Below are 144,179 nucleotides of genomic sequence, written 5' to 3' on the forward strand. Positions count from 1 at the left end.
AACGGCTTCCAATAAGAGATGTGGACTGAAGTGAACTCCTAGTAGAAATCCCAGGTATAGACGGGGTAGGCTTGTAGAAGAGCTCCACTAACAACATGATCTCATTAAGAGCAATGTCATTGTCAATATCCATGATGCATTGGACCACTTGCATGAACTCCTTGCCTAATTTTTACACAAATCCACCTATGACCTCCTTCTCCTCAATGTTAGGCACAAAGAAGGAAAGATACCAATATTCCTCAGCATACTTAGGAAATGAATCCACATGCAATAATGGCATGCATTTTTCCCTAAAGCTCCATTGCTCTTGAGTAGCCACAAAGTTTTGTACCACTTCATAGACTAAATTTACCCAATCCCATTTGTACTCATGCATTACTTGTAGCCACCATTGTCTAGCTTTGCCTCCAAATTTGCATGTCACTTACTTCACTTTGTCTCCCTCATTGCATGGAAATTTGTGAATCCATTCCTTGAGCTGTATACAAGTGACTCCTTCCCCATCAAAAGAGAGCAAAGCTTCTACAAATGATTCACCATGCTTGAACCATAAGCTTCCAATAGGAGTAGAAATCATATGATCCACAAATTCATCCTTTGTCAAGGACTTTGGTAACTTGGAGTGTATGACCTCATCATACAACGGTGCATACCTATCTTTGTCATCTTCATTGGAAATTATGGCTATTTCCTTTTGTTTTGACTCCATCAAATCTTGCCTATCCTTTTCTACCTTTCTATAGGGCTTTGAAAATGGTGATTCAACATGAGAAACATCTTTTGGATTCTCTTGAAGTGCTCTCTTCATACTTTGAGTGTTCCCATTTGAAGTTCCCACCTCAATTTCAACATTTCCATGCCAACTAAGCCCACAAGATGATGGATTTGCAAGTGACCTTTATGGTTGTGACCAGCCTCTTTTCCTATCAAGAGAAGTGTTAATCTTTTCCACACACCTTTGCACTTCATTTATCCCATCACCAAGCTTCTTGAAGCCCTCATTTATAGCATTGAACATTTGCTCCATGAGAGCAAATATCCCTTTGTGCATCCTTCATAGCTTCGGTGTGATAGTAACCTTTGTTGAGAGATGTAATCTTTGGTGTATGTGTGTATGTGGGAAAGCACCCTAGAGGTGCAAGATATTGTGGCAAAATAAGAATGCCACATGTAATATTGTATGGTGTGTGAGTGTTGACCAAAAGAGTGGAAAAGGGAGTGCCACATGGATGATGATGTGTGGGATAAGGCTAGAAAGCCTATATCATTGTATGGTTCATTGTGATAGTGTAATAGAATTGAGTGTTGAGTGTGCAATCTCTCTCTCTCTCTCGTATGGAGTTCTTAGTGTGGTTTAATCCACCTTAATTATGCTGCTTAATAATCTATGTCTATCACCATGATCAATCCCATTTTAGGATTGGTTAACATGGTATCAGAGTTTGGGTGGGCTCTTGGTCATGGTGATTATTTATGTATTATGAGTTATTTGATTAAGCATGTTATTATGGTTCATTTTAAAAAAATCATGCACACTCTATTATTGTTCTCTATTTGCACTTGAGAGAAGAGTTCTGAAAGCATGAATGCCTCAAGTAGTAGCAACAATAAGAAAAGAGAGTCGCAGGAAGAAACAGCATGGCAAGGAGTTGAGAGAAGCTAAAGATCTGTGCATGCAAGTAGCAAGCTAAAGAACCCAAGGGTAGTAGCTCAAGTCAGAGGAACATGGCAGTTTCAGGCAATTTAAAAATTCTCCTAGAAGAGAAGATGTAGAGGCAGCAGGCCACCATCGCTTAGCTGAGTAGTAAAGGAAGGCGACGACCTCTGGAGCACATAGGTGATAGCATAGAGAAGCTTGCATCGCTTAGCTAAGTAGTAAAGGAAGGCGACGACCTCTGGAGCACATAGGTGATAGCATAGAGAAGCTTGCATCAGCAGAGTAAAGCTCTGGATATGGTGATGCACAGAGCCACAAGCAGCATGAAGAGGCAGCATGAGATGAAGGGCTTGAAGCTCAGCAAGGCAGAAGCAGTGCTGGTAGAAGGTCGCCATGGAAGGTCGGCACCGCAGGCAGCTCACGAAGGCGAAGACCCAAGTGGGGTCCGTATATGCAAAAAGAGAAGCTAGTAGAGGCCAGGTCTGATAGTAGATGATAGCATTAATGGAGTGTGGCTGGCATCTCTACATACCTGCATTGCACTCTTGAAGAAGAGGGGCCCGTGTGGCGTGTATTGCATTGCACGTTGCACGTTTAAAAAATAAAAAAAATAAAAAAATTACTTGACCTTCATTAAACCTTGGGTTTGTTCCCATGCTTGGAAAAAAAATCATTATCAAAGAGATTTTCACACACAATTGAATTTTTCCAACATTTTAAGAAGATGTTCACACACACATGAGGGTCCGGTGCCCGGCTTTGGCCAAAAGGCATTGTATTTGTTTCACCCATGATTATGAGGGTAACCGTACCTGAGCTTGCGTGCTCAAAACGAGATATGTATTTTTTTGTTCTCACCCATTGGTATGAGGGTTGCCCTACCCGAGCTCACCAAGAAGCTCAAAATGGTTATTGTGATGTGTGCATGAGCGATGCACGTGTGAGGTGCATGCGCATGGGTTGGTTCCCACCTGAACTTCCATGTTCAAATCGGACTCAGTGGTTCCGCTGTGAGCGAGTCGGCTCAAAATGGACTAGGTGTCTAAGATGTTAGACACGTGCAAACATGTTCATTTGATGGACACTCTAATGTATCATTGAGGGGGAGTGTTGAGAGGTAGCGATTGCGGTTGTGCAATGCTACATTGATGGATGATGGGTGAGTTGTGGAACACCTCGATTAAGAGGGGGTGTTGAGAGATATAATCTTCGGTGTATGTGTGTATGTGGGAAAGCACCCTAGAGATGCAAGATATTGTGGCAAAATAAGAATGCCACATGTAATATTATATGGTGTGTGAGTGTTGACCAAAAGAGTGGAAAACGGAGTGCCACATGGATGATGATGTGTAAAGTGGGATAAGGCTAGAAAGCCTATATCATTCTATGGTTCATTGTGATAGTGCAATAGAATTGAGTGTTGAGTGTGCAATCTCTCTCTCTCTCGCATGGTTTAATTATTAGTGCAATAGAATTGAGTGTTGAGTGTGCAATCTCTCTCGTATGGAGTTCTTAGTGTGGTTTAATCCACCTTAATTATGTTGCTTAATCTATGTCTATCACCATGATCAATCCCATTTTAGGATTGGTTAACATTTTTTTTTAAATGAAAAGGTACTCAACCAAATACATACTAGGGTTCTCTATAGTGTGAACCCAACTAAATGAGCTAGCGCTATAACTATGCCAGTCTCTAGAATGGCTATCACACAGCCTGTCATCCCACTGGCCGCATATCACCCATGATCTCACCAACCATGCCAGTGGTGTAGGTGTGGGGCCTATCCCCCACCCACAGGCGGGTCATCAGTGTCCACCACCTCACTAGATGAGCTCGATATCTCAACACTTGATTTCTATTCTATATTGCACTATCACAATGAACCATACAATGATATAGGCTTTCTAGCCTTATCCCACTTTACACATCATCATCCATGTGGCACTCTCTTTTCCACTCTTTTGGTCAACACACACACCATACAATATTACATGTGGCATTCTTATTTTGTCACAATATCTTGCACCTCTAGGGTGCTTTCCCACATACACACATACACCGAAGATTACATCTCTCAACACCCCCTCTTAATCGAGGTGTTCCACAACTCACCCATCATCCATCAATGTAGCATTGCACAACCGCAATCGCTACCTCTCAACAACCTTTAGCACATCCAAAGTAATGTGCTCCAAAGAAACTTGTGCACTTCCACTTGTGTGCCCTGACATGCCCTCATTCACCATGTGTTCACTCTTGTCATGTAAAGGCATTCCCTCTTGTTTACGGTCACCCATGGTATCAAATTAGGGTTTTTGCTGCTACCGATGTGTCAGAATTGAAAGATCAAAGGCTTGCCACGTTTGTCTCGATGAGAGGAACACTTCTATCACCTTGGATCACCACTTTGAGCACCCCTATACCTCTCTGTTTTGACTTTTAGCTATAGTCGAGCGTTGACCATCCAAACGGTCACGGAATTGGGAACTTGTTGGCTCTTTATAGTAGTGTTCTTAAGCTATATAAACACCTTCAATTCAGTCCATCCCATTTTTTTACTGAATTAGAGTTTTTAACGTGACAAAACTGTCCACTTTGTACCCTGAGATGGTGTCCGAATCAATGCCTTAAGACAACCTTTTAAGACTTCCAAAGACCCTTGAGAGATCTTGAGCAGATTGGGACTGAATTGCACTTCTTTACCCACTGCAGAGTGCAAGAAAATCACAAAAATTTTACCATAGTCTCCCCGCAATTTGGCCCAAATCTCAATCAAAATGCAAAAGCACTTGCCCAATATCCACTCATGATATAACGCCCCAAATGATCATCATCAAAAGCATATACTTGCTCATGTAACCCTTATGCTTCGACCACTATCAAACATCCATGGCATGCCCAATCAAGTGACAATTGGCTTCCATAGCCTTGACATGCTTGCAATATAGTCGAGTGTGTGTCGAAGAAGAGCTTTATGCTTACCGATCTCCTGGCAAAGCCTTCCCACCCTCGTACCTAGTCCGATTATAGGCACAAGTTGGGGCCAAGTCTTCACACATCCAAGTACCTAATCCCCCTCCTTGCCACTTTACCAAAAGCACTCACGACGACAAGGAGAGTTCATGCCATGCTCCCCTGGGCCTCTCCTCCAATGCCCGAGGTACCCTCACAAGTATACTAGATACTATGAATTGAAGTGGGATACAAGTGAAGTGTATGTGGATGTAGCTTCAAAAGGATAAGGTAGGAGCACTTACAATGTTTTTAGCATGACTCATGCTATTTCATTTCATCATTACAAAGAGCATGTACTCATGCTTTCCCCATTAATCCAAAGTGGCTCCGTCACATCAATCACCACAAAACAACATCCACATAGCATCCAACATCATGTGATTCACAAGCACAACTCATTGATTTGCATCACTTCAACCCCTTTTAGCTTTACTCCATGGCCCTTATTAATGAACCAAACAATCAATCAAATGGCAAGTAGACTCCAATTGGTTCAATGAACACCAAAGGAGTGATGCTTGCTTAATGCTTAAGCAAATCAAGGGCTCATGTGATGCATTCCAAAATCCTTTCAATGGTGGATGTAATGGCCATGCAAAAGCTTCTAAGTCTCATGAGCATTCCCACCCTTCCAATTAGCATGTAAGTAGGCAAACTAATGGCATTCCAAGCACTTAAAATGCAGCCACCATAAGCATCCCATATACCACAATAATGATGCTTCTTTTTAGCAATGGCATTCAAACATTTAAAATGTAGCCTTACTCCATGATGATTGCTTGATTGTTGAAGCCTTGAAGACTCGAGAAGACTTGAGATAACTTAAGAAGACTTGAGGTGGTTGAAACTTTAAGGACTTGAGGAAGATGATCACAAAATCTTGAAAACTTGAGGAAGATGATTCTGACCGTGTGAAATCGCACCCTAAAATGCCTTCCTTCACGGCCTCTTAACACGTCCACACACAGCAGAAAATGACACTTTGTTGGAAGTGTTGTTGCCAAGCTTAAGCTTGGCTACCTTATGCCAAGCTTAGGCTTGCTCCTCCACGACAGCAAAAATAGCGCGAATCGACTGCTATTGCTCTGAGAAACGTGCGCTAACAGGGCTGCGAGCCTCCATGGAAGAAAACACAAAAATGCCAAATTGAGATGTCATTTGAAAGATCAAGAAATGCTCCTTCAAAACCCTAAGTCAATGCTGCTCAATGGCAAGAAGATGAAACCCTATTTTCCCTCAAAATCAAGCATGTGGAGAAGAAGGGAATATCAAAAACGTTTTTGGATTAAGGCCTTAATCATGATTAGTTCAAATTTCTCCCAAATTTGGTCCTGTCCCTCAAATTTTGGAGCGATTGCCCTAATTTTTGGTCCACAGTGACCTGTAGCCCCCTAAAACATTAATCAAAATCTAAAAGAATTAATCAAATAAAAAATCTAAAAGAATTCCAGCATCCCACACTCCCCATGCCCCATTTCTTGATCAAGAAATGAATCAAAATCAAGAAAATCAAGAAAATTCTCAAGAAGCTCCAAGAAAATCAAGAAAATGCAGAAATTATAAAAATTTTCAGGAATCTTGGATCAAAGACAAGGCTCTGATACCACCGTAATGATGGGGAAAAGAAAGAAAGAAAGATTGCACTCATAATAGAGTACCATGAGATGAAGTACCACATGCACTCAAGATGGAGTACCACATGTACTCAAGGGAGTACCACCATAGCCATAGAAGCATGGAGCTCCAAGAAGTATGAATTCATTAGTCAAAAGTGTGTTATGCCCCCAGTTACAATATTCACTTATATACTTGCTCACCTTTTCACACTCATTAATGTTGGGCCTCCATACTTGCCCAGTCATATCCATGCCCATGGGCTATCTTTGAGTCTAATTCCAAGCCCCCTTCATTACAATGTGGTCCAAATGTTGGCACCCCCATCGATGACGTGACACAACATGCATAAGTAGAATTAGCATGATAAACTTGAACCTCTTTAAACTTACAAGAAGTCTCTAGAGGAAGCACTTGAATAGTGTGCACCTGCTTTTCTTTACTTGATAAGAAGTCTCTAGAGGAAGCACTTGAATAGTGTGCACTTGCTTTTCTTTACTTGATCGTGCTGATTTTTCTCATTTCTTTTAGCTTGGGACATTGTAGTTTACTATGATCCTTTTCCATGCAGTGAAAACATAGATTTTCTTTTTAGCTCTTTCAAAATCTTCATGCTTTAGAAACTTTTATGGTCCTTTAGACTTCTTAGATTGGTCATTCTTTTAGTTAGGTCCCTTTCATTTATTTTGACCTTGATGCTTGGAACCCTTGGACACATTAGATGTTTGTTATGCATTCTGCACACGCTTTTTCTTTCCGATAGTGTCGTCGAAAATTTGAGCAAACTTAATTGCTTCTTCTAAAGTTTTCGACTCATTTTGTTTAACTTGATTCTTATAGTCTGAATCTAATCCATAAATTTTTTAAAAGTCATCCATACCTTTCAACTTGATAATAATTTCTCGATAATTGGAGATATACTAAGTCAATGTGAGATTTCTCATCTCATAATTGTCCCATGCTTCCCAATTACTATCCATCTCATTCTCTAGAAGAAATTCTTTCATGAATGCACTTTCAAATTCAGCCCACGTAGTAGGCCAATTTCTGGACTCCAAGCTCATCTACCACTTGTATTCTTTACCTCTCCTAGAGTTAAGCTCACTTCAAGCATGCGTATCTCCTCTTGAGTGTGATGCAATCGATGCAAGTCCTGCCACTTTTGTAAGAAAGTGTTGACCCCATCCTTATTGTGTTTCTTCTCCTCCCCATTAAAGGTCAGAGGTTTCAAATATTTTAGAATAGCAACAGCATCTCTAGAGTGAGATGTACCGACATTCATGTTGCTTCCTTGGACGGGAGCCACTGGCATCCCTCCCACTGAAGCATTTACAGTGGTAGAATCTTGCATGTTATCTTTTAACTCCTGAAGAAAGAGGAGTATCTTATCATACTTGGCCTCAATGTCCCAAGTACTAGACTCTAGAGCCTTAAACTGTTTAGTGCTAACCAAATTATCATCAAGTAGATCGTTCGTCGGTCATCGCGACATCAGGATCGGGCATTGCCTTCTCCGTGTCTGACAAATGACTAGGATCTCCACTTTACGGACTCATTAGGGTTATTGTCCATGTGAACCCTCTAAATTTGATGCAAAAGAATAACATAAGCACCAACCTCAAGTCCAAGCTCTAGGAAGGCAGCCGGATTGTTAGCTCGAAGCGAAATCACCGGTGCGATATGAAAAGTTGAGAGTTGTTGTGGCGAGACACCTCTTGATCGTCGTAAAAACATCTTCAAAGCCTCACTTGGTAATTCCTCCATGGGAACTCATTGTAGAATACCTCCCAATCTCCATGGGAACAAGCTCTTGGAAATGGGAAAAAGCTCTTGGAGACAAAGGTTTAAACCTTTGGCTGCATGGGAACAGCCTTTTATCTCCAAAGGTTTAAAAACCTTTGAATTTTCTCTTTTGAAATTCCTTTTTTTTTTAAAAAAAACAGAGAAATCTTTGAATATGTCGTGGCGTTTCCCGCTTCCCTGTAGGACGGCGTCCTATAAGATGCTTTGAGACTCGCCGATGACCTTGTTCTCTACCCAAAGTCGGCTGGCGCTGGCAAAGTTGGCTAGCTGTCGGTTGTGGGCATCCTGGCTGTTAAGCTGCAAAGTGAAGGCCACTGTAGTTACGATGACGTTGGATGCGCTTATGTGTATGCTAGCCAAATTTTAAATCTTGGCTATGCTTGGAGGGTTGGGCCACAATACAGGCTATGGGAGTCGCCTACTTAACAGCTTCAGCGATGGAAATCGATATGCTCTGATACCAGTGTTGAGGCAGCCTACAACTACACTTCTTCTTCTTCACCTCAAGGGGTGCTAAGAGCTCTCTACTCCACCCACAACCACAGCCAAAAGAGACACCTCCAAGATTGGACCCCTAACTCTTTTAATAGCATATTGCCCTTCACACGTGCCCGGCCACTCTCAATAGTGTCCGACCACTCTTGGGTTCGCTCTTGGTCTTTTTGGCTCCCCTAAACCCTACCCGTACCTTGCCCGTCAGAGCTCTCTAGGCTTCCACTAATCCCATTGTCATGATAATTAGTCAATATGTCCAAGGTTTGTTCATTTAGGGGTTGCAAAGGGTTGGTTCCTAGCCCTTCTAAAGGTTGCAAAGGGTTGGTTCCTAGCCCTTCTAAAGGTTTAGGTCTTGTGGTAGTGCTAGGCAAGGGACCAAATCTCGGAGAGATTGATATGAAAGGGGATGTAAAACTCGATGACATGCTTGTTATCAGCATGGCAAATGGTAATGGGAGGTGCATTTGGGGCATGGATCTCAGTGGCTCGAAAATTTCAACCATTGGGTTTAGTCTGGGTGTGAGTTCACATAATCCCTTTATTGTTGCCATATCTTGACATTGTCAATTGTCCTTAATGAGCAAGTACACGTGTTTTTTTTTTTGCTTTTTAGGTTTTCTTATAGCCCGTTACAGCCTCAGGAGGCCTATCGCACCCTTCTCTGGGAGTCAAATGAGTGTCTGTTTACCTTGATTTACTTAGGCGCTAAGCACACATGAACGACCTTAGAGATGTTTTTCCAAAAAAAGTGCATGTCACTAGTGTCCTAGATGCAAGCCAAGGTCTCAAAAGCGCATGTGAACACCCTTAGGATGAACTTTTCCAAAAAAAAGTGCATGCCAGTAGCATTATAGATAGAAGAGGAGGTCTCAAAACCTATTTCCATCACTGTCCTCAAGATGATTTTTTTCCCCGATGCTTTTTCGTGTTTGCAGCCCATTTTTTAATGTGTTCCAAAAGGAATTTGAAAAACTTTGTACGAGAGAGTTGTAGTATTTTTAGAGTACAACTTTATTTCTTTGAATTTTTCGTGATTTCGTCATTAAGATACTCAAAAAGTAGCCCCAATATGGTATGCAATCTTTTTCGGGGCTATTTTGGGTGATTTTTAGTGCTTTAAGGCTTGTTTTTTTGCCTCGATTTTTAGGTCGAATTTTGAGGCTGTTGGTTCGTCGTAGGCCAAAACGATGGATTTTTCCCTCGGACGCTCAAGACCAATTTCGAATAGCTCGATGTAGGCTTTCTGATAAGCACTAGAGTGTGTTCCATCGGATTCACGGTTTAGAAGATATGAGTCTCCAAACAAGGCTATTTTTCAGACACTTTTTGTTTTGTCCCACGGACCCATTTCACATTTGTGAAATAGAGGGCTTCACGAACGTGAGGGATTTAATTAAATTTATTTATTTTTTGGCACGTGAACCGCTAATCCATGAACCGCTAATTCGTGAACCGACTTTTTTTTTCTGCGCAGAGGTCTGTTTCATGACGTGAACTAGCAGGATTCAGTTCACGATGTGAAATGGAGTTTCACGTTTTTTATATATTTTTAGTCTAGTGGAAAATTCGAGTTTCCTTATGTGGAGGGAATTTTTTCCAAATTTAAAATTAGGGAGATATGGGCATTTTTCCAAAAAGGTAAGTGAGAATAAAAAAGTCAATACTTTTATGACATCCCCTTACACTCTTCATAAATGACTCCCAAAATGGACAATTTGACAACTCATTGGTATCTTTTCATTCAATGCTCATTAGCCTTAATGAGTTATGGAAAAAGTGCTTAAGAGTTAATTAAATATTAATCTTTTCACTAATCTTTTTCTCTTTTGGACTAATCAAGGACTCTAATTAACCACTAATCTCACTAATTAATTCACACCATTGAGTATATCATTGGATAGAGCATGAAATTGCTAAGCTATGTGTATCAACTAATGTGTAAATTAATCTATAATTAGATATTAATTAAACTCTTAATTTTAGTCTCTTCTCTTTATGCAAAATTAAGCAAAAGATAGGAAAATTCCTCCAATTGATGTAATTGTAATTTTGATGCATCTAGATGCTCTCAAAACACTCAAAAACACTAATTTTTTTGACTTCTTATATGATCAATTTTAACCCCGAAAAACACATTTTCTAGTTTTTTGCCTCTTGAATTGGATTAATCACCCTTAATGATAAAAAGCAGTCAATTAAAAAAGAGTAGTCGATTTTAAAAGTTTTTAAAACGATTAAGCTACTCCTAATACTTGCTAACACTATAATGTATACAAATCAAACAAAAACCACACAAATCAAACAAAAAATAATGATTCTAGCTTTATGTTAACTCTAAAGAGAGCTAAAAATCACTAAAAATTGCATTGTATTGCATTTTTTGATGTAATGGAAGCAAACAAAGCCTAATACACTCTATGTGAAAAGCCCTAGGAACATTCAAAACCAAATTAACAACAACAACCAAAACAACGATTTCAGCTAAAAATTAGCAAAAAAGCATTCTTTATAAAACAAAAGAGAGCTATTTCTCACAAAATCACACACAAATCTCCATCAAAACCACATCTTTTTCATGGTAAACCACTAACCAAGACAATGGGCTATGGGTATACGTAGATTAGAGAGCAAACAATGGAAAAAGCCAAGGGATGGCTCAACACATCAAACAAGAAGATTAGCTGGTGAATTGTAACTGTCGTGAGGATCTTTCTAATGGCCGAGCTCGTAACCCTTCAGGTCTCCAAGCTCTACAACTCCTTGGGAAACAATTCCACTATGCCTCCCGCTAGTGTTGTCACACCATCGTGTTGCACTACTGTGTATACTCCTCCCTCCTCTCACCTCACTTCACACACACACACACTCACTAGCAAGCATTAGCGAGAGATTAGCAAGAGGAGTAGCAAGAGAAACACTCTATTGCACAATGGGTGAGTTTCTCGTATTATGAGAGATACACTTATATACATGGCCATAAGTGTTCACACTCACTCAAACTATGACTAACCAGGCACTTTAGGCTCATAAGAGGCCTAATGCTATTACAATGACTACTCTCGTAATATATCCATAACGTACATCACTTGGGACTTCATCCTAACTTATTACCACATGCTCTTGAAGTGGGAATCGCCATAAGTATTCCATAGGATCATTACAAGCACCCATCAAAGTTGTAGATTTGGACACCATTGCTTCATATCTTAAATGTATGACCTTTTGGTGTATCTACCTTGACTCCTTGATATAAGATAATGGCGGTAGCTCTTATTTACCTTAGGAATGGGTTAACAAGTAGACTTCCAATTGTTGTATTAGATGCATCCACCATGAATACATGGAACGTCTTATCCCATTCTAGAGGTTGGATGATCGGTGCACTAGCAAGCATGCTTTCCAGATTTTGGAAGGCATCCTTGCGCTTTTCTATCTAGAGGAATTCTGTCCCCTTCTTTGTGAGGCTGTACAATGGTTATGCCACATCAGCAACGTACCTGAGGAATCGGTTGTGCCATTTGTTTTGGCTCAAGAATCTGCTGAGCTCCTTCAGGTTTTGCAATGGATTTAGCTTGCTTATTATCTTGACCTTGGCCAGATCAATAGCAATCCTGTCTTTGGACACTCTGTGTCCAAGAAATGTTCCGCCTCTCACAAGCGAATGAGCACTTCATTGGGTTCAGCTTTAGCTTCGTTTGTTTACACCTTTCCAAGCATAGGTGTAGCTGGTGCAAATTCTCCACACGCCTTCGAAAGACACTGAAGTCATCTACAAACACACATATGAATTCAGTTAGGTAATCCATAGAGAATTTCTTATACCATGCATTGGAATGTTGTCGGGTGCATTCCGGAGTCTAAAGGTCACGACGTTTGATATGTGAATGCTTCCCACTCCGTGAACGAATACGGTCTTATTGATGTCTTCAAGTGCCATTCTAACCAAGTTGTATCCATTGAATCCATCCAGGAAAAAATACATTTTGTGGCTTTCCACAACATCCGGCATAGAGTCTGTGATGGCAAAGGAAACGGGTCCAGTATGGTTTCTGCATTCAAATTCTTGTAATCCACACAGGCTCTGAGCTTGCCATTCTTTTCTGGCACAATAACAATGGGGCTTGGCCATGTTGCTTTTTCTATTGGTTGGATGAATCCTACTAGCAGCAGTTTGTTGATTTCCTCTTTGACTTGCTTGGCGTAGTTGGAGTTCATCTTGTACCATTGTTGCCTGATCGGAACTACATCTTCCTTTAGGTTTGTTTTGTGTTCATAGAAGCTTGGGTCTTGATGCTGGGCATATATGTGTAGCTCCAGGCAAAGACATCTTTATATTGCATCAACAGATCTTAGAGTTTCTTTTGCATTGCTTCTCCAATTTTGTGTTAATTTTTTTTTGTCTACGATTACTCCTCTATCCCCAGATATTGAGCTCCATGAGCTCCTCTTCTTGTACTTGGATGGATTGTTTTACTGCTCCTCCTTGTCTTTGCAGTGTATTGCTTCCATCCATTCCTTTAGCCCCTTGGGGCTGATAAGCCTTGTTATGTATTCCCTAAGGCTCTAGCTTATGTTGTTTGCTTTTTTGACACTGCTTCTGTGTCATTTGCAGCTTCTTTTTTTGAAGATTCAGCTTCTCTTGTCTGATCCTCTGATGCTGATTCTATGTCAGTTCTTCTGTTGTTGACCATTCAGTACTTCTGCTGAAAATCTGGACACAATCTTTTCTATGTCTGGCTCGAATAAGAATATAAGATGTGGGTTTTCTCTGTGGATTCTTTTCTCCTCATCCTCTTTGATTCCTTCTAGCATGTTCAGCCCTTCTGCATATAGCGGCATGACAGCGAGATTGACTTCCCTCTTAGGATTTAGACTTCCCTCTTATAATTTGTGGAGATCTTCACCTTCTTTTTCCCTTTTCTAATTGTGATTTGTTCCTTATGCCAATCGAGTTTGATCTCACCTTGTCAGAGGCATGGTCTTCCCAAACAACATCAGGTACGATACCTCATTTTCCATTCGGAGAACACGAAAAATAATAGGAAAATCATATCTATAGCAATCTGAATGTGTTCCCCTTGGAGTAATCCTAGGGATTAGACTCAGTGTTGATCTGCCATCTTCATAGCAAAAGGAGCATGGTCATAGTTTGTGAGGCCCATTTCATTTGTTGTGGATTCTGGTAGCATGTTTACTCCTAAGCCTCCATCTAGTATTGCTATATGGATCTACTTCCCTTTCAATGTTACTGTTATCTGGGGTATATAATTGTTTGTTATTGTTATTTTTATTGTTTTGACTGACTTGCAGTCGGCTTCTGAGTCACTACTAGAGGAATCCAACAAGCTGATGTGTTCTTCCTTGGAACCTAGTAGATTGCTTAGCACTTACTCCTATTTAGGCACTAAGGACAGGAGTTGATCAAGGGGTATGTCCAATTTTAACCCCTTCAAATCCTCCCATATGTCATATTGTTCAGCCTTTTCCTGTGGCGTGCTATTTTATGGAGGGACTTGTTTTGTTGCCTGCTACTGTCTTCTTTCGCAGCAAGCCTGACGATTCCGCCTCACTGTTGCTTCTTATTGCTGCTTGAGCTCTTTCTGTGGACTTTCCCACCCCAAATCCATTTTGCTGATCTTGTGCAGGTTGTGCCTGCTTCATGAGCACATTGTCTTTTGTTAACGATGGCTGCCTGAGCTCTTCTTCCTTTGGTTCTTTAGCTTGTTCATGTACCTTGCAAGGCTTACCTTCTGGTAGCTTCCCTAGTTCTTCCATCCTGGCCATCATGCGGGGATTATTCTCCCACGTCACTTCTTTGTCTGACCCTTTGTGAGGCTTATCTTCTTGTAGCTTTTGTTCTTTTGCCTCGTCCAGGCTTCCCTCTGTTCCTCTTGGAAGTTGTCCGATCTGAAGGGTTTTCTTCCATTTTCATTTCTATGCTTCTTGCACCTCCTTTGTTTTGCAGAGTCTCTGACTTGTTTTTGTTTTTCCCAATCCACATTGTTTTTCTTCTGACTGGCAGGTTCATCACATCCAACTTCTCTTTTCCCTTTTAGGATCTAGTGATGACTGCCATAGTTGAATGCACACCTTCTAGCTCTTTGATGTCAATGATGTTTATGGGCATTGGTGATGCATCCTCCCCTCCTACCTTTTCGTGCAGCTCTTGTTCGTGCTTCTAAAGTAGATGACCGTCATTCTACCAGTGTCAGGTTTCTAATAGTAATAACATTGGAACCTGTTTGACTACCCAATGCCACCTCTTCCTCTACCTTGCCCTTGTCCACAGTAAGGTCTATAAGGTGCTGGTGCAACAGCTATGGTTGATGTTATTACTGCACAGCTGTTTTTGACATTGTATCTACAGTTGGATGTTAGGTGTGCGAATGTCAGATGGCACATGTCGGCTGTATCTTGCATTCCTCTTTTAGATGTCCTTTATTTTTGCAAGTCGGGCAGAAGACACATGTTCTATAGTTAGAGGTCTTACCAGATTGCATAGCGAGCTTCTCCGCCACCTTCTTGGCCAGGACATCCAACTCATCCTTTTTGCCTTTGCCTTTGCTCTTCTTGGTGCGTCTGATTTCCTCCTCAACGTCTTAGATTCTGAGTCTTCCAATTCTAACTTGCTTCTAGAGTCACTGTTTGAAGAGTTATACTTCTTGCTTTTCTTTTTCTTTAGCTTCTTTTCCAATCCCATGTTGCGTTCTGCTCGTTTAGCAACTTCCACAAGCCCATCAAACCCTTTTTTGTTGATGTCGGTGGGGCTGCCACCCTCAATTTGAGTTTTTTTGTTGATGCCATGTAGGAACCAGTCTGCAAGAACTGTTTCAAATGGTTTGTCAAAGCTAGAGAAAGTCTTGCACGTAGAGTGCAAAACTTGGCTACATAATCTTCTACTGGTAGCATCTTCTATTTCAAACTTCACAACTTGTCTTGTAGTTTAGAGTTAGTTTTAATAGTTCTTCTTAATCTTTTGAGGAATGCTTCTTTTAGAGCATGGAAGGTGTGGAAGTGTTTCGAGTCATACTGGGATACCCATTCAATTGGTGTATCCCTGAATGTGACCTAGAACTGGTCCCGCTTCCTTTCATCAAGAACATTGGCATGAGTGTGATTTACCTTCCACACATCCTCAAAATTCGTGACGTGTGTCAGGGTCTTCAAACTTCTTACCCTTGTAGGTTAGGTATTTGGTGTTCCCGCCTTAGTGAGCCATTTGATGTAGACAAATTGTGGGGAGTGTGGAGCATTGGCCTAACCGATCGGGGCGTGCTGTTGGTGCAGTTGACTCTGCACGGACTAGGTAATGAGTTGTCTTGCTATTGCTTTTGTAAGAAGTTCCTCTCCCCTTTTGGAGTGTTGCGCTAAAATGTTGCCTTTGTGAGAGAAATGGTGAGATTGAAAGCAACAGGATCACCAAAGTGTCAGTGGTTAATCTGACGGGCAAGACAGTACCTCTGGTTAGAAGTAATTATGTCAATGCCTAAGCCCAATGGGTTCAGAACTCACGGGTCGTCAGCCAAAATAACGAATGCACATAGAACTACAAAGCTCAATCTGTCAATCACACACTCACTTAGACAATACACAATGAACTAATGCTCAAGGGCTCTATATTACTGTTAAACTTGTACAATGCTATTTTGATCTAAACTAACTCTGTCTATTGTTCTCTTCTATCCCTTTATATATCTATCTCCTAACTGCTAAACTACTTCCTTCTTTGCTATCTTGGAAGGACCTTCTTCTTATCCCATCCAACCATTGTCCTACTATTACAAGACTCATTCTGTTATTAAACTGTTACAATAACGTACATATGATTACAACAGGCACACATGTCCTCTGCCATCTATGCACAATTGTTAGTGTGCTGGCCTTTTACTGTTGGCATGTGTCCTTTAGCTAGTTCTTCAGGTCTCACCAATCAACTCATGTCATATGCTCAACAGACCAATCCTTGAAAATAATCTTGAAAATAGGGAAGACTCAACCATGGGTCAAGGCATTCTCACCAATGAGTCAGACACAACCACTTGAACCACTTCAATTGATATTTGCAGAGCATGCAACACAGAAGCTCACACCACGTCGATTGACATATGTAGAATTTGTAATAAGATGTTGGATGGTGAAGATGCCGACCCTGAGGACTTGATTCACGTTCTTATAAACCATGGATACTCTTCTATAGAAGCTTGGGACACGGCTTGCATGATTCGACGATGTCAAAATCTTATCCATGTTCATGCTTGCAATGTATTCAAGGTAAATCCAACAATAGAATTGGCACACATTGAGTTAGTGTTGCCTAAAAAATTCCACCTAGTTGCATGACCCACCTTGGTTGACATTAGGGCTAGCCACAACGTATTATCCTAGGAGACATGGACCTCATTAGGCCACCCACCCCTCGCACTATCTAAAGCAAACCATTACCACAATAAATAATGTATAACCATCGCTTGTTTTTAAGCAAAGTTTCTAATTGGATTTAAACTTGCATCATGCAAGTTTTATAAGACTCTGACAGAGGTACATTGAAAGAGAGCATCATCCTCATAAGGGGAAAAATTATAATGCTCGAGCTCCCCTTTGGAATGGCCATACCTCTCATGGTAAAGGGCACCCTATTTTCATCAACATTCCAACCCTCGCCTCCACTTACGAGAGCCACCACCTCAGGTAACCCACTCAACTTTCCTCTTGCCTCACTGCATCTGCCACCCCCTCAAACCATTTTGGAGATCCTAAACCTTGTCACACAAAGCGGCAAAGACAAAGACCACCTCCCAAACCTCAATCTCAGCAACCTTTCAGGGAGGTCACCAAGAAAGAATGGGTACCAAAGAGTACCATAGCTAGCTGGGACAAGTATGACACCCATGCAAGGGCCTAGCAACAACCACCATTTGGCCCAAAACCCAACCACGAGTAGAGATTTGCCAAAGAAGGCACCCTAAGCAAAAGTGCTCTACCCAAACCGTGAGCCCTGCTAGATCCCCATTAAGCCCAAGGCTTTTACAAAGGGAATCCATCCATTTGGGTTCCAAAAACCTTGCCATTTGCATGATCCTAAATGCTAAATATATCCAAGAAATGGCCTTAGTACCCCAGTACACCCAAGAAGTCTATGCTTCCTTGGATCTCAATAAAATTGTTAGATGTACAAGGATTCTAAGAAGAGAACCTCCACATCTAGGTGTTGAGATCAAAGAAAACCATGCCCTACCCTCACAAATGCACCCTCAAACATCAAATCCAACCGGGTTGTTGTGGAGACCTAAAGCCATGCCTCTGATGCTAATCTAAAGCTTAAGCAGGAATGGAAGCATAGTGGTGGCTTCCACCTTGACTCGTATGCCTTTAGAAAATTCAAAAGAGATCATGTTACCCCCCACACACACACGAGCATGTATACACATTCACCCGTGTGTACATACCGCCCCCGTTCCTGCTCAAGGTGCACACTCCATTTCTTCACTTTGCCAATCAAATCTCTACTTTGAATAACTCTATAGAAACATAAGGTGAGTTCGACACGTTATATATAGTGACCATGCTGGCATGGCACTTCAGTCAAATTGGTGGTCTCTCAAAAGTTCACTCGCCCAATTTATAAAGTTAAAATGATGAGTCAAAGGCAACAATCATAGGATGAATTGCAATTTAAGAAGTAGGATTGATGATTGTAGAAGTAGGATCAAAGATTAAAGATGTGAGATCAGTGATATCCACAGTAGGATCCAAGATGAAAGATGTGAGATCGGTTAGGTTGGATCATGATTGTAAGTGAGATCAATGATTCAAGATGTGTGATTGGTGAGGTCGGATCATGATCATAAGTGAGATCAACAATTCAAAATGTGGGATCTATGAGGTCAAATTGTGATTTAAGAAGTGAGATCGACGATTCAAGATGTTGAATCATCTAGAATCATTTAGGAGTCAAATCATTGTGCAACCTACATGTAGAGAGAAAAAGAGCGGGGCCAACCAAGTCTATGTGTAGAGAGAGAAGGGGTAGGGCTAGCTGGGTTTTCATGTAGAGAGAGAATGGGTGGGGCTAGCGAGGTCTACGTGAAGAGAGAGAAGGGGCAGGGCATCCAAGTCTACATGTAGAGAGAGCAGGGCCGGGGCCAGCTAGGTCTTCTTGCAAGCAGAACAACCAGAGAGCGGAGGAGAGAAACGAGCTACTTTCTTGGCTAGCAGGCAAAGGGAGTGAAGGGAAAGGGATCTTGCCCTTGGCCCACCAATGAGGAAGGGGAAAAGGGTCGCACGTGAGAAGGAAAATGCAAGCCCTTGGCCACCATCGAGCAAAGAAATAAAAAAAAGGGGCCTTATGCCCTTAGCCAGAGCCCTATGTAGAGAGGAGAAAGATGGCTACCTGTGAATCCTCAGATCTATCATGATCAGCTCCACTAGCCCTTTAAGTCCTCTTTAAAGGGCCAAGGCTGGCAACATGATCAGAATCATCGTCCTCGCCAACCCTACTTGCATAACCCTACTTGCATACAAGCAAATCCAAAGCTACAATATTATTGATACTCATAGTTAAAAGCCTATTATCATCATCACCATGTTCTCCTTTGTCCTCACAGAAAGTATCAATTTCATTTGATCTACAACAAATATACCATCATGTAAGCTCTCACCATTCACTTCAATCCTTATGGTGGCCTTTAAACCAAATTCATAGCTTTTGGAGTTTTCCAGCCATGAAATAGATACAGATGTTTAGATCGAGGGTTTCTTGTAATGGACAAGATGACATGTTGTCGAGCTTGGCTGTACGAGAGGAAGATAGGGGGCCACCTCCATCATTTGATCTTTATCCAATGCCACCTTTCTTGTCCCCGTCACACGAGAGAACCACCACCATTGTTGTCACCGCTAGTAGAGCTTGGCTTTGCTAGTACCAATAAAGGAAGAGAGTGTTGGGCCACCAAAAAGTATTAAGATGTGTGACATGCTTCATAAACCTCGGTCTCTCCACCAACCACACCACGCAAACCGCTAGCTCATTCCAACCACATGCCACAAAAAAGCACCAAGGCTAGACCACCATGGTGTGCACAAAGTTATCGACACACAAATTCTCTCATTTGGTCACTACCAATGTGCCAGCAAGTAACGATTAATATGCAACACCGACATCTTCCACATCTTCCTCACAACCTAGTAAGTATAGGTAGCCCCTTCACCCTCCTTTTATTGCTTTTATTAGCTCCCCATTGAGTGGGTAAAGCGCTCCCCGCCACAAAGGGTAGAGCTGGTATAGCTGGGATTGTTTGCATGTACATGATGCAAATAGCCCAATTGTTGAACCACCCACACGTCTCACAAAAAACCCGCTAAGACTAAACCCAAACCTACTTCCACTTATAACCAAGCTTTGTAAGTTTTTGGTGTACGGGTCTCACCCACATCTTATCAAGGCACTTTGGACACACCGGCGGATCCCATTCTTGCACATATTATCCATGCCCTATGCCAACACTTTGCATAGATGCCTTTGATCATGTTGTCTTAAATTCTTCATTAAGTCTTGCTCTTCTTAGTCTAGCCTTCTTTCCATCCATGAAGCACAATTCCGGCGTGTGCATACTCACAAGGGCTACTAGCTTTCCATTCATACCTGGCATGCTAGGACTTTGTGAAGATGCCACCAGAGAATCCTCTATCTTGTCCAATCACATCCCAATCAGGGTCCCTAGAGCCATTTCCCGCCGATAGTCCAAAATTTCACCCCCAAGCCATGGACATGCCACTCTATTAATTCTTCCCTTCTGCTCTCTGTCATCACCATCCTTTAAGTAAGCGAGCCAAATAGCATCAACACTTTAAAAAGAGGCTAAAAAAGTGCCCAAATCCATTCAACCATGTCTAAGTTCATTGTTTATCCATGTTCCTACTATATTGGGTGTCCTAAATTCTTCTGTTTGCATGGATAACCAATCTCATTCCCACTCCTCTTATCAGCCAGCCTCATTACACATCAACTATCAATTTCCTATCTCAAACCATGTGTAAGAGTCAAAGAATGCAGAATGAAAATTGTTAAAGAAAGCAATGTGTTGTAGTTTTCACCAGACAAAGCTTCTTCATGGGCGTGCCTTTTGCCCAATGTCCATGCACGTCACCTGGAATATCCATAGGCTCTATATGTAATACACATAGGCACTATTCTTCTCCTCATTATCCACAGGCTCTATATGTAATACACATAGGCACTATTCTTCTCCTCATTATCCACAGGCTCTATATGTAATACACATAGGCACTATTCTTCACGAACCTCCATTAGCACAAGCCTAGCCCATGGAATGACCCATCGCCTGAACCTTCCTACAATCAACAAGAACCCGCTGATGTTGCCTCATCTTCGATCAGTCCTCTAATTGGATCGACACCACCTAAAGTGCTCAACAATAGCAAAATCCTTTAAGCCACATATAGGCTACCCAACTCTATTGTAATTGTGGACATAACCATGCATAAGTCCACTACCAAATCCCCCAACAATGTAATAATCTTGACTCCCCAAGAATAGAGCTATCAAGTAAATGTCGAAGAAAGCAACAAAGAGAATTAAAAAAAGCAGTTATATTGGAAAAGTGCACCCACACAGACACATATTTCACCCATTTCCCATGCATGTCGTGGATATTTCGTTATGAGTATCACAATTTTTTTCACTTCACATCTCACGTCACCCATTAACACATGCACCTACAACTAACCTCATCAATGCCAACCCTCCAAGTATATGGGGGACTATGGTGGAGTGCAAGCTTGGCCCATGGTATGACCCATCACCTGGAGAACCCTCAACCTTGTAGGTACCTCCAACAAGCTTCCATGCATATATCCTTTGCTTGGACTCTAATTCAATACCAACACAACCTTGGAGCCAGGGCCGACATATTTATCCCAGTAAAAGCCCTCGGGGGGTGCACTTCTAAAAAATCATATGTATCACGTGCGTTCAAGGGGCATTTAAAAAACCCCTTAACTAATATTTTCCCCCCAATAAAACCACCCCTCTTTACTTATGAACTAACGGAATTTTTTTTTGAAGTTGAATTAAAATACCCCTCCTATTATTATAATCCTATTAAAATTTTTCTAAAATTTGAATTAAAATACCCCTCTTATTGATCACACGTGGTACACTAAATTTTTTTGAGGTGAGCCCCCCCCCTCCCCCCCCGAGTAAATGCCCAATCCCTAGGCATCCTAATATGAGATTCAAACGTCTTACCTTGTTGTACCAAGATGTCTCGGACCTCCATCTACTGACCACTACCTCATGTTGAAGGGTCCACACCACTTCCACAACAACTGGAGCCCCATCATAAAGAACCTTTACATCACCTATATCACTTTCCATGCTGCCTCGACAAGTTACATGCCACATTAAGGCTGCCCAAAGCTTCCCATCACCTTACCCTACACGTGGTTGTGGGATTAGTCCTGAACTATACCACTTAGCATGTGCCACCACAACTCTTTCGCATATCTTGGACCATCCACACCATCCACTTCCTGGCACACAAGCCTCACCACCAACTTGGGTGACGCGAGGACATGGTCCCTTTAGGAAGAGGGGCATGTTAACCACTCCATTGGATTAACATTGTTTTGGCCACTTGTTAACCCAATTATAGGGTTAACAAGATATACCACCATTATCTTAGATCAAGGAGTCACGATAGATACACCAAAGGGTTATACATTCAAGATATGAAGCCATAGTGTCCAAACCTACAACTTGGACGGGCGCCCGTAATGCTGTGATTGGAGTATTTATGGCAATTTCTTTGGTCCCTTACCTAACATTCTCGCAAATCCTATAAGTACCAACCCTTTCCTAGATGCCCACACCTTGGACATAGTAACTAGGAAGGGGGGTAGCCCAAGGACTTAATGAGTCTCTCCCACAACAAGAGCACTCACATACGGCCTAAGTGACTCATACAGAAATACGACCATACAAATTTTCAAAATTATGGGCAAATACAATGGAACAGCAGACTCTCTTCAATTCATTCAAATGTTTGAAAAGAGATGTGAAGCCTTTGGAAATCCCAACTGTCCTACCAAGGTACATGCGTTGAATCTATACTTAGAGGGAAAAGCTATTCCATGGTTCATCACATTGATGCCTGCGAGACCAACTTCAAAACCTTGAAATCAGCCTTTATACATGGCTTTCCAGACAAGGTGATTGGTGGAGTGCAGCAACAACAGAACTCTATTCAATTGAGCATCAACCTAATGAATCCATTAGAGATTTTATCCTTCGGATAAAACTCTTGGACTCACGATGTGAGTCATGGGAAAAATTAAACGATGTTCAATTGAAGAGATGTTTCATGATGGGCTTACAAAATAATAGTGGTACTTTAGTAAACAGTCTCTCAAAACCTCATTTGGAGGAATGCTCTTCTCTCATGTGGGTGAAGCCAGCATAGCATCCACATTTGCACCTTTAAGGGCTCAACTTGAGTTATACCAAGACATAAAGAACTCCATAGAATAGGATTGTGAGGATTCGCAAGTTTCCAAATAGACCTCATTAAGAATTGTCAGAGGGCCAAGTGTGCCTGTGTACACATTACGTACTCTTGAAAAAGCTGAGAGCCAAAATGAGGATGAAAGTGAATGGGAATATGAAACAGAAGCGGGATCTGAGCTGAAACAAAAATTGAAACATCCATGGTTTGGAAGATTCTACCATGGTATGGTTGGATTTCCCTATACATGCAATGATGTTAAGCACACACACACATTAATTAGCCCTCGCGCTAGTCATAACATCATGACAATAGCAACCTAAACTCATCCCTATAGACAATAGTCTTGCAAGAGGAGCCAATGGACAAAACATTGAATTTCCAGGTTACTTTAGATACACTACTCAAATAATCGATATGGAATTTACATTCCATGTTACCCTAGATTCCCTTGAGTATGATGTCATCCTTGGTGGAACTTGGATAGATGAATCGTTGTATTCAATAGAGGAATCCATGCAAACAGTCACATTAAACGATTCATCTATTATCATGGGAGGAAGAGACCTTGGAGGAGCTGGAACTTCCAACATATCTTACTGAAAAGATATCTTACTAAAAAGATCCCTAGGATTTTGGTTGGATTCGAAATTTCCTATAAAATCACCACAGCTCAAGCACAGCTTTATCCAATACGAGAACACAATCTCATGACCCTCGAGCTATGGGATTTATAAGGTCAACCAACACTCATGGCACATCCTAAAAGAATTCCCTTTACACCAAACTTGAACATGCCATGTTTGGGGTACTTTGAACATACAATGTGTATTGAAACTAACCCCCTTACTTGCAAGTTTTTTGTGGTTATGTGTTGGAAGTAGATTTGATCTTAGGGCATGAATGGACTATTGCTGTGCGCCCAAGCACCACTATGCTTTGCTAGCGATAGAGTCATCATGGTGGTCAACGACAAAAAGTTGACAATACCATACTGCAAGGAAGAGGATCCAACTTTAATGGATTTCTATGATGCTGAACACAAAAGGTTACAAGCCTCTTCCACAAAAGCCCCTCTACACAATGGCCTACCATCTACATCAACAACCGACTCCGTTAGAGCATCTACTCATTCGAACCCATCCTCACCCTATAAAGTTCGATGCCAAAACCTTGCAATCAACAGCTATTCCTGAAGAAGTTCCCACAGCCCAACTATCTAACTCTAATAAGAAACTCAAAGGAAAAGCCCCAGATCCTATACATCTTCATCAACAAACCTCACCCCAACAAAGGAGACAACCACATGCTCGAAGGCCTCATCATCGACAGCCAATACATAAGAGACTCTAGCCTCATCATCATTAAAAATGCCCATGAGTCTCAAACCTATAGCCTCAACGCCACCTAAAGTCCAGAAGGGCACCAAACCTCCCACATCAACCCAAAAGAAAACTCCACAAAGACGACCACAATCAAGGTATCTTAATAGTATCAAGATGTGGGTGGCAAAGCAGCTACTTGTAGCTCAAGGCTACTATGAAGGTGGCTCGACAGTCAAACCCTCTTCCCCTCAATGCAACACTCAAAGGCCAAGAGAAAAGAAAAGTATTCCACAACACCGTCCACAAAAGCCTATGTGAGTTCCTTAAAGAACTCCACCAAGTCAACAAGTGTGGGTATACCAAAAAGATTACTACAAGCACAAGGGTACTACCAAAATACCAAACCTTGGATCCCTAAGCACATCACAAAGTCCCCTAATCTTGCACAAAGAAGGAAGCCTCAGCACCAAGCACATCCGCCACTTGTTTATAATTTTCATCAAAGATAGGTGTCTGTGCATGTGCTTCAACAACAAGGATACTATGATGGTAATCCCATCATATGGTTTCCAAAATCGAATAATGTGAAGAAAGCCTCACCCCACCGACTTCAACCTTAACAGCTTCACCTAAAGTTCGACAAGAATGGAGGCCCAAGCAACAACAAGCAAATCACTCAACCACTCTCGTGCATTCAGCACCTACACAAGAGCTTGTGTGTTCAAACAAACAACCAGCAGTCTTACCTACTGCCTCGACAACATTTGAGCAACAAATTCAAGAATCAATACCCACGTCTGCAACGGAGACTTATGAGCACATTAAGGACAAAATAACAATGCTCTTGTCACCCCTTTGGATGTGAGAAATAAGTGCACAAGAACCTATTGCTTTGCAAGTCATGACCTAGCTACCCATAAAATCAATTAAAATAAAAAAACCATCAAGGTCAAAACCTACAACTTCACAGGGTAAAGACTTGCAATTTCACCATCTCATGCAATTACCCTTCATGGAATTCCATCTAACGAAATTACCTCTCAGACACAGTTCTAGTTCACGGCTTGCACTTTCACAGAATTCCATCTCACGGAATTACCTCTGACGGAATTCTTGTTCACGGCCTGCACTTTCATGGAATTCCATCTCACGGAATTCCTTTTCATGGAATCACCTCTCACGGAATTCCAATTCACGGCCTGCACTTTCACAGAAACACCAGTTCACGGGATTAACTTTCACGGGTTTAGGCCATTTCATGGAATATCCCTTCACGGCCAAAAACCTGCAATCTCATGGGATTAGACCGTTTCACGGAATACCCCTTCTCACGGCCAAAAAACCAGCAATCTCACGAGTTCAAGTTTCTCACAAATTACAGTCTCACGGCTTAAGAACCTGCACTTTCACGATGTAATCCTCATCACTCATGGATTAAGCCATCTCACGATTAACACTTTCTCAACGATCTTCAATAGCCATTATATATTTGTTAAGGTTATTGCTTACTATTCTTTTGGCTGAATTAATGTAGCAACTGCTCCATAAGTACATATCCATACTCATGCATAAGAGAATATTTGCACCAAAGCCTCACCATCACCAACTTTTAGGTACATCTCTGGATGGGGGGGCCATGGTGGGCGAAAGCCTGGTCAATGGTACAACCCATCGCCTGGAATTTTCCTTTAAATTACAACCCTCTCTCCAAATGACACTACCATCTTCACAAATAAATGATCTTCAATCCTTAGTGAAGATATCTATATTAGCCTCGCAAGTCGATGTAATTCTTTCAATCCTCGCCAAAACAAGTGGCTACTTCACAACATAGCAGTTCAATAAGAGTCTCTATGACTTAAGTTTTGTACTCCATGTATCTTTGCTTCATAAGAGTACTTAAATATACCTAAAAACATAAAAAGCACGTGGGCAGAAGAAGACAGGAAAAGGTCATCCTCAACAACATTTGACAAGAATCCTGCCACACAAAGGGACATCATCGAAGGCCAATTTCTTCAAATGAGGAACTGAGAATCACCATCTCGTTCTGATGATTAAGTCTACGTTCCTTCGGATCCTTCTCTCTCTTCTCTCCCATTATTAACATCTCTTAGTGTCCCCACTAACAAAAATCACATATCACCTTGCTGATGATTGCGAAAAATAAACTGAGCCAAAAAAAAAGAGGCTCACACAAACATGAAAATGCAATCATTTGCAAAAACCACTAACCTCTTCATTCACTAACTAGCTTTTCTTATTCCCTTTTCGAAGGAACAAAGACCATTGAACATCACTCAACTCAAAGCCATCGACAAAGCTTGTTCATTCTCCCCACACAAAGGTCTTCAACGCGATCACAAGGACGCGATCGCCATCAGGAAGAGGGGGATGTTAACCCAATTCTAGGGTTAACAAGAGCTACCGCCATTATCTTACATCAAGGAGTCACGATAGATACACCAATGGGTCATACATTCAAGATATGAAGCAATAGTGTTCGAAGCTACAGCCTGTACGAGCACTCGTAATGGTGTGATGGAGTATTTATGGTGATTCCCACTTCAAGAACGTGTGGTAGCAAGTTAGGATGAAGTCCTAAGTGATGTACTTCATGGATATATTATGAGAGTAATCATTGTAATAGCATTAAGCCTCTTATGAGCCTAAAGTACTCGGCCGGCTATGAACACTTATGGCCATGTATATAACTAAATATCTCTCACTCATAATACAACATACTCTCCCATTGTGCAATTGAGTCTTGCTCTTGCTAATCTCTCTCCCTAATGCATGCTAGTGAGTGTGTGTGAGTGAAGTGAGGTGAGAGGAGGCATGAGTACCCATAGTGCAACACGACAGTGTGACAACGCTCGCAAGAGGCACGGTGGAATTGCTTCTCAAGGAGTTGTAGAGCTTGGAGACCTCAAGGGTTACGAGCTCAGCCATTGGAAAGATCCTCACATGACAGTTACGGTTCACTAGCAGGTAATCTATTTTTAGATGTGCTTCAAGGAGGGTTAGGGTGAGCCATAACACCACCTTGACCTCCCATAAGGTGCTTTGCCATCTTACCTATTCAAACGAGAACTTAACCTTTGTAAGACGGTGCTTGAACATATATAGCGGCCTTACTCTCTATGCTTAATGTCGAAGAGGGAAAGTCTACGGACTTAGTGTACCTAGTTACTTAACTGGACTATTTTTAAGTTTGGTCAGCCTAGTGTGAGAACTAGTCACTTGTATATAAGTCATTTTTTATGATAAGCAATACACAGTCATTACCTTGCAATAGTTTAGTTATGTTATGAGATCTCTTTCTTCCCTCTTCTTGCTTGCTTGAATGATTTTGAATCTTGCTTGGTTAATGGATGTATGCTAAATAGGTTTGATTGTAGGTTTTATTATTGGATTAGTTTCCTCTTCTTCCCCCGCCTTTTGTGAGAGATAAATATTGCAAAGATGGATGTCTTATTGCCTCCATCTAGGCATTGAGAGCTCTCCTTTCACCCCTTTGGCAAGGAGTATTCTGGTGTGACAACACGGAGTGAGGACGCCAAGACGGATGAGCTAGCACACCTAGATGGGAAGTTGTAGATTGGGACTCTAAGGTAAGACCCGATGACACATGCTTCAACAAAGGCTAAGGTAAGCTCTTGACTTGAACAATCCAAAAATACATAAGTGTATAGCTTCACTTGTGTTTACACAAGTGAGTGTCCTCATTTATTGGTGGTTAATTTTTAATCCCATTTATACTTGTGTGAAGCTTGTAAATGGGCAAAGCTTCTATGCAAGATAGAGTAAACATATTGCTTTTCTTGTGACAGGAACACTGAGCTAGAAAAAGTGCAAGACTTCAAGCTTCTAGTGTCTCCAATGATCGAGCAGCTTGGAAGTCTCTATAGTGAGAGGCACGGTGGAAAACATATTATCTACCTATAGTAATTCAAGAAATAACTTGCTTGAATACTTTGGAATTGTATCTAATCTCTATTTATAAACCATTTTCTTAAATACACAAATTGAATCATGAAGTCCAACATGAACTAAAATAATGTATTGTTTGATTAAAGATGTGCACAGAGAATATCCCATAGACTCCTCGATGATGAAGCTTAGGAATAAAAGGAAAGGGAGCACATACATATTACATGCATAGTGTATTCTAACCTAGTAATGCTAGTCCACAAACCTCTTACACAAACTCTTTACGAGGAAGATCACATGTCTATAAATAATGACTAAATGACAAACTCAGAAAATGTACATGATGCAAATATGATTACCTAATAGACACCCTCACACATAACATCCACTATGAACAACAAATTGCTAATGGGAATGATATCTAATTTATGTTGCTCGATCCAAAGGGTTCACACAAATGAGTTTATGTTGCTCTATCCAAAGAGTTTACACATATGAGTTTTCAAAAGATACAATTTTATCTTCCCTTCTTTATTTTATGGAGAACAAGGGTGCAACTCTTCCAAGTTATATTAAGAAATAGTAAAATGGTAACTCATTAACTAAGATAGAACATTTGCTCCAAATAATGAAAACGTATTTTATAAAAACATAAAGATCACGATACAAAAATTCTCATCCTCAATTTTGATTAAATTGCATAAATCTTAACTTCATGATTGACAGCTCCAAGAAAAAGATGTTGTGACAAACTCTAACATTGAAAGCATCATGAAATCCAGTTGTGATACTGTGACTTTAAATGCCCAAAATTATCTCTAAAATATAAAGAAAATCTAAAAGCTAATATCTTCTCTATGATTTGACAATTAGGAGCTTTCCATCTATTTTATAATACTATCTTTAGTTTAGAAACAATGAATTAACCTCACATAGTTCATTGTGTGAAAACTTAATCAGCATATATGTGAACAACAAGCTACCCTCACAAATTTCCTATTAACTTTGAAGAGGACTACATTTTGGACCTTGTTACGAATACATGTTAGTGTGTTTGCGAATTCAAAGCTTTTAAAAAATGAATAATTAAAGTGTAGCAAGTTCTTAGAAATTTAAAGACCAATTCTTTGTCATTAAATTTAAAGTAGTTGAAGCCAACATTGTCATGGGCTATTGTGGATAAATTATACCCCTACACATGGGCTAAAATCAAACAAAATGATATCATTCATTAGACACAACGTTTCTTTCAATTCAAGCACATTAATTAGGATCTACATCATAATACTATTGGAGTGGAGACCAAGGTAGCAACACATACATAGATGTAGCAAGTAAGGAGAGATAGAGAGAAGCACAACACTCAAAGTAAATCGACAAGAATAAGTAAAGTACAAGTGAAGTGACATGATAAGGTCACTTACACACACACACACACACACACACACACACACACACGCTCAAGGGAGTAAGGAGGGAAAAAGAGCCTTGACCCATTATTAGCCTATGTCCACACATCACTACCATATAAATGGCTATAAATCTCCCCTGTAGTGATGATGTGAACATGTATATGGATCATTGGGCTGATCAATCCCCAAATGACAACAATAAGTCCAAAGGTTTGCGAAAAGCTTCGAACTAGGGATTCTTCATGAAATATCCCCCACATTATTGGGTGTAGAGATATAAGCGAGGCTAATCTCTCCTACAATGAGTCTCTCCATGTCATAATGATAATACACCTTAATGTGCTTTGTGGTGTGAGCATGAAACACTGGGTTTCTTGTGACTCTGGCTATCAGTGAAGATGGATGTGGTGGACTATTGTCTAACACCAAGATTTTCCAAAATGTGTATGAGCCATACACACTCCACAATCACTATTAAAGCTACCATCTACTTAGCTTCATAGCTTGAAGTGGCCCACTGCCGCGATGACTGCTTCTTACTGATCTATGATAACATGAATCACTAAGATGAAAGCAAAAGCCATTAGTGGACACTCGCATGTCATAAAATCTAGCCTAATCAAAGTCACTAAAAGCATGCAGTTGAATATCACCCCTCTGAGCATAGAATATCACCCCTCTCAGCATAGAATATCACCCCTCTCAGCATAGAATATCCCAAGGGACTGAGTGCCTTGTAAGTATTGGAATACTCGCTTGGGAGACTGCCACAATAACGACGCTTACTTTCGGGACTGTGCATAATCTCTCCTATAATGAGTCTCTCCATGTCATAATGATAATACACCTTAATGTGCTTTGTGGTGTGAGCATGAAACACTGGGTTTCTTGTGACTCTGGCTATCAGTGAAGATGGATGTGGTGGACTATTGTCTAATACCGAGATTTGCCAAAATGTGTACGAGCCATACACACTCCACAATCACTATTAAAGCTACCATCTACTTAGCTTCATAGCTTGAAGTGGCCCACTGCCTGCTTCTTACTGATCTATGATAACACGAATCACTAAGATGAAAGCAAAAGCCACTAGTGGACACTCGCATGTCATAAAATCTAGCCTAATCAGAGTCACTAAAAGCATACAGTTGAATATCACCTCTCTCAGCATAGAATATCCCAAGGGACTGAGTGCCTTGTAAGTATTGGAATACTCGCTTGGCAGACTGCCACAATAACGACGCTTACTTTCGGGACTGTGCATAAACTTTCTCAACTTGGAGACCCCAAATTGAATGTTTGATCTCATATTGCATAGATACATGAGGCACAAAGTGATGCATCAAATGGTTCACCTACATCTTGGAGACTGAGCCTAGCACTTGTCTCTAATGTAGTAACAAGGTTATAGGCTTCAAGATCAAAACATGTAAGCACTCTATACTATGTACTTTGACTGCAACATCACAATACCATCATCATGCTACATAAAGTGTATGCTCAAATAATAATCCAATGAGCCCAAATCTATTATCTCAAATGACACATTTAATTAAGTGTTAAAGGCTAAAATCTTATCCTGATTAGGGCTTGTGAGTAGCGTGTCATCAACATATAAACTGATGATGACTAAAAAACAATCTTTACTCCTCTTTACATCGAGGGTACTCTCAGTTAGAATATTGTAAAAACCATTTGCAACCAAGTGTGCATTTATCTTCTCATACCATGCTCTGGGAGACTGATTAAGGCCATATAAAGCTTTTCTTAACTTGCATACTTTAGATCTTGTGCCTCCTCAACAAAACCATGAGGTAATGTCGATATCCAATTGATGTACATTCTAACCATGATGCATTGCCAATGCAATAATACACCTAATTGTAGCTACTCATACGAGACGTGGGTGCAAAGGTCTCATCATAATATATCCTTGTCCTGAGCATAACCCTTTACAACAAGCCATGTCTTGTAGCGACAACGTTACCACCATCAGTTTATGCTTAAGCTTATAAACCCACTTTGTACCAAAAAATTTACCAAATACCAAGTGTAATTTTTGAGGATTGAGTCATGCTCATCTTGCATGGCCTGTATCCAATGATCATTTTCCTGTGTTTCCTCAAAGGAAACAGGTTCCTCTTCATTGTATACACTGGCAATGAGAACACGATACATAAAATAATAAGATAGATGTTGAAAACTTGCATGTGTTATGCTAGGTAAAGGAGTAGCTAAGTTGCAATTCCACAATGTTTGCACTAGCCATTTTGGCATTCTTTTGGATGCTTGTATGGCTGCCCTTTCCTCATCTACTTCACCATCCACAATTGCCTCATCTCAATAGGTTGATCTGTGGGATGATATTCGAGGTGATTTTCAGCCGATATGGGCTGATTTGCAACACCTTGTTGAGCATTCATTTTTTCCACATATGCTTGCCCGGAATTATACAAAGGTAGGAGTGTATCAAAGATGTCTTGTGAGCAAGAAGAATTACACTTAAAGGAGGATCCAGATGTTAATGAGCTTTGCTATGGTAACATCCACAAACATAGGCACCATAGATGGTTTGGTGAATGGAGCTCATGGAATATTTCAAAAACAACATTCACTATCAAAGGCTCACATGTAGTAGTGGTAGGCAAACGAGATATCAAGAAGTAAGACTATATACAAACACGACACGATGAGGAGTGGAAACCAAAACATTCGACATCTCCAAAAGAAACCAAACACCCTTACCAACAGGGATAGCACTTGTTGGCAAAAGGATCATCCCCAAGAACAAGAACAATACATCATTTGGAGGGGCTTTAGTCTTCTCACAAAGGCCAAAAATAAAGGCTAGCACTTGTGTGAACAAACACATCATTTGCAAGGGCTTTAGTCACACCTTAGGCCAAAACTAATATAAATATAGAAATATCGCATCATTTTCGAAATTGGGATAAGCTTCAAGCACAGAGAGATGGACGTTTTCAGGAACTCATACGCGGTCACGACGGCTACTACTACTGCTGCTAATCTCCGTGTTGATGCAGCAGCTGCTCCTCTTTACATTCATCGTGGGTTGCCATCCCGTCTCACTTCGTCGAGAGCCTCGCCGTCCCTTCGAATTAGCTGCGTCGGATGGGTGCGTATAACATATTTTGGGTTATTGCACAATTATCATAATTTGGGTTGTTGCACAATTAACATATGAATGATCGTAACCAATCCATGTCTTAGCGTCAGATTTGCAGCTTTGCCGTACACAGTGGTTTCATCTTAGGTCTACTTAGCAACAGAATGCTGATGAATTTGCTGGTTGCTAGACTCCACAACATACCCTTGCCAATCACATGCATTGCATCGTGTATCATGTGTATTGAGTCTCGTCTTCTTTATTAGATGCAAGCATTACTAATTTAGACAATTTTGTTTTGGATTTCTTTATTTTGATATCACCATATAAAGTGCTAATCCTATTAGTGTCTTTATTTTTATTTTTTGCAGGACCCTGAAGGGTTGCTTGGCCGTCCAACAGGTGGACATATTGCCAGACGATCTTTTGAAAAGACCTTGGAGAAAGACAAGGAAGCAAGGGAGGCTTTTGAGAAGCAAGTTCGCAGAGAAAAAGAGGCACGAAGCGCAGCTCGTCAGGTGAGCCCGTTGTGATAAACAACCCTAACGTGCATGAACACAAGTTTGTAGAACGATCATACGAGGTCATTTACGTAGTGGTGGCTGTCCCATGACTAGTCTTGACAACGAAAAGGATTTTCAACAGTAGTTGAATTTGTTTGGAATTTTTATACAAGTTCAAAAGCATATTGACGTACAAACACATTAAGGTTGAAGATAATTGCAAATTGCCATTTTTCAAACCTTCTATTAGTGGTTTCATCCATGGCTGTGGCCCTTTTTTTCAAATGTTATCAACAGGATTGTCATTTGGTGCATGCTCAGGACTCAAGTAGAATTTATTGCCACCAAAATCAATAGGCTAGACTAGTAAATAACAGTTGGCATCATAGTCACAAGAAATGTTTTGAGGTTTGTTTTGTTTCAAGGTTTTTAGGCTTTTGTTTTGAAAGGTTTTGTCCCTCATCTTAGTGCGAGGTTTCAAAAAATACATTTTTAAAACAAATTATGTACATTGAAAAATTTTGTAGAAAACATATTGCAGTGATGAAAAAACACATAAATCATGAAGATATCTCAAACCATTGAAAGTGAAAGCTTATAGGATATTTCACGCCATGAACCATTGACTCATGACTCATGAGTATTGTGGCATACCATAGGTTTCCACGATATTTGATTTTGGTGGATGGTATAGTTTAAAACTGAAAATGCATGTCATGATTCATGAATCAAATGTCATCAAAAGTTACCTAGAGAGCATGAGTCACACCATAGATTAATAGAGTTTAATGTCAACAATGAAATAGCTAAAGCCTAGATCATAGAGTCTGCATGCAAGAAGGATAGGAACTAATGCTCTTCGGGCTCTCCCTCTCTGAATCATCAATGCTAGTACTAGTAGAATGAGAAGCCTTTGGCTCTCCCTTGTCAAATGGTATTCTCTCTCTCTCGGAAGAAGTGAATCACCGCTATGATCTTTGCGACTATGGCTATGGTCACAAGTAGTATCTCCATGTCGGTGGGCATTGGAGGATGATCCACATGTCAAGGTGAAGAGAAGTCATTTAAACATGATGCGTGCTTGGGCCTGGGTCATGCGTCTAAAGCAGGCCTCATCCTCACAAAGGAATTCATATGCTAAATCCTCGATGACCTCATTGTCAATCTCCTCCTCACTTGATACTTTCATCATTGCCTTTGGGCTTCTGAAGCAAAAGAAGGCTTGCTTGTATGTTGCACCTAGGTTTGCTGCTGCTAGACTATCGAGGGTAGAACTCCATAGTGGAGTGTGCAGAACGATAGAGAGAAGAGAACACAATGCTCAAGTATTTGCACGACTCAATGTGTATTAGATTGCTTGATATGATTTGAACTACACCAAGAACATACTTTTATAGGTTGCAAACCTTATCTTTAGACTCACATAAATCACACACACATGGGAACATGACACATGGCACATATCTTATCCAGATAAGAAGGTGTTCACACACTTATAGGTACACTTACACATACGTGAGGTATTCACACCTATACAAACACATATTATGTCACCATTTGGCCACCCAATCGGTCCACCCGTGCTTTCTTATCATATATGTACATTGGACTGGTGTCCATGGCAGTTGTTTATGTCGAGGATTGATGCCACTCATGTGATACTGTAGACTTGGCTTTCTGTTGGGACTTGTGCCTCCGTGTCTATGCTCGGAAATGCTTGGTGGATTGGTATTCCATTGGGTCTGGTACCTCGTGTACTTGCCTGGAGCACGTCTATTTTGGTATAGTCTCATGAACGGGGATTGTCCATACCAATGCTGCATTGCATAGCATCTTTATGTGCTTGCTTGCAATTGAAATTGCATGTTGTTTTCATGCTTGCTTGACCAATGTGTAGTTCCGGGTAAAGGGGACGCCCGCCCGTGAACCGTGCGTGTGAAACTGTCTGCTGACATGGTTGTGTGGCATGTGAATAGGTGGTAAGTATTACCCAATCTAGGCTCAAATAGTCCTTAGGACTTAGCCAATATTTACAAGTGAGTGCGTTCCCACTTCATTAAAGTTTGGGCGCCCAAAAGTCACTTATAAATTATGACCACTTCCAAGTTCACACTCACTGAAGTCCTGAGGCGGACAAGACTCAATGTCCAAGACCTGATCCTCCCCTTTTACTCATAAATGGACATCTCCCCATGTCCCTTCACCTGATTGGACCCCAATTCACTTATTAAGAGAAAATTCGTGTTTTCTCTTCATGAAGATTTTTGGAAGTTGAAAACTCTGTTTTTCCACCATTTCTCTCCATTTCCAAGCTCTCCATAGCCATACCCAACTTGCTAGGGTGTTTTCCAAGCTTCCAAGAGTGTTTCCAAGTGCTAATCACTCTCTTACTCACTCCCAATGACTGAAATTCAGCAAAACAACTCTCATTTTTGCTGTAATTTCTGGTCTTTTTGCTGAAAACCCTAATTTCAGCCTTCCTTTCTCAAGTTGAACCATAGGGGAAGCTTTTCCAAGGTTCCCTTCATCCTCTTGAAGACTTTTGTGGCGAAGAAAGGCGACAAATCAAAGATCTCAACACTCCAAGGACTTACATCGCGAAGACTTCCGCTGTCATCATCGACTCTACTTGCTTTTGGTAAGCTTTTATGCTTAAATATGGGAGAAAGTAGTAGGAGGGAGGAACCGGATTACAAGATCACATACCCTGTGTAGTGTTCTCTTGTCCTATGTGCTCTCTTGCAGATTGTTGCTACCATGTGTTTGTGGAACAATAGAGAGCAGATGGTAGGGAACATGGGCACTTGAGAGGGTAGTGTGGGTTGTAAGTCTACATTGACAACCACTTGTTTGCAATACTGTATTCATATGCATTGGTATGGAAAGCTGGTCAGAAATGCCCATGACACTATGTACTTGATTCTCCCAAGATCAATATACTTTATTTGAGGGAGGGGTCAGTTGTTCCGGCTCATTGTGTGTCTCTTGTCAATTCAGCAATTTACTTCTTGTATTTGAATAAGTGTCCATCAAATCTTAGTGTATTTAAGTGTATTGATTAGCATTGTGTTCAACCAAGTTACATTGGTATCAGAGCATACGGTTCTCTTTCACTTCTATCGTGAGAGACGATCACCGTGAACACCAGCTATCTCTACACTTAGAACATTATGGACAGCCATGTAATGAATGTTGGAGATGCTAATACAAGAGGTAGGAACAATGAAATGCATGCCTCCAATGCTTTACAGGATGAGCAAACTCATGTGGTGCACAATAGGGAACATGAATATGTGGGACAGCCGTCCCGTGGCAAAGAGAAGATGCAGGAAGAAGAGTCCATAGTCTTGAGGCCCGAACTTACTCGTATGCAGGCTCTTCTCCATGCACAACAAGAAGAATTGAATCTCTACCGCTGCGAGGATCCATTGGTACATGACCGTTTGAAGGCCAAGAAAGCTGAATCTTATATGGATCATGCAACGGCAATGATTGCTCAAGAGTTGCACATGCAACCGAGGGATGCAGCACGTGCATACTTGGCTCGTACCGAGGATGCCTATGCAGAAAAGGCAACCATCCCACATGTCTTGGAATCCCCACAAGTGCCCGAACAAGAACTTATGTCTAAGAGGATGAATCTCCATGCTATGGGAGAGGAACAACCAGTGACTTCACGCCATGCAGGAATACCTTATGTAGCCCGTGAAGGATACAATGTTTATGGCAGTGGTCAAAATGTATGTCAAATGCCATTGCCGGTTGAAAATGTGCATGCACAACACATGCATCATGGGCTGCAATTTTCTGTTGGTGCAGGTATTTCGCGTAACTCATGCCTTCGAGTGTGCTCGTGAGGGAGAAGTTATGGCTGAAAATATGTCAATGCATGTTGAGGGGCCAGCCATGCCTCATGCTTACAGGGCACATGTATCTATGCCTTATGCATCACCTTTTGGTCCAAAAATGATACCAGTCACACAGGGGCTGTCCCAATGGACAAACATGGCACACACATGCATCAAAGTCTCGTGACTTCAAAGCCGGAGACAAATCTGTGAACTTTGACACATATCATGGGGAATATGATGCATCAAAGGCACTTGCTTTTATTGCCCAGTTTGATATTGCTTTCAGTGATGAGGATTTCACTCAGAAATCCATGATCCGGCATGTAAGCATGTTCATGAAAGGCACTGCTGCCCATTGGTGGCTCACGGAGAAGCTCTCACTGAATCCTGTTAGATCATGGGAAGAGTTCAAGGAGAGGTTCTATGCCCAATTCTTGCCTCCCAATGCATTGAATGAGATAACGATGAAGTGGGATTGGGTAAAGCAAAATGAGGGGGAATCGGTAAATGCATATGTACAAAAGTTTTGGAAAGTGCTTTTGGAGGTGTCTCCATTTATGCATGTCATCGAGGCGGAAAGGAAGAGAAGGTTTCAATCGGGATTGCAACCCGTGTACAAAGCGGGACTACAAATGTATCCTGGTCATACCTTACACCAATTAATCGTAGCTGCCACCGCCACCGCCACCGAGCAATTGGAACTCAAATTGAGTCGATCCAATAAGGCTAAACCCTCATTTCAAGGCAAAGAGAGGGTTGTCCAAAACTTGCAAAATGATGGACAGCCACCTAAAAAGGACCAAAACCAAGATAAAAATGGTCCCAAGGCTCAAAATAACACTACCAAGAAGCGTCCCTTCAAACTGAGAGACTATGGTCTCACTCCGGAACAGAAAAAGCAATATATGAGTGAGGAGAAATGCTTTACTGGTGGTAGTACCGAGCATATTGGAAAGGCATGCCCAAACAAGAAGAAGCGTGATAATGCAAATGCATCAAAGCCTAATGTGCATATGGTTCCGGATGTGGAGGGCAACACTTCACATGATAGCAAAGATAGGGTTGTATGTAAAGCTTGGGGACAGCTCAAAGGTCAGTCCGCTTTGTTCATGTTTGATGATTGTGCATCTGAAAATTTCATATCCACATAGATGACAGCTGCTTTGGGTATTGAAGTGGAGGACATGCGTTCTCAAATTGAAGCAGGGGCTGCCTTTGTTGGTAGAGAAGTGCAGGTCATGCCTATTTTTGGCAAGTTGCGCATACACATTCAAGGCTATGTGGATCATGAGGATTTTCTTGTGGCGCCTTTAAATGGCTGTGATGTATTGCTTGGAAAGCCTTGGCATACACGTATTGATCCGTGCAAGGCTTCCGGAAATCTCTATGTGGCATAGCCGGTTGGGACACATGAGTGTCAAAGGAATGGAGCAATTGTCTCGTTTGGGTTACTTGCCTTCTCTAAAGTTTTCAAGTTTTCAGTTTTGTGAGCATTGTATATATGGTAGGCAACTACAGTGCCCCCACAAGAAAGCTCTTGGACAGAAAGATGCTCAGTTAGAGCTTGTGCATACAGATGTATGTGAGATGCCTCAGCTTTCTTTGGGAGGGGCAAAATATTTTGTGTCATTTATAGACGATGCCACACGCAAGGTGTGGGTTTATCCTCTTCGTTTGAAGAGTGATACATTCTCAGTGTTTGAGAAGTTTGTTGCTCTTGTTGAGAATCAAACTGGCAAAACACTGAAGGCTTTGCGTTCCGACAATGGTGGAGAGTATATGTCCAAACAGTTTCAGGACTTTTATGATGCTAAAGGCATCAAGAGGGAGCTCTCTACTCCTTATGATCCTCCACAAAACGGGACAGCAGAGAGGATGAACAGGACCATTCAGGAAAAGGTCCGTTCTATGTTGTCACATGCGGCATTACCTCATGGTTTTTGGGCTGAAGCTGTTATGACAGCCGTTCACCTTATAAACAGGTCACCTAACACGAGGCTTGGTGGGAAAGTGCCAGAAGAAGTATGGACAGGGAAGCCTCCGTCATACAAGCACTTGAGAGTGTTTGGTTGCGTTGCGTACGTGCACATACGCAGGGAAATGCGCACCAAACTTGATCCTAAGTCTCACAAATGCATATTCCTAGGATATGGTGACAGAGGTGAAATGGGGTATAGACTTTGGGATCCCATGAATAGAAAGATCATACGCAGCAATGATGTCATTTTTGATGAAACATGCATGTATAAGGAGCCTGCAAGGCAACAGGAGCCTGGCAGAGTCATCTTTGATGATGATGGACATCATGGACAACAACAAAGGGCTGTAAATCAGCCATTACAGCAGGAAAACCAGCCCTTAAATGGTGCTGAAAATGGTCCAAATGGACAGCCAGATATGGCAGAAGATATCCCTATGGATATACCACAGTTAGAGGAGATACCGGGCATGATTTTTCAGCCTTATGGCATGGAACAGGAGCCACCAATGGGTGATATGCAGGCTGGACAGCAACCTGCAAATGATGGTCATTGGGTACGGAGGTCCACTAGACCCTCCAGAGCCCCTGACAGGTTTGTTCCAGGGGTTGACTACTTGATGCTCACTGACTGTGGGGAGCCCTCATGTTATAAGGAGGCTTTACAGAGGGCAGACAAAGCTCTATGGGAGCGTGCCATGAAGTCAGAGATGGATTCTCTGCATAAAAATGGAACTTGGAAGTTGGTGCATTTGCCTGCAGGCAAGAAGGTTTTGCCATGCAAGTGGGTTTACAGGCTCAAAGTTGCACCAGATGCAAAGCCAAGATACAAAGCCAGGTTAGTGGCTAAGGGCTTCAAGCAGGAATATGGTGTGGACTTTGATGAGATCTTCTCTCCAGTGGTCAAAATGACCACACTTAGAGCTGTGTTGGCTTTGGTTGCGCATGATGATCTGGACTTGATTCAGATGGATGTGAAGACTGCTTTTCTTCACGGTGATCTCCATGAGGAGATATATATGCAGCAGCCAGAGGGTTATGCAGTAAGTGGAAAGGAGAAGCTTGTATGCAAGCTGAAAAAGAGTCTTTATGGGCTCAAACAGGCACCAAGAGAATGGTATCATAAATTTGATACATTCATGAAATCTTAGAAATTCAGGAGAAGTGACATAGATCACTGCTTATATACCAAGAAAGCTTTGGATGGCAGTCTATTGATCCTCATCTTGTATGTTGATGATACGTTGATTGCCGGAAAATCTCGTAAGGAGATGGATACCTTGAAACAGAGGCTGCATCAAACCTTTGATATGAAGGATTTGGGTGATGCAAATCACATCTTGGGTATGCGGATACTTCGGGACAGAAATCAGCATGTGTTGTATTTGTCTCAGAAGGAATACATTGGCAAAGTCTTGCAGAGGTTCAATATGGACGGGGGGAAGAAGACTAGTACTCCTTTGCCTCCATATGTGAAACTCAGTGCTATAGACAGCCCACAGTCAGATAGAGACAGGGCTGATATGGCCAAGATTCCGTATGCTTCAGCTTGTGGCAGTCTCATGTATGCCATGGTTGCTACTAGGCCGGACATTGCATTTGCAGTGGGAGTGGTTTCTAGATACATGGCCAACCCTGGCAAGAAGCATTGGGAAGCAGTGAAAGGTGTCATGAGATACCTGAAGGGCACACAGGATATGTGCATTTGCTTTGGCAAACAGGATGCATTAGTGCATGGTTACACGGATTCGGATTATGCCGGTCATCCAGATAACCGGAAGTCTACTACCGGTTATGTGTTTACATTCACAGGAGGTGCTGTGTCATGGATATCCAGGATGCAGAAGTGCACAGCCTTATCTACTACAGAGGCCGAGTATATTGCAGCCACAGAGGCTTGCAAGGAGGCATTATGGCTATCTCGGTTAGTGGTTGATTTGGGTTATACAGGGGATATTCCATTGTTGCATTGTGACAGTCAGAGTGCCATCCAGTTGGCAAAGAACCCTGTCTTTCATGCAAAGACGAAGCATGTGGATGTGAAGTATCACTTCATCAGAGAGGTGATAGAGAACAAGCAAATTCAGCTTGTTAAGATTCACACGGATGACAACCCTGCTGATCTGTTGACAAAGAGTTTGCCTCCGGAGCGGTTTGCTCATTGCAGACACTTGATGGGCATTGGATGAGGCCAGTTTCAGCCTTGATATGGCCTTGTATATTATCATGTACATGCTGATTTTTTCTTTTCCTTTACTTAAGGGCACTTTGCCTTTAAGTGGGAGGTTGTTGGGGTAAAGGCATAATGCCCACCCTTATAGTGTGTACAAGCCCATAAGTTATAGTACATAGTACACTTAGTACTTTTAATGTACTAAGTGCACTATGTGTACTAGTGCAATATACATGTGTGATAGGGGAGTCACACACTCACTTGGTGAGTTGACTTATCCCCACAACTCTCTCTCTCTCTCTCTCTCCCTTGTTCTTCTCTCTGTTTATGTCTCCCACATTAACCTAACCCTAATTCCTGATTCTCCCACACAATTCATGCACTTACTATATGGAAACATTACCTTCTTGGGGTTGATTTCACTGTGAAGACAGATCACCAGAGTTTGAGGTATTTTCTTACTCAAACTAAGTTGTCACAGAAGCATATGAGGATGGTCAATTTCCTCTCTATGTTTCATTTTCAGATCTTGCACACCCGGGAAAGAAGAATGTAGTGGCCGATGCATTGTCACGAAAGCCGATGTAGCAGCTATCTCGGTTGCCTCTCATGGAGACTTGTCTACTATGCGTGATTTGTATCATACGGATGCTGATTTTGCCACTATTTGGGCTGATTTGATGACTGGTCATGCACATGCCTCATATGTGATCAAAGAGGGTTCTCATATGAAAGATAATTACCTATGTGTGGTGTCTGACATGAGGCAAAAGGTTTTGGATGAGTGCCATGCTCTTCCATATGTTGGTCATAGAGGCATAATGCCTACTACGCACGTGATTGAGCGGTATTTCTTTTGGCCAGGTATGCGGAAGAACATGTATGTGCATGTATCACTTGTCAAAAAGTCAAATTTGATAGGCAAAAGGCACCAGGTTTGCTTCAGCCATTGCCTATTCCCACGCAGCCATGGGAAAGTATTACAATGGATTTCACTATGGACTTGCCACGTACCCAACAGGGTAATGATGCAATTCGGACAATTGTGGACAGGTTTAGCAAGCAAGCTCATTTCTTGCCGGTCAAAAAGACCATCAAAGCTGAGCATATGGTTAAAATATATCTTGCACAAGTGTTCAAACATCATGGAATGCCGAAGTCCATTGTGGGGGATAGAGATCCCAGGACTACAAGTCTCTTTTGACGGGTCTTATTTGATAATATGGGCACCAAATTGGACTTCTCATCAGCTTATCACCCTCAAACGGATGGGCAAAGTGACGTTGCAAATTCAGCCGTGTTGGATCTCTTGAAATGCTATGTGGCAGATCAGAAGTCTTCTTGGGAGAAGTACTTACCGCTTGTGGAATTTGCATACAACAACACGGTGCATGCATCTACGGGAAAGGCCCCGTTTGAGATTATTTATGGTAAGGTGGTTTTGCCACCCATCCTTCGCACAAAGGATGAGATATTTGCAGAGCTGATGAGTATGTAAGAGACTTGGATATTACTTTTGCTCAGGTGCGGATCGCCATTGCAAGGTCACAAGACAAGCATAAAAAGGCTGCCGACAAGCATAGAAGGCAATTGGATGTTAAAGAGAATGATTGGGTATTGCTGAAATTTGAGAAAGCAAGACTTGCAAAGAGGCCTGGCAAAGAGGATGCATATCCTAAGCTTGCAACCAGGTACTGTGGGCCTTTTCGAGTGATCGAGAAGATCAATGAAGTGGCTTTCAGATTGGCATTACCTAGTCATTGGCACATACACAATGCTTTTCATGTGAGTCTCCTTCGCAAGTATGTAGGGCCGGAGCCCAGTGAAATGGTCATTGAGGATCCACCAGAAGTGGATGAGCTTGAGGAGATCTTGCAGCCAGAGCAGATTGTGTATCACAAGGAACGTAAGCGTGCTGCAGGCAAAGTTGTGAGGCGTTACCTTGTGAAGTTTAAGAACTATCTTCCCATTGATGCTAAATGGGTAGATGAAGAGTTCTTCAAAGATTGCCCGCGTGTGCTTCAGACATATTTGGATGCTTTTCAGTTGCGGACAACTGTTTAGAAGCCGGGGCACTATTTGGCCACCCAATTGGTCCACCCGTGCTTTCTTATCATGTATGTACATTGGACTGGTGTCCATGGCAGTTGTTTATACCGAGGATTGATGCCACTCATGTGATACTGTAGACTTGGCTTTCCGTTGGGACTTGTGCCTCCGTGCACATGCCCGGAAATGCTTGGTGGATTGGTGTTCCATGGGGTCTGGTACCTCGTGTACTTGCCTGGAGCACGTCTATTTTGGTATAGTCTCATGAACGGGGATTGTCCTTACCAATGCTGCATTGCATAGCATCTTTATGTGCTTGCTTGCAATTGAAATTGCATGCTGTTTTCATGCTTGCTTGACCAATGTGTAGTTCCGGGTAAGGGGACGCCCGCCCGTGAACCGTACATGTGAAACTGTCTGCTGACATGGTTGTGTGGCGTGTGAATAAGTGGTAAGTATTACCCAATCTAGGCTCAAATAGTCCTTAGGACTTAGCCAATATGTCATGTGCATCATAGATGCCATGGACATTCTCAGGGCTAGAACCAGACGAGGCAGCCAGATAAAGAGTAGAATCAGGATGATAGAGCACAGATCACCTTGGGCAGTGAAGACTGGAGACAGGCATGGAGAGCAAACTGAAGAACCAGATGGTTGTCGGCTGCAGGAAAGGGTGTCGCTGGCTGCACACAGGGCTGTCGGCTGCACATTGGAGTGGTCGGCTGTACCAGAAGACAAGGTAGCTGAGAAGCGCATGCATCAGGACCAGTCGGCAGCAATTAAAACAATTGTATGCATTTATGACTGGCCGACCAGTAGTCGGCCAGCATAAAATATGTCCAAGACCTCTATAAAAAGCATAAGTGCTCATCATTGTAAGCATTCTCTCCCACTAGGGGATTGGATCCTTAGAGGTCCCATAGGGGACAGATTTTAGGGTTAACCACCTTAAGGCAGCCAAGGGCTGCAAAATATGTACCCTTTTTGTACCATAGTATATACTGAATTTCCAGCACTTCTCACTCTCTCTCTCTACTCTCTCTCTACCTACGTTTTTGCATCAGATGGTGCGTTTTTGCATCAGAAGGTTTCTAAGAGTGTTTAGGGTTGAAAGAAGACTACCCAGAGCTTCCGCGTGTTACACAATATTTATAAGTGGAGAAGCTCACACACAGAAATGAGAGAGAGAGAGAGAGAGAGAGAGAGAGAGAGAGAGCCAAAAGTGTGGTAGCCACAAAATGCAAGTCAACCCTTGCATGTGTGCCACATCCATATAATATAGAAGTACAAAATATTATATGTAGAGTGTCCTTTCGCACTTGATATCCAAGGGAAAAAACCACATGGAAAAAAGTGCCCTTGGTTAAGCCCTGTTCACACATAGCACTACCATAAGTGAGCATATGCCTACAAATCCCCCCTGTAGTGGAAGTGTGAACTTGTACAAGGTAGGTAGCAGATTACTCTCTGTATGAGAGTAAGCCCAAAGCTTTGCAGAAAGCTGCAAACTTTTCTCGAGGTAAAGCCTTTGTGAATAGATCTGCAACATTATCCTGTGTAGGGCAGTAAGATAAACTGATCTCCCTTGCATGTAACCTCTCTCTGACATAGTGATAATGAATCTCAATGTGCTTGGTACGTGCATGAAATACTGGATTTCGTGCCACGGCCATAGCACTCTGGCTATCAGTGAGAATGGTGGTGGGTGTCTGCTGACACTCACGAAGATCAGCCAATAATCTTCTCAACCATACACAATCTACTGTAGCTGTGAAGATTGCCCTGTACTTAGCCTCACAAGTAGATGTGGCAACAGTGGGTTGCTTTTTACTCAACCAAGATATGCATGAACTGCCAAGAAAAAAACAATTCCCACTGGTGGATTGCCTGGTATCATAATCACCAGCCCAATCTGAATCTGTATGCATAAAGTTGCAAGCTGCCCCCCTTGGGATAGAACAAACCAAGATCCAGGGTACCCTGAAGATAACGAAAAATGCGTTTGACTGCTTGTCAATGCTTTGTGCCTGGGCTGTCCCTAATTCCAACAATTGGTATCAGAGCAGGCATCGGCTCCCAGGGCTACGTCGCCAGCACCCTCCGACTCACGTTCTCCGATTGAGGTGAGCTTTCACGAGCGCTTGCAGGTCCCTATACTCTGCAAATAAGCCTGTGGAGCTTTGTGTTCTCAGAATTCGCATCTGAGGTCGTTTCGGGCCCCGTTTTTGCATTTCAAGTTCTGCACAGGTGTTTTCGTCATTTTGTGCAGAAATTTCGACAGTGCAGTTTTCTGCAAAACATGCATACGTACTCTATTGTGGACCGTGCTACATAGCACGAGTTGTTTTCTGTTCAGTTTTTGCTTCATTACAGGTAGCTTTTGCATCAGTTTCAGTCAGTGGCCATGGCTGATAACAACAATGATGTATTTCGCATGTTGTCTGCTGAAGACAAACTGGATGGAGACAGCAACTACCCACTTTGGGCATACATGATGCAACATGTTTTGGTTGCAAAAGGAGTGTGGAACATTGTGCAGGGTATGGATGTACGTCCAGGTTCGTTGGATGTAGGATCTATTGAGGATGTTGCAGGTTCTAGCAGCTCTACTGTTGCTGCTGTTTTACCCACTGCTGAACAAGCTCGTTGGGATGGTAAAGATGCGCAGGCTCATGCCTTGATTGCACTTTCTGTCAAACGTAACATCACCACACATATTCGTTCAGCTAAAACAGCAAAACAGGCTTGGGATATTCTAGTTGGTTTGTATGCAGGTCGTAACGAGGCAAAAATCTCTTACCTGCGTAAAGAGCTAGAATTGAAGATTATGCAGGAAGATGATGACATGAATGTTTTTCTTGCTGAGATTAAAGATCTCAAGGAACAGTTGATTTCTGCAGGTGAGATTATTCCTGATCATTCTCTTGTGCAGACTGTTCTTGATGCTTTACCTGAGACATATCAGACTTTTGCTTCCACGTGGAGACTTCTTACTGAGGACAGACCTGATGCTGTCAAGTATGATACTTTAGTCAACAAGCTCTTGCAAGAAGCGCAGTCTAGGCAAAACAGGGCCAGGCAGCGTGCAGTTGATCAAGCATTTATTGCTGCCCAGCAGCAGAGAAGAAGTGGTAAGGCAGCCCCTTCCGCTGTTTCTTCTCTTATTAGTAGGTCTGCAACTTCTTCTCCTTCCACAGGTAGCAACAATAAGTCTGAGAAGGCTCTTGATAAAGGCAAGAAAAAGACCAGGTGCAACTATTGTAAGGCAAATGATCATTCCATTAAGAATTGCCCTAAGCTAAAGGCTAAAGAGGCAAAGAAGAAAGAGTCAAATGCAGCCACAATAGCGGATGCTTTTACAAATGCAGATTCTGCAAATGTTGTGCAGGATACAGAATGGGCGTTTAGCGTGTATTGCCAGTATGACCCATCTGTACATGATGCATGTTTGGCAGTTTCTGTTGACTCTAATGTATGGTATTTTGACTGTGGTGCTACAAAGCACATTACCTCGCATCGTGATATGTTCACTTGTCTTGAGGCTGTCTCTAATGGGAATACTGTCACATGTGCCAATAATGCTTCTTACCCAGTGAAGGGCGTTGGTAAAATTATGCTTACTGCTGCAAATGGCAGCGCTTTCACACTTTCAGATGCTTTGTATGTGCCAGGGATAAAGAAGAATCTATTGTCTGTCTCTGTGCTTGCTAGACTTGGACTTGTAGTCATTTTTGTGGATGACAGATGTACTGTTCATGATTTGACTTCTGGTGATACGATTATTGCATCTGGCACCTTGTTTCGTGGGCTGTATAGGCTCAATTCTTATGACAAGTGTGTGGAAGATTCAACAAATGCAGTTTCTGATGAAAAGGCAGTTTCAGATGCAAAACTATGGCATGCTCGTTTTGGTCATCTGAACTTTGCTAGTTTGCTGCGTTTGCAGAAATTTGATATGGTTGCTTCATTGCTCCCTCTTGAGGCACTATTGAAACATGTGTGTGAATGCTGTATTTTGGGCAAAATGCAGCGTTTTGCGTTTCCAAAGGATGGTTCTGTGCAGGCCACTCGCAAATTGCAACTTGTACATAGTGATGTATGTGGGCCTATGCAAACTCCGTCATTTGGTAAATACTTGTACTTCGTAACTTTCATTGATGATTACTCAAGGCATGCATGGGTATATCCACTGAAGGCAAAGTCCGAAGTGTTTTTGTGCTTCAAACAGTTTTTTCTTATGGTTGAAAATGTATCCAATTGTACTGTGGGTACCCTCCGTTCTGATCGAGGGGGGGAGTACATGTCTAAAGAGTTTGATGCATTTCTGGCTAGTCGTGGGATAAAACACCAATGTACAGTGCCGTATACCCCTCAGCAAAATGGTGTTGCTGAGAGGAAAAACAGGTCACTTATGGAGATGGCACGATGTATAGTCAAGAGCCAAGCTTTGCCACATGCGTTTTGGCTTGAGGCTGTCATGTGTGCTGCATATGTACTCAACAGGTGTCCCACTAAGGCCTTGCAGTCTATTACTCCATACGAAGCTTGGCATGGCAGGAAGCCTTCTATTGGTCACTTGTGTATCTTTGGTTGCTTGGCCTATGCTTTAGTGCCTGTGCAACAACGCAGAAAATTGGATGATAAGGCTGTCAAATGCATTTTTGTTGGCTACAGTGCTGAGAGCAAGGGTTACAGATTGTATCATCCGCAGTCTAAGCGTATCTTGATTAGTCAAGATGTTGTTTTTGTGGAAGATGTTGTGCAGCCTTTGTTATCATGTACCAAAGAGACAGGTGTGAGCTCACGGGATGTATTTGATACATTGTTGCCTCTGTTTACAGGTGGGAATTCAAATGTAAGTCCTAATGAGGCAAATATTCAGCCTATGCAGATTTCAAACGACATCATAGATCAGCCTATTTCTGATGCAGATTTACAGGATGTAATTTTTGAGGATAGGGCTGAAAATGAGCAGGCTAGAGGTATGCCTAAATGGCTGGTGCAAACCTTGCGTGATAGTAAAATTGATGCACCTATATCTAGTCGTACTTGTTCAGGTTTTCAGCATGGCTCTTATGCATCAGATTGTTATGCTTTGGCTGTGTCTAGTATGTGTGAAGAGAACCTCTTTCATTTGATGAGACACAAAAATCAGAAAATTGGTTGGCTGCAATGCAAAGTGAATATGATGCTATAATGAAGAATGGTACATGGTCTTTGTGTGATTTGCCTATTGGTAAAAAGGCCATTGGATGTAAGTGGGTTTTTAAGTTGAAACGAAAGCCAGATGGCAGTGTTGATCGCTATAAGGCTAGACTTGTTGCAAAAGGTTATGCTCAAGAAAAGGGCATTGATTTTGATGAGACCTTTGCTCCCACTTGTCGTATGACTATCATTCGTAGCATTTGTGCATTGGCAGCTCATAATGGTTGGAATGTACATCAGTTGGATGTACATTGCGTTCTTGAATGGAGATTTGCATGAGGAGGTGTATGTATCGCAGCCTCGTGGTTTTGTTCAAAGAGGGCAGGAAAACAAAGTGTGCAGGTTGAAAAAGGCTTTATATGGTTTAAAGCAAGCTTCACGAGCTTGGTATGAAAAGATACATGCATATTTGACTGCACATGGTTTTCAGAATAGTCCAACAGAAAGCACTTTGTATGTTAAATGTGTGGATGATGTACATCTAATCATTGCTCTCTATGTCGATGACATGCTGCTCACAGGACTCAATAAAAGTCATATTGCTGATTTTAAGGCTGATTTGAATGCCTCTTTTGAGATGTCAGATTTGGGGCATTTGCATCATTATTTGGGGATACAATTTAAGCAGTGTGATGGAGGTATTGCTTTGTGTCAGACAAAGTATATTGAGATATTGTTGCGGAGATTTGGCCTTGAAGACTGCAAGCCTATTGCTACTCCAATGGAGACAGGTTTGAAGTTGAGTCTTCATGATGCTGGAGATCACTTTGATGTCACACTCTATCAGAGGACCCAATAACATGCTGCTCACAGGACCCAATAAAAGTCATATTGCTGATTTTAAGGCTGATTTGAATGCCTCTTTTGAGATGTCAGATTTGGGGCATTTGCATCATTATTTGGGGATACAATTTAAGCAGTGTGATGGAGGTATTGCTTTGTGTCAGACAAAGTATATTGAGATATTGTTGCGGAGATTTGGCCTTGAAGACTGCAAGCCTATTGCTACTCCAATGGAGACAGGTTTGAAGTTGAGTCTTCATGATGCTGGAGATCACTTTGATGTCACACTCTATCAGACAGCTGTTGGTTGTCTCATTTATGTATGCATTACGAGGCCGGACATTCAGTTTGTAGTCTCACAGGTGAGCAGGTTTATGCATAGCCCAGGGTCTCAGCATTGGAAGGCAGTTAAACGCATCTTTCGCTACTTGAGTGGCACCATACATCTTGGGTTGTTTTATCCCAAGGGGGGATCGTTGCCGCCAGATTTACATGCTTTTTCGGACTCAGATTGGGCTGGTTGCTATGACACAAGAGTGTCCACAAGTGGTTTTTGTTTCATGCTCGGTAGCTCATGCATATCTTGGTTGAGCAAGAAGCAACCTACTGTGGCCACTTCTAGTTGTGAAGCTGAGTACAGGGCAGCTTTCACAGCTACGGTTGAGTGTGTGTGGCTCAGACGGCTTATGGCTGACTTGGGTGTTGGACAGGAGTCTGCCACCTCTATCTTCACTGACAGTCAGAGCGCATTGGCAGTTGCGAGAAACCCAGTTTTTCATGCTCGCACAAAGCACATTGAGGTGCATTATCACTATGTCAGGGAGAGACTCTCAGCAGGAGAGATCAGCTTGGCCTATGTGCCAACACAGGACAACCTCGCCGATCTTTTCACAAAGGCGCTTTCTCGTGAGAAGTTCGAAGCTTTCCGCAAAGCTTTGGGCTTGCTCCCCTTTGTGAACTGATCTACTTCGGGCATGGCACTCCCCTATACATGAGTGCCAGCTCTCGTTCACACCATCACTCCCAAGGGGGATTTGTTGCCATGTATATATAGGCAGTGATGTGTGTGAACACACTTAGGACCGCCGGGGCACTTTTTTCCTCTTTAGGAGGTTTTTTCTTCCGGCTTGTATATACGCCCATCCTTCTAGGGCTAACTTATCTTTTGTACATTGACACAATCTAATACATTGTGTGTTGTGTGCATTCTTGCTTCTTCTTCTCCAAGCTTTGTGTGCTTTCCTGCAACCCTAATTCCAACAATGGGCTCCACCGATCCATGATGATTCACAGTTGTATCCAGACACATGCACACTTCTTCTTTTCTTTCTCTTCTTCCGATGACCAGAAGAACACAGTTGTATTATTTTTTGTCTCATAGGCCGACTTTGGCCTCTCGTAGACGTTAATATATCTTTCTTTCTTTCTCTCTCTCTCTCTCTCTCTCTCTCTCTCTCTCTCTCTCTCTCTCTCTCATTTCTCTGTGTGAGCTTCTCTATCCTGCACCTAACCCTAATGTGCAGGTTTGTGTGTGTGAGTGTGTGAGTCCAACACCAACAATTGGTATCAGAGCTTCAGTCCAGGGCTTGCAGCTGACTGTGGATTTCCGTCGACGAATTTCCGTCGAAAATGCAGATTTCGTCCGCCGCCTGGTCTTCGCCGCCCAGCCAACCACCGCCGCCCCGCCGGCTTCGTTAGTGGCCAAGTCTCTGCCGCCGCCAGTTCCGCCCAGCTCCTTCAGCGGTGCGACTGCGCAGGCAGCCACCTCCGCCCAGCATGGCCGCCCCTGCTGGCGGCTCTACCCCGCCTATCGCCACCTCCGCCCCACTCGGCCGGCACCTCCGCTGGCATCAGGACCGCCGCCGTCGCCCCGAGTCTCCAGGCACAGCTGCAGCTCCGGCGACTGCCCGTCGGCGCTCAGGCCACCGTTGGCAGTCCACGTCGACCTGCATTTGCCTACCCCGACACCTGCACCTGGTTGCTGGTGGCCACACGCTGCCCTCTCCTACTGACGCCTGCAATACAAGTCTCTACCATCCGTACTGCACTCGCCTGCAGGTACTTTTCATGTGAGTAAAAATATGCATAAAAATATACAAATTTTGCAGACACTACAGTGCAGGTCAGATTCAAAGAAAAGTTGCAGGTGATACAGGGTTCAGACAATTTGGGGGAGGCCAAATTGAAAAATTGGACATGTTGCTTTGCTTGCAATTTGGGGGTTTTCCAAATTGAGGTCAAAATCAGCAAATTGAGCCTCTTTCAGCTGCAGAAATTTGGGGCTTTTGTGAAAATTGGCCAATTAAATGCACATTGAAGCGATTGGAGTGCATAAAAATTGGGGCTTTTCAGATTGGAGCATGTAATTGGGCATTACAGCTGTGATTTGTCGCGTATGTATACACATTGTGTGTAATTGGACAATTTGGTGCAGGTTTACACTTGCTTCAGTTTGCAGGCAAACATTTGCACAGGACATTTGGTTGCCTGGCAGTGCACATTGGTGCTTGGTTTGCTTGCAAGTATATTTTGTTGACATAGCTCAAAATGCTACAGATGTATTTGGTGTGCTCACCCAGGAGGACAAGTTGGATGGATCTAACTACTCCCTCTGGAGTTTCATGATCCGTAATTTGCTGTGGTAGCCAAAGGGCTTTGGGGCATCGTGTGTGGTGATGACACACGCCCACTTACCATATAGCCAGCCACACCTCAAAGGGGAGGTGCTCAAAGAGCTCCTCATGTAGAACCTGCTCCCACACAAGAGCAAAAGAGATGGGACTCTAGGGATGCACAGGCCATGTCATTGATAGCCCTTTCAGTGAAAAGGACTATTATTCTGCACATTCGTTCTTGCAAGACTTCGAAGCTTGCATGGGACACATTGGAAGCAACGCAACGAGGCAAGAGTTGCCTACTTGAAGAGGCAATTGGATCTTCTTTCTATGGATGAGGGTGATTCCATGGCAGATCATCTCACCAAAGTGAAAGATTTGCAGGAACAATTGCTCAACATTGATGAGGTTATCCCAGACAGACAGCTGGTCACCAACACTCTTCATTCTTTACCACCTTCCTACTTGGGCTTTCACACCTCTCTCAACCTCTCAATGAGAGGAGGTGGTGATCCCGTCACTTTTGAAGAGCTGGTGGGTTTACTCTTGCAGGAAGAGCAAACAAGAGCAAACTTAGCGAGCAACCGTGGTGGAGACAAGGCATTTACAGCCAAGGATAAGGGTAAAGCAAAGAGCTTTAAGCACGGGGGACAACAGTCTAGCAAGGCTGGTCATGGACAGCCCTCTTCTTGTCATGTGCACAGTGTGTATCTACCGTGTGCTACACGCACACAAGACTAGTTTCGAGGCTTGGGGAAGCTTGGAACTAGGCAAGCTGATTGACGAGCTGAGTTAGGGATATACTAACGGGCGGGCTCCCAAGTATGGACAGGCGGGCGCCCAAGTGTGGACGCCCGATGACCGGCCAAGAGCCTATAAAAGGGTGGCCAAGGTTAGTTATTGGGATATAGAGAGTCTCGCGAGTTTGTGAGAGCTCTATAGTCTTGGAGCCTGGATCTAGTGCAGACGTGCACCTGCTTTACGCAGCCCAGGCCGGCGGCAATCTCGAGGCCCGCGAGGGCAGCTTCATGGCGGTATGAGACATTGCGAGGAGGAGATTGGTTGGTACGTCAACCTAGTTAGCTCAGCTCCTGGCTCGGAAGGGACAGCCGAGACTGGGCTTGCCCACAACTGTCATGGTTGGGAGGTGAGTCAGGCCTGCACCCCCTTGTTGTTTGTTCGTTTGTTTGCAGGATTCAAGTCTCGTACCAAGAACGATCACGAGGAGATGGTATCAGAGCATACCTCGTGAACGAGCAAGTCGGTAGGTAGAGAAGATGAGGTCGAAGAAAGGTATGTGTTAAAAAAGCTTGCTGTTTTTTCTATGCATACTGCTGTTTTCAGATTCAGTATGTGTTTTTCTTCATCAAAGAAACCCATGTTGATGGGAGGTGGTAGTCTAAGTAGGGTCGTTTGCTTTGCAAAGAAGAGGAGAGATTCGTTGTGCAATCACATGAACTGCAGGGAGAGAAAACAGAAAAAGCACGTTGCTTTCGGGTGAACGTGAACGAGTGAGAGAGAGAGCACGCGTGTGAGAAGGTGGACATGCTGGCAAGTGGGCATACTGGCCGGGTGCTGCTGGTCACGTGCGGTTGGCCGGGTGCAGTTTGATGCTGCCGATGGTTGAAGGCGCAAGTGAATAGGTGGCCAGGGCCAGTAGGCTGGCAGGCGCCCAGGCCTACGCAGCCAGGCAGCCAGGCCTACGCAGGCGCCTAGGCCAGGCCGGCAGGCACCCAGGCCAACGTTGCCATGATGCCCAGGCCCACGCCGCCTAGGCTAGGCGGGCAGGCGCCCAGGCCAGGCCAGGCAAGGCAGGTGCCCAGGCCCACGCCACTTGTGGCCAGGCCTACACGGGCTGTCGTTGGCGAGAAGGCACCGGCAGCGAAGGTATCGGCAGAGACACAGGTGACGACAGCAGCCGACAGGCGAGGTGGCCGACGGCAAGAAAAAAGCACGCCTGTAGCCCGGTGGGTGACGCTAGCAGCTCTAATCCAGGAGGAAAGAGAAAAAAAATAAACAAGGAAAGCACACGTCTTTTTTTGGGCTTTCGTTTTTTTTAGTTTAAATTTTTTAAAAAAAGTTTAAAAAATTCCCTCCTCCAAGGTTTCAAGGTGTTTTATTTTTTTTAAAGAAACTAGAATATATATATATATATATATATATATAAAAACACAAAAGCAAAAGCCAAAGATAGCTTTTGGGGGCTTTTAGTTTTTGTGGAAACCTTTATAAACCCCTTAAGTGGGCTTCTTGCCACACATCTCTCAAGTTTTCAAGCTCCCAAGCTCTCAAGTTCACTCGCACTTCGATTTTTCTCTCCACTTGCCCTCTTCATGATGTCGACCCACGAATCGGAGTTGGAGCCCCTTGTGGAACGCGAAGGCTTGCCGGCTACGGAAGGTACCGATGCCGATCTTTTTGACGATTTTGTGTCAAAATCAGATTTCCAAGAGTTCAAAGTAGCTCTCGAAGCTTCTTCGTCGGAACGTCAGGCAAGCACAAATCGCAGCCCAGTTGCAAGCTTTGTAGAACTCCATCGCTCTATTGACCACTACCCTCTCTACTTTATCGGGTATGGATACCTGGGTCTCTGCTTTGGGTCCCAACATTACTCCGGAACCATTCGGGGGCGAGCAAAAGCAGCGCACCAAGGAGATCGTGGACACGTGGCTACATAAGTGGCAATTTCACTTTCAGTTTCATCCATATGATGATGGAAAGAAGATCCAGTTAGCAGCAGGTTTCCTGTCCGGCAAAGCTTTGCTTTGGTGGAAGGAACTCAACCCTAAGCCAACGACTTGGGCACAATTCGAAGACGTCTTCAAGAAAGAATTCCTCAAGAAAGAGGATGATTATGATGTTGTTGCCCGGTTTTCAGCTTTGACCATGACCTCGCAGCACCTCACTTATGAGGTCTACCTCCAGAAGTTTCGGGACTTGCAGATGAAAGCTACAAAGATGGATCCCACTACTCTTTTGGGGTTTTTCGTAGCTGGCTTACCAGACTCGTACCGTTTATAGGTAAAAAATAACAAATGTAAAACATTGGACGAGGCCATTCATTCAGCTCGTATCTATGATGATACAATGGTCTCTTCCAAGTCGAAACCCATTATCGAGCAGGGAAGAATTCAAGTTCGACACGAGCGAAGAAGAAACGACTCCTTAGGGCTTTAAAGCTCAAGAAGGAAGGACGACGTTTTATCTGCGAAGAAAAAGGACACATGCGTAACGAGTGTCCAAAGCAAAAGGATACCAAGACAAGTTGGGGAAGCTTGGAACTAGGCATGCTGATTGACAAGCTGAGTTAGGGATATACTAACGGGCGGGCACCCAAGTATGGACGGGCGGGCGCCCAAGTGTGGACGCCCGATGACCGGCCAAGAGCCTATAAAAGGGTGACCAAGGTTAGTTATTGGGATATAGAGAGTCTCGCGAGTTTGTGAGAGCTCTATGGTCTTGGAGCCTGGATCTAGTGCAGACGTGCACCTGCTTTACGCAACCGAGGCCGGCAGCAATCTCGAGGCCCACGAGGGCAGCTTCGTGGCGGTATGGGACGTCGCGAGGAGGAGATTGGTCGGTACGTCAACCTAGTTAGCTCAGCTCGTGGCTCGGAGGGAACAGCCGAGACTGTGGGCTTGCCCACGGCTGTCATGGTTGGGAGGTGAGTCAGGCCTGCATCCCCTTGTTGTTTGTTCGTTTGTTTGCAGGATTCGAGTCTCGTACCAAGAACGATCACGAGGAGATCCGTAGAGATTTGACAGGTACGTCAATTACTGTACTTTCTCGCCCTAGTACTTGTTGTGATTGTCTGTTCAATTCTAAAGTATTTGGCTTGCATGATCTTCTCCGAGTTTATGGAGAAGTGAATGGCCATAAGATTCACATTCTTCTAGACCCTGGTAGCTCACACAACTTTGTTAACTACAAACTTGTGCAGAAATTGAGTCTTGATACGACACCCAGCGATCATACCTATGAGGTACGCCTACCTGCGAGAAGGCAAGTATGGGATCGAAAGGTGGAGATGCTTCCAATCCAGATTCAGGACTACAAAGATACTCTGGAATGCTATGTAATGCACCTAGAGAATGTAGACTTGTTATTAGGGATTGAGTGGTTTAAGACTCTTCAAGTCCAGATAGGTTGGTCTAGTCACATTTTTTCTTTTCAGCATAAGGACACCCAGTATAGTATTTTAGGTGATTGTATTCATCCCTCTCAGGGACCTCTTGTAAATACAATTGATTTTGGAAATATAATGGATTCTTCTTTGTATACCGCTTTCCATTGTGTATTGATTCCACTTTCTTTCTTTCTCATCCCTTCCATGGATGTAAATGAATTAAGTGTGTTTGAAAGCAAAGAATTACAGAAGATACTTGATTCGTTTCAAGACGTATTTCCTAAGGAATTGCCATCGGGTTTACCACCTGAACGGGCAGTAGATCATCGTATTGACTTGATCCCTGGTGCTCATCCTGTCAGTATTCCACCTTACAGGATGAGCCAAGCTGAGAAAGATGAGTTGGCTAAACAACTCCAAGATTATTTGAGGATGGGCCAGATCCGTCCAAGTAAATCACCTTGGGATGCACCTGTGTTGCTTAGGAGAAAGAAGGACAACACCTGGAGAATGTGTATAGATTACAAGAGATTGAACAAGTTGACCATTAAGAACCGTTATCCTCTCCCTAGATCAGATGACCCGATTGACCGGTTAGCAGGAGCGAAATATTTCACGAAGATAGATTTACGTACTGGCTACCACCAGATACGTATTCATGAAAGGCATGTCGAAAGAACCGCCTTTCGGACTAGGTATGGCCATTACGAGTTTCTCGTATTACCTTTTGGGTTAACCAATGCTCCAGCCACTTTCCAGCAAATGATGAACGATCTTTTTCGTGAACATTTGGGGAAATTTGTGGTGGTGTTCCTGATGATATTTTGATATATAGCCGTACTCTTGAGGATCATGTCAGACACCTCACGATTGTCTTATCTATTTTAAGACAGAATCGACTATATGCTAAGTTAAGTAAATGTGAGTTCTTTATGACGGACATCATTTACTTGGGACACAAGATCACTCGAGATGGATTGCATTACCAAAAACGTAGAGAGTCCAAAAGCGGTTCGAAAAGCCGTTTTATGGACATCTTGAGGTGCCACTCTGATCTGGTGATAGCCACTTTTAAGATCAATGCGGCTAAAACAAGCAGCTCCTGCCAGTTTATCCAAAATATCATCAATGCGTGGAATAGGAAACATGTTCTTAATTGTGATCTTATTCAAGGCATGATAGTCCACACACATGCATTATGAACCATCCTTTTTCTTTATCTATAAAACTGGCGAATGATAGGGCTTCAGAAGAGCTAGGGCGTACTAGCTCTTTCTCAAGCAAGTCGTTAACTTGTGTCATAACCTCCTCTTGTTGCTTGGCACTTACCCTATAAGGTGGCCTATTAGGAGGAGAACTACCCGGAATTAGATCAATGTGATGATCTTCGGGTCTCTCTGGCGGTAATTCACTAGGCAAAGCATCACAAAAACAATCGCTAAAACCATGTAAAAACTTTACCCTTTCTTGTGTTAAATGATCCACATTCACATTAACTTGAGTATGTTCGACTTTATCTCTGACAAAAACCAAGTAGGAACAAGTACACTTTCTCATTACTTTGCGAATTTGTACATGATTGACAATAGGTATGGTCCTTCGTGGAGTACCAGCATCTATAACTACTTCCCTACCTCTCTGCAAAAAGTTCATTTTCTTGGAGTATATATATATATATAACCACTTCCCTACCTCACTGCAAAAAGGTGATTTTCTTGGACTTACAGTTTTGGCTCCATACGAGCATGCCAGGGCATTCCCAACAATACATCATAACAGCGTGGAGCAACCAAGAAGCTCTCATGTTCTAGATAGCCCTAGATATGAATGCGAAGTTTCCCAATGTTAGGAGTTACATTAACCCCTTTACCAGCAAAAGTAGCATCTGCATACCATAATCTAATACATCCAACCCAATAGCTACAGCCATCTCCTCAGAGATAAAGTTATTTGTAGATGCATCGTCAAAAAGAAAGAGAGCGGGCTGATCCTTCAATTGTCCCATGGTTTTGCTCTCAGCAGGTTGCCCATTCTTACCCTGCACATCGGGAATCACATTCACATTAGGTTTCTCTACAGTGTCCCCTGCATTCTTGGGATTACTTGGACACTTAGGATACAAGTGTTCCTTGCTGCCACATCCAAAACATTTCCCATCTGGTATGTAATCAAGTCTCTGCTGTTTGGACAGCCCATGATCAAAGAATTTACCCCCTGGCTTCTTAAGCGAGCCTTCTTTGTGTCTGAGGGACCTTTCTGGTCACTTTTATGGGGCTGTCCCCCCTTTTTTTGGTCATAACCAGCCCTGTTTTTGCCCTTGTATGAGTCTGAAAATGACCTGTTTTTGGGCAAAACATGCAACCGTTCTGCCACAATAGCCGAAAGAATGAGTTTCTGAAGTGTCTGATTTGGATACACCTCAAGGCTGTCCTGTATGACGGACTGGAACCCTTCCTCAAACTTCCTTTTCCTCTCTTCTTCGTCAAGAGATATGAAAGGAATTACTTTCAGCAGCACCTTCCAAAATTTGGCCACATAAGTCTACATAGACTCACCCTCTTCTTGCTTAAGCCAATCCCATTCCTTCTTCACATTGTCAGCAAAGTTTGTCGGCAAAAACTGTGCATAAAACTGCCTCTTAGAATGAGTCCATGAAAGAGCTGCAGTGCCATTCAACAATTTGGCCATCCACCAATCACTGGCCGTGTCCTTCAAGTGCATGCCTACATGTCTCAACTTAAACTTCTCTGTGAAGTCTCCATCACAAAAAGCTATCTCGAATTGCCTGCCAAATGCAAGAGCCTTTGTAGTATCCATCTTTCCATGGAAATTTTCAAACTTAACATCCTTGTCTCCCGATTTGAATTCTTGGGTCTTCTTCCTACTGCGTGACTTGCGAGGAGAATCAAATCTCTCTCTCTCTCTCTCATTCCTAGAATGAGAAGAGCCTTCATGCTTGAAGTATCCTCGTTTCCGAGAAACATGACGAGAATGAGAGGTAGCATCCTCAGACTCCTAGAGTTTGCATTAGTGGCATGATGAGAAACGTTCTTCTTCACCTCTCCTTTGTCGTGCAAATAAGATGTAGCCAATTCCTTGGGATCCTGGTATTCCAACTGGGCAACTATGGCCTCAAAAACCTCGCCATCTATAGTGCTCTTTTTTTAGGACTGCATGACCCTATATAGCAGGATCTTCCTGTATGGCCCGTAGTGTTGCAGTCTCATCACGATAACGCCTAACCTGGCATCTCATAGTCTCCAACTCAGACAATACATCGGCAAGTGGTGTGTTATGTACATTCCTATGCACCCCATCCTACATCTGCTTGTCGGCTGTATCACTCACATGCTCAGTCATGATTGCAGACCACAAGTATTTGTCAACACAATAATTTTTGCGCTTGGAACGCTCTATCTGCCATCCTCGATGATAGGGTTTACCAAAGATTGGAGAACCGAGGTTCTGAAACCACTGTCACAATCCAGAAACGTGTGCATAGAAAAACTTAACCCATACATATCATCATGGCAAAATACATAGGCATCTGGCAACACATGAACATGCTTTAACAACATGCACAAGACACAACACTAGGGGCTGAAGTTTGGCCAGCCGCTCCTTGATGTATCTTTATTACCAACAGAGTGTTCCTGTTCAAGAAAACGGTTGCTCGAGAGTAAGCACTTTCTCGGCTAGCACCAGATGCATCCAGAATATGATAAAAACAAGTAAAACAAATGCTTGAGACTTCGGTCTCAGTCTTCCAAGAGTCCTTCAGGCACAACCATACTCTAGTACGTGATCACACCCTCCAGTTGTAGAGTTGTCCCGAAAAACCAGCCATGAAAACCTTAGCTCTGGTCACTTGAACGTTCCACCCTTAGAGGCTTGTCCATGAAAACCTTAGCTCTGGTCACCTGAACGTTCCACCCTTAGAGCCACAAGCCTCACGCAGGTATAAAGTTTAAACACCGTTTGCCTTCGAATTTATCCTGAAGAACCCCGTTAAAATGGAATGTACAGCCCTGTTTTCGGCCCAGAATCTTGCCGGTCACCCCAGGTGTACAGAAAGGTGTCCTATTGATTGCCTTGGGTTCAAGGCCTTTGGAGCATCAAAACCCAGCCCCTATGCCTTGTCATGTGCACAGTGTGTATCTACCGTGTGCTATACGCATGCAAGACTAGTTTCGAGGCTTGGGGAAGCTTGGAACTAGGCAGGCTGATTGACGAGCTGAGTTAGGGAAATACTAACGGGCGGGCACCCAAGTATGGACGGGCGGGCGGCCAAGTGTGGACGCCCGATGATCGGCCAAGAGCCTATAAAAGGGTGGCCAAGGTTAGTTATTGTATTATAGAGAGTCTCACGAGTTTGTGAGAGCTCTATGGTCTTGGAGCCTGGATCTAGTGCAGACGTGCACCTGCTTTGTGCAGCCGAGGCCGACAGCAATCTCGAGAACCGCGAGGGTAGCTTCGTGGCGGTATGGGACGTCGCGAGGAGGAGATTGGTCGGTACGTCAACCTAGTTAGCTCAGCTCGTGGCTCGGTGGGGTCAGCCAAGACTGTGGGCTCGCCCACGGCTGTCATGGTTGGGAGGTGAGTTAGGCCTGCACCCCCTTGCTTGTTTGTTTGTTCGTTTGTTTGCAGGATTCGAGTTTCGAACCAAGATCGATCACGAGGGAAGATCCGTGGGGATTTGACAGTGGTATCAGAGCATACCTCGTGAACGAGCAAGTCGGTAGGTAGAGAAGAAGAGGTCGAAGAACGGTATGTGTTAAAAAGCTTGCTGTTTTTTCTGTGCATACTGCAGTTTTCAGATTTGGTATGTGTTTTTTATTCATCAAAGAAACCCATGTTGATGGGAGATGGTAGTTAAGTAGGGTTGATTGCTTTTGCAAAGAAGAGGCCTGTTTTGTTGTGCAGTCGCATAACCTGCAGGGAGAGAAAACAGAAAAAAAAAGCATGATGCTTTTCGTTGTTTTTTGGCGAGAGAGAGAGAGTGAGAGAGAGAGCGTAGCGAACGCTGTACTGCTGGTCATGTGCGTTGGCCGGCTGCTGTATGATGCTACGTGGTGTTGAGGGCGCAAGATATGGGCGGCCAGGGCCAGTCGGCTGGCAGGCGCCTAGGCTTGCGTGGCCAGGCCTGCCAAGCCAGGCGGCCAGGCTAGCGCAGCCAGCCAGGCCTACGCAGGTGCCCCAGCCAGGCCAGCGCCTAGGCAGGCGCCCCAGCCACGCCCATGTAGGCGGCCAGCGTAAGTAACGGCTGGCGCACACGCAACCACAGGCGACGACGGCAGTGAAGCTGACGGCGAAGGTGACGCCTGCAGACAGCACGCCGGCGGAGGAGAAGAAAAAAAAAAAACAAGGAAAGCTTACGTTTTAAGCTTTCGTTTTTTTTAAGAGTTTAATTTTTTTTTTAAGTTTTAAAAGACCCTCCTCCAAATTTTAAAGGTGCTTATTTTTTTTAAGGAAAAAGAATATATATATATATATATATATATATATATATATTTATTCAAGAAAAAAAAAACACAAAAGCTAAAGCAAAAGCTAAGCCTAGCTTTTCGAGATTTTTTAGCTTTTGGGAAACCTTTGTAAACCCCTCAAGTGGGCTTCTTGCCACACATCTCTCAAGTTCTCAAGTTTTCAAGCTCTCAAGCTCTCAAGTTCGCTCGCACTTTTGTTGTGCAAAGATCGAATTTTCTCTCCACGTACCCTCTTCACGATGTCGATCCAAGAATCAGAGTTGGAGCTCCTCGTGGAACGCGAAGGCTTGTCGGCTACGGAAGGTACCGATGCCGATCTTTTTGACGATTTTGTGTCAAAATCAGATTTCCAAGAGTTCAAAGTAGCTCTCGAAGCTTCTTCGACGGAACGTCAGGCACAAATCGCAGCCCAGATGCAAGCTTTGCAGAACTCCATCGCTCTATTGACCACTACCCTCTCTACTTTCTCGGGAATGGATACCTTGGCTTCAGCTTTAGGCCCCAATATTACTCCGGAACCGTTCGGGGGCGAGCAAAAGCAGCGAACCAAGGAGATCGTGGACACGTGGCTACACAAGTGGCAAGTTCACTTTTAGTTTCATCCATATGATGATGGAAAAAGGATCCAATTAGCAGCAGGTTTCCTGTCCGGCAAAGCTTTGCTTTGGTGGAAGGAACTGAACCCTAAGCCAACGACTTGGGCACAATTTGAAGACATTTTCAAGAAAGAATTCCTCAAGAAAGAGGATGATTATGATGTTGTTGCCCGGTTTTCAGCTTTGACCATGACCTCGCAGCACCTCACTTATGAGGTCTACCTCCTGAAGTTTCGTGACTTGCAGATGAAAGCTACAAAGATGGATCCCACTACTCTGTTGGGGTTTTTCGTAGCTGGTTTACCAGACTCGTACCGAGTACAGGTTAAAAATAACAAATGTACAACTTTGGACGAGGCCATTCATTTAGCTCGTATCTATGATGATACGATGGTCTCTTCCAAGTCGAAACCCGTTACCGAGCAGGGGAACAAGCATAAAAGAAAGTTCTCCGCACCTATGGCTAACACGATTGAAGGCAAGTCTTCGGACCAACCTTCGAAGAATTCAAGTTTGACACCAGCGAAGAAGAAACGACTCCTTCGGGCTTTGAAGCTCAAGAAGGAAGAACGTTGTTTTATCTGCGAAGAAAAAGGACACATGCGTAACGAGTGCCCGAAGCAAAAGGGTACCAAGTCAAACGCAGGACCCATGTAACACGCGGAAGCTTTGGGGAGTCTTCTTTCAGCCCTAAACACTCTTGAAAACCTTTTGATGCAAAAACGCACCATCTGATGCAAAAACGCAGGTAGAGAGAGAGTAGAGAGAGAGAGAGTGAGAAGTGCTGGAATTTCAGTATATACTATGGTACAAAAAGGTACATATCTTTGCAGCCCTTGGCTGCCTCCTTGAAAAGGTGATAACACACCAAAACTGCCCTAGACTAGGACTCCTAGTGACTCATACCCCTAGTGGGTTGAATGAATAAGACATCGAGCACTTGGTGCCTTTTATAGGGTTCTTGGACAATGTGGGAGCTGGCCGACTGCTGGTTGGCCAGTTCTAAAAGCATTTAATGCTTTAATTTTAATGCAGCCGACTGGTCTTCTTGTTCATGATGCGCAGCCTGCTGCCCTTGTCCCCTGGTTCAGCCGACACCTCCTACAGCCAGCCGACTCACTTCTGGATCAAGGTTTGCTCCAAGTCCTGCTCCATGTCCATCTTCTACTGGTTCATGTTCTTTATCTGCTTGCCCCTTCTGGATTTAGTCTTGAGAAGGTCCATGGCATTGCTGATGCACATGACATCCCCCTCTGCTAAACTTGATGACGGGAATCCAACCTGCTCTTGGATGACTGTCATCATCCCAATCCTGTTCCGAAGTCCCTCTGTCATCATCCATCCCTGGCAAACCTTTTTCTCTGAAAACCCGGCCTGTTCTCCAAACCACTCTGTCTCTGATGAAGATCTATGCATCTGGTCTTCCTCTAGTCCACCATCCATTCCTGCCCTGACTCTGAACACCGTCTTGGTCTTCGTTCCTGGAACTGAGTCTGGCACTCTCACATCACCCTTGGAGGATCAACCTCCCTTGGGACCGTTACCTGAGAACCTATCTGGCTCACGGAACTGCCATCCCCATCTGGCACTGTGGAACACCACCAACAAACCTCCTGGGAGTTCTTCCCGATCTGTGTTCCCGCCTTGGGCTTCGAATCCGTGTACTTTCCTGTACCTTGGACCTGTACACCATCATCTGGGACTGAATCAGTGTTTAGCTTTGCTGAGCCTGATGCTCTGATACCAATGTAACACGCGGAAGCTCTGGGTAGTCTTCTTTCAGCCCTAAACACTCTTGAAAACCTTTTGATGCAAAAACGCACCATCTGATGCAAAAACGCAGGTAGAGAGAGAGTAGAGAGAGAGTGAGAAGTGCTGGAATTTCAGTATATACTATGGTACAAAAAGGTACATATCTTTGCAGCCCTTGGCTGCCTCCTTGAAAAGGTGATAACACACCAAAACTGCCCTAGACTAGGACTCCTAGTGACTCATACCCCTAGTGGGTTGAATGAATAAGACATTGAGCACTTGGTGCCTTTTATAGGGTTCTTGGACAATGTGGGAGCTGGCCGACTGCTGGTCGGCCAGTTCTAAAAGCATTTAATGCTTTAATTTTAACGCAGCCGACTGGTCTTCTTGTTCATGATGCGCAGCCTGCTGTCCTTGTCCCCTGGTTCAGCCGACACCTCCTACAGCCAGCCGACTCACTTCTGGATCAAGGTTTGCTCCAAGTCCTGCTCCATGTCCATCTTCTACTGGTTCATGTTCTTTATCTGCTTGCCCCTTCTGGATTTAGTCTTGAGAAGGTCCATGGCATTGCTGATGCACATGACAACCCAAGCCAAAGACAGTTAACCAGTTGTCTTTGACAGGTATGTCAATTACTGTACTTTCTCGCCCTAGTACTTGTTCTGATTGTCTGTTCAATTCTAAGGTATTTGGCATGCATGATCTTCTCCGCGTTTATGGAGAAGTGAAGGGCCATAAGATTCACATTCTTTTAGACCCTGGCAGTTCGCATAATTTTGTTAACTACAAACTTGTGCAGAAATTGAGTCTTGATCAGCGACCATACCTATGAGGTACGCCTACCTGCGGGAAGACAAGTTTGGGATCGCAAGGTGGAGATGCTTCCAATCCAGATTCAGGACTACAAAGACACTCTGGAATGCTACGTCATGCATCTGGAAAATGTAGACTTGTTATTAGGGATTGAGTGGTTTAAGACTCTTGAAGTCCAGATAGATTGGTCTAGTCATATTTTTTCTTTTCAGCATAGGGACACCAAGTATAGTATTTTAGGTGATTGTATCCATCCCTCTCAGGGACCTCTTGTAAATACAATTGATTTTGGAAATATAATGAATTCTTCTTTGTATACCGCTCTCCATTGTGTATTGATTTCACTTTCTTCTTTTCTCATCCCTTCCTTGGATGTGAATGAATTAAGTGTGTTTGAAAGCAAAGAATTACAGAAGATACTTTGATTCGTTTCAAGATGTATTTCCTAAGGAATTGCCATCGGGTTTACCACCTGAACGGGCAGTAGATCATCGTATTGACTTGATCCCTGGTGCTCATCCTGTGAGTATTCCACGTTATAGGATGAGCCAAGCTGAGGAAGATGAGTTGGCTAAACAACTCGAAGATTATTTGAGGATGGGCCAGATCCGTCCAAGTAAATCACCTTGGGGTGCACCTGTGTTGCTTAGGAGAAAGAAGGACAATACTTGGAGAATGTGTATAGATTACAAGAGATTGAACAAGCTGACAATTAAGAACCGTTATCCTCTCCCTGACTGGTTAGCAGGAGCGAAATATTTCACGAAGATAGATTTACGTACTGGCTATCACCAGATACGTATTCATGAAAGGCATGTCGAAAGAACCGCCTTTCGGACTAATGGCCATTACGAGTTTCTCGTATTACCTTTTGGGTTAACCAATGCTCCAGCCACTTTCCAGCAAGGCATGTCGAAAGAACCGCCTTTCGGACTAATGGCCATTACGAGTTTCTCGTATTACCTTTTGGGTTAACCAATGCTCCAGCCACTTTCCAGCAAATGATGAACGATCTTTTTCGTGAACATTTGGGGAAATTTGTGGTGGTGTTCGTCATAGTTGATATTAGAGCCAAAGCTTGCATTGAAAGAGTCAAGACCATGGCACACGTAATCAAAGGATGAGTTTTCGGCAACATCTATTTATCTCATCCTGTCTTCACAGCACTCATTGAAGACGGCCGGGGGGGGCGGGGGGGGGGGGTGGGTGGGGTGGGAGGGGTGGGGGGGGGGGGGGAGAGAGAGAGACTGCGTCAAGGAGAAGGTGGGGCTTAACTTTTTATTAATAACAAGGAGTGCTATTCTTGCTTCATGCTTTTCTGACTTCAATTAAACACACATCCCTCTGTTATACATTGGACGAGTTTAGCATTTGCCAGTAGTAATTGTCAAATCGGAGGAAACATAGTGCCGGCTTGTGTATGAGGTGGCAGATATGTTTGTTGTCGGAAGATGCGGAGATGGGCCTTGTCGCTGGGAGCAGCTAAGGGACAACTGACTGTGAATGCTTGTTTGTGATGAGGTTGTGCTCAAGGAAGGGAAAGAGAGGGGGTGGGGAGGTAGGGAGGAGAAGCTTGGGCATAGGAGGGGGGCACAAGCAAGGGGGATTTCCAGCTAAGTCCTTTTATCTCTCCCATTTGTTTGACTAAAGTTCATTTGCTGCACCTTGAAACAAAAGCAGTGTAAGATAAGTTATTGTCCCTTTTTTTGAACATATGAGTTTATCTTCTTATAATGATTATTTTGAACATATGGCTTTTTCTTCTTGTGATGATTATCTTGGACATTTTACACCTGCGTTTCTGTGCTAATTGTTAGTTTTTCTGGGGACATACAGGCACGAGTTGTTCCTCAAACAAATGCAGACTTGGTGAATTTCTTGCTAGACACAGAAGCTCAAGATATTGAATTTGAGATTGCCCGTTGTCGGCCTCGGTAAATTTTCTCTTGTATGATGCCAATGTTCCTTTCCTTCTTGTGCTGATTGGGAAGATGTGTTAAGTAAAAAATGTATGCACTGTGACATCTTCTCTTACTTGTTTGAGCTACCAATTTTGTAATAAAGTTCAATGCTACAATATATATGTATGTGTGTGAGCGTATACACACATACACACACATATACATAGATAGACATATATGTATATGTATGTCTATCAACTACTTATTTGCTGTACTATCAACTACTTATTTGTTGCACTAATTCTTTCTATTTGCAATTTGCCGTATCAACTACTTATTTGCTGAACTAATTCTTTCTATTTGCTACTTCCCTTAGTGCTAGGCTTCATTATGGCTGAGTCTGCCCTGGAGCTTTGGAGGGTTGACAGAAACTCAGTACGAAGGCCTTTGTGTGAATATATGCTCTTATGTGTGTGTGTGTGTGTGAGTGAGTGAGTGCGTGTGTGAGAGCATATCTTGATACAGAGTTCTACATCCACTATTGGGCACTGATGACATTAGTGGGGTTGTCGTAGTATCTAGGCCATACTATGCATAATGGAGTTGATAGTTATATAGTCTTGTGGGTTGACTACCATGAGTATATAACATGCACGTTCCTAAAAGGTGAATTTGGGCATGTTCCTGGATTCATCTAGGTATATATATATATGTATATGTATGTGTATGCATGCATGTATGTGAGCATGTAGGGGGAGGGAAAGTATATTGGATACATAAAGTTTGAAAGTGGAAGAAAAGATTAATATTTTTGTCCAAAAGAACTAACTACTCTTAGGTCAAAAAAGTTATCAACAATTGAGCAGGGGTGAAAAATTGCTTGCCTATCCACTTCAAAAGCTTGGATGCCATGCAACTGGCCATCTGCAGGCTCGTGTGCTATCACCGGATCAAGATTTCTTCCAGCTGACATAGGAGCTCGCGCTGCTGATTCCTGCCCCCGCCTCTGCCCCTTCTTCTCTCGCCTGCCCCTTCCGCCTCTGCCGCAGCTGCTTCCGCCTCTGCCCTAGTCGCCTGTTCTCTGCCCCGCCTCTGTCCATTCTGCTCCCGCCTACCCCTTCTGCCTCTGCCCCAGCTTCTCCCGTTCTGTCTTTGCTGCTCCTGCCTGCCCCATTGCTGCCCCTTTGCTGCCCCCGCCTGCCCTTCTGCTCCTGCCTCTGCCCCAGCTGCTCCCGCCTTGCCGCCCCCCATCTGTTCCTGCCTCTGCCCTCCCTTCATCTACACCCACCTTTGTTGCTCCCGCATTCTGCTTCCACCTTGCTGCACCTGCCTTCTCCTCCCCCCGTTCCCCTTTTTCTTTCAGCAACAATTTTATTGGGATTCAAGTCGGCCGCCCACACTTTGTCAATTGGCTTTATGGCTTCTTCTGCCACAACCAATCTTTCGTCACACCCACTGGCCGGGAGAATCATCAAATTTTCTCAAGACGAACTCACCTCCCGTGAATGGCTTCTTGCAACTCTCCCTTCAGAGCTGATTGTGCACTTCTAGGATACTCGTCTGCTTGGTCAAGGCTTCTTCTAGGTGGACTTTCATTCTCCAGAAGCTACTTCTCAGGTTTTGGCTGGCAGCCCCTTCCCTCTTGGCCCTAGGAAGATTTTTTTCTTTCAGTACCAGGTGGGTTTTGATCCAGTGGCGGAGGACCAACGCCTTACCCCGGTCTCGCTGTGGTTCCGTGCTCTTCCTCAGTTCTATTGGAAGCCTTAGCTTCCATAGGGACATCCTTTGGCTAGGTTCTAGAGGTACTAGCCCTTCCGGGCTCTCCCGCCTCAACTTCCGTGACTGTTACCGCCACTCTTGATGGTGTACCGTGGGTCCTTGTGCTTGTTCCTGATCCATCAATTACTGAGACGACCATATTATGCTTTAGAGACTTGACGGATCTCATTTCCACCAGAGGATGGAGATTGCAGGCAGACCTGACCAGTGTCGGATTTGTTGTCGACAGGGCCACATTGCTAGAGATTGTCCCAGATCGAGGGGCCATGCTTGGAGGCGGCATGGTCCTACCCATCAGATGCCTTCTGCAGTTGCCCAGACTCCAGTTGCTCCTTTGCCACAACAGACCACACAGCGTTGGGTTGTGGTTAGGGATGGCAGGCACTCTTGGACCCTCGTACCTGCCCCTTCACCCACACCCCTAGTGGAGCACCCTAACCCTTATGCAGCTCTTACCTCAGAGGATGTTGATCCTTCTTTGGAGATGAGGCTTTGCAAGCACATGATTTGGATCCTTCACAGGAGGATGCTGCATTACAGTTACAGGATGATTGTATCCTTGAGGATGATGTTGCGCATTCGCATTGTCATGGTACCTCTCCAGTTTTGAGGACTAGCCTTGGCTTTTCCCCAGAGTGGGAGAGAGAGGTAAGGTTTACATCGTCAGATTTTCCCTCCCTTACGTATGCGAGACGTACTTCCGTCTGTAAAGGGGGTCCTTTGTCGACCACGAGATCTGGTCGTTCCTATTCTAAGTCCTTATGAGGATTGTCTCTTGGAATATTCAGGGTCTTGGGGGTTTTTTTCCGAGTCGGCGGAAACAAATTGTAAAAACCCAGCTTCATTGTGCAATTACAGGTGGACCTATGGATGTATTGCTCTTGCAAGAGCATAAACTGGCTGCTAGCCAGTGTGGGAGATCAGGCAAGCTTCTCTTAGGACACACCTTTTGGTCACCAGCTATTGGTACCAAGGGTGGTGTTTGTATCTCTGTTTCAGCTTTGATCTTGCCTTGTATCATTGAACATGGTGTCATTTTGCCTGCGAGAGCATAGTGGATCCTTCTTATGCAGGGTACTACACGCATTGGTATTCTCAACCTCTATGCTCCTAACTATAGAGGTGAGAGGATTGTCTTCTGGAAATCTCTCACTATGCTGATGCCTCTTGCTGACCATTGGATTATTGGTGGGGATTTCAACTTGGTTGAGATGCCAACGGATAAAAGAGGTGGACATGAGGGCTTGGTGCATCCTCTTGAGAAAGAGCGTCTTGGGAGAGGTTTATACTCTCCATTCATGGCAGAGATTGTTGGCATGAGGATGACATTTCGAGAAGACCATCTACTCTTCTTTGTTCATGGTCTAACAGGAGAAGGGATGCAGGATGTATTTATGCACGGTTAGATAGATTTTATGTGGATGCATGCTTGACAGAGGGGGGTATACTTTTATTGCTACAGGCACCTCTAAATCGGATCATTGCCTAGTGGTTTTATGTATTAGAGATCCGAATTGCCATGGATCAGCACCCCATGTATGCATCCCTGATCATTTGTTTTTAGATGCAAAGCTATCACGTCGTATGCTTGATATTTGGAGATCTCATGATATCTCATAGGCCTCTCAAAGCTTGGCCTTTGCTCTCTGTGATATTAGTGACTATTATCACACATGTGCCCTGTCTAAGAGGCAAGTGGCCTTGGATTTAGAAAGGGCTATTAGATGTAGACTAATTGCCTTACAGAAAGAGCACGAGAAACATCCTCATGCTCAATGGATTGCAGATTCTTTATGTATTGTTAGGGCATAACTTCATCACTCTCTTGAGCAGCGTGCGGAGTACCGTTACCATGCCCAGGAATCCTTTTGGACACAGATGGGTGGCAAATGCAACAAACATTTCTTTGCTACTCACGGCCCATCTCATGTCAGAGATAGTGTCAGGCAGCAGGATTCACATGGCACTCTTCACTCAGATCCTCTTATGGTTGGAAGATTGCCACTGATTTCTATCGCCAGCAGCTTCTTAGTGCTGAGCCGCACTCTGATTTGAGACACAGGGCACAGAGGAAGGTTTGAAATGCATTGCCACATTTGATCACTGAGGAGATGTGTGCCGCTTTGGAGGCCCCTTTTTCTATGCAAGAGTTCAATCATGCTCTTCATGCCTTACCTCATGGTGAATGTCCAGGGGAGGATGGCCTCTCCCCTTGTTTTTTTCATTACTTTTTGGGATGAGATTGGGGCTAAGATCACATCGGCTCTCAAGGAGATGTGGGACACAGGTTCTATGCCTTCTTCTCTCACTGAGGGGCTGATTTATCTTATCCCTAAGAGTGGGGATAAGACATTGATTGGCCTGTGGAGACCTATCACCTTACTTGGGGACTGCATATAAGATTCTTTCTAACGAAATGAGCATCAGGTTGCAGCCAATTTTGCAGGATGTCATTCATGATACTCAGAATGGATTCTTGCATCTTTGATAACATTTTTTCGTTTTGGGAGGCCGTGGAATGGGCTGAAGTGAGCAATCAGCCCTTAGCCATTCTGCTCTTGGATTTTGAGAAGGCCTATGATAGAGTGGATTGGGACTTCCTTGAGGGTACTCTTAGCCGTATGGGCTTCTCTCAGCGATGGATCAAGGGAGTTTCATGTATGTATTGTGATGCCCACAGTAGTGTGCTCGCTTGTGGTGATAGAGGAGAGCGGTTTCAGATTTCTCGCTCAGTACGGCAAGGTTGCCCTTTAGTCCCATTATTATATATCATAGTTGCAGAGGGCATGAGCATCTTTCTCCGCTCCACTGCTAGTATTTCTAGATTGAGGTTGCCTCTTCGTAGTCAAGAGGAGCTGGTTGACTCTGAGTTAGCTGATGACACAACCATGTTCTTGGAGGCCTCACATATATGCTTATGTTCCTTCCGGGTAGCACTAGAGGAGTTTTGTTTGGCGGCAGGGGTATTCATTAATTGGCACAAATCTGTTGGTTTTTGGATTAGTGATTCACCGAGAGTTGCCTGGGATGCAGAGCTTGGTTTTACTTGGATCAGTAGAGGATGCACTGCTAGATATTTGGGATGCCAGGTTGCGATTGATATTTCTCCTACACAGCAGTTTGCTCCGGTACTTATGAGTATCCGGAAGAAGCTTCTTCAGTGGAGCTCCAAGAAATTAGATTTAGCTTCCAGAGCTTTGGTGGTTAATCGGGTATTGCTTGCCTCGGCTTGGTTTATTGCCTCTTGTTGGTGCTTCTCTCGTGCGTGCATTGGTCAATTGCGGAGATTGATCCGTAATTTTCTCTGGTTGGGTTTGGATGGCACCTCAGACACTCGTGCCAGGGTAGCTTGGCTCACAATTATTCAGCCCAGATGAGAGGGGGGCTTGAACATTATCAATCTGGATGTTCAGTGCAGGGCGTTAATCAGCGAACTTGTGGTCAGAGGATTCCTACCAGGCGCTGAGCCTTAGAAGGATTTTTTATTGTCTCAGATTTTCGGATGTACACCCCGGGTCGGGAGAGATTGGCTGCCCAGCACACGGTTTTTGTTCACAGAGGCTGATATCAGGGCACCATCTTCCCCTCTTATTGTAGCCATTGTCATAGCATGGAGAAGCAAGATACCTTTTTTGCGATAAAGGCTTCCTAGGTCTTTGGATGAGGCTGACCGACAACCTATTATGTGGAACGAGCTCATTAGGAATGAGGCCGGTCAGCCACTTGGTGCATCTCATTACATGCAGTGGTTAGAATGGAAGAGATGTGCATACACAGTTCTTGCTTGGAAGAGCTTTAAGAGTTTTCCGGAGGATCGGAGAGCTGCATCCACTCAGTATCTTAGGGGCTCTCGCATTCGTATTGATCAGATTGATGTAGCTATTCCGCATGAGTGGCTCTCTAGGACCTTTCATGGAGACTATCATCTGAGCTGGTTGAGACTCTTTTCGAGGATACGCATACCTCTGTAGGTTATTGTTCTCTCGGGCCAGGAGGCTACAGATTGCATCATTTACTCTATCATGCTTGGAGGGAGATTGAGGAGATGTAGCATGGAGGAGATCATCCCAGATACTAGGCTTAGTCCAGTGAGGATTGTTGGTTGTTTGGGGAAGCAATGGTTCATTGACCCTTCTCCTCAGATAGTGACTCATGGCTCTTGGTATTTGTGGTTATATGGTGGCAGTCCTAGCAGATATCTTCAGTGGGATCCAGGAGAGTGGGAGTGGATTGATGCCTTTGATCCTTTGAAAAGCTTTCCCTTTTTCAGTTTCACCGTCCGGAATGCCAGGCTTCTCCTCACTCGACATATGCATAGGATCCCTACTCTTAGGCCTCATTGAGCGAGCTATGATATTTCTCTAGTGATACAACGCAGATATTGGCATAGGCTTTGGCATTTATACAGAAGGAGCCAAATCTCTCATTTCTTTTGGTTATTCTTACATGGTGGTCTCCCCACCAATGAGTGGAGATTGGTTTTCGGTGTAACACCTACTTGCTCTAGGTGTGGAGCAGATTCTGAGACTGTACAACATTGTTTATGGGGATGTAGCACTGCACAACAGATTTGGGGTTCTGTAGCCGAACTTATGGGCAAATTGAGTGGCCGCGCCATGCAAGTGGCTTGGGGGGCAGTTGCTTGGCCCTCCCAGTCCGGTCTGCTGGAAACTAGTCAACTAGCAGTAGGGAACATCCAGGAGGAGTCGGCCAGCATCTCCCATACACATATTAGGTTTCACTCTGATTATACACCCCCTAGACAGAGGATTGACACCAGTTGGGAGATTGTTGCCAGTATTACAGCATGGCAGATCTGGAGAGCTAGATGCACGGAGGCTATTGAGGGTGTCAAGATTTTTGGGTCGCAATGCATTAGTACTATATGGGGTGATATCATTCATACTCTTATGGCTACTTGGGCTCGTATTCGGGGGTCCTCTCATTCTGCACAGGCAAAGCGTGTTATATTTATGCGGGAGTGGGAGGTGATTCTATTCTTTTCCGGTTATAGCTGTGATTGTTGTATGTCTTTTTCATACTTAATAGAAGTCTCTTTCTGGGGAAAAGAAAAAGAAAAGGTATCAAACCGCAGATAGTCTTGTGAGTAATGTTTACCTTTCTTAAACACCCAATCTCATTTTAGAAAGGAAGCAAGTATTCTTTAGGAGAGTTAAACTCCTGATCTTGTTTTAGAGAGCTTAGTCAACCCGAAGAACTGCATTCACCTTGTTTCGGCAGTCAGGCTGTTGCTTTAGGGCGCTGTGTCAGTCCATAGCCTGCCCATGCTGGGGGTGGCCTGTTTGTGGTTCCTTTTCTTCCCAAAGTCGAGCTAAATCTGGCCTATTTTTGGGGTCCACCCGTCTGTTCCCTGCCCCCTTTCATGACCTTGCTTATTGCCTTAAGGTGGTGAATTACTGTCCTAGGCAGTGCCTTTTACTTTACCCCAGTGCTTTCCTTCTCAAACTCTCATTGTTCTCCCTTGAATCGGGGTTCACGTCTGGTTTTTAAAACCTATTATAGCCAATAACCCTAGAAATGTCTGTGCTTTCGGTGGAAAGTTATGTATGCGAGAGTTAAAAATGTTCAAAATATGAATAAAAAATGTGATTTGCTGAGGCTAGAGCTAGCAGGATGCCCTTGCTTTGGCCTCTGTTGTTTTGGTAATATTTTAATCAAAGCTCTTCTCTGCCAGCTGCATTTATGGAGAACTGTATTTCTAATAACGTTAAGATGCATGAAAGCTATTGTATGTTGTCATGGTCTAGACACGGTCTTTGGTGTCTAGTAATGCGAATTTGTTTGTATTTCAGTTTGGATGAGGATTTTTTCTCCTTCCTTCAAAGGGAGATTGGCTCTGCTCGTTTCTCTGTTAATCGTACAAAGGTAACGATTTTTTCTTACATTGAACTGTGAAAGTAGAACACTATACTTGGCCACTCATATTTTCAATAATACTCATAGGAAACAGAGGATCGATTAGTGGAGCTCGAGGCTTTAAACAATGTTTTGCAAGAAGGAATCGGTACGCTTCTTTTTTCTCAACCTTCAAAATGATAAGAGTGGAAGTGTCTGCTATACACTTTATGTTGCAGCTTAATTTAGGTTTTTTGGAGAATTGTCTTTTTTATTGGGAAATTCAAAGAGCTCCACTTAACTCCAAGGTAAAGTGCTTCGGCTTAATAGATGGAAAGCTAAAGTGCAATAAATACATTCAAAATTGTTTATTAAAAGGAGTGCCAGCTCTCCTAGTTTCTTCTCTGAGAGGAAATGCCCAGGGCTAGGAGAACCTGAACCATAGATGATGTGGTTTTGTAATGATGATGTTACACATAAGTAACATGTAGGTCATTATATCACACATGTGCCTTCACATACATCTTTATGAAAGGTGGAGGCAGGCACAAACCTTACAACAATGGAAATAGATTCCTTGGCTATGGGAGGATTTAGATTACAAATTATCAGAAATGGCTTTGTGCAGTGATGAAGAGTTGTTATTCCCCCCCATTTATTGAAGCACATACGTAGAGGCATTGCTTGATGTTTCCAATCAGCCACCACCTTATCTTTCGCACTTTCCAAGGCCTTCAACCTCCTCTTTGTTTACTATAGTTAATGTAAGGGATGCCATAAAAAAGCTTCACAAGTGGAGAGCTAAGGATCATGAAAAATTGCACACTAGATTTTTTTTGCCTGTGGTTGGAAAGTCCTTCCACTTGTATTGGCTGGACTATTCAATGAAGCAATATGTCAAGGGTTTTCTCATGCTTGGTCATCCAATGCTATTATTAGGTTGAGAACCCAACAATTACAGGACTATCATTGTTTCACATGCATCCGTATGTGCCATGATAGTCGAGGACACTTGTACATGGTATTTATTATTTTTCCAGAGAAGAGACTTCTATTAAGTATGAAAAAGTTTTACAAGAAGGGAGATTTCAGACCAAGAAAGGGGCAAATCTCAACCAATCTAGTGCCTTGTGCTACTAACAAGGTCCCATATGAGAGAGGGTGAAAAAGTCATGATTCCATTCTCTCATGAATTGGTGTTGTTTTCTCTTTGTTGCCCTCGACGATCCTTGAATCTTGGTCTAAGTGGCCATGAGCGTGTGGATAATATCACTAGGAATTGACGCTCATGTCATGTTACTTGAGCAGGTCGACCTCTTAGTCGGATTGTCCTTGAGACTATTGGTTTCGACCAATAGAGGGTGTTTCTTTAGTGTTGTGAGTGTGACAACTTCTCCTTGAGTTCTTTTTCTTGAGCTCAAGAGTGAGCTCTTTTGAGGAAGGGGAGTATGTCATGTGCACGCTAGGGGTAGGCAGATTGGCGAGCTAGAGTGTAATATGTTGTGGGCGGACATGTGCTTTTTGGTTCGCTATTGATAGCGTGTGCTTTTTGGGCGTTCCTTACCTATTTATTGGGGGGAGGGGTACCAGTTGGGCACACACCGACGGATGGAGCACAAGAGTGCAGAGCGCATGGGGCAAGAGCACCATCGCGCATGAGGCCGTCGTCCTTGGGGGACAACCCCGGGTGGTAGAGGACACCGGATGAGGATGATGGCAGCTTGCAGGGCACTCACGAGAGCATGACGCTCTAGCTCGTGGCTCAGTGGGGATGGCCAAGATTGTGAGCGTTGCTCACGGTTGTCATGGCTGGGTGGCGAATATGCCTGCACCCCCTTCATGGTTTATGGTTTGTTTTATAGGTTTGCCTTACGGGGAGATCTTGGAGGCTTGACATGAGGCCATGGAGGCCACTTTGGTTTATGATGCACAGTGCATTTGTAGGATCTGGTGTCACAAAAGCTGAATCCGGAGCAAATGGATCATCTGGGTATCTCGTAGCTAACAATGCTACCAGTACCAGAGGTAAAAAGAGTTATCCCGAAACCAAAAGTATCTTCCATTTGACTACCATGCTTTCATCTTGATGTCCTCTATAAATCTGGTCTGAAAAAAACCACAAAACTGAGAAAACTTAGAACCTACTACTGAAGCCCGAGCCAACAGTAGTCTCTTCCCAAACAAGAGAAGAACCGGTCTTCTAGAAAAGATCATCAATCTGTACTTCGTCACCTCGGAAGTCTAACTTCCCAAACAGACCTCGGAAAGTCTTGGACATGAAAGGAACAATTGTTCCACAGACATGGTTATGACGCAAGCTAGCATCTATCATAATTGTCTGTATCAAAAGTAAAGTATCTATCCCTCAAAAATGTTAAGATAGTAGGCGTCGAGTCTGAATGAAGTCTTGACAATCTGGTGTTAGCCCCGTAACATGCGATGGATTTGTTAGAAGTCATCTCCTGTCTACTTTTATACACCAGGGCCTTTGTTGTGGGTGTGCCCGCCCTTATGAGGTGTTTTATCATTTTTCCTCACTCCCCGTATTTTTTCCCATTTTCGAGTAGTGTGGAGGGATGCCAGAGGTTGGCAGGAGCACCTAGTGGCTGGCCGACTGTCCCATCAGCAGACGTGTGACTGGCCGACTGCCCATCAGCAAGCGTGGAGTATTTTATTGCTGGCCGACTTGCTGTATGCAGTTGTGGGCTTCATTTACTGCTGGCCGATTGCTCATGGAGTCGTGGAGGGCCACCAGTGCTGGCCGATTGCTCACATGGGGCATATAAATAGGCCCCATGCCCCCACCACTTTCTCATTCAGTTTTCTGCGGGATCTTGTGTATAGAGAAGAGTTTACACACCTATCTCTCTCTGTTTCTTGTGCTGTCTATTCTCTGCATTCTACTTGCTCTTGTCTATCCAAGTTTGGTTATCATTTCCGCTGCATATTCTGACATGGTATCAGAGCCCTAGGCTCGTGATAGATCTTGGGAGTTTTTCTTGAGCAAGAGGGGGATTGTTAGGTTGCTGATTGGTGGATTGTTTTAGACTGTTTGGGAAGAGAAGGTGCAAGAGGAAGGCGGGCAGAAGTGCTGGACAGCCACTTGCAGGTTTTACAGATTTTTTTTCCCACCCACCTACCCTTTCAGTTTACTCCCCGCGATGGCAGATTTACTAGAGATGGCTAAGAAGCATGTGAAGAGTCCGACTCTCCCCACGTTCCTAGTGGATCGTCAGTTGGACGGGTCCAATTACGGCATCTGGAAGGTCATGATGGAGTCTGTGCTGGAGTCATATGACCTTGCTGATTTTATCATCATCAGGCTTCCACGGCCGGAAGCAGAGGAAGGGGAGTTACTGTCGACGAGGAAGGATTGAGAGGCACAGGCACACATGTGGGATCGTGTCAACGCCAGGGTTTGGTCATTTATTTTCCTCAACTGCACACCACAAGTGATCAATCATGTAAAGCACATGACGCTCGCGAGAGGCATATGGGAGCACTTGGCTTCTCTTTATAACTGGGTATCACCCATGAAATGGATCTCCTTGGAAGTGCAGATGCGGGCTATGAACCCTGCAAAGTCCTCGACAATGCGGGAACACAGCAACAAGCTGCAGGCCCTTCAACAGGAAGTCCTACAAGCTGGGAAAGAGATATCATTTGAAGACATGGCCATCACTTTGCTGTCCCACTTGCCCGCTCAGTATTCTGCTTTCTATTCCTCGTTGATTACGAGTGGCAGGCTTAGCACCATTACCTGGGAGGAGCTTGTGCCAATGGTCTTGGACAAGGAGGAACGTTTCACGAACCCTCCTTACAGCGGAGGTTCGGAGGCCTTAACTGGCCAACGGTCGAAAGGCCGGAATAACAATAAGGGCAAAGGGAAGGCTTCACCGGAGAAGTCTTCTGAGAAGAAGCCTGATTCAGAATGAGAGAAGCTGAAGGCCGAAAGATCCTGTAATGACTGTGGCGAGAAAAGCCACTATTGGAGGAAGTGTCCTAAGCGCACAGGGAAGAGTGCTGATTCCTCAGCCGCAGCTGCAAAGACTCCGGCATTTGTGCACTTAGAGATGGTGGACTCCGACGCTTCATCATCTTCGAGCGAGGAGGCAGTTGGCTTCACCGCGAAGGATACTGTCATGGCCCTGTGAAAATGGAGCAGGACAAGTGTGGGCATGGTGGTTGCAGAGTCAGAATATTTTATGATTCACATGGGGGGTGCCCGGACAGAGTTTAAGATGTGTGGACATCCCTAGATGTGAAGGGGGGAACTAGAAACATTAAGTTTTAATGTTTATTGGAGTTTGCCCCTAGGCCTTAGTGGCCCTAGGAACTTATTAAAGTTGGGGCCCTAGGGATTAATTTGGGGAGGAGTTTTCTCTCTCTTCTATCTCTCTCTTCCCTTTTTGGGGAGTCGTGTAGCAAAAGAGGAGTTTTTCTTCATGCGCATGATTCACTAGCGTGGAAAAGCATAGAAGCTCAAGGCGGCTGCAAAAAGACCAGTTTGTTGCTGTTTTCTGTGGGCTGTGAGCTGTAACAGGCCGTACAGCAGCCGTACAGTGCTGTACGACTGCTGGTTTTGCTGTGGACAGAGGAGCGCAGGGTTGTGAGGCTTCTTCTCTGCTGGTTGGGTTGCGCAGAAGACCTGTACAGGCTGTACAGTCTGTTTTTCAGCAAGTACATATTGTACGGCTGCCGTACAGTGTACGGGCAGCAAGGTACAGCAAGTACAGTTGCTGCAGAGGTGCTGACAGGTGCAAACAGGTGCTGGACAGACTGTTTACTCAGATTCAGGCAGGTACAGGAGAGGACAGCAGGCTGTTTATGCAAGTACCACTCCTGGCACGTATCCCGAGGCGGTACAGACAGGTACTGTGCTGATTTTCAGATCTGTATTTTCAAGGACAGCATAGGAGTGAGCATCAGGAGGAGGATACAGGCAAGTGCAAGCACACGTGTGAAGCAGGGTTGTGGATTCAAGTGCCTGCAAAGCACAGATTGGTGCTGTTGCTTCCTCCAGTGTTGTTTCACGAGCTGAACTTGGTAAGCTCTGTTTCTGTTCATCTATCTCTCTTTCTACTGCTTGATGTCTGTTGCAGATATGTGTTATCTGGCCCCCTTGTGAGAGGAGGGGTATGGCAGATTGACAAGGGATTAAGACAGAGATTGGACAGCACATGTGTGATTGAGCTGAGAAGATGTATCATGCACTTGAGTTATGCCAGATGTATGCCCATGGCTGGCCTGCTTAGTGAACTTGGCTGATCAGAGGAAGGCACAGTGTGTTGTTTGATGACACAGATCTGTGTGCATAGATCCTCTGTGCTGAGAAGGATTTGTGGGCCGTCAGATTGGACTTACAGGTGTAAACTCTTGGCTGGTCTTTGTGTTGTACTCAGCCATTCATATTATTTTAATTGAATAAAGAAATACCGCGAGGGGCGCCAAGCTTTGGGGCCAACAGGTGTCGCTGTGTTTTCAGATTTGGGCACTCTAGCTCCAATCTGTGTTTTGTTTCTCATCTAGACTACAAGTGGACGGGTGATTGCTTCTACCGCACTCTGGTTTTCTATCAGAGGCCGGTTTCAAGGTTCCGTCCCCGGGACCAATCATCAACTTTCTGAAGGGGGTGAGCTCGTGGTTGCTTTGAAGAAAGCCATCGCTGAAAATTCAGCCATCATGTCTGATACAGAGGATGAGTACTTCTATCATGAAGAAGAAGAGCAAGAGACTTCTCCTGAAAGAGATGTATCTGAGGATATTTTTGCAGGAGAACAGGCTGCAGATGTTGAGCCTTATGAGGATGTAACACAGCCAGAAGATGTGCATGGTAAAGAGGATGATGATGCTCGGTTCAAAGATCGCTTGGCTAGTGTTATGGATACTTTTATGCAGCTCACTCAGAGTGAGAGATTTGCTGATTTTTTGAGATCTCGCTCAGAGCCCCGCACAGAGCCCCAGAGAAAGAAGAAGAAGGTTCGTTCAAAGAATCTTTCTCAAGGTCATAGTGGTACCACTCCACAGGATCCATCTCCTGCACAGTTTCCGAACATGCAGCATGCTTTTGGTGCTAACCCACAGAGTTCCTTCTATGGACAGCCACCTATTCCTCAGCAGAATATGCATCCAGGTTATTTTGGTGGTGGCTCGGTGTTCCAATCCATGACTGGGGGATATCCTCAGGGAGGCATGGGTATGTATGGGCCTGTTGGAGCCAATTTTCAGCCTGGCATGCAAGGGAATATGTATGGTGGTATGCAGTCCGGTATGCAAGGAAATGTGTTTGGAAGCATGCACCCTGGGATGCAAGGCAATATGTTTGGTGGCATGCAGCCAGGTATGCATAATGGAATGTATGGAAACATGGCTGGAATGTATGGTATGCCTGGTGTTGGAATGGGAAATGTTGACCCAATGATGGGTATGAATGTTGGGGGCAGCAATCTTACGAAACCACTTCCATATGATAATCTAACGCCTATGGGCAAGGCGAAGGATTACAAGGAAGGGGGAGCTGCAGTGAAGTTTGACACTTTCAGTGGGGCCAAGGATAAATTGAAGGCACTTACCTTTTTACAGCAGTTTGATGCTGCTTTTTCTGGTGGGAATTACACAGAGTCCTCAAAGGTGAGGAAAGCTGCCACTTTTCTCAAGGGCAATGCTTTGCAGTGGTGGTCTACTCTTCTTTTGCAGGGCATAGCACCCACCACATGGGTCCAATTCAAACAGGTTTTCTCTTCCGTATGGCTCACATCTACATTTGAGGTGGATGTTATGACCGCATGGCACAAGCTGGATGCTTCAAAGTGTGATAGTTTGGAGGATTATAACAAGAAGTTTTGGGAAGCTCTACTCCCAGTGACTTCTTACCGTGCCGTGCCATTATCTGAGCAGGTAGAGAAGTATTGTTGTGGGCTGCCCAAGGAGGTACGAGATTATTGTATAAAGACAAGAGTAACGAACATGTCACAGATGATTGAAAATGCTATGACAGCTAATGCGTTACTCACAGGTGGTTCATCTGGTTTTAAAGGCAGTAAGAAATTGGGCAAGAAAGCTGAAAAATTTGGGCATGCTTCTCGTGATGCTAAAGGGTCTTCAGAGACAAAGTATAAGAAGTTGCCAATGCCCAAAAGGACTTCTGAGGAAAGACAGGCTTTGAGAGATGCTCAAAAGTGTTTTTACTGTACTGAAGAGGGGCATATGTCATTCAATTGTCCCAAGAGAACGTCCAAAAAGGACCCTGACAATAAAGGAGAACCCAAGCCAAAGAAACCAAAGCCTTCTGCAGGCTTAGTTCCTGATCTTGTGGGGGCGCAGCTAAGTGGTGAAGCTACAGAGTTGTGCAGGGCATGGGGCAAAGTGAGAGATCAGAATGCTTTGATCTTCTTTGACACAGGTGCTAGAGCCAACTTCATTTCACCAGATTTGGCTGGCCGATTGGGGATTCGTGTAGAAGAGATGGGGCCGTTACATGAGGCAAATATGGCTTGTCCAGGGTATGCAGAACCCGTTACTCCTATCATTGGGAAGCTTCGGCTTCATTTGCAGGGTTATGTGGACAACGAGGAGTTCTTCATCATGCCTTTGGATGGCTGTGATGTTTTGTTGGGGATGCCATGGTGCCACAGGGTACATGCGGTGGTGGATACTTACAATAGGAAAATTACTTTGACTCATAGAGGGAAAGAGCATGTATTGGATGTAAAACTCAAAGGGGAATCTGTTCCTATTGTATCCGCTTCGGCGATTTCATCAGTAATGAAAAAGCATCTTTCCGCGTACTTGATTTATGTAAAGGATGCACAGGATGATGAGTCTAAGTCTAATTTGTCAATGTTAGATAAGGACAGGGCTGATTTCTTAAGTGGGTTTCAAGACTGTTTTTCCGAGTCATTGCCAGGAGAATTACCTCCTGAGAGGCCAGAAGATCATGCCATAGATCTGATTCCTGGTAGTACTCCACCGAATAGACCGCCGTATCGTGTTAGTGCAGCCCAACAGGAAGAGATTATGAGTCAGGTGCAGGAGCTATTGAATAAGGGGTTGATTCAGCCTAGCTCATCACCCTTTTGCTCACCTGTGCTCTTAGTGCAGAAGAAGGATGGTTCTTGGCGCATGTGTATAGATTACAGGGCGCTGAACAAGAATACCATCAAGAATCGATTCCCCATACCGAGGATCGATGACATCTTGGACCGCTTACAGGGCTCCACAGTTTTTAGTCGTATTGACTTGAAAAGCGGGTATCATCAGATACGCATTAGACCTGAGGATGTGCATAAGACAGCATTCCGAACCACGTTTGGGTTGTATGAGTTCTTGGTTATGCCCTTTGGTTTGACGAATGCGCCTGCCACATTTAACAGAATGATGGACAGGATTTTCAGACCTCATAGAGAGTTTGTGGGCACATTCTTTGATGATATGATTGTGCATTCACAAACTGAGGAAGAGCATAGAAGGCATTTGGCCATTGTGTTTGCAGAACTCAGAAACCATCGGTTGGTGGTTAATGGCAAGAAGAGTGAGTTTTTCTTGCAGGACATACATTTCTTGGGGCATATTGTGTCTGGTCATGGAGTCCGTATGGATCCAGCAAAGGTGGAAGCAATACTTAATTGGCCAGCTTTGAGGACCGTGCATGATGTACGCAGTTTTCTAGGATTGTGTTCCTATTACAGGCGTTACATACGGCACTTTGCTGAAATTGCTTCGCCTCTTCATGCTTTGACGAAGAAAGCAACTCCGTTTAGATGGGCTGATCGGGAAATTTCAGCATTCAAAAAGCTCAAAGAAAAGCTTACTTCGGACCCAGTATTGGTGTTACCGGACCTCCGAAAGGCTTTTGTTGTCCAGTGTGATGCATGTGGAAGTAGCATTGGTGCAGTTCTCATGCAAGAGGGACATGTGATAGCCTATGAGAGTAGAGTTTTGCAAGATGCTGAGAAGCATTTACAGGTGTATGAGAAAGAGATGTTGGCTGTAATTCACGCTCTTTCTACATGGAAACACTACTTGCTTGGGGCTGATTTCACTGTAAAGACAGATCATCAGACCTTGCGATATTTCCTCACGCAGACTAAGCTTTCAGAGAAGCATATGCGTTGGGCAAACTTTTTGTCAATGTTTCACTTCCAGATTGTGCATGTGGAAGGCAAAAAGAATGTAGTGGCAGATGCTTTGTCACGCAAGCCACAGGTCTTTGCAGTTTCACTTGCTTATCATCATGAGCTTGATGAAATGAAAGAGCAGTATGCCCATGATGAGGATTTTGAAAGGTTGTATGATCAGATGTCTGAGGGTCAGCGGCATGAGCATTACACTCTCAGAGATGGGTTTTTATTGATGCATGGCAGATTGTGTGTTACCAGGCCATTGCGACTCAAGGTTATGATTGAAAGTCATGCTCCACCGTATGCAGGTCATAGGGGTATTGACGCCACGGTCAAAGCAGTGGAGACTTTCTTTTATTGGCCAACCTTGAGAAGAGATGTTGATGCCTTTGTGAGGCAATGCATCGTATGTCAGAAGGTAAAGTTTGACCGTCAGAAGACACCAGGGTTATTACAGCCTTTACCTATTCCGGATAGACCTTGGGAGAGCATTGCCATGGATTTTGTATTTGATCTTCCACGGATACAAACGGGAAATGATGGCATCTGGACAATCATATGCAGGTTCAGTAAGCAGGCTCATTTCATTCCCGTGCGGAAGACAATTAAAGTGGATCATATGGTGAAGTTGTTCATGGCGAACATCTTCAAGTATCATGGCTTGCCTACGTCTATCATTAGTGACCGTGATCCACGGATGACGAGTTTGTTTTGGAGAGGGTTGTTTGACAACATGGGTACAACTCTCAAGTTTTCATCGTCTTTTCATCCACAGACAGATGGTCAGTCAGAAGAGGCTAACTCTACAGTGTTGGATCTTCTCAAGTGTTATGTGTCAGAGCACAAGCAACAATGGGAAAAGTATCTTCCTCTAGTGGAGTTTGCATATAACAACACTGTACATAGCTCGACATGCAAGGCGCCTTTTGAGATTGTAGGAGGGAAGAAGGTACCGCCCATTTTGCATACAAAGGATAAGATCTTTGAGGCTGATCAGTATGTGGAGAGCTTGTTCTTTTGCGTTTTGAAAAGGCTAGACTCAAGAAGATGAAGGGTAAAGAGCGCTTATTCCCTAAGTTGAGCATGCGATATTATGGGCCTTTTCAGGTTTTGGAAAAGATTGGTGAGGTAACCTATCGTTTGAAGTTACCACATCACTGGAGGATTCACAATGCTTTTCACGTGAGTCTTCTTAGACCTTTCCGTGGGGATGTGCCTGAGGATGTATCAGATGAGGCTCAGCCGGAAGTTGAGGAACTTGATGAGGTTCTGATTCCAGAGCAGATACTGGCACATAAAGAAAGGAAGGTATGAGGTAAAGTTTCCCGTCGCTATCTTGTGAAGTTCAAGAACTATTCACCGATGGATGCGAAGTGGATGGAGGAAGGTGACTTAACAGATTCACCTCAGGTTTTGCAGCTTTATTTCGATGCCTTTGAGTTAGAGCCGACTCTTATTGTGGCTCATTCAGGTTCAGCAGAGCATGGGTCTGGAGCATTACCTGATGCTCAAGAGGGGGGTAGCACCTCCACTCCCTTGATACAGACAGGCTCAGATGACATCTAGAGGTTGCTTGGTGCAGATTTTATCTCATCCGAAGGTACTGAGGCTGATAGTACATCTGTTTATGGGACTTCTATGATATATGTGTACTAGTCACATGGAGATTTTTGTGGATATGTATGGTTCACAGTGGTATACAACTTGGACTATTACTATGCCATTGGTTTGCAGTGAATATTGATACATGTGTATGGCTCAAAGAGATTGGGACGCTGATCTTGCCATATTGTATATTTCACTTTGGATATTTTGATGCATCACCAGAATGCAATCGAGGACGCTTGCCATCTTTCAAGAGGGGGGTATGTCATGGCCCTGTGAAAATGGAGCAGGACAAGTGTGGGCATGGTGGTTGCAGAGTCAGAATATTTTATGATTCACATGGGGGGTGCCCGGACAGAGTTTAAGATGTGTGGACATCCCTAGATGTGAAGGGGGGAACTAGAAACATTAAGTTTTAATGTTTATTGGAGTTTGCCCCTAGGCCTTAGTGGCCCTAGGAACTTATTAAAGTTGGGGCCCTAGGGATTAATTTGGGGAGGAGTTTTCTCTCTCTTCTATCTCTCTCTTCCCTTTTTGGGGAGTCGTGTAGCAAAAGAGGAGTTTTTCTTCATGCGCATGATTCACTAGCGTGGAAAAGCATAGAAGCTCAAGGCGGCTGCAAAAAGACCAGTTTGTTGCTGTTTTCTGTGGGCTGTGAGCTGTAACAGGCCGTACAGCAGCCGTACAGTGCTGTACGACTGCTGGTTTTGCTGTGGACAGAGGAGCGCAGGGTTGTGAGGCTTCTTCTCTGCTGGTTGGGCTGCGCAGAAGATCTGTACAGGCTGTACAGTCTGTTTTTCAGCAAGTACATATTGTACGGCTGCCGTACAGTGTACGGGCAGCAAGGTACAGCAAGTACAGTTGCTGCAGAGGTGCTGACAGGTGCAAACAGGTGCTGGACAGACTGTTTACTCAGATTCAGGCAGGTACAGGAGAGGACAGCAGGCTGTTTATGCAAGTACCACTCCTGGCACGTATCCCGAGGCGGTACAGACGGGTACTGTGCTGATTTTCAGATCTGTATTTTCAAGGACAGCATAGGAGTGAGCATCAGGAGGAGGATACAGGCAAGTGCAAGCACACGTGTGAAGCAGGGTTGTGGATTCAAGTGCCTGCAAGCACAGATTGGTGCTGTTGCTTCCTCCAGTGTTGTTTCACGAGCTGAACTTGGTAAGCTCTGTTTCTGTTCATCTATCTCTCTTTCTACTGCTTGATGTCTGTTGCAGATATGTGTTATCTGGCCCCCTTGTGAGAGGAGGGGTATGGCAGATTGACAAGGGATTAAGACAGAGATTGGACAGCACATGTGTGATTGAGCTGAGAAGATGTATCATGCACTTGAGTTATGCCAGATGTATGCCCATGGCTGGCCTGCTTAGTGAACTTGGCTGATCAGAGGAAGGCACAGTGTGTTGTTTGATGACACAGATCTGTGTGCATAGATCCTCTGTGCTGAGAAGGATTTGTGGGCCGTCAGATTGGACTTACAGGTGTAAACTCTTGGCTGGTCTTTGTGTTGTACTCAGCCATTCATATTATTTTAATTGAATAAAGAAATACCGCGAGGGGCGCCAAGCTTTGGGGCCAACAGGTGTCGCTGTGTTTTCAGATTTGGGCACTCTAGCTCCAATCTGTGTTTTGTTTCTCATCTAGACTACAAGTGGACGGGTGATTGCTTCTACCGCACTCTGGTTTTCTATCAGAGGCCGGTTTCAGATACCCGGGAATGGATTCTTGACAGTGGTGCTTACAGGCACATGACTCCATCCTGTGACTTCTTTTTTGGATCTGAAACGGCAGTCAGGTCGCATCTTTATTGGCGACAACTCCACTATTCCGATACATAGTGAGGGCCCGATGGAGATTATTCCCGACGGAAAGGGGGGCAAGCATGCTTCCCGTGTTCTTTATGTCCCTGCTGTGGGTTTTCATCTTCTGTCAGTGCATGAAGTATGCAAGACTGGCTTTCGGGTGGAATTTGAGGAGCATTCAGTTGCTCTACGGGACCGAGAGACTGGCCAGGTTGTTTGGGAAGGCGGTGTGGAGAATGGTATCTACAAGCTCTCTGCACTCTCCGCGTTGACAGGTTCTCAGGTCGGAGATTTGTGGCACTTTCGTTTTGGCCACTTAAATGTGGATGCATTGAGGCGAGCTTTCCGAGACCAGATGGTGGTTGGCTTGCCAGATGTTGGTAGTAGGCAAGGGCGCTGCAGTTCTTGCATACGTGGTAAGCAGCACAGGGAATCCTTTCCGAAGCAGGCTTCCAGGCGGGCTTCGAAACCATTGGAGTTGATTCACACTGATTTGTGTGGACCTCAGTAGACACCATCTTTGGGAGGATCTCTCTACTTTATGCTGCTTGTTGATGATTGTACCAGATTCACGTGGACCTACTTTCTTTCCCAGAAGGACCAAGCTTTTGCTCGGTTCAAGGATTGGCACGTGATGGTGGAGAAAGAGTCTGGATTTCAGGTCAAGATTCTCAGGGCTGATAAAGGAGGTGAATTCTCCTCGACTGTATTTCTCAGATTTTGTGCAGATCACGGCATCAAAAGGGAACTGGCCAATACTGGATCGCCTTCAAAGAATGGAGTTGTCGAACACAAGAACAAGACTGTGGTGGAGATAGCGAGGACCATACTAGAGCATCGTGATCTTCCTCGTCCACTTTGGGGGGAGGCTGTGGCAACGGCTGTCCATACAACCGATGTCCGACGACTTCAGTACCCCATATGACTCCATTTGAGGCATACTTTGGCAGGAAACCTGATGTCTCGCACTTCCGTGTCTTTGGGAGTGACGCGTATGTACATATTCCGAAGAAGCAGAGGGGGAAGCTTGACTCCAAGTCCTGCAAGCTTGTATTTGTGGGATATAACTCTCTTTCCAAGGGATACAGGTTGTATGATTCAGACAGGAACGAGATTGTTGTTAGCCGGGATGTGGTCTTTGACGAGCATGTTCCAGTATCCACTGTTCGAGGAGCCGCCACTTCTTGGAGATCCAGAGGAGTCTGATGATGATTCCCAGACCATCATTTCAGTTGATCAACCTCAGTCACTACAGGAGGTTGAGCCCGCAGCTGGAGTAGAGCCCCCGCGACCACAGGTGGCTCCACGATATGTTCGAGTACCTAGGTGGTTGTTAGACACCCTTCGGGAGTCAGGTGTCACGGAGTTAGCCTCCGAGTGGACCACAGAGGACGGCCCTCGAAGATCACATAGAGTTTGAGATAAAAGCAATACAGCGGAGCTTCTTTAGGTGAACTATGCTTTGATGTCTCGTATTATGCGGGACAAAGAGCCCACTTCCGTAAAGGAAGCCCTTTCACAGGATACTTGGAGGAAAGCCATGCAGGTGGAACTTGATGCCATCGAGAAGAACAACACTTGGGAGTTGGTCCCGAGGCCGTCAGTCATTGGTGTCAAATGGGTCTTTAAGACCAACTGTGCGTCTGATGGGTCGGTGGACAAACACAAAGCCAGACTTGTGGCTAAAGGTTATGCTCAGCGGCCAGGCATCGACTACGAGGATACCTTTGCACCGACAGCACGGATGTCCACGATTCGGACCGTTCTTGCCCTTGCTTCTTCTCAGAGGTGGCCCGTGTATCAAATGGATGTAAAATCTGCGTTCCTTAATGGTGACCTGCAAAAAGAGGAGGTGTATGTTGACCAGCCTCCAGGCTTTATTGTTCCAGGATCTGAAGGGATGGTTTACAGGTTACGTAAGACCTTGTATGGTCTTAAGCAGGCTCCCAGGGCTTGGAATCAGAAGATTGATTCCTTCTTTATTCGGACCGATTTCAGAGATCGGTTGCAGATCCAAACCTGTATCTCTTTCGGGAACGCGGCATGGTCACGCTTATCATCCTTTATGTGGATGATCTCATTCTCACTGGCGGTCATGTGGAGCACATTAGAGTGACGAAGGCTGCCTTGTCAAAGGAGTTTGAGATGACCGACTTAGGCTTACTCCACTTCTTTTTGGGATTGGAGATCTGGCAGACCCATAGGGGTTTTTCGTCTCTTAGCAGCGGTATGTTCACGAGTTGCTTGAGGCCTTTGGGATGAAGAACTGCAAGCCTATTACCTCGCCGATGGACCCGAACACAAAGTTAACCGTTACTGATCCTTGTGAGCTAGTGGATGCCTCGCAGTACCGGTTGGTTGGTTCATTGATCTGGTTGCTGAACACCAGATTGGACTTGAGCTTCTTTGTGGGACTGTTGAGCTCTTTTATGCAGACGCCATTGAAGACTCATTGGGACGCAGGATTGCGGATCTTGCGGTATCTGCAGAGTACGAAGGATCTGGGACTCTTTTACACAGGAGGGAATGGAGTCAGGCTCCAAGGTTGGAATGACTCAGATTGGGGAGAGGAGATCCAGACACGAGGAGATCTACTTCAGGATACAGTTTCACCCTCGGCTCAGGAGCAGTTTCTTGGAGCAGCAAGAGGCAGCCAACTATTGCCCTTTCTTCGACAGAGGCAGAGTACCGGGCTGCTTGTGGTGCTGCTTGTGAGGGTGTGTGGCTGTGGAGGCTGCTAGGCGAGATTGGGTTTCCACAGAAGGAGCCCACAGTCAACCAGTGCGATAACCAGAGTTGTATAGCTATTGCTCGGAACCCGGTCTTCCATGCCCGGACCAAGCACATAGAGATACAGTATCCCTTTGTACGTGAGAAGATCTTGGTTGGTGACATCTTGCTACTTTATTGTTCGACGGAGGACAATGCGACGGACCTCTTCACCAAGTCTTTACCTCAGGCTACGCTCAGGCGGCACTCCAGCTCCCTTGGGTTGATTTCCCAGCCAGGAGCTGAGAGGGGGTGTTAGAAGTCATCTCCTGTCTACTTTTATACACCAGGGCCTTTGTTGTGGGTGTGCCCGCCCTTATGAGGTGTTTTATCATTTTTCCTCACTCCCCGTATTTTTTCCCTATTTTTCCCCATTTTCCAGTGGTGTGGAGGGATGCCAGAGGTTGGCACGAGCACCTAGTGGCTGGCCGACTGTCCCATCAGCAGACGTGTGACTGGCTGACTGCCCATCAGCAAGCGTGGAGTATTTTATTGCTGGCCGACTTGCTGTATGGAGTCGTGGGCTTCATTTACTGCTGGCCGACTGCTCATGCAGTCGTGGAGGGCCACCAGTGCTGGCCGACTGCTCACATGGGGCATATAAATAGGCCCCATGCCCCCACCACTTTCTCACTCAGTTTTCTGCGGGACCTTGTGTATAGAGAAGAGTTTACACACCTATCTCTCTCTGTTTCTTGTGCTGTCTATTTTCTGCATTCTACTTGCTCTTGTCTACCCAAGTTTGGTTATCATTTCCGCTGCATATTCTGACAGGATCATGGCATCCCATACCACCATGATACAGCCCATACTCGTGCTACGATTACTACAAAACACCAGTTTGTGGATTTGTCGCGATCTATCAGAAACAATAAATGCCAATGGTTGACCTTAAACTAAAACAAGTTCTCGAAAGGAAGAACTCCAAACGAGACTAGTGATCATAACTCGGTCCAGGGATTAGACAACATCTGTGTACACAAAGAAGAACAACCTTGACCAGTGTCCCAATCAAAGCATCTGTCTAAACCTAGAAAATCTTGGAAATCAAAACTTGCTTCCAAAAACTTATGCGCATAGCGCAAGTTCTTAAATAACCATGATTCAATAGTCTTGGTATAAGAATAGGCGGGTATACTTGGAATACCGTGAATATCTAGATGTACACACTCTTGCTATGGACATAAAACTTGAGGACCATCAAAACCTTAAGGATTGTAAGGTTGAAAAGGTACATATTGGGTATTGTTGCATAATTGTCTTGCATGCAATCTGACAATGAATCCGAATAGGTAAACTTAATCTAGATGCCCTCTATCAAATATCCGTGTAGCCATAGTGGCAATGTGTGGTCAACTATTCCGCAATCCTACATATATAGATAAGTCTTGCCTATCAAAGCCCAACAATGAAAACAATGTTCATTCCAATATCTGTAGGGTGTTAGGTCTATGTCTTGCATGGTACAAGTCCATGACTAACTCGTGTGTGTGTCCATAAAGTTCTTGGAGTAAAAACTCCCATGTGTACCCCAAAACAAACATGTGTACTTGCATAACACGGTACAACACTGTGCTTTTATTGTTAAACCCTATCTTGCATGTTCCTTGCATGTGAAAAATAAACACATACCTCATAACACGCTGGTCCAAAAGTGAGATAGAACAAAGCACGTGCATCCGAAGCTCGCAAGTACCACAAAGTCCCGTACACAACCTAGACATCATGGAGAGAGAAGATTCTGAAGAGAGATCGTAGAAAAACATGTCGCCATCACTTGCTACTGTAGGGCAGCCCACTGACGATTGTACGCCTCTGTCTGGACAACCTACATGTGGTTGTCCACAACCTGTGGCTGCGTGTGGTAGACCTCGGGTAACATGGATGGCTGTGGCATGTGCACCTCTGCTAGATTGCCCTCCATCTGCATGAGTGCGTGCACACACGTCATGCATGGCTGCATGGGAAACAGCCCCAAAAACTTGGGCTTCCTCACCCCAAAGGGGTGCCCATCAGCAAGGTACAGTCCCCATGTGGGCTGCCACAAGCCCCATCGAGCCGTGATAGTCCCTGCAACCGCCGACAGCCCTGGTCGACTCCAACAGCCCTTCACAAGTGCCGTCGACAACCCCTCCCACGTCCGTCCTTGCCCCATGTGCTCTGCACTCTTGTGCTCCATCTGTCGGTGTGTGCCCAACTGGTACCCCTCCCCCCAATAAATAGGGAAGGAACGCCCAAAAAGCACCCATCATATAGCGAGAGGCTCGAGGAGTCCGTAATCATCCCTTGAGGGGAATCGATATAGATATGCTTCCTTGCCCTGCCCACCATTTTCACCGGCTGGAGTGCCGGACTCTCAATGATATCTTGCCCAACACTTTTCCTCCAAGAGCCATCTATCCCGAATGGAGTAAAAAACTGGTACATTGTTCTCACCCGAAGTGGGAAGGCACACGGTCTAAAGAGGTACCCCTGTCTTCGAAAATACCCCAAACCATAAGTGATGAGGCTCTTCCATGAAGTTTCCTATGATCCAATGGTTAGGTATGGCTACATTCATTTGCATAATCCTTTGACTAGTGCCTCTCAAGTCTTGGGTGTGAAGCATTCTCTCATCCTCAAAGACTCATGAACCTCTTCCAATCCAACACTGAGGGGATAAGAGTCACCCAGGTAGCCCACTCAATGTGCGTGGTTCTCCAAGAGGTCTACCATATTCATCGAAGATCAAGTCATTCCACACAATGGGCTGCCTGTTAGCTTCCTCAATTTACCGCGGAGGAATGTGAACCAAGAAGCTCCTCATGCAATCCTTGGCTTGCAAAAGATCACCAAGGGAGACGAAGTTGGTTGGTGCTCTGCATCCGAGAAGATAAAACGTGGGTTGTAAATCCAATCACTTCTCTTAATGAGAATGCACCTCGTGATCTACTATAGAAGAAAGTCCTTCCAAGGCTTGGTGCCAGGAAGAATGTCCTTCCAAGGCTCTTCACTCCCACTCACTGGGGTCCAGTGCAGGTATCTAATAGGACACCCATCATATAGCCAGAGGCTCCAAGAGTTCGTAATCATCCCTTGAGGGTGATCGATATAGATGTGCTTCCTTGCCCTGCCCACCACCACTCACCAGCCAGACCGCCGGACCCTCAATGATATCCTGCCCAAGACTTCTCTCCGAGAGCCATCTATGTTGAATGGAGTAAAAAACTGGTACATCATCCTCACCTGAAGTGGGAAGGCACATGACTTGAAGAGGTACCCTGTCTTTGAAAATACCCCAAACCATAAGTAATGAGGCCCTTCCACGAAGTTCCTGTGATCCAATGGTTAGGTATGGCTACATTCATCTGCAGAATCCTCTGACTAGTGCCTCTCAAGTGTTGGGTGTGCGAAGCATTCTCTGATCCTCAAAGACTCATGAGCCTCCTCCAATCCAACACTGAGGGGATAAGAGTCGCCGAGGCAGCCCACTAGACATGCGTGACTCTCCAAGAGGTCTACCATATTCATCCAAATTCAAGTCATTCCACACAATGGGCTGCTTGTTAGCCTTCTCAATTGACCGCGGAGGAATGTGAACCAAGAAGCTCCTCATGCAATCCCAGGCTCGCGAAAGATCACCAAGGGAGAAGAAGGTGGTTGGTGCTTTGCATCCGAGATGATAAAACCTGGGTTGTAAATCCAATCACTTCCCTTAATTGGAGTGCACCTCGTAATTTGTAGAAGAAAGTCCTTCCAAGGCTTGGTGCCAAGAAGAAATCCTCTGATAGCTAGCTTACAAAGTAAAGCCCTACACTGCACCTCCGGATCAATGGTGTTCAATCCTCCCTCTTGCTTAGGCATAATAATGGTATTCCAAGCCACTCTCACCCTAGTGTGTACAGTGTCGTCTTTCTGACCAAAGGAAGTTCCAAATAAGCCCACAAAGCGACCAATGCTTCCCTTATGAAAAACCCAGCACGACGTGACAAACCAAGCAGTCGCATCAAGCTTCTTGCTACTCCAATTTTGCTTATGAGCACTGTTGTGCAGGCAAGATGTCAATGCCAACGTGATAGCCAAGTTATCTGGCAGTGCATCCTCTCTAAATCCAAGTAAACCCCACATCCAACCCCAATCTGTTTGGAGGGAGTCACTAATCCAGAATCCCGCCGATTTGTGCCAATTAATGGTGGCACGTCCTGCCAAATGAAACATCTCCAAGGCAGTGTGGAAAGCACAGAGGCATGCATGTGAGGCCTCCAAAAACATAGCAGTATCATAATGCACGTGCATGTATCTTTGCTTGCTTAAAACTAATTTTGTGTGACTGCAGGCTATGACGTGTTTAGTTCACGGGCAGGGGACGCCCACCCATGAACCGTGCGAGTGCCTTGTATTTTGACATGGAAGTCACACAACTCCCAAGTACCATTTTTGTCAATGGAGTCCAACTCTGAATGCATGGCTGCTACCCAATTGTCATCCTCCAATTCATCAACATGAGAAATAGGTTCCTCATTACAAGCGGTGGCAACAAGAGCTGTATCCACATAATGTGAAGATGCCTGGCGAGAAGCAGCACGTGTACGACCTGGCATAAATGTAGACTGTTTGCTATCACGCAAAGTCTCAACCAGCCATCTAGGAACAACTTTGACTTCCTAGTATCTAGATCTTCCTTTGCCAATGCATCACCCAAGGAATCATGATCAATTTGAGACATTTCAGGATCAATTTGGGGTAAGTTCAGCTGCTGATTTTGTTGATTTTCAGTAGGCCTAGGTGGCTGTAAATGAGCTGAAACTGGCTCTACATTATCCACATTGGAATTGAATAAAGGCAACAAAGTATCAAACACATCTTCCGGCCCAATAGATGGCTGTTTGGTACATGAGAGGAGTGGTTGAGATGCATATTCATAAAAAAGATAACATCTCTTGACACAATGATCTTGCCTGAATTAGGCACATAGAGTATGTATCCCTTATTCTCAGTACTATAACCGATGAAAATGCATTTGATTGCCTTTGCATCAAGCTTATGTCTTTGCTGTGTGGGCACATGCACATATGCCAAACACCCAAAGACTCTCATATGAGTCACCACTGGAATCTTGCCATTCCATGCCTCATAGGCAGTCATAGATTTCAAGGCTTTAATGGGGCAACGGTTAAGCACATAATTGGCACACATAACCGCCTCAAGCCAAAACTTACTGGGCAGATCCTTGCTCTTGAGCATGCAACGTGCCATCTCCATTAGTGTACTATTACGTCTCTCTGCAACTCCATTCTGTTGAGGAGTATAGGGGGTAGTACAGTGATGGGAAATACCATGTAACTGCATGTAGGATGTGAACTCATTTGACAAATATTCCTCCCCTCGATCTGTACACAATGTGACAAGCTTGTGTCCACAAGCATTTTCAGCCATGGGACGGAAGTCTTTGAAAGTTGCAAAGGCACTTGACTTCACTTTTTTTTATAGTGAAGATGTATTTTTATTAATAATAAGAAAAGAGTACATATAAACTGTGGGATAGTCTTCTCAAACAATCAAGAGAAGAACTACCCACAGAAACTGCTCAATCCAAAATCCTCTTAGTGAGTAGTTTCATTGCATCCGACTCCGGTCTGTTTATACTCACGAGACTAGCAATGTTAGCTTTCACTAAACAAATAACTTTCTTAAGATCTACACTTTGCATGCCATCATTAACAAAGACCAGAGTGTTCCTCGTAGACCATATCTTCCACATGTATGTAAATCTTGCAAATCCAAAAAGGCCTCTGTTGGACCAATCTTTTTACCCAAAACCCAATGGGACCATGTATATTGGGTTACACCCAACAAAACCGAGTGTAGTCATCAATGAACGTGATGAAGTACAAGTGTTCTCCAAAAGATGGAGCCCTCATGGGGCCACAAAGATCACTATGAATAAGCTGTAATGGACGGACATCCCTCATAGCACCATCTTTAGGAAAGGAATTCTTGTGCATCTTTCCAAGGATGCATCCCTCACATACATGCTTGAAGGGAACCTGCATGGGAGGAAGCTCATGGACCATACCTTGCTTCTGTAAGCGTACAAGAGATGGGAAATTCAAGTGACCAAACCGAGCATGCCATAACTCAGTGTCACTCAACACACGGGAGGTGGATGCAAGCATAGCATCATGAGAATAAGTACTCCTATCATACATGTCAAGCTTATACACGCCACTGCATAATGTCCTAGAAAGCATAAGAGAAGCTGAATCTCTGCTGTCATACACTGAGCAACAATGGTCAGAAAACTGAACCTTAAATCCAGATAATGCAACGGCTGAAACAGAATTGAGATTCTTCTTAATGCTTGGTATAAAGTGTCACAAAGAGTAAAACTATCCCCATTACATGCTGATAGCTCCACATTGCCAATGCCTTTAATGGAGTAAGAGTCATCATTGGCACACATAACTATGCCACCTGGAGGTGAATCCCGCAAATTGGCAAATAGATCGATGCAAGAAGTGATGTGCTTAGAAGCACCACTATCAAAGTACCAATCTCGAGTTGAGATAGATATACAAGAAGCAGGCAAACTGCATGTAACCACTAATGTATAGCCTTGATGAGCAAAGTTGGCCTCTTCTTTAGTGTCCACAGTAGCAGCCAAATCTTGTTGCTTCTTTTCTTTTCACTCTCAATGCGCTTCCTACATTCCCGAATGAGATGGCCAGGTTTTCTGTAATAGTTGCATCTCTTCTTTTTCTTGGTTTCACCCTCTTTAGACGAGGTAGAATCTGAATGGGCGTGAGGTTTGCCCTTAGGCTTACCACTAGATGCAACCCCCGATTTACCTTTGTTACGATCAAAAGCACCAAATGCCTAATCAGTAGAAAGCATAGTAGTCTTGTTAGAACGAGGCTGCTCCTCTTGCAATAAGAGAGTCACCAACTCATCAAAGGTATACAAGTTTGGATTACCCTTCATGAGTAGATGAAGAGTAGTAGCAAAACCCTGATAGGATTCTGGCGAACCCTGAAGCACTGTAGATACAAGTGAACCATTTGGAATGGCCTCATCAATGTTGATGAGCTGCTCTCGGAAATCCTTGATGCGGGTAAGGACTTGTCCATTGAATCACCCTCATCCATATGCTCAGACTCAATCTTCTTGCGAAGATAGGCAATACGAGCCTCATTGCGAACGTGATACAAAGAAGCAAGTACATCCCATGCACCCTTAGCAGAAGTGCATGAACGAATGTGCGGTATAACCTGCCTTTTGCATGAAAGGGCAATCAAAGCATGTGCCTGAGCATCCTTGGCATCATGCCATCTTAGCTGTTCTGGAGTGGGTGGCAAAGGTGCAGAAGATGTACCACCACCTGAAGATATTTCATCACCTGCATCAATGGTTCCTGAAGTACTTGTTGCTCGTGCAGGTACAATAGGCCTGAAATCAGCCCTTGATAAATGGACCCACAAATTAAAAAATGCGTACAAACAGGTAGTATGACTGAATTGAGGCAAAAATCTGCATTCCAATGCTGAGACACACGAAAAATTGGGGGAAATGCCCCAGTTGTGTCTTTATCACCTGTTCCAATGCTGTAACACCCAAAAAATTGGGGAAAATGCCCCAATGCCAAAGCAATGTACCTGTAATAGCAAAAATGCCTCCAAATATCTCTGATAACCTTGCAAATAGTGTTAATTTTTGCAAAATCACCAAATTTTTAGAGCAATTATGCACCAGATTTGAGGAAATCAATGCCAATGTATGCCAATGCTGCAATTCAGGCTCAATGATGAAAAGTCCCAAAATTAATGCTGTCAATTTGCTAATTTTATAGCAGTTTGTGAATGTTTGACAGAAATTATAAATAATAGCAAGAAAATTTACTGGCTACTAGTGGCAGCACAAATCCCTAGTACAAGATAGCAGGCTGAAGAAACCCTAACCCTAAACCTGACAGAGCAGGTGGGTGAAACCCTAACCGTAAATTGCTCTGATACCAATGTTGGGGTTGAGGAGAGCTTGCCTGTACACCACCACACACACACCAAGCTTGAACCACACACGTGAGTAAGAGCTAGTTGCTGGAAAGTATTCTTATGATTATGATAGTACTAAAGTACTATGAGTACAAAAATATAGCCTAGGGCAAAGTGCCCAACACACATAAGTGTGTTCACACAAGGAAAATACCTATGTCCATCCACAGGGAAAATGTGCCCGTGAGCAAGCTGTGTTCACACCTGAATGGGAGTGGTCATGACCAACACTGAGAATGGCCCTTAGCCACAAGTCTGGCCTTGTGCTTGTCCACCAACCCATGAGACGTATACTTGGTCTTAAAGACCCTCTCGACACCAATGACTGACCGTTTTGCTGGCCTCGGAACCAACTCCCAAGTTTTATTCTTCTCTATGCCAGTTCCACTTGCATGGCTTTCCTCCAACTATCCTGAGAAAGAGCTTCCTTAATGGAAGTGGGCTCTTTGTCCCGAATGATACGAGCCATCAAATCATAGTTTACTTGTAACAGCTCCTCTGATTGACTTTTGTCATGAACTTTGTGCAATCTTCGAGTTCCATTCTCTGTGGTCCACTCAAAGGGAAGCTCTGTAACACCCGACTCCCGAATGGTGTCTAACAACTACTTTGGTACTTGAACAGAACGCGGAGCCTGCTGCTATTGCTGGGGCTCATCTCCAGCCTCGGGCTCAACCTCTACAATTGACTGAGGCTGTCTAGCTGGAACAATAGATTGGGAATCATCCTCAGACTCATCTGGTTGCCACAGCCACAGGCTTTCCCCAAAGTGGACGAGGAAGATCATGATGCTCCAACATTGTCCCCGCCATCTCCACCACAGTTCGGTTCTTACGCTCAACTACTACATTCTTTGAAGGCGAACCTGGATTGGCCATGTCTTGCTTGATGCCATGTTCCGCACAAAACCGCACAAAAACATTAGAAGAGAATTCTCCTCCTATGTCAGCCCGAAGAGTATTCACCTGCTATCCAGACTCCTCCTCCTCCATAACATGCCACTACTTGAACCGAGAAAAAGCCTGGTCCTTTTGGGAAAGGAAATAAACCCGTGTTAATCTGATACAATCATCAACAAGCAGCACATAAAGTACAAAGAACCTCCCAAGGATGGGGTTTGCATAGGTCCACACAAGTCAGTGTGTACCAACTCCAAAGGTTTCGAAGCCCGCCTAGTAGCTTACTTCGGAAAAGATTCCATGTGCTGCTTAAAGGCATGAACTACAGTGTCCCTGCTTGCTGCCAACATTTGGTAAGCCATCCACCATCTCGTCTTGGAAAGCCGGCCGTTGTGCATCCACATTCAAGTGGGCAAAACAGAAATGCCACAAATCACCGATCTGAGTGCCTGTAAGAGAAGAGAGTGCTGAGAGTTTGTAGATGTGCTGAGAGTTTGTAGATCCCATTCTCCACTCCGCCTTCCCATACAACTTGGCCTGTTTCTTTGTCCCATATAGCAACAAAATGCTCATCAAACTCCACCCGGAAACTAGCCTTGCAAACCTCATGCATTGACAAAAGATGAAAACCAAGTGTTGGGACGTAAAGAACACGAGAGGAATGCTTCCCTCCTTTGCCATCGGGAATAATCTCTCCTTCCCTCACTGTGAATGAGGATAGTGGAATTGTCGCCAATGAAAATGTGACCCGATTGCCGCTTAGGATCCTTTAATAACTCTCAGGAAGGAGTCATGTGCTTGGAAGCACCACTATCGAGAATCCACTCCCGAGTATCCCTGGCGGTGAAACCACTGGCCTCCTTGCTCGAAGAAGATGAAGCATCTGTGTCAATAATCTCCAAGTGCACAAAGCCGGAGTCTTGGCAGCTGCAGAGCTGAAGAATCAACACTCTTCTTGGTACTCCGCTTAGGACATTTCCTCCAATAGTGGCCTTTCTCGCCACAATTGTTACCGGTCCGCTCGGCCTTCAAAGCATCACACTCTGAATTGGGCTTCTTCTCAGAAGACTTCTCCGATGAAGACTTCCCTTTGCCCTTATTTTTGTTGTTGTTACGGCCTTTCGACTGTCCCTTATTTTTGTTGTTGTTAGGGCCTTTCGACCGTTGGCTAGTTAAGGCCTTAGAACCTCCGACTAATGGAGGATTCGTAAAACGCTCTTCTTGGTCCAAGACCATAGGCACAAACTCCTCCCATGTGATGGTGTTGAGCCTCCCACTCGTGATCAAAGAGGAGTAAAAAGCTGAATACTAAGAGGTCAGATGAGACAGCAAAGTGATGGCCATGTCCTTTGAAGAGATCTCCTTCCTAGCCTGCAGGATCTCTTGCTGAAGAGCCTGTTACTTGTGGATGCGCTCCCGCATCGTCAAAGACTTGGCAGGATTCATCACCTGCATCTGCACTTCCAAGGAAATCCGCTTCATGGGTGATATCCTGTTATATAGAGAAGCCAAATGCTGCCAGAGGGATTATATAGAGAAGCCAAATGCTGCCAAATCCCTCTGGCCAGCGTCATATGTTTGACATGATTAATCACCTATGGTGTGCTATTAAGGAAGATGAAAGAACGCACACGGGCATTGACACGATCCCCCAACTGTGCCTGAGTCTCCCGTTCTTTCCGAGTAGAGGGTAAAAGCTCCCCGTTCTCCAACTGCAGTCGGCCAGCATGTAGGGAAAACATGGAAAATTGAGGAAAAATGAGAAAAGCTCTTAAGCGGGCACACCAACAAAAGCCCTCACTGTACAGACAGGAGACGACTTCTAACAATATTCTTCGCGTGGACTACTTTCTGGGCATTGTGGACAATATGGCAAAATCGAAATCAGATGCATTATGGACTTATTCCTGTTGATCAATACACCTGCTTCCGACGCTTGTTGAGACAGTCTCTACACGATTGCTGAAACTCGCAACAAATAGATGACCAGCAATACATGGCCTTCTTTGACTGCTTCTAGGCAGTCACATCCTTGGTCCCTAGAAAGGGGCCTCAGTTGTATCATGATGTTCACCTCGCAATGAGGTTTTCCACTGGTAATATAAGAATTACCCCTGCTTCTCTCTAGAGTACCTCAGGTGTAAAGCGTCCACCCTCTCCCTATCCTCCTATCGTGTGAGAGAGACTGCAGAGACACTTTCCTCCTCTCCAAAAACCTCCTACAACTTCCTCCGGCATGGATCCGCCCTGTAGGCTCAGAGGAAAGGAGGCCCAGGTGTGTGCAATATGAGGTCCATAACCCAGCGAGAGAGAAATAGAAATACATGGATGGATGTGTGAGGCGGTTGGTGGGTGTGTGAATAATGTATGTATGCATGCATGATGCATGTATGTGTGTATGCATGCACACACCCACACCTACACGTGCACACATATTTATGTGGGTGTGCGCGTGTGTGCAAAGTACTTCAAAAAGATAATGCATGTATGTAACCAACACATGCGTGTGCACATGTATATTTGTGATGTGTGTTTTTTTTTGTGTGGGTTTTTTTTTTTTGGGGGGGGGGGGGTGCGTCGTTCGACGCGCAAAATACCTATCATTAAAAAACGCCAACATTCATTATCCCGCATAGTACTCTCTGTACTTGTTCCGTCCATGTACAGGATGTACTATACTCGATTTTTATAACCACCTTTGTAGAAGGAAGCAACTGACCGGAGGATTATCCTTTACATGATTCGCTGTTTTCCTTCAAGAATTCTTTGCTTATCGATGTATACTGACGGTACGATGATCTTTACACGATTAGATTTTTTTCCTTTGAGAACTCGTGTATGAGAAAAATGCTGTAACTGCTGTTCCTGTGTTATTGTGAAGCAGAAGCATATGACAAAATTACATGATTCTTTTGAGAAAAACATTGTAACTGCTGTTCCTGTGATATTGTGAAGCAGAAGCATACGACAAAATGACAAGAGATATGCTAGGAGCAAAAGAAAGGTTGGCGAAACTTCTGGCTTCAAAGGATAAGAAAGCAACAGTAGGTATCTTGTTGCTGTGGCCGTGCCATATCATCTCCTTAATTTGATCCTGAGTGTCTGATAAGACTGTCCGGTCTTTTCAGTTGCTGGATATGGTAGAGAAGAATGAGCTTGATCGTTCTCTTCTGGCACTTTTGGATGAGAATATTGCTGCAGCAAACTCGCAAGGGCAGGTACGCTTCCTTAAGCTAAAAGTAGTTTGGCATTTTCTCCACTTATTTGCCTTGAGCTCATGCAGGTCCCCAGTATTGTTCTTTCTTTTATTGAATGCAGGCTCAAGCTTCCATGTTCATGGAGAAGGTCCGTGGTGCCGTGCTTAGGTACATCACACTTTAGCTCCTGATTACCCAACATTTGTCCACTCAACTCATGCTGTCAGCTGCAAGTCAGACTTGTTCTTCAAAAATCTTCCTTATCACAAGCTGCCTGAATTGTCCTTAAGTTTTGGTCCTTTCTATGTTCAAGGCTGAGCTCCAGCATGTCCACTCTTTGCATGACCGTAGTCCAAGAGTAAGGCCACATATATGAATGAGGTGGCTTGTAATCTTAGTAGTTCAAAAGCAAATCCTTATTAGTGAAGTTGCTGGTGGAGCTTGTTTGATTTTCTAGGCAAGCTTTACTGAAAACAGATCACGCATTTTTGTACCTTTGGTTTCTTGTTAACAAAGAGGAAAGTGAAAGATGGTAAGAGACAGTAAAAGGGCATATATAATTAGGGAATCTAGAAGGCTTTGATCAATGTGTTTGGGGAGGCCGATGTGAATAGGAAAGACCTTACTAAGGGAACACCTAAATGCCTTAATTGAATAATTAAGGTGAAAGGTCCGAAAGGGTTGAATCTTAAAGAAGCAATTGGCCACATCACAAACATTGCTAATAAAGCATGAAAGCTAATGAAGAAAGCAAGGGCCAACAATAGCTGGGTTATTACTACATAAGTGACCTTGGGGTTACTTATTAGCCAAAGTCAATTATTAGATCCAAGAGGTCAAGTAGTCATGTGGTGGCTTGGGGCTACCAAGGAAGCGTGCATAATCTCGAGGCCATGGAGTTTCAAGGCAGGGGTTTTGGGCTAGTGGTATGGGAGGTTAGGTTAGGGCCATCGGTACCAAAGCAAGCGCGCGGTAATTAGACATGAGGCTCAAGGGTGGTTGGAGACATTGAACCCACGGTTGGGTAGTGAGTTGCTAGCTACAATCAATTGCGGTCATGTGATGCATATGATGTCGGGTCTATGAAACCTCGTTAGGGTTTTGGTTCTAGGTCAGATAATCCTTGGGCGTGGTCTGTAGAGACCTTACAATTGCCTTGCATGTACAATGCATGGAACTCTTTGATAGTCGACCTCTCTTTTTAAAGCATGTAGGTTGGATCTATCCTTAAGTACCTCATCACGTATCATAACTAGGTTGCTTCTAGTGGCTTGCTTTTGTTTCTTTCGGATGATCTGTTCTTTATGTGCAAAAGCTTTTCTAGACCATGGGTGTGACTATGTAGATTTCTAGTATATGAAATAGTGTCACATCATTTAGGTATGTATTCTCTTCTATGATTTTTCGCCAAGGATCTTTAGAATGCACGATCTCTTCCCAATTCGGCACATAGGTCTTGTCATTCGATATGCAGTCTCTCTCAACCGCTACTTGTATCCTAGTGAGAGACTCACTTAAACCACCTACTCGTAAGGAGGCAGTGCTTTTTACTTTGTATAAATTTAGAAAGAAAAAGGATATCAAAAGTTAACATTCTTAGGAATTTGTTGAACCTACTACAAAGATCCATTTACTTACTATGAATGCAAGTCTCATCATCCAAGAGCTAAATCGCAATAGGACATCGAGAGTGAAAGTGCAACAAAATCTACCATAACAACCCTAGCATAGGCCCGCACCACGATACCTTTCATACCAAATGGCGTCCTACATTAGTTACCTTAATGCACAAATTTGTCCATGTACCTCCAATATAATATTCCAACTGCAAGATCTCCCCTATCCAATCCTCATCTAAGATTGAACAAAGGTTGTGTTTTCACACATAACTAGTAGATACTCACGTCTACTTTTAGGGTAAGCGTAAAACTACCCATAAACGTTTGCATATTGTCCATGTCCTATGAAGACAACATACGGCTTTGAGCTTCTTTTCACCCCACCAAATTGGAATGAACTTAAAGTTACCAAAGATTCATCCAAATGTATTAGTAGAGGTTCTGAAGAACAAGATTTTAACTTATTTCATCACTAACATGTCCATGGGTAACAACCCATCGAATCAGTGGAAAATCCCTATGACTCCAAAGTCTTGAAACTAAAATAGCCCCGTGGAATTGTGTCCACCTTGGGTATCAAATAGTCCAACTGATAATTGGTCTAGACATTCAGTCTAAGATTGAGAAGTTCCAAACTTCTCATCTCTCTCATGCACAATTCTGAGGCTTGCCTCATGCATTAGTACCATTTGGCCATAATGAGAGTGTGTGATGAATCATAAAACTTATCTACGAATGATATGTCAATGCTTAGATAACCAAGAAAGTCTATTATATTGTACCCACTACTCCTCACAATTACGAGAGGTTGACTATGTCAAAGCACAATGTTTGAGACAAGAAACCCGCGAAGCCTCGAGTAATCCTACATGGCAATACACTTTGGCATCCTATACCACCACAGAACATCCCACATAACAACCCCCCCGGCTTAAGCATGATCATAGGTGGAATGGCCAACTTGCCTCCCTCTACAACTCAACCTTGAAGCAATCGAATTTCTCTCAAAGTCAAACCTTAGGGCAACTGGAGGTCAACCTAATCCATGCAAAGTCAAGGATGAAAGATTCCACCATGTTCACACTTGAATCCTTATCTATGGCTTTCGTAGTCAGCTCTATTGGCTGTCAATAAACCATTCGAAAATTGTGACCTAGGCATCTTGGATTATGTCCATCACCACAAGACTGCCTAACTCTGCACCCTGTACTAGGTTATGTCAATTTTCGACAAGACTACCTGCCACCTGCCACCTAGGGGTTATCTGGATAATCATGAAGGGTTCATGGGTAACACTAGGCATTATCTCTTCATCTTTCTGAAAGAAATATCCACTCATGTGAGAGTAAGAGCATGCAATAAATTAGATTCCCAAATACCAAAAATTAAAGATTAGAGGTTTTATAAAAAAGTACAACAAAGTACTTGAAAATAAGCGTCACGACTTAGGGTCTATGAAGTCAAGAGTATTCAGTCATTCATGGACACACCAATGTGTGTGATTTTAGACTTGAATCCCACTTAGTAAAAGCCTCCTAATACCACTTAACAACCCCACTGTGGAGCACCCCCCTCCCCCCAACCTTGGGCTCGACACTGTCCTCCCTCTAGGGATCTTGGATAACACGCTCCTGTCTATCTTCCAGTCTTACAGGTGTGGCAAGTAAAATCTAGCCATTCCAATGGCTTTATTTGTTGGGAAATATGGTGCCAAAGAGCACAAGGAAGAGGTAGGGAGTGAGAAAGAGTAGCCAAGAAAGTGCAAAGTATAGCATGCAGCCACATGAGCAAAGGGATATATTCCACATTGATGTACAGGTCCAAGGGTGTACCTCCTCATATAAAAGGGAGGTATCTCAAGCAATGAATCATATCAATGCATACATCTCACGCCTCTTTATGAGTATAAGTCTTAATCTCATAACCTAATTGTGCTTGAGTCTATTGTATATACTCATCATCATGAGAAGACTTAGATTACATCTATCCTAGATTAATTCACTCTAATTATATTAGATTAATTCACTCTAATCACATTAGATTACTCTCACCTTAGATTAATTTACTCTAATCACATTAGATGAAGTGTAAGATTAGCATTAATAACCTTGTTTATGCACATGATATCCATGGATTTCAACATGGTATCAAAGCCTCTTCTTTTCTTCTTGAGCTTCTTCAAATCATTCACTTCAGCTCATTTGTAAGTTTTTTCACTAATCATAATTATTAACTCACTAATCATAATCTTATCCTCATTACCTTCTTGTGGCCAAAAATTCATTTGCTTGGTTCTCCTTGTACTCACAAATATTGGAGAAAACCTCTTAGCCACACATTATTCATCTCTAGGAAAAGTTATAGTTTCAAGGATTCACACCGAATTGCGCACTACAACTTGTATTTGTCGAATTTCTTGCGACTGGTTATTTAACCCATTCACCTTGTGTGCTTCAAATTAGTCTAAGTCCTTTGATAAGCTTGTTGTTTACCCTATAAGGATCGTGATGACTTTGAGCAAAGAATGTTGAAGTCCATGGATATCATATGCATGGATAAGGTGATTAATGCTAATCTTATACTCAATCTAATGTGATTAGAGTGAATTAATCTAAAGTGGGTGTAATCTAAGTTTACTCATGATGAGTGATGAGTATGTGCAATAGACTCAAGCACAATTAGGTTATAAGATTAAGACTTGTACTCATAAAGAGGCTTGAGATATGTGCAAGTGATATGATTCATTGCTTGAAATGCTCCCCTTTTATATGAGGAGGTACACTCTTAGGCTTGTACATCAATGTGGGATATATCCCTTTGCTCATGTGGCTACATGCTATGCTTTTGCACTTTCTTGGCTACTCTTTCTCACTCCCTACCTCTTTTTCTTGTGCTCTTTGGCACCATATTACTCAACACCTCCCCTTGGTGCCAAATCTTTGGACTACTCAAGGTAATTGGATGTCGGTTACAGAATGTTATTGTACTTTTTACTTTCTACATTCCCCTATGTACTGTGAGCAACTTTGGCTCATGTGTTACTTTGGCACTTCCCCCCCTTAATGGTGACTTGACCATTAAGGCCTAGAGGTCATCTCTAAGAGTGAGGTCTCTCCCTCCCCTCCCTCCCCCCTTGATAGAGACTTGATCTATCTTTGAGGTCTAGAGGTCTCTTCTAAGAGTAGGGTAACAAATTTTTGGCTGTTTCTTCTACCTTGGCTACATCATCAATGTCAGAGAATAGTTACAAGAACTTTTTGTAGAAAGTAGGATTTTTTTTTTATAACAAATTTTTGTTTAAGAATTGGATAGTGGTTGGTAGCTCCATGTTGCTCTCTATTGGCTCAAGATCTCCTTACTTTTGCTTGATGAAGATCCCTTGTTGCTTCTTCTGTTCTGCATGTCGACGACGTGTCTTTTTCTTCTTTGCATTATTGGATGCTTGTTAGCTCTCGGTCTTTGCTCTTTAGCTTGACTCTTGATTCTTAGATAGCTCCTTTGGTGTGGACATGGTTCTTTTTGTTACCATTTGATGGTTGGTGCTTTGATGCTTCCTTTGATACTTTTAGTGTGGATGCCATGTTGTGTGTTATGGTTATCTCATGCACTTGTGCTTTGAGCATGCTCATGATAGTGTTTAATGCACCTTTCCTTTGCTTTTGATGCTTATGCACATATCTTTTTCCATGATGAGTTTCCCAAGGATTTAACCCTTCCCCAATGAACTTCCCAATGTTTGATGCCATGAGAGAGTCTTACCATGAGCTTGTGACAAGTCTCTATGGCAGTGTGTGTACTCTCTTACAAGATTAAGCTCTAATTTTTCATGCAATGACTGATTACAAGATGATGCAGGTGATACGATGTAAGCTTATGCACTAAAAATGAACTGAATGTAGTGAAACCCGCTCAAATTGAGCAATGGAAATGAATACGATGAATTCGGGTGTGCAATAAACAGTTCCCAGAGTGTATTTACATCCTACTTTACCAATTTTGAACTTTGATTAGTCAAATTTCTACTAATACAATATTAATGATGATGAGATTAATGCTTAATCAAGGTGATTAGAGCTAACAAAATATGGAGGATGGAATCAAGGTTGTAGAAGCAAGCATTGAAGGGAATTTTAGTATAGCTTTATTACCCTTGATAAGTACAAGTGGCTTATGCTAAAAAACCTAACTCAAACCTCAAAATACGGGTGGATTTGTGCCTCTTCTAACGACTAGTTTTTTGGTCAATTTTCGACGATGTGTGTGTTGTTTGCTTTGATCTTCGAGGTGTATAGTGCTGATGGACTTCTTATCGTTACTATCAGTTGACTCCACATAGTAACAGTGTACAATAATATGTTACAAGTCGAGAAAAATGAAAGGTTGAAGAAAGGATTTTAGCGTGAATGAGAAGGTGGAGAGAAGTTTGTAACTTTCGAAGATACCAAGTTTGAGATGGCGTACATAGATCTTGGACATGTGCATGTATGAGCTAGAAAGAAGAGGCTAAATTTATAGGGGTATTGAGTTTTTTTTTAAAAACACACGCATTAATTTTGTGCTTTTTAAAAGTTGAAGCTTAAAAGTAAGCCCCCTCTTGCTTTAACACAAAAAAAATCTCACTTATGCTTTTCTTTACTCAAGCTTTTTTCGTTTTAATATTCATTCCTCTGTTAGCTTTCCTTCTCTACACATCCCCTTACATCCCTATGTGCAAATCCACATCTAGCCCATCCCTCTTACAGTCTAAGCCTGGCCTTGCAGTGTTGCCTAGGCCCCTCCAAGCCCATCACGACCCAACCTGTGCACACGACAACTCTTTGGCTACTCTGTTGGGAGCAAAAGCCTCTTGATTCCATCATGACACACGCACTGGAGAATATGAAGGAAAACTCGCATATATGATGCTTTTTTTTTCCTGTCCTCGCTGTTTGCACACTTTCATGGCTTTCATGGATTTTCTCCTTGCTTTTTGCACTTCCACACAAAGCTTTCATGGCTTTCTTGCCAAAACCAACAGGCAAGTTCTCACATCAACTCATGAATCCTGCACATCCATGGGTTCTCTTCACGTTAAATATAGACTCTGATACCAATGTAAGGTCTCCATAAGCAATACCCAAGAATTATTTAACCTAGAACCAAAACCCTAATGAGGTTTCATAGGCCTGATGTTGTACACCATCATGCATAAGTGCGATGGATTATGGCTAGCGGACTCACCACCCAACTGCAGGTTCAGTGCCCGGAGCCACCCCCGAACTTGAGAGGTCTAATTACTGCGAGTCTACTTGGTACCGATGGCCCCAACCTAGTGTTCCATACCACTAGGCCAAACCATCCACCTTGCAACTCCATGACCACGAGATCTTGTATGCTTTCTTAGTAGCCTTAGGCCACCATGTGACTAATTGACCTCTTGTGTCTAATAAATGACCCTATGGTCACTTATATAGTAATAACCCATCTACTATTAGCCGTTACTTTATTTATTGCATTTCATGCTTTATTTAGCCATCATTAATGCTACGATATTAATTACAAGCTCTTGGGTAATCTAGACCTCTTTTGTTACTTCCCTTAGCCCACGTGTGAACCCTCCAGGTCCCATGTCCTAGCTAAGCCTTAACCCTAATCCTACGTTAACCCTAACCCTTATCTTAGGTTAGCACATGCCCCTAGCCCTAATCCTAGGCTTGTCAAGACGTAACATCAGCCATGTGCTCTTCAATTTTTCATTCTTTAAGCCATCAAAATCTCGATCAATAATGCAACTAAAAGAGCATGTGGAATATATGTGTGAGCAATGGAAGATCATTCTAGACATAGATATCATTATCACATGTGCAAGTGATTATTGGAAGGAGAGTTATCTTTATAAAAATCCATTATTCTCGAATAGAGCTATTTATAATTCTATTATCATCAGGAAAGAATAAAATTTCATAATTTTGGATTTTAACCTTTTCGATTAGAAATCACCGTAAATAAATCAAATAAATAGGAGAAAAATCCTTAGGAATCAAAGTTAGGATTAAATCCGAGTAATTTATGGTTAGACCACGACCACTTGAGAATGGTGGGCCAGTAAGATGCTTGTCCATCTCTCGAATCAGAAATTAAGTAAAACCTTGTGATCATTCCCATTTCTTCAGTACGAAGAATGGATTACTGGTGATTTAGAGAAGTTTTTCTTAGATCGGAATCATCGAGAAATAAGTCAAAAATTCATTGTAATTGATGGGTGGGCTACCAATATAGTAGAATTGTGATTTTCATTAAGAAAGTCTGGATACTGAGCAAAAGGGTCTTGTGGGATCAAACTCAACGGAAAATTCTTACTTGCATAGAAACTCTATTCTTTTTAGAGGACTGTCTTACGCTAGAATGCTGGAGGAAGAATTTGGCTTATGGTTTAATCTAAGGAAAATTATGTTAACAGTTGGCGGGGAGTCTCATCGAAGGACGTCTCCCGTAGCAAAGCCTGCCAAGGTCTTGACCAATCTCGGTATGGTTAAAATGGTGTGCTTTTGGTACGATGGACGAGGGCCAACGAAGCGGTCCCTGAGTGAAGTGGTAGGACACCTAAGGAGGATCCTAGAGGGTTCTGACCAGGCAATGCACGGGCTCGCGGCGGTTGCTAGGACACCCATGCGTATGTTGATAAAGATATGGATGGACTGATAAGGAATTATCTATGTGAACTAAAACTTGAAATTAGATCTCGTTGGTTGACTAGCTGGTCTTCAACAGAGAGTCCGGATGATATTTTTATCGTAAAACAATGGATTGGATATTTTGGAGGATTATGATTCGAAATACTATGGTTTCATTTCACGTCTGCTTTAAAGACAGCTGAATCTGTAAAAGGTAATTTTCATATTGGGTACGTAAGTGGTGTGTCTATATTGTATTTTGTATGAGCACTGGCTAGAGAGCCTGCGAATCCTTTTCCCTGGTACCCGGGATAAAACTCAACCAAATTTTCTCGAACGAGCAGAGCAAGACTCGCAAATCATTTCGAGGAATTATATTTTTCAGACCCGGCTAAGAGACGACGGTATAAGGGGCATGCAGGGTAATATGTCCACGCCTCTTGCAACCAGCGCGCCTGATGCAGAGGAAGCATATTTCTTTAGCCATGGTTGTGTTGAGGAGGCTAAAGGTGGTTCGCGGTGTTATCTTGTATCACCCCACACCTCGAGATTTCAGGCTTTCTTGTCATATTTATAGACTTCTTAGATGTTTTATCCCGAGTAGTAAGATTGTAGCACCTTTAGTGGTAAGGGAACAATTGTATCGCAGCATGTCAGTAGCCCAGTATCGCCGTCTCATGCTTATACCACGGAGGTTTTGATTTTCTAGAGCCATGTTGCTCTATGTATATACTGCAAATCTTATGTAAATAAAGAATGTTTTGTGAAAAATTTCCAGTTATCTAAGTGATTTGACAATCAGATATCGAGTTTAAAGAAATAAGATATGTTTCCTCGGACATATGTCGTAGATCTTTAATAAGATCGATTATCTTGTTTAAAGTAATTATTTTCGAACTTCTTGAGTCTTAGGATCTCGATGATAAAATCAAATAGAAATTTAACGATATATCATTTTGGTAGAATCATGAGACAGCGAGATTCTCTTACAGATGAGGAAGAGCTTGACCCCGATGTTCGCAAAGTCCTTCACAGATCTCAGCCAGGTCCCTTCAAGGAGGGTTTAGGGAAAAACTTGGGCGAGGCTGTGGAAAAGTGAATCGAAGCAATGGAAGAATACTTCGATGTCACTGGATACAATGAGAAATGTAAAGTGGGTCTTGTAAGGCTGAAGATAGTAGAAACAGCCAGAGTGGCATGGAGAAACCACTGTGAGACAAACCATCTCGATCGGAACACCCAGACGTGAAACGATCTCAAGACATGCCTAAGGAAGAGATTCTGTCCTCCCGGCTTCTTGGAAACTAAGATGAATGAATTCTTAGAGTTAACCTAGGGGAGCAAAACTATTGAAGAGTATCACCAGGCGTTCGCTCTTCTACTCAAGTACTCGTCGCCACCGTTGGACGAAGAGTAACTCACGCGGCCACGTTCATTCGAGGAATGAACGAACCTTTGGACACCCTGGTAAAGAATGCCAAGCCAATTTCCATGGCTGAAGCAGTACAGATGGCAAAGGACTTCGTCAAGGCCTTTGTTGTTAAGGTAAAGCCAGCTCCCTCGTCCTTCAAAAGGTTCCAAACACTGGGAAGTACTTCCAACCCTCCGTCTCCAAAAAGACACCAAGGTCCCAATCAGAACCAGGGGACGGGATGTTTCAGAATTGAAGAAAGACCTTTTCCTTGGAGCACTTTGTCAGGAACTCCGGCTCTTTCCAGAATGCAGAAGAAAGAGCTTCGAAGTGAAAACAGGTGTTTCGGTTGTCAAGGTTTTGGGCACCAGCTCAAGGATTTTCCAACTCCTTCTAAGTCAATAGGCCAAGGAAGCCAAGGTCCCAGAATTCAGAGACCGACTCCTTTGTATCAGTCCAATCAAGGTCCCCCCCTCGCCAAAATCAGGGCAACCCTAGAAGAGTGTCAACTCAACCCCCTGTAGCCTCAATGGAAAGTAGCCTCAGAACTCCCTCCCAAAATTGGGGAAACCAAAGAGAGAGAGTTCCACCTCAGACTGCAACAGCCTAGAGCCACCACAAAAGCTGAGGAAGTGGAGGAAGAAAGAGGATAGATTTATGTCGCCATTGAACATCAAGGGCAAAATCGTCAATTCTCAATCCTCTAGACTCAAGCAGAGTGCAAGGGTAAGCATTTCAAGCTTTTGATTGATTTAGGCAGTACACATTCTTTTATTTCCCCAGGATGTCTGCATAAGTTAAATCAAAAATCAGGGAAACCTATGCAAGTGGAATTGGCCAGTGGAAAGATTCTTTTCACACACCTTGAGACAGACCATAGTTAGTTTAATCTAGATGGGAACATACCAGACTACCAGTTTAGAGTCCTACCTTTGGGAATCTACGATGGAATTCTTGGAATGGATTGGCTCCATAAGAATCAGGCTGACATTCACTGTCACAATGGAACCATTTCTTTCCTCAACCTGCACGGGAATTGAGTCCAAGGAACTGGAATTTCCAGATCCCCAGTGCTGCAATTAGTCAAAGCTTCTAAATTGTTAAAGGGACTCAGAAAGAGGCAAGCTATCTATGTCGTTAAAATGAATCCAGTAGACAGAAAATGCAAGGCTACGGAACCAGAATGGCTAAGTGAGTACGTTGATGTATTCCCAGAAGAGGTGACTGAGATGCCTCCATGTTATGGGCTACCTCACCTCCAAGAGGGAACTCTACACATTCACCTAATGGATGATCAATATAACACAATCGTCGTGGGGTACTTACCAATGCTTCGATCTCGAGTCCCTTGAGGCCTCCAAGCTCGCTTGTAAAGCTCCAAACTCCAAGCCCCACCTCCACTCTGTCACCGTGGAGTCGCTCACACCATCACATAGACAAATCATCCTCTCGCCCACTCTCTCATACAAGCATAAACACACAAGCATGAAAGAGGCACAATTCTAGAATGCTCTCACTCCTCACTCTCTCACAAAGCATAAGGGGAGAACTCTCAATAGCATAAAGGGATTGTGTCCTTTTCATTATAAGAAAATGCCTTATATACAATTGGCCCTTATTCACACTTGGGCGCCCAAAACTTACTAACTAGCCAATATCTCATAATGTACAACCTCCTTTATAGTGCCTTTGCACATGACACTTATTGATGTCCTCAATTGAGGATCATGTTAATCCAAATGGGAATAACATTCCCCCCTTCCCCCTGATATAGGTTTTATCCTCAGAATCTGTTACCGAGGTTGGAAGACCTGGTCACCAAATTCATGTCGGTAGAGGTTGTGTCGGGACTGGAGTTTCCGGAGTGTTTGATGGAATGTTGAGTGGGACTTCTTGAATCCAGTGTCGATCATGTCTTCAAATGTAAGATGCATATAGGCTGGAAGAAATCGTAATAAGCAGTGGTAATACATCATCATTCCTCTATCTGAAGGCCCTTGGTTCATGTCGAGCTACAGATGCTGTGCTTCAAAGCCATCACAAGTTTCCTTAGGTTGATCTATGAGTACCACCAATAATTTCAAGAACCTAACATTCGCCACAATGGCAAGATATGGTATTCTGCACCAAGCTCTGATCCAGGTTAGCAGTTGCTGTCTTTGTTCTTGAATATGGCCAAATGTTGCTGGTGTGAAGATAGGGAAGTTATAGCAAACATGAGATTTGGCCTCTTGGAACTCCAGCGGCGTCCACCTTCTCTTGATAGGCATGTATAATGGATCCACTCGTAGTGTTGGTGGCATGCACATGTAAACTCTGTTGTATTCTGGAACTGTTAAAAACTCTTGCCTCCATGTAGGTTGGACTCCAAAATCTTGCAGTTGTGGCGCTTCCTCATTTGTGTGGATGGTGGTATATCCACCTCTTGTGTGCACAGGATGTCGATTTCTCCATCTTCTATAACAATAGCTGATCGTGAAAGGTGACAAGGTGAATTTCTAGCAAGTCAGCTAGATGAGGGTTTGAGGCATCAAAATTATATCTTACATTGGTGAGCATAGCCTCTAAATGCTTGTGGATATTAGTATCGAGTTTGAGGATTCCGACAGGGTGATATAAGGTGGACTCACAAAGATTTAAATGTTGGTGAGTATTGTATACTTCTAGCCACCCATGACTAATTACTTATTGATAAGTATTTGCTACCACCACGTAGTTGGCTGGCGTGTCTGGTATGCCATGTGGAACAAACAGGTCGAGTTTTTTGACACTATTGTCCAAGATGTCAGAGTTTTGTAGCACGCGACACCGACTACGGAGGTTTAGCACTATAGGATGCAAGGGATAGAAGAATATGTCTTGAGGGTTAGTTAATACAAGGTCCCCCCTCAAAATGCCCATAATGATTGTTGGGTCAACATCCCTTTCAGTATTTTATTTAATTAGGGTTAATTCTCCTAAGCCTATATCTTCAGCTAAGTTGATATCATACTGAAGTAATAAGAGTGTTAGTGTAGATAAAAACAAAGTAAGAGTGTGAGGAGGGGCCCGAGGAGTTACTGGCAGCTGCCCCAACTCCAAGGCGCGCTCGAGGAGGGTACGTAGATTATCTGTGGGTTCAGGGCGTAGACTCCTTTCTTGTACGGCTCGTTGGCGAGCCAAATCCTGCATGCAGACGTTGGCATTGCTGAGGTTGTTGGAGATGGAGGTTTCCCAGATCATTCGTTCAGCATCCATTTCCTCAAATCTTCTTGTTGCAGTTTCTTGTGCTCTCCTGGCAGTGGCTTCCCTTTGTTGTGCCTTGGTAATCTGGATTGAGCCATTGTGCTATCAATCTTTGTGTGTGCTGTAATTGTACTGTCAGTTGTGATATGGTCTCTAGACTCCTTTGCGCCTCTGCTTGGTTGGTGTTGATGGTTTCGTTGAGGGCCTTGATCTTTTCTGCATGCGCTTTGTTTGCCTGTTCTCTTTCTTGTTGCATACCTTGCACTCTTTCTTGTTCTGGACTGTTAGAAAGCAGCTCTATTTGTTGTTGAAGCATATCTTCATTATTCTTTGTGCTATCTTGGTACTCCTTGATTTGCCTGGCATGCATAGTTGTGAGGCTCTATGTGTGGGCGATATCTTTTTGTTGATGCTGTTCTTTTGCTTGCTCCAGCCTTGCATTTAAGTCAGCATTTTCGTTAATTTTTTGTACAATTGTATTACCTTCCAAGGCATTTTATCTGCTTTCGTGTTGTGAGATCCCTGTCCCCACCATGCGACGGATTCGGGGTACTAGCAGTGGAAGTAGCACTTCATGCGCGGGGCATGGATCCACACTCGAGGCCTCGTCCACGGATATCGGGACAAGAGACTAATCCGTCGGTTTTTCCAAAACCGAATCCGGAAAAACTTCCCTTACCCGGAAAGCACGGGCGATTCCACTTGGATAACTTTTTACTCTAACGTAGTCAAGATCATTACTGATCACGCTGATCCGACTGCACCTATAAAGATACTCGATCGGATCAAGGAGAAACTTGTACTTGGATCATTGGGATCAACGCTTTTTTCCCCATCAAGAGGCACAGCCGTTGATTCCTATCCATAGAACAATTACTATCCGGGATTTACTTTATCTATCATAATAACAGAAATTGAGTCTCGATTTACGGATCCATCAGTCCAGCCTAACCCCATCCGATCCCATGGGTTAGCCAACCGCCCAACCACTGTAGTGATGGGATCCAATTTGGAATTTGGTTAGGTTTTGTCCCGGGTACCAAGGAAAAGAGTTCCAAGGCCCCCTAGCCGGAAGTTCATGCAAATATAAAACTAGCCACACCACTTACACACCCAATATGAAATTGCCTTTTTCTTAGCATCACCTAACTTTAAAACAATCCTTTAATGAAACCATAGTACCACTGATCACAATCTTCCAATTTATCCGGTTCATTCATAATTTTCCATTATTCCTTCATCAGAGTATCTATGGCATCATTGGCAACTAGAACGCTCACCACTTGTCCACTCAGGGGCCTTTTCAATAGTTCCTAGCCCATAATACTCGGCAATATAATCACTTATAAAAATCAAGATGGACTCTCGTTGAAGATCAGCAAGATCAACCAACAGATCCATATAAAGAGCCATGGACTCATCCATTGAAGACCAGCAAGGTCAATCAACCAGATCCATGCCCGGTTTCAGAAAACAACTCTTACTCCTTGTTCCAATATCTTCCTCGACGCACGTGTGGGTATCCTAGGCGACCTAGAGCCCGAGCACCGTATGGTCAGTACCCTCTAGGATCCTTCGCAGGTGACCTAGCGCTTCACTCATAGGCCGCTTCCTTGGTCCCTCATCCACCGTACCGGAAGCTCACCATTTTAATCGAACCGAGGCTGGTCAAGACCTCGGCCGACCTTGCTATGCGAGACGTCCTCCATTGACTCTCCGTCAAGCAGTTGTGACTTTATCAGTTAGGTCTCCACGACCTTAATCACAAGACGGTCAAAATGCTTCCCCAGCATTCTTGACATAAAATAGCCATTTACAAATAGCGTTTACAAACAGTTTACAAATACAATTTCTATATTAACTCTCATTTTTCCACATTATCCCTCATTAATCCACATTACTTATTCCACATTCCATTTATATGTATACTCATCCAATCACATCATTTTCCATCTCTTCACTTCAGATTCCTTCACATTACATATCATATATTCACATCCATATCCACATCCATACATCCACATCCACATCCACATCCACATTCACATCCATACATCCACATCTACATGCTTACCTCCATTTTCACATCCTCATTTATACATCCACATCCCATATCCACATTCATACATACACATCCATATCCATATCCATACATCCACATCTACATGCATACATCCACTATCACGTCCATATCCATACATCCACATCTACATGCATACATCCACTATCACGTCCTTATTCATACATCCACATCCACATCCACATTCCCATTCACATCTATACATCCACATCTACATCCACATACATACATACATCCACATCCACATTCCACATTCACATCTATACATCCACATCTACATCCACATTCACATACATTCACATCCACATTCTCATTCACATTTATACATCCACATCTACATCCACATTCACATCCACATTTCCATTCACATCTATACATCCACATCTACATCCACATACATACATACATCCACATCCACATTCCACATTCACAGCCACATCTACATCCACATTCACATCTATGCATATACATCTTCATGCATACATCCATTTTCACATTCATACATCCACACTCCCATCTCCACATCCACACATCCACATACATACATCCATTTTCACATTCCCATTCATATAACCCCATATGCCTTCACATCTAATCTTTTACATCACATCCATTCTCGCCCTATCACAACCCATATACATCTTATCCTATCACATACACTTCTTACCTCATCCCATACACATCTTATCACATCTTAATTCATCTTATCACCTCTTAACTTATTTCATAAGCATCTTATCACCTCTTATCACATCTTATACACCTCTTATCACATCCTATCACATCTCATATCTATTTATAGAATACAAGAGAATTCTTATATTTGATATAAGATTTCTTTACACATTTATTTATGCATAAATTCCATTTAAGGAGATTAATACCTTCGAAGTAAAAATCAATCTTTTATGCATCTTCCTATGCATAAATTCATTTTAAATGAAAATGACACTTTTGAATTAAAATTCAATCTTTTATGCATCTTCCTATGCATAAATTCAATTTAGATGAGAATGACACTTTTGAATCAATCTTTTATGCATCTTCCTATGCATAAATTCAATTTGGTAGGAATTACACTTTTAGAATAAAAGAATTTCTCTTATGCATCTAAATTATGCATAAAATCCATTTATGAGATGAAAATCACACTTTTAGTATAAAAAGAATATCTTTTATGCATACTTCTATGCATGAAATCCAATATGATAAAAGTAACACTTTTATAATAAAATAATCAACTCTTATGCATACTTTTATGCATAAAATTCAATTGTGATAAAAGTAACACTTTTATAATAAAATAATCAACTTTTATGCATATCTCTATGTATGAAATCCAAATATGATAAAAGTAACACTTTAATAATAAAATAATCAACTCTTATGCATACTTCTATGCGTGAAATTCAATTGTGATAAAAGTAACACTTTTATAATAAAATAATCAACTTTTATGCATACCTCTATACATGAAATCTAAATATGATAAAAGTAACACTTTTATAATAAAATAATCAACTCTTATGCATACTTCTATGCATGAAATTCAATTGTGATAAAAGTAACACTTTTATAATAAAATAATCAACTTTTATGTATACCTTTATGCATGAAATTCAAATATGATAAAAGTAACACTTTTATAATAAAATAATCATCTTTTATACATACCTCTGCATGAAATTCAAATATGATAAAAGTAACACTTTTATAATAAAATAATCATCTTTTATGCATACCTCTATGCATGAAATTCAATATGATAAAAGTAACACTTTTACATTAAAATAATAATCTTTTATGCATACCTCTATGCATGAAATCTAATTATGATAATATAAAAATCAATTTCTCTAGGATTACAATGAATATCTTTCAATTAATCTAGGATGATAATTCCTAGAATATGGTAGGAAGTCCTCTTTTCATGCTTTGAATGAAATTATTTTATGCGTAATTTTTATAAAAATTTTGCCATAGCTTCACTGCTATAAATGATAAATCTCAATTTTTCTAAGAGATAAAGCTTATCATTAAGAAAATAATTAGAATGATCCCTAATTGGATCATTAATCCATAATGGATTGAATCATCAATATACATAAACTAAAAGCATAGAAAAAAGTCATTAATTTGGCCTCAAGCATAGATTAATCTTGGATTAAGGAAAAGCTTTATGAAAAGCTTCATTTGGATTGAGAATGAATCATGAGTATGATCATTTCTTGAGTGAGAGAGAGAATTTACATAAAAATCATTTGAATTAAGCATAAATAGAAATTTATGTAATTCTTAACTATCATTAATCAATTAACTTCAATAGCATTCATCAAACTATGTAACTCTTCACTACCATTCATCAATTAACTTCAATAGCATTCAAAAACCATTCCAATTAAGCTTCTCAAGCTTGAGAGGGGTTGAGAAGAGAGAAGCAAAGATCAAAATTCACCATTTACCTTACAATTTGCTTGATTCTTTGTTCATGGCGGTAGAGGCCCCCAACCAATCAATTGGTTAAGTATGTTGATGGAGCCACCAATGGGGATTGAAGAAAGAGGGAAGCTCTAATTTCTTCAATTTGGAGAGAATTTTAGAGAATAGTAGAAGTTAGCATTATTTCAGCATAACTCTAGTATAGTAAAATTCTTCTATATTTTTTTCAAAGGACTCATGTTCTATTTATAGGAGAGGAAAGCTCTAACCAAAGCTAACTGAATTTTAGAATTTTTTAAATTCAGTTTGGTTGAATTTGGACTAGATTTGAACCTAGTTTGGTTACTTTTTGATTCGGTTTGGTTTCATTTTGATTCGGTTTGGTTCCATTTTGATTTGGTTTGGTTCAAGAGAGAGGAGAGATAAAAATATCACATTATTTTTTAGTTTAAAACTCATTCAAGCATGTGAAATATGCACCTCCTTTAAAAAACTTCCCTTCCTTACATATGTATCAAAATGGAATCATTATACCCAAAATATCTCATATTTTTAATATTGCTTATAGTTTTTTACTAATAAACCTTGTACATTTTCAACTCTTCATCTTATGTGAGCATTTACTCATTTTTGGATACCCAAAATATCTCATATTTTTAATATTGCTCATAGTTTTTTACTAATAAACCTTGTACATTTTTAACTCTTCATCTTATGTGAGCATTTACTCATTTTTGGATACCCAAAATATCTCATATTTTTAATATTGCTTATAGTTTCTTACTAATAAACCTTGTACATAGTCAACTCTTCATCTTATGTGAGCATTTACTCATTTTTGGGTATCTTCTTTTACAAATTGGATTTATCTCCTCCCTACACATGGATTGATGCTATTGGTCCATAGGAACCTTAATTTGACCATAATCCAAAAATTTATGAAAATCTAGACCCTTAGGCTAAGGTCCTTTATACCCATTTCTAATTAATTCCAATTGCACATTGGAAAGTTCTTTTTGAATTTCTGTTTCAGGGGAACTTATTTTAATAAGATGAGATAATTTTCTATCCAAAAATATTAAAAATCTGAATATTCTCTCTCTAGAATATTTTCTCTCTCTAGGTTAAAACAGTTAGAAACAAGGTCTTTTATATTTCTGAAGAGGGATTGATTACAGGGGAAGATGCTGGACATTTTGAGTGACTGGGGAGGAATCTTACATTCTCTCCCACTTGAAAAACGCGAGATACCCTCATCTCGCAAACTGGGAGTAATTTCGCAAGATGCACAAATATAAGACTGAGAGAAAATTTTTAATTAAGATCAACCACCAAGAAAAGACTCAAAGAGAGCAAGACTCAAGATAAGAACAAAGATTTCAACTTTATTCATTCTTGGAACATATACAGTAAAGATAGAAGAACTCTTTACACTTCCATAAGTCCGTCCATCATATGGTCACAAAAGCAGCACTCACAAGATAATTCGGCTGGTTATTGTAGCACCTATCTCATTGGTATGAGGTGACCTATTAAAAGGACCTCTGAGAGGCAAGCCAAAAACGGGATAAAGGCATATCTTCTGATGAGGAAGAAAACACGCCAGTAAGAAGACCCGCTCAGAAAATCCACCATGCCTTGATCTCATCACGCAGTAGTATCGGGGACCCAAACCCAAGGCTTCAATAACCATCGCCAAGCAAACATTGTTATGAAAGTGCTGTCGCCCACACGGTGTTACCCTAGTTATATCTCGACAGGTCCGCCATTTGGTCTGAGCTACAGAAGTTCCCAAGTGAGGGAAAAGTGAGCGCTCATACAGTTCTATAAAATCCTTCTTCACAAACTCACGTGCGTCTTGAAGGTGAGAAATCATCAAGGATAAAACTAATTCCTGTTGCCAAGCCATGAAGGAGATTAAGAAAGAAAGGAGATCGATGGAAGTAAGACTACTGTGAGCGACAAGTAAAAGTTACGACTTATATAAAGGAAGGAGCTAGCGTAACCTAGAAGCTAACTGTATCTTGTCACTGAAGTTTTACCGTCTTTCCATGATTTGGGTTTGGCACATATTTCTATAGAAGGTTCACATGAAATACATTATGAACTTTGAGATGATGAGGTAGAAAAAGCTCGTAGGCTAAGTCACCTACTTTCATTGAAATCCAATATGGCCCACAATATCTGGGGGATAACTTCTTATACTTCCTAAGAGATAAAGAACTTCTTTTGGGCTGTATTCAAATGAAGACCATATCTGCTTCTTTGAATTCTCTGACTGACCTCTTTTTATCTGCATACTGCTTCTGTCGATCCTGGGCAGTCTTTTTATTGATGACCAAAACCTTGGCATCCAAAACACCGGTTCTCACTTCCGAACTCATCGTTCATAATCCTTAAAACAGGTGGGACTTTTGAGAAGTATTCTGGGGAAAGGTCTTCCTTTTTTAAACAGAATCTTTCTTTTATTTAGAGAGGGAATAAATTATAAGATCAGAAAGGGAGGTTCTTACTCCTGCATACCTCGAAGGCTAGGGAGGAATCTTACATTCTACCCCACTTAAAAAGTGCGAGGTGTCCTCATCTCGCAAGATAGAGGACAACTTTTTTTCTTAAGATCCAATTTATTCAGGGGTTCCTTATATTCTGGTCAACCCAACAGAATACGGGAATAAATATCCCTTATATAGAACTCATCATTAAATAGCAATTCGTTTCAGATCATATCATTCATATCTTTAACACGATAATGGTCCATTAGATCGAAAAATTTTCTTTCTGAACATTCCTCCACGGAAATTTCAGTCAAGCAAGTTCTCAATTTGTTATCCCTTAACTTGATATACCGAGTCAAGTAATAACAATAGCAATTTGACAGCACAATCCACTAATCTCATAGTGATTTGCTGAAATCATTATCATCATTCCAGTTATGAATCAAAGGGACTCGTCCCATTTATCCTCATTGAGGTTTCGCTCAGCTTATTACATTTCAACCAAATTTCAGGGATCATCATTTTCAATGAGAATCCAAATCAATTCATCAGTTCTTAAACAGAATTAAAAATCATATCAACCACATTCGAAATCATCATCTGGATAGCATTAATGCTTATAATTTCAAGTCTTAGATTTACTCGTATATACTGCCGGTAAAGAGCTGCAGTTATATCCTCGGTATATACGGGTAGTCATAATACTTGAAACTATAAGGTAAATACCATCATGTCTAGGCCTCAAGCAGGGTTCCATACAATTACGGTACTTCCATTTGAAGACCCAATTACTAATTTACGAATTTTCAGTTTGAATATCAATTTGTATGAATTATATCACACAATTACAACCTTTTTGTGATTCTAGATAAATTTTTGATATATTTGGCTTCTCGGTTGATCCTCATTAACCAAATGCTCTGATACCAACTGTGAGACCCCTGTCCCCACCATGCGACGGATTCGGGGTACTAGCAGCGGAAGTAGCACTTTATGCGCGGGGCAGGGATCCACACTCGAGGCCTCGTCCACGGATATCGGGACAAGAGACTAATCCGTCAGTTTTTCCAAAACCGAACCCGGAAAAACTTCCCTTACCCGGAAAGCACAGGTGATTCCACCAGGATAACTTTTTACTCTAACGTAGTCAAGATCATTACTGATCATGCTGATCCGACTGCACCTATAAAGATACTCGGTCAGATCAAGGAGAAACTTGCACTTGGATCATTGGGATCAACGCTTTTTTCCCTATCAAGAGGCATAGCCGATTCCTATCCATAGAACAATTATTATCCGGGATTTACTTTATCTATCATAATAACAGAAATTGAGTCTCGATTTACGGATCCATCAATCCAGCCTAACCCCATCCGATCCCATGGGTTAGCCAACCGCCCAACCACTGTAGTGATGGGATTCAATTTGGAATTTGGTTAGGTTTTGTCCCGGGTACCAAGGAAAAGAGTTCCAAGGCCCCCCCTGCCGGAAGTTCATGCAAATATAAAACTAGCCATACCACTTACACACCCAATATGAAATTGCCTTTTTCTTAGCATCACCTAACTTTAAAACAATCCTTTAATGAAACCATAGTACCACTGATCACAATCTTCCAATTTATCCGATTGATTCATAATTTCCCATCATTCCTTCATCAGAGTATCGCATGTGTGGGTATCCTAGGTGACCCAGAGCCCGAGCACCGTATGGTCAGCACCCTCTAGGATCCTTCGCAGGTGACCTAGCGCTTCACTCATAGGCCGCTTCCTTGGTCCCTCATCCACCGTATCGGAAGCTCACCATTTTAATCGAACCGAGGCTGGTCAAGACCTCTGCCGGCCTTGCTACGCGAGACGTCCTCCATTGACTCTCCGTTCAGCAGTTGCAACTTTATCAGTTAGGTCTCCACGACCTTAATCACAAGACGGTCAAAATGCTTTCCCAGCATTCTTGACATAAAATAGCCATTTACAAACAGCATTTACAAACAGTTTACAAATACAATTTCTATATTAACTCTCATTTTTTCACATTATCCCTCATCATTAATCCACATTACTTATTCCACATTCCATTTATATGTGTACTCATCCAATCACATCATTTTCCATCTCTTCACTTCAGATTCCTTCACATTACATATCATATATTCACATCCATATCCACATCCATACATCCACATCCACATCCACATCCACATTCACATCCATACATCCACATCTACATGCTTACCTCCATTTTCACATCCTCATTTATACATCCACATCCCATATCCACATTCATACATACACATCCATATCCATATCCATACATCCCATCTACATGCATACATCCACTATCACGTCCTTATTCATACATCCACATCCACATCCGCATTCCCATTCACATCTACACATCCACATCTACATCCCCATACATACATACATCCACATCCACATTCCACATTCACATCTATACATCCACATTCCACATTCACATCTATACATCCACATCTACATCCACATTCACATCCACATTCCCATTCACATCTATACATCCACATCTACATCCACATACATACATACATCCACATCCACATTCCACATTCACAGCCACATCTACATCCACATTCACATCTATGCATATACATCTTCATGCATACATCCATTTTCACATTCATACATCCACACTCCCATCTCCACATCCACACATCCACATACATACATCCATTTTCACATTCCCATTCATATAACCCCATATGCCTTCACATCTAATCTTTTACATCACATCCATTCTCGCCCTATCACAACCCATATACATCTTATCCTATCACATACACTTCTTACCTCATCCCATACAAGTACTCGACGCAGAGGTCGGTGTCAACTCCTCCTGGTAGTACCCTTGCCATTCTACCGAGGCCGACTTTGTCGAGCTTAGCTTTGACTTCAGTATCCTCTAATAGATGGAGGCACTCTTTGTTGTGGCATTGGAGAGTTACCTTTCCATGTGGTGTGGTGACATCCTTGCTGATGAGGGTTCCCTGGAATGACTCGGAGTAAGGGCCCAAGAAGTTGGTCTTTAATTTGCTGGCGCTCTGTAGTCGTTGAGACTGGTTGGTGACCTTGTGTAGCACTGCTTGTTTGTGTTGTTGATGGTTGCTCTCGTGCCTCAGATTCTAAAACCGACATCTGTATCATCATATACAGTCAGACAAATGACAGGTGGGAGGTTATCTTTTCTTTTTTCTATATATATATATATATATATATATATATATATATATATAATAATGTTAGTGTTAGTATGTTAATCATGACGTGAATGGGTGGGTTGTGAAGCGTCAAGTTGTGAATGGTCGAAACGTGAAAGAGATAAAGTGAAAGTCATGACGTCAAACATAAAGTCGTGAAAGTCCAGGATGTGAAAAACCCAAGACGTGAAAGTCCAGGACATGAAAGATATGATGTGAAAAAACAGGGTGTGAAAGTCATGACATGAATTAGCAGACGTGAAACTGTAGACGTGAATCTGCAGTCAGAGATTTTATTCATTGTGTGCACATGTTCAGGATGGAGTGTTTTTCATTTTATTAAAACACTTCATTTATTTAAATACATTTAATGGATTTATATGCATTCATTGGTAGCCAGGCATTCAAGCATTCAATCAATTGACTCGAAAAAGATTTTTTTAGACTTACACAATCCATTGACATTATCATGAAAAAAAGATAGAAACAAGGAAAGAAAAGAAAAAGAAAAAGCAAAAAGTTAAGCTCCCACCTCGACGAGCTTGGGTAGGCGGTTGAAGGAAGTTGGAAGCAAACATGTGATGCACGAAGGGCGATCGAAGAAGAAGACACGAAATCACACTAGGCAAAGTGACGAAAAGAAGACAAAAAATTCAATTTTATAGCGTAGCCGGACAGGGCGGCTATGTTTAATGAAGGAGCCACATGTCGTTTTATAATTGGCTGCCGCAGTTCTTACCATTTCACGGCATGAATTTCTTCGAACTTTTTCACGACATGAAACACCAAAGGATGGTTCACGACGTAAACGACTGTAGGGTGGTTCACGACGTGAACCATTTTCCTACAAATTCACGTGGAGTTTATAAGATCAAATGTTTATCTTTCGTGCTCAAACACTCACACATTCATATGATGATGCATTGCCTACCTTGTCCCTTTTATTTTTACCATGAAAATTTTCCTCTAAAGCCTCAATAATGGCTACACACCCTTTATTACCTTGCTTCATTCTTAACATGCGAGACCACGACCTTCCACCTTGGCACTTTTGGGCATTTGCTCTGCTGATGCAGTCTTTTTAATTCTATTTGGGAGCTTCTTATTGTTCCTTCCACCTAACTAAATATCTTTGTTGTGCTGTGTCTAGTTGTGTATGGCTTCCATTTGGAATACCCTTGCCTTTATCTTCACCTGTCTTGTTCCATTATGTATTCAGAGTAGGTATGGTTGTTGCCTTGCTCATTTTCAACTCAGTTGGCTGAATTTTCTTTATCCTCCACACAAGATCAAGTGTAGTGTTGGCTCTATCAGGGAGTTAATGCTGCAAGCTCTCACATTTCTTTGTATATTGATTCGAACCTATTGTGGTTTTGGCCATGGGCTTTGGTTTGGGTACCCATATTGCTTTATTGCTTTGATAGCAGCCTTGTGCTCACAGTAGGTCCTTTTGGACCCATTGCTGATGACAGTCATGAGGCCTTTGCAAGTGCTTGGAGTTCCGCCACTTAGTAGGTACTGGTAATGGCCGACTTTTGAATTGTGTTTGTCCCTAAATACGTTCATTACTCATTGTCTCCTTCCTCTCTGGTTGATCCTTGAGTTGATTCTTGAGCACCCATTTGTGTGTGCCTTTATATGTTGGGTATTGTGTAGGCAAATTCAACACAAGGGTGTAGATACTGTTTTCTGAAGTATTGCCTCTGCAGTGATTTGTTTCCCTTGATTTGCTAAGTTCCATAATTGTATGGACATGACCTTCTCACCGATGCTCAGTGATGCTGTTCTTTCTTCCCATTGGATATTGCACTTGTTGGCATAGATCCATGATCGTCCTAGGATCATCTCTTCTTTCATTGTACCCGTAGGCATCACAAACACCTTTTCGACCAAGGGATTATCACTAATGAAAATATTAACATTTAAATACCCTTCGGCCTTTGTGGTTGTTAGGTGCACACTACGAACTTGCGCATCTGTGTGTTCAAGGTGTGGTCTCCGTAAGGCTATCCAAGTATCATATGAGATTAAGTTTTGGCTGGACCCTGTATCTATTAATGCAACACTTGTTGCAATGCCCTTAGCTGTTGTGAGTCCCAACTTGAGTTGTGCTGGCTCAATGTTTAGATCCCCTTCTTCCACAAGGGTTACGGATGCCATGTTAACATGAATCAGGCCTTTCTGCATTTTAGCTTTTACTTGCCTAGCCTTAGCTTCGTCTTGCGCGCTTACTGAATTTTTTCTTTTGCCAGCTGTTTTTGTTGTTTTAAGAGGTGTTCTTGCAAAAGAATCTCTTGGGTTAATGGTCCAAAATATTTTTTCAGTTTACTCCCATTGACATAGCCCTCCATTTGGATGCCGTCAATTGTTTCTATTCGGACGGACCCTCCTTGAGGTGTGATATCCGATACTCGGAATGGTCCGAGGCCTCAGTATTTAAGTTTCTTTTTCCTGGCATTTCCCACACCATACATGAGGACAAGGTCCCCCCGTTTTGAGTTCTTTTTGCTTGAGGTTTCTATCAAACCAGTGTTTTCTGCGTAACTTTTCGACCATGAGTCCATGTGATGCTATCAACCGGGTCTCATCTAGTTTTTCCAAGTTAATTAGCCTTTTAGCTAATGCATTCTCAGTTAGATACTCCCTTAAGCTTGGGACTAGGTATTCCAAAGGCATAACCGCTTCAACACCATAAGCTAGACGGAAAGGAGTATATCCTGTTTCTACCTTATATGATGTGCGGTAGGCCCAAAGAGCTGCTGTCAGCTTATGATCCCAATCTGTTCGATTTGCTTCCAATGTTTTTGTCCAGATGATACACAAAACCTTGTTGGTACTTTATGCTTGGCTTGTGGGTAGTACGGTGATGATTTTCGATTGATTACTAAGAATCCTGCAGGTAAATGATTAATCACCTTATTGATGAAATGTAAGCCACGATCACTGACTAATTCTAGTGGGCAACCGAACCTTGATATGATTTGCTCATATACAAATTTTGTAGTTGTTCGCGCATCAGCTTTCTTTGAAGCTCTGGCTTCTGCCCACTTCGTGAAATAGTCCGTGGCCACAATTATCTAGCGGTCTTGGGATGGATGTGCCGCTGGACTAATCAGCCCCACAAAATCTATCCCCCATTTCTCAAATGAATGCCTTACGCGATGATGGGGGTTAGTGGCATCTTGTCTCTTTGTTGAGAGGAACAACGAAACGTTGGTATTCCTGGCATCTTTTGACGAACTCTATGGTGTCCCGGAATAACGTGGGTCACCAGAGTCCAGCTTGAAGCACTTTTTGAGCTGTAATTTCTCCAGCAAAATGCCCGCCTGCTATCCCTAAATGAGATTCTTCTAGTATGGTCACGAATTCATCCTCTCTTACACATCGTGTGAGCACATTGTCTTTGCCTAGCCTAGATAGATCTCTAGCAATCAATTGATATGGTGCCGCAAACTTGATAAGCCACTGTCATCTTATCCTTCTTCAAAGGCATGTCCTACGAAAACCATAAGCTAGATATTCTAAGATCTCTTCGCTCCACTCAAGCATTAGGGGAAGGTTGAGGTCTATAAGGGCCCTTTAAGCTGCCATATTATGATTTTAATGACTTTTTGTTAAAATGTTAAGTTTCTTTGACTTTAGATACCTTCTTATTCTTCGAACGGCTAGAAGTTTGAATTTCAAAGTTTCCCACCAAAATTGAATTTAAAATTGAGTGGGCAAAACCATATTATGTGACATATCTATGGTAGCGAGTAGATTCTAGATCTCTAATCTCCGACAAATTTTGAGCTCATATGTAGAAGTTATGGATGTTCGAAATTTCAAAAACTTTCCCCCCCACTTTTTGGGAATGAAAAGTACAAAAGGCATCTTCTAGAGAATCTTTTGACCACCTTTAATCACCCAACATTTTTGTATACATGGCATCACATGATTGGCCCTTTTCCTTAATAACCTTTTAATCACATGGCATCTTAAAGGGCCCCTATAGACCTCAACCTTCCCCTAATGTACCATATCCAACTTAAATAAACAAGCATCAAGAAGGTCATCATTAACACTAGTTGCTGGTTCTCCATTTGGAATTCTAGATAGGTGGTCGGCCAATACATGCTATGTTCCCTTCCTTATCATGATAGTAAAATCAAATTCCAACACAGCAATAACAACCAAAGGGTGATTCTTCCCGCAGTGCAAGGTTTATTCACTAGATATAGCAAATCTTGATGGTCTACAAAAGTATGAATTTGTTGGCCAAGAGATAATGTCGATATTTCTTGACTGCGTAGACCGTGGCCAATCCTTCTCTCTCTCTATAGTGGTGTAGTTCACCTCTGCATCATTCAACTGACGACTAGCAAAGCAAACTAGATAGTCCAATTTGAACTCACCAGGTTGGGCTAGAACGTAACCAATAGTGAAATTTGATGCATCGATACATACGTGAAATATGAGATCCCAATTAGGGGGTCGCAAAATAGGTGCGCTTGTCAAGGCTTGTTTCAGACGATCATAAGCCTCTTGACACTCCTCAGTCCAATCAAAGATAAGGAGAAGTTTGTACAAGAGTTGGGCTATCTCAGCATATATGATGAAGTGTCGATAATACCCCACATGACCCATAAACCTTTGCACTCCTTTGTAGGCGGTGGTAGCTCCAAGATCAGTTTGGCCTTGCTACCATCAGTGGATATACCAGTTTTTGAGACTATGTGTCCCAGTATCACACCATGCTTGACCCAAAATTGGCACTTCAAGAGGTTTAATGATATCCGATATAGTCGGCCACATTCAAACACTTTCCTCAAGCAAGTCAAATGATCTTCCCATCAAGAATGTGCACATAGATCATCAATAAACACTTCCAACCACTTTTGCAACAAGTAGTCCTTAAAAGCTGTGCACATCAATCATTGAAAGGTTATTGGGGCATTTGTGAGACTAAACGGCATGACCTTGTAAGCAAATATCCCCCACATTGTGTTGAAGGCTATCTTATGTTGGTCTTCTAGTGCTATGGACACCTGATTGTACCTGAAAAACCCATCCAAGAAGCTGTATGCTTCCCTCCCAGCCACTCTTTCCAAGACATGTTCAGTGTATAAGGTAATGGGTAATGGACCTTTCCGAGTGGCCGCATTTACTTTTTTAAGATCGACACATACTCTCAGTTTCCCATTCTTTTTAGGCACTATCACAAATAGGTGACAACCAATCCGTATGTTCGATCTCATAGATAAAGTCTGCCTGCAATGAGCTTATCAATTTCCTCCTTTACAATTGTTGCATACTTTGGATTCATCTGGTATGCTTTCTACCTTGTTGGGGTCTTGAGCCTTCCATGATTGAAATTGTATGTTGTACCACCTCCGGCGGTACCCCTTTCATTTCCTTATAATTCGAGGTGAAAAAATCCTTATATTCCTTGAGGAGAGCAATGAGTTTTTCTTCCTCTGTAGAAGTCAAATCCTTAGCAATGTATACGGGCCATGCTTCTTCCCCTGGTCTTGCAATATCAACCTCAACTTCTGTGCCGGACCATCGTATGATGTCGACAACCCTTCCTCTTTTACCCTAGTCGCTGTTAGTAGCCAAACCACTCTCCCATCATCTACTATATATTTCTTGAAATGGTTGGGTACTAAAAGCACATCTGTTTTTTCCTCATTGTCCTTTTTGGCTTTTGCCATGATCTTCTTGGCCTCACGCTCTGCCTCAGCTAAGGCTTTGTTGCGTTTTCGGCATCCTGCTTTTGTAAGCTTGGGTGTATTGGTTTCTTAAAGGGTAATTTTCTCTTGGTGCCTCCCTTCCAATGATATTTTGCTCAACTCCTCGCCCCAGTCCTTTGAGAATTCATCATGTACCTTTGTAGCCTCAAGGTATCTCAACCATTGGGCATCCGTAGGTTTGCTCCGCAAGCAAATCGTTTCCTCGGGCTAGATACCGTTTCTGTCTTCGCCATCGCCTGGGCATTGGACACTGGTACGGCTTTGTGCCATAGTACCTTATATACTTGATGCTTCCCCTCTTGATTCCTCATCCATGGTTTGCCAATTAACCATGCAGATAGAAGTTGTGGGGACGGTTCCAGATTCCAAATACTAGGTTCCCTTGGGTTGCATTACATCAATGGTAGCCAACACATGCATCCAATTTTCACTGAAGTCCGGGGGAGGTAGTGATGCATACATTCTTGTTTCCTCCTCATCCTTGGTCTCCCCATCTGTAGGTTGGCATATCTGTAGGGATGTGGTTCGCTCCGTTGTGACCGAGTCATTACCGAACAATTGCCCTTCCATGGGGTGTGCTTTCCATGCTCTGAGATTAATCTTCAAGATTTGTGAGTCCCTGCATACATATACATGATCCAAGGCCCAATCATGCACCAATTTGGATTCCCTATGAAGGGTCGTCCCAATATTATGTCATATGTATCAAGTTGGCGTAGGAAGTCCATGACCACAAATGTATGACGATAGCGAAACGTAAAAAGTCTGAATTTAACATTGTCTAAGAGCCCAATGGGTATCGAAGATGTTCCATCAGCCATCTTAACGATTAGATTTGCTCGTTTTAGATTAGGTTTCCCCCAGTTTTCCTAGCAATGTTTGGTAAATGATGCTGACACCTGCTCCACCTTCCAGGATAGCCAATGCCTGGTATCCATTATGATGAATCAGGATGGTAGCGTTCGTGTCGTCACTTTCATAGTAGTGTCCCAGTTGGTTAAATAGTATCTTAAAACGACTCACGTTTCCTTGGGCTACTATGACATTGAGCTTGAGCTCGTGTTAGGACATTGAGCGGTGTGATCTTCCCAGATTGTACACTAATGGTACGGATGGTGGCCTGATTAGTAGTAGAAGCAGAACCACTTGCTTGTTCGTAGGGGACAATCTTTGATCAAATGATCAATTCCACCTTTAGTGCAGGTGAGCACTTGCATGTCATTGGGCGTGGTCGCACTTATTGTCGTTGTATGATTCATATTCTTGTTTGGGCACTCAACTACTCGATGTGGCCCACCGCAACCATAGCATTATAAAGGTCCTCTTCTCATATTTGAGTTTATTTCCTTGCCCTTCCACTATACTGTGGTTTGAAACATAGGTACTGGCATATTATTCTATAGGACATAGTATTCTGGCGTGACCTCACCCATGTCCTCATAATATTCCCCACTAAGTTCTAATTCCCTCAACATCTTTTGATGGCTCTTCAATCACTACTTGATTGATCTTAGCCTGTGGTGGTGGCGGTAGAACTGGTGGTGGTGGCAAGGGCGATGCGTCTTGTACCCGGAACATCCCCTTAGGTAAGTAGGAAGAGTTGGGTTGTCCAACAGTGGCAGTGACCTGCATAGGTGGTGCCGGTAAAGCCAATAGGGCTCTATTTGCTGGTAGTTGTGCCACACTTTGAAACCTTGGAAACCTACACATTGACGTGTCATGATTTTCCAATTTTACACAGTGCGCACAATAAAGTAATGGTCTTGCCCTTAACTGTGGACATTCGGTGTGGTGGTATGATTTAGTTTGTACATGGAGCACCACACTAATTCCCTGCGCGGGGGTAAGGGTGACTATGCCCATGCCTCGAGGTCTCTCTTCCTTCCCTGACCTTTAATTTTTCTAATATGGCATTGCTGAGCTCATCCACAGTCATATGTCCTACTTGATTACTTCAAGTTCCAATTTCTTGGTGACTCGAGACACACGCGAAGTCGTGGTTACTGCAGATGTTTTAACATCTTCGGGTTGTGGCAATTCTAACATATTATCTTCATATTCGATTGCCAATTTGCAGCATGCATCAAGAGTAGCTAGCCGGGCTAGTACCAGGTAATCGTGCATTTTATGGTCTCTAACCCCTTCCTGAAACAACGTAACAATTGATCATCTGTCAATCTTTCCCGAAGTTTGCATCTTGAATTTAAGTAATCATAGTCTCTCATCGACTCACCTTCCTTTTGTTTGATGATATGTAGTTGTGCCACAGGGCTAGGCACAAAAACATTCTTTAATCTTGTAAAATTAACCTTGTCCTCAGGCTTAAGGGTTCTGAACCACTGATGAGCTTTTCCCTCTAAGGAGGCATGTATCATGGTCACGTCACTAACCGGTCTGCAGGTTTCAACATGTAGATTCAAAAATCTCTACATATTGGATAGGATCCCCCCATCCCCAGTGAGCTTTTGGACAAGTTTTGAAATGATATGGGGTTTCATTTGGGAAGGTCGGGGTTCTAGAGTAGAGCCTAGTTCCCTGACCATCCCCCTACCCATCTTTGCTGCCATATTTAACAAGTCTACCCTTGTGGTCACATTAAGGTCCATGGCTGGATCATTTCCAGGCCTCTGGGGAATTGCTCCCCCCCCCTTCCTAGACCTTGTCCCCTACCTGGATTGGCCCTTCTAGGTATCTCGGGTTCATGGACTGGTCTAGTTGTGGTACCCTTGTGGAATTCCCCGTTAGTCACCTCTGTGCGTCTTTGTGTAATTAAGAGCTCCATGTCGTGTAAGAATGTAGGGTGATTGATCATTAGCTCAATATCCTTTTTGCTATAGAGTCGGTCCTCTACTTCTATAGCCAAGTTAGCTATGTCACCCTCTTCTTCTCTGGTTGTAAACCCTTCCTCCATTCTGGATTCCTCGTTGATGGGTTCCAAGTTCGGAATTTCTCCATCACTTCTACCTGTAGCAATTTCAGGTTCTTTTCCTCTTTGGAGTGGTTTAACATTTCCCGTCTCCTTTCTCTCAGCTCTTGCCCTACAAGTATCAAGCTCTTGTTTCCTTAAGCTCAATTCTCAGAGTTATCGTATTGCCTCACTTTGTTGGAAGTCCAATTCCACTTCCTCGGTGTGGTGGGAAAGAATATTTGACCCGTCCTAGTTGCACTTTCCATATCTCGTCTAATTTGAGGGGTGCCAATATTTGACAGCCTAGAATTCAACGCTTGGAATGGCACTTCTTGTCTTGGACCGAGTCCAACGCGAGTTGACGGACCCATGCCCACAGATTACACTTCTTCATCTTGACTAGTTTGGAGACTCAAAAATCCTCGGGCGATATCTATGATCCCACTGGACTTGGTTGGGAGTGTGGTTTACCTTCTTCCCCAACCCAGCGTATCTCAGCCCTTCTTCCATGGATTTTTCACTACTGCTTTCTGTAGTGTTTAGGTTTCTCAAAACACTCAAGTGTGTGCTTGCGGAATGTCCTAATCCCACACTTCTTTGGTAGGAAATTCCTGGATGATTTGATGCACTATCGTCAGGCGCGTAAGATCGTCTCCGATGAGTTTGTTGCTAGAGCTTAAGTGCATGTATGTATGATTTGATAAGCTATTAATCAACCCAAATTGATTCAATTTCTAGAGCTTAAGTGCATGTATGTATGATTTGATAAGCTATTAATCAACCCAAATTGATTCAATTTCTGATTCTATAGCTCTGTTGAGGAGGCGTGAATTAGCAGAGAATGTTTCACGTCGTGAAATAATGCAGGAAAATGGTTTCACGTCGTGAATAGTTTTCCTGCACTTTCACGTGCTCAATAATTTTCCTCCTCAGGTTAAATTCCTTCTTTTAGTCAAATTTCCTTTCCCCTTAGCCGACCCTCACAGCCTTAGTATTATCAATCCGTCAGTTTGGCTTTTACGTGAAACAACAGGATTTCTTTCACGTTATGAAACAGAAAGTGTTTCACGTCGTGAACTGCTTTAGAAATGACACTGTGAAGGTTCATTGCACTTTCATGTGATCCAATTTTTGGCGGGTTGCACCATGTCAGAGTTGTCAAAATAAGGGTTTCTATTTTTGGAATGTAATTCCGTGATTTTCGACAAAAATCCCGGCATTGATTTCGTGTATCCAAATGATGAAAATTAGATTGTGCCAATGCTAAGGAATGAAATGCAAGTTCCTGGCTTAATCAATGTGTTATATACACATTATGTGTGCATATACTAGGAAGCTAACCCACATTAGGCTTGTGAGCATGGGAGCATGGGAACAAGCTCTAGTGGAGCATGGGTTAGGACTAACCTTAAGGGTTAAGGTTAGGGTCAAGCATCCAAGGATCACACATGGGAAATGGAGAGTCAAGAGTCACTTGAGGGTCCTCCTATATAATAGGGGCATGGGGCACACTCAAGGGAGGGGCTTGGAGGCTTAGGCTATTGGTCTCTTGTGTTGTAGAGGATCATATCTACTCACCTATCATTTCATACTATAGCTACATGCTATTGGATTGGAGTTATACCTCTTGATGGTATGGGACATCAAGGTAGAGGTATGATATATTTTATTATATTTCATGTGTGCATCGCTTGGGCTTGGGGGGGTGGTCGGGTGGATGAGTTTATGCTTGATTTATGCATGTTTATGTATAACAATTATCTAGAGAGATCTTAGGGTTTTAACAGTGATATTAGAGCAATCTCTAGTTAATTGTTGTTGATTCTTCTTTTTTATTATATTTTTTTGATTTTTTTTAAAGTAAATTTTAATATTTACTGATAAAAAATATTATTTTATTGATTTGTGTTGATGATTTGCACGTGGATTGTCGATATGGCGATTGAAACGCATGTTACTACTATTCAATGGACAAATCGACATTGCGAGGGAATTCTATGAGTTTAATGCTTTTACAAAAATACCACATACTTTATTGTGGATATTTTTGGTAGAATGGATTTCCTAAATTTCTAGAATTTTTAGGCATTTTTAAAAAAAAATTTTGAGCATTTTTAAGGTTAAAATTATATTTTTTTATACATTTTTGCGGGTTTTTTCGCGGGTATGCGATCGAATTTCTCCCATGTGCGTGGGACCCTCTCCGCCTCTCAAATTTGATTTTTTTCGTCTATTGTCCTCCCGCTCATGTGAACTCCTTTTAAAAGGGATTTTTTAAATTAAACATTAATCATCATTAATATTTAATTATGATTAAGTAAATTTTTAATTAAATATTAATCCTCCTATCTGTTAACAGAGAAGGAGAGGGAGGAAAGTGAGTTGAATGGAGAAGGAGAGGAGAGAGGACCTCCTCTCCCTCATTTTCAACAGGCGTACGTGAGGGGGGGGCTGCGCTGCAGTCCCCCGTCAGGCGAAAATCGCCCCCCAATTTTTTTTTCATAAGCTTTTATTAAATCTTATTAAGGTTTGTTTTTAAAAAATAAAATAAAAAAATGAGTTTTTTTAATTTACAAAAAAGCTTTTGAAATTTTTTCAAAAATTAAGCTTGGAGAGAGAGCCTAAAAAGGGAGAAAATTTAAAATCTGAGAAAAGAAAATTCTCTGAAAATTTTTTTAAAAAATTTCTTGGTGCCTTTTGGATTTTCATCTTCAAGGAAACCTTTTGGCTTTCCGAATTCTGGAAAATCTTTTGACCTTTCGGATTTTGGAAACTTTTGACCTTTCACATTCTGATTTTTTTATGTCTTTTCATTTTTTCGAAACTGTTGGCTTTTCGTATTCCGGGAAAACCATTGGGATTCCGAAATTTTTTGACCCTTCGTATTCTAATGCGTTCGGGGTTAATTAAAAATTTTAAAAAATTCTTGAAAATTAGTAAAAAAATTAGACAAAGGTTATTTTAAATTTTTAGAAAATGTGGGGTTAGTGTTTGGCATGTGGTGTGTCCATTCAGACGCCTGTGACCATTCAAATTCTTTTAAAAATATATTTTTTGATCTAGAAAATTAAAAATTCCATTAAAATTTTAAATTTTCATTGGATTTGAGAATTGTCGGGCGGAATTGGAAATTTCGTGAACGATGGGATTTTCAAGAAAAATTAGAAATATTCTAGAAATTATTTTGAGAAATCTTAGAAATTGGTATTTTTTAAAATACCAATGGTATTTTTGTAAATTAAATTGCTAAAAAGTTTCTGGAAAAATATAGGTTTGGAATGCCATAAGATAGGTTTGGTGGAATTCAAAATTACCTGATAAGGTACTTGAATTCAGGGAAAGGAAACTTTGTAATTGACTAATTCTTGAGATTAAAATTAGGTGAAAAGATAGAGAAATAGAGGATTCGACTTGGGAGTCGGTCGATATTGTTCAGTGCAGTTCTCGTTCTTTTCATTGCAAGAGTGCAGAGAGGGGAAGTATGTTATATGCACATTATGTGTGCATATACTAGGAGGCTAACCCACATTAGGCTTGTGAGCATGGAAGCATGGGAACAAGCTCTAGTGGAGCATGGGTTAGGACTAACCTTAAGGGTTAAGGTTAGGGTCAGGCATCCAAGGGTCACACATGGGAAATGGAGAGTCAAGAGTCACTTGAGGGCCCTCCTATATAATAGGGGCATGGGGCACACTCAAGGGAGGGGCTTGGAGGCTTAGGCTATTGGTCTCTTGTGTTGTAGAGGATCATATCTACTCACCTATCATTTCACACTATAGCTACATGCTATTGGATTGGAGTTATACCTCTTGATGGTATGGGACATCAAGGTAAAGGTATGATGTATTTCATTATATTTCATGTGTGCATCCCTTGCGCGGGTGGATGAGTTTATGCTCGATTTATGCATGTTTATGCATAATAATTATCTAGAGAGATCTTCGGGTTTTAACACAATGGTCCCTTATATTTTTATTTTTTATGATTTTTTTAAAAAAAGAAGAAAACAACACCAACTTGCTTTTTCACGTTGGTGTTTTTTGTGATGCTAACCTCAAAATTAACAAGAGTAACCAATGAATCCTTTCCTAAACTACTCTCCACAACATTCATAGCTTCAAAAGTTATAAACTATTTTTTTTTTTAAAAACCACACACACCTTATCTCTTCATTTCCACACAATGCACTACCAGAATGCAAAGGAAATAATGAATAATATGTAATGGGAGATGAAACTCAAAGTGTATGGAAGAAACAAAGGTGTTTCCCCGGTAGCGGCGCCAAAAATGTTATGGACTATCTCACCTCCAAGAGGGAACTCTACACATTCACCTAATGGATGAGCAATAGAACACAACAGTCATGGGATACTTACCAATGCTTCGATCTCGAGTCCCTTGAGGCCTCCAAGCTCGCTTGTAAAGCTCCAAACTCCACCTCCACTCTGTCACCGTGGAGTCGCTCACACCATCACATAGACCAATCACCCTCTCTCTCACTCTCTCATACAAGCATGAAAGAGGCACAATGCTAGAATGCTCTCACTCCTCTGTCACCGTGGAGTCGCTCACACCATCACATAGACCAATCGCCCTCTCTCTCACTCTCTCATACAAGCATAAACACACAAGCATGAAAGAGGCACAATGCTAGAATGCTCTCACTCCTCTGTATTGATTATACAGATGGAACGTTAAGACTCTGTATTGATTACAGATGGAACGTTAAGACTCTGTATTGATTACAGATGGAACGTTAAGACTCTGTATTGATTACAGAGGATTAAATCAGTTAACAATTAAAAATAAGTATCCTATCCCTAGGATCGATGAACTTCTGGATTGGTTAAGTGGAACCCAAATGTTCACAAAGACAGATCTTAAATCCGGGTATTACGAGATCAGAATCAAGGAACAAGATATCCCAAAGACAACTTTTAATACTCGCTATGGGTATTATGAATTCACAGTCATGCCATTCGGATTAACTAATGTCCCAACAACGACGTTTAATCGCCTCATGTAGGATATTCTCATAGAATACTTGGATGATTTTGTTCTTGTTTTCTTTGATGACATCCTGGTATACTCTAAGAATGCGTAGCAGATCATGAAGATCATGTGTGCAAGGTCTTGGAGATCCTAAGGAAGCACCAACTCTTTGCAAAGAAGAGCAAGTGTACTTTCTGCTGACCATGTAGAATACTTGGGATTCATAGTAGTATCTAAAGACGCAATTTCTCTTGACCCTGCAAAAATCCAAGCAGTCGTAGATTGGTCAGAGCCCAAGACAATGACCATGTAGAATACTTGGGATTCATAGTAGTATCTAAAGATGCGATTTCTCTTGACCCTGCAAAAATCCAAGCAGTCGTAGATTGGTCAGAGCCCAAGACAATGAAAGAAGTCAGAGGATTCCTAGGATTAACCAAATGGTATAGAATCTTTATACCCAACTCTGCTCAGATAGCATCCCCTTTGACTAACCTTCTCAAGAAGAGTACCCTATTTCAGTGGGGAGACTCTATGTGTTAGAGTGCCTTTGATAAGCTGAAGACAGCTTTAGTAACCAACCCTGTCCTTAAATTGCTAGATTTTTCTAAACCCTTTGAGGTAGTTACAGATGCCAGTGGTTTTGTCCTAGGAGGTGTATTTTAAGATATTTCTATACGAATAAATCAATAAAATGATGTATGCATATTCATAAATGGATTATTGGAAGGAGAGTTATCTTTATAAAAATCCATTATTCTCGAATAGAGCTATTTATAATTCTATTATGACCAGGAAAGAATAAAATTTCATAATTTTGGATTTTAACCTTTTCAATTAGAAATCACCGCGTTAATTAATTAAATAAATAGAAACAAAATCCTTAGGAATCAAAGTTAGGATTGAATCCAAGTAATTTATGGTTAGACCATAAATTACTTGCCTATCTCTCGAATCAAAAATTAAGTAAAACCTTGTGATCATTCCCATTTCTTCAGTATGAAGAATGGATTACCGGTGATTTAGAGAAGTTTTCCTTAGACCGAAATCATCGAGAAATAAGTCAGAAATTTATTGTAATTGATGGGTGGGCTACCAAGATACTAGAATTGTGATTTTCATTAAGAAAGTCTGGATACTGAGAAAGAGGGTCATGTGGGATCAAACTCAACGGGAAATTCTTACTTGCATAGAAACTCTGTTTTTTCTAGAAGACTGTCTTATGCCAGAATGCTGGAGGAAGCATTTGGCTTATGGTTTAATCTAAGGAGAATTATGTTATAACAGTTGGCTGGGAGTCATCGAAGGACGTCTCCCAGCAAAGCCTGCCAAGGTCTTGACCAGCCTCGGGATGGTTAAAATGGTGCGCTTCCCGGTACGATGGGCGAGGGCCGACGAAGTGGTCCCTGAGTGAAGTGCTAGGACACCTCTAAGAAGGATCCTAGAGGGTTTTGACCAAGCAATGCATGGGCTCCCGGTTGCTAGGACACCCATGCGTATGTCAAGGAAGATATGGATGGAATGATAAAGAATTATCTATGTGAACTGGAACTTGAAATTGGATCTCGTTGGTTGACTAGCTGGTCTTCAACGGAGAGTTTGGATGATATTTTGATTGTAAAGCAATGGACTGGATATTTTGGAGGATTATGATTCGAAATACTATGGTTTTATTTTAAGTTTGCTTTTTAAAGACAACTAAATCTGTAAAAGGTAATTTTTATATTGGGTACGTAAGTGGTGTGTCTAAATTGTATTTTGCATGAGCGCCGGCTAGGGGGCCTGGGAACTCTTTTCCCTGGTACTCGGGATAAAACTCAACCAAATTTTTATATAAAGGGATCCCACCAATACAGTGGTTGGGGGCGGTTGGCTAACCCATGGGCCGGTTGGGGTTAGGTTGGATCGGTGGATTCCTACGATACAGTTTAGATACATTCAAGTTGCATTGTTAGAATAAGTCCCAAGAAGATTCTTGTTCTGTGGGAAAGAATCAGCACGGCTGTGCCTCGCTTAAGGAGGAAAAAAGCGATGATTTCTATGAACCAAGTGCAAGTCTCTTCCTTGATCTCGCCATGTGACCTACGGGTTCGGTCGGATTAGAAAGGATAGTTAAGGCCTTGACCTGTTAGATAAATCTTCCATTAGATGATTTTCCTGGTGGAATCGCTCGTGCCTTTCGGTGCAAGGAAAGTTAAGGCCTTGACCTGTTAGATAAATCTTCCATTAGATGATTTTCCTGGTGGAATCGCTCGTGCCTTTCGGTGCAAGGAAAGTTTTTCCAGTCTACATTTTCCCGGACATTCGTGGTGGGCGAGGCCTTGGGTGGGAATCCCTGCCCTGCGCGAGAGGTTGTTGCTTCCACTGCCAGTAACTTGGAGAAGGCTGCGTGGAGAGGGCAGGGGTCTCACAAGTTATGAGCAAAATGTTTTGATGTTACAGCTAGGAGAAACATCATTTAAAAGGAACACTCTAGAACTCAACAAGAAAATTCTTTTATTTTTGCATCATGGTTATAATATTAAGGAGTGAGAGGAGATTAGAAGACAAGAGATAAGTTTCCTTTATTTTCTTTAAATAGGAAGAGAAACATCATACTCTAGTTTATTAAGATAAAGAGGATTCTTATAAAACATTCTCGTACTTAGGTGATAATAAGTTTATATTTGGTTAAGTTAGGTTTGATATTGAGGGGTATGATTGATTGTTGGATGGATTTCTTGGTGTGATTACCTTGATGTTGGATAGATTTCTTGGTATGATTACCTTGATGTTGAGGGGATGCGATTGATTGGATGGATTTTACGTGATGTGATTTCTTTAATGTTGTGTGGATATAATTAATGATAGGAGAAGTTTCTTAGTTAGCTTATGGAGATAATATATTGGGATTTGGTATGACTACTTATATTCTTTGATACTGAGAACTTGAATTATAAGACTCTTGAAAGGAGATTTTGATAAGATTGTGATTGGATTGATTAGCATGAATAAGCCCACTAGATAATTGGGATTTTACCCTTCAAGAGCCATTTTTGGTAGAACCTAAAGTTTGATCATGACTAAGATGGCAGTGTACTCGAGATAACCATAAAGTCGAGTGTGGTGTCTAGGTGGGTGTGGATAGGCAGAAAGATGAGCCCTATCTTTATGTTCTTTTGTGACTATGATATGAATTGGCCACTTTACCTAGAGCTTCCAAACATGGACTCAAATTTTTATGTGGAACACAAAGTTCTGGAATGATTAAGATGGACGTGTTATTGGGACGATTATAATGTTAACTATGGTGGTTGTGAATAGGCATTGTGTAAGCCCTATTTTGGGTGAGATTTTGATATGAGTGATTCTCTTTCAAGATACTTGATGTTTTTCAATTCATGAATATATGTGATTATGTATTATTTAAGGCATTTCATGGTAAATATGAATCGATTACTAGGATGATTTCCCTTTGATTCTTATGCATGATTTAATATTGTGTATGTAAATTTTAGATCATATAGTAGGTCAATACGCATTTTATTGTGTGCTTGATTCAAGAACAAGGTAAACATTAAATGTGCAAGATTCATCAAAAATCAATGCAGTATCATGAAAAATAATGTTTTGTTTTTCAAAAGGGATATCCACAGTAGGTACGGTGTTTGAGAGAAGTTGTTAATTATTTCTAGTTTTTTATAAGTTTAAGAATTTCATATGTGCCTTTTAAAATGGTGTACAAATAGACAAAGTTTGGCAATAAGATTGGCACATGTTCTTCTTGATTTTTTTTGGGGGGGGGGGGGGGGGGGTTGTTGGGGTAAGAGAGGGTGGTGGTTGGTGGATGAGGGTCACTTTATACGTATGTAACATAGCCCCTTAGTGCAAGGAGTTTTTTTTAAAAAAATTAAAGGACTTACATGCCATAGGTATACATGGAAGAAGGAATTTAATTGTTATTTAATAATGTAATTTATTTGTGCAAATTTATAGAGGGTGGTTTTAAATTCAAAATCCAAACATGTACTTAATGTGTTAAAAAATGGATTAAAAAAAGCATGTATTTTGAATGCATGCTTATTCGTGCATGCTATATAGGTCTTTATAGAGTGACTCCTCACTAAGGATCTCTAACCTTTACAAAGTTGATGTAATAGATGAAATGGAAGCTCAAATTGAACCCCACTTATTGTGTGTGTGTGTGTGTGTGTGTGTGTGTGATTTGATTAAAAACATATGATCAAAGAAAATAAATTTTAATTTATGTTGAGAGTAGAAAATTATTGGCATTGAAAAGAAGAGACTAAGAAAACATCATTGATAACTTGACACTTAGATAACACTTAGGTTGGAGGTAGGTGGATGATGAGTGGAACATCTTATTCCATGATTGGAACCTTTGATCAGTGGGATGATGAGTGGAGATTCTTATTCCATGATTGGAACAGATGATGAGTGGAACCTCTTATTCCACAATTTCTTTAGCATGCCAATTCTTATGTTATCATCATAATATGTTTGTTTTTTTTGGTCAAGGAACCCTTCACAATCAAGGAAAATGCATAGCTACACTTATAGCTATGCTTAGGGCTCTTCAATTTTTGAAATATATTTTTTAGATTCTTTTCGTGTGTGATGATTTTACTTCCTTGATGTAGGATAGTTCATTCAAATATATTTATAAATAATGCAAAAAGGTGGTCAAATTATGGCATGATAGTTCATTTAGATATAATATATTAAGAAATAATGCAAAAAGTTGGTCGAACTATGGCATGAAATAGGCAAGTGATGGGTAGTGGGAGGTGATGATGAATACTTTTGAAGATTTCTATAATATGACATGAAAGCATGAGACTTGGAGCCTAGAGCATAATGGGTGGAAAATCAATAATTATGATGGTCAATGCTAGTTGTGAATAATGAAGATTTCTTATGTGAAACTAGAAGATGAGAATACCTTACACTTTGTAGGTGGAGGCCAACAAAAAAGTTGGATCCATGGAATTTTCTTCTTGAAAAATAAGGTGATGAAATCTCTCTATGACACCATTTAATGACCTTACAGCCATCTTATGGCACATGTAAGGTTGACTATAGTGTTAAATTCCTTCCTTATCCCCTTCACACCAACCACATACTAGTAACATTTACATTTCATATCACCTACTCTTAATATTAGCATCAAAAGCTATTTAGAAAATTTAATGGTCAAAGGAATCAACTAAAGGGTTGGTTGAATTGATGACAACATGGAACACTTTCATCAAAGGTTTTTCAACTTATTAAAAGGAAATAGTATGACCAATCAAGTATTTATTCTAAAGCTTATTATTTTATTTATGACTAATGATACATCATTCACAAGGGACTGTCCATAAGTACCAAGTTTAAAAAAGGGGTCCGTACATATTATTAAATGAAGGATGCTTTTACTATAACTTGAAAGTTCTTTGGATTAATCTAAAGATTATCAACATAGGAGAGTACATTAAGAACAAATAAAAAAGTTAAATGTAGCATGATTTGAATTTAGACTAAGGATAACACCTATCTTACAACATAAGCAACTAAACAAAATGATGTGCATCCACACACTCCCCCATAC

The 144,179-nt window shown here is 42.7% G+C and overlaps 1 protein-coding gene across 1 annotated transcript; it reads left to right on the top strand.

Moving 5' to 3' along the window:
• The first annotated feature begins 32,699 nt into the window (after positions 1 to 32,699).
• Positions 32,700 to 102,330, top strand: LOC147614175 (dimethylallyl, adenosine tRNA methylthiotransferase). Its single transcript, XM_086780712.1, has 8 exons — positions 32,700 to 32,916; positions 33,279 to 33,425; positions 66,674 to 66,771; positions 74,331 to 74,403; positions 74,482 to 74,542; positions 101,562 to 101,647; positions 101,732 to 101,821; positions 101,922 to 102,330. The coding sequence occupies exons 1-8, from the start codon at positions 32,752 to 32,754 to the stop codon at positions 101,982 to 101,984; spliced, it is 783 nt and encodes a 260-aa protein (XP_086636838.1). The 5' UTR covers positions 32,700 to 32,751; the 3' UTR covers positions 101,985 to 102,330.
• Positions 102,331 to 144,179: the final 41,849 nt, after the last annotated feature.

This window comes from Cibotium barometz, chromosome 42 (assembly GCF_041138505.1).
Source record: "Cibotium barometz isolate CiBa-2024 chromosome 42, ASM4113850v1, whole genome shotgun sequence".
NCBI lineage: Eukaryota > Viridiplantae > Streptophyta > Polypodiopsida > Cyatheales > Cibotiaceae > Cibotium > Cibotium barometz.

Coding starts and splice junctions, on each gene's coding strand:
- LOC147614175 (XM_086780712.1), top strand. CDS start 32,752: ATGGACGTTTTCAGGAACTCATACGCGGTCACGACGGCTACTACTACT. Junction 33,426..66,673: donor CACGAAGCGCAGCTCGTCAG/GTGAGCCCGTTG, acceptor GGGGACATACAG/GCACGAGTTGTTCCTCAAAC. Junction 74,543..101,561: donor TGTTTTGCAAGAAGGAATCG/GTACGCTTCTTT, acceptor ATTGTGAAGCAG/AAGCATACGACAAAATGACA.